The following is a 121,649-nucleotide window of genomic DNA, read 5'->3' as shown; positions in this document are numbered from 1 at the left end:
GGAACTATATGTGTGAACGCAAACATCCACAACATTCGGCCCAGGTTTTACATGGACTTTATCCTCTAATTGGAGGATAGTTCATGTATAAACACAGACACTAATGATCAGGAGTATTTCCTGCATGAGCTACACAGGCGATGCTCCATGCCTTAAGCATGCAGAGCATTTCTCTGCAGCAAAAATGTGTCTTTCACATCGTTGGGTGTTTCTCCAGGGTTTATATGTGAAAGTCCTCTTGACTGAGGCAGTAGTGGTGTGAGCTAGTGTCCAGTGGTTTGGTAGGTGATGTGCAATAACACATACAGCCTCTCCAGTGAAATCACCTAGTGCACCTTTAATATAAAGCATACAGTGTGGCCTATGCAAAACATATGGCACATTTCAAATTTTATTTTTTGTTTATTTTCAGCATGTTAAACTCATTTAATAGATAGAATTTGGGCAGATAAATGCTATCTTTCCATTTGTCCAGAAGATTATGTGTTTATTTTTTACTCATAAAAGCATATGATTTTATCAGAGGTGTCCGAAGGTTTAACTACAACAGTCCATACCCAAAGTGATGTAATTCTTAATGTGGTTGCTAGGGGGCATACCAACAATGATGTAATCATGTAGCAAAGTGTACACTAGATGGCAGCAGACGCTATACAGGTTTATACGCAACAGACACAGGCCCTGTGCTTCCACCATCCACCATGTTTTTCTTGCACGCTCCTGCATTTCAGCTGATGACCAAGCTGAGTCCCCATTCTGAGCTGAATGATGTCTGTTAGATCAGAAAGACCCCCTACAAAACTGTGTAGAGGACATAAACTATAAGATTGGATTTTGGAAAACCTAACATGTTTATGCGTGTTTCCTAGACATGGATTAAGCCTAGTCTTGTAATGTCCCTGGGCATGCATCATTACATTTAAATACACACGTAACTCATCAAAATAGTAAAAAAATTAACTACACAGGTCTACAATTCGTTTACAAACTCGTTCATGTGTAGGCTGCCTATCTTCATCTCTTCAAAACTAAAATGCTTATGTTTCAAACTATTTTATCCATTTTAAAGCTGTGCTAATCGAGTTAACACCTATTTAACCTTCTTTTAAATATCCATTTGGATCAAAACCTCTCTTTGCTTAATAACATATATAGAATCAACAGGCCTCAATTTAAAAAAAATAATGGGGCAGTACAAACCAGATCGTGATGAAAACTGAAAACACCAGCTACCATTTACATTGGGACAACCTCAATATCATGATAAACAGATCAAGAGAAATGGACTACAGTGAGTTATAATTATTAATTGCTGCACTAACTTCCCTTTAATGTTAAGAATGACTTTTCCTTGTGTAAATCAAGCATTGTGGAGATACACGGGTTTGTTCTAACTGTAATACTCTGTCAGACCTTTGCAGTTTGAATAATAAAAATACATGATATCTGATGTTTTACCTTGAATAATATATATATATATATATAATTTTAAATTTGATGCTGAGACAAAGCCTCCTGTGTCATATTTTATTTCATTATAGACCACATTTATTTATTTATTATTAGAGATGAGAATGCACTGCAGGCCAGCACCTGCACTCCCTAATTACACAGCCAGCTGTTGTATCACGTACGTAATGTTGAAATAACCCAGTTACTGATGCCATGAGCATTAATACACTCTCATACCATCACAGACCCTGGCTTCTGAACTCTATGCTGGTGAAAATCTGGATGGAACTTTCCTTCTTAGAACATGTCTGTAGAAAGTAACATTTGTGTAAGACCACAATAGACAATAGTAATACACATTGTTGATGCACAGTGCTCAGTTTATATTTTATTATATATTTTTAAACAGTGACGTTGATCAAGGAAAGCATAAACTATCAGGTTCTTTTGATTCACTACTGTTCATTTTTATATGCACTACACATACAGCCTCAACTTTTTTGGAACTGAATTTCTAGTAGATTTAATATGGCATTAAAATGTCACTGATCGTTGCAGATTGAGACAGATTAGCACTAACGGAGCGGGCCTAATCTCTAAAAGCTGCTCTATATATTAGCTCTGAGTGACTGATAAAGTCAAATCCTGCTGAATGTGGCCCAGTGAGGCGTTTCCCAGTCCTGTTCCACTGCACTGCTTTTCCCTGCATTTACTCACTCGATTTGACTCATTAGCTCATTAACCAGCCTTTAAATGGGTTGAGGATGGATGTGTTAGATCTAGAAAAACACCTAAATGTGCAGTGGAATCCTAGGGCTTCCCCCAAGAGCAGAAAAAAGACACATTGTCTTAGGATGAAGTGTAGTCCTAGGAGGAAGCAGTAGAAGAGACTTCTACTTGAAAAATGTGACTTAAATCTTACAGTGACTCTCAAACTGAGTACACTAATGTATTCATGTGTAAATTACACAATGTGTTTTAGATTTTTCATAATTTTGTTTCAGGGCGGCACAGTGGTGCAGCAGGTAGTGTCGCACTCACACAGCTCCAGGGAGCTGGAGGTTGTGGGTTCGATTCCCGCTCCAGGTGACTGTCTGTGAGGAGTGTGGTGTGTTCTCCCTGTGTCTATGTGGGTTTCCTCCCACAGTCCAAAAACACACGTTGGTAGGCTCCAAAGTGTCCATAGATGTGTGAGTGAATGTGTGTGTTGCCCTGTGAAGGACTGGCGCCCCCTCCAGGGTGTATTCCCACCTTGCGCCCAATGATTCCAGGTAGGCTCTGGACCCACTGCGACCCTGAACTGGATACAGACAATGAATGAATGAATGAATAATTCTGTTTTAATGAAATTCATTTGTATTTTCCATTAACAATATACAATATTAAACTTCCATAAAAAAAACATTGCTGACAAAGTTTCCAAAACCCAAGAAAAATCTCACAATGCTAGCTTGATGAAGAAATTTGCTCACTACTTGCCAAAGAGATGACAAAACCAAAACCGAGTACTGTTACCAAATGGATTCTGATCCAGATCTATTTTTAAAGCTCAGTGATCCTGTCCTTTCCCCTGCATGGCTAAATAACAACTAATCGCTTTTTGAGTAATAAATCTGACCATAATCTTTGACTTTTATCTACAGAAGACATACACAATGAAACTATACAAACGCATATTTGCGTTTACGAGAGTATACGACTTTGTCCGCCGTTCGGTGATACAGATGACTGAACAGTGCGGCAACGGTAGAGTGCAGAGCCGGATACTGTGTGAACACGGGCTGCGTACCACACAAACTAACTACACCGTGAAATACATGACTTTTGCTGGTGCACTACTCTGACGCCCTCTTTAGTTTGTCAGGGTGCGGTTTTTCGACGCAGCCATAGACTCAATTAGCAGTAAATATCACCAGCTGCTCCTATTTGGGCTTAGAGTTTAAATATTTTCAACGGTCGCAATTTCCGGAGAAGTAGCTGTTTGTGTGCTACTTTAGCCGGTGGGTTTTCTTTTAGTGTGTCTTTCTTCACACCAGTTAGTCAAAGAAGCCAACCGTTCACGATGCCGACCGAGAACCTGAGCGACAAACGCATGTCCAAGTTCAAAAACAAGGGCAAGGAACCGACGGTAAGTTTAAGCCGCCAATTAAACATTAGCTTAAACAGTATTTCCATTTTTTAGGTTGGTCACTTACACGTGAGAAAACGTGTTCAGTGAATTGGCTTGTTATTTGAATAAGTTAATGGCCCTAAATCCTTCAAAGTATTATTTAATACAAATGTAAACTGAGATTGCTGAGCACCTCTGGTTTGAAACTGCAGTGTTCTCAAAGCAGTTATGATCCATGGAGCCAGGATTTCTTGCATCATAAACTTAAAGAACCCGTCCCATCGGCTCAGGCATATTTGCATGTAATAGACAATTTGGAGTTGCATCTAACCGCTTGTGTGGTTTTTGAGGAAGTAATTTCAGGAACTTTTCAGTTGGAAATTTTATATGGCTTTGATGTACAGATGAGTCCAGTAATACTGATGGAGTTGAAATCGCAAATGTGTTTAACGTATTAAGTTATGTATTTATATAATGGAGGCTCTGTCTTAAATGTGCATTACAGATTGTAATGGAGTCAGACTATTGTTAAACAATGTGTCTAGTAGCATATTTGGCCTTTATCTAATTGTGAGCCATGGACTTAAGGTTTGAGTAAGCTTCTCTAGAATGTTAAACTTTACAAGGAACACTTAACTTGGCTGTACTACTATTAAATACACTGAATTTTAACAAGAAACATGAACTCTTGTCTTATATATTTCCTGAAGAAAATGCGTGAACGCAGGGTTGCAGAATGTGTTGAACTTCGTAAAGCGCACAGAGTGGAGAGCATCCTAAAGAGGAGGAATATTTCATCTCAGGCTGATGAAGAACCCCTTTCACCAGAGTACAACACTGACAACCAACAGGTTTTAAACACTCCACTTCACTTCAGTAAAGTGGTCTCAAACATTTTTACTATTTCTTAATATGTTGTCATCCTCACAGGTGATCTCTGCAGCAATTGACGAGATCATTGCTAATGTTAACAGTGATTGTCCAGAGAAACAGACTCATGGTTGTCAAATGGCCAGGTATGAACATTGTGGATAAACATTTCTGCTGTGCTCCAAGCTTTGAACGTTTCATGCCCATGTTCTCCTGTCATTTAGGAAGCTACTGTCTCGGGAGAGGAACCCCCCTCTTAAGGAGATAGTGGATGCTGGCTTGCTTTCCCGCTTTGTGGAGTTCTTGGGAAGGAATGATAATCCCACTCTGCAGTTTGAGGCTGCTTGGTCCCTTACCAATGTGGCATCAGGCACCTCTTGGCACACACAGCAGGTGGTAGAACATGGAGCAGTGCCAGCCTTCATTGCCCTCTTGGCCTCACCCATGCTCAACATAAGTGAGCAGGCCATCTGGGCTCTGGGGAACATTGCAGGTAACACCTGTGATCTATTGAGAGGGCCTGAAGTGCAGCATTTGTTAAACATGTAGCTCTGTGGATCCAAAGCATCAGCACTCCTAAATTTTGTCAGTAACGAAACTTAAGCAACACATGAAGTTGATGCCCAAAATAAAACTTAGTAAATCAATTACATCTTATAACCTTTCTTGCAATGAACATGGCCCCATGGGCAGATATGGCATTAAATGCTAACTTTGGTTCCTACAACATGCAATCTATAGGATTGTCCACAACTGGAGCATGCCAGGGCACAGCCCCTCCACTCTTTACAATTGTGAAGGCATTCTCTGGATTCAGGTTGTTGCCAATAAGTAGTGTTCAGTTATTCCAGTTCAGATTTGGCTAAAAGCCAAAATACATAGTTTTAGTACTGAAGCACTGCTCTGCCTGAACTAATGTTTCTGTGATTACTAATATTGTGTAAACAGTAGATATTAATAAATTGTAGAGGAACTTGCATTGTTTGTAAGCCTACAGACATGGGTCTTATATCTGATGGGGGCTGCTGCAAATTATGGAGGTAATCAAATTGATGTAATGGTGCCTGTGAATTTATTTGATATTAGTAATGATGGGTAACATCAGACTTGGACATTTTTGACAAACATTTCAGCCTTGCCTTAGAGTTGAAGTTATATGCCAGTCATGAACCTACAGTAGATTCAAGTTGATATGCTGCAGTCACTTCTATCTAAACATATCTCTTCCTGTAGGTGATGGCCCAACATATAGAGATGCGCTTATAGACTGCAATGTGATCCCTGCTCTACTGACTCGCCTAACACCAGATGCTCCAGTAAGTCAGTAATGAGGGCAGAAAGGCTGTTTTTGAAGAGTGCAGTTTTCAAACAGCATAGGCTGTAACTTTAACTGGAGCCTAAACTGAACATGGGATTAAGACATTTTAATGTGTTAACACTTGTGACCTAAAAGGGAATAATCATCTTGGACTGGAGACTTTAACTGTTAGGTTTTATACCCATTATTTGATACTCCCCTTTTAAATAAGCTTCATTCAATAGCTAGTCTCCCCATAATCTCATGATGCTACCAACTAGTAGTTAGTACATGCTTTGTTTAAAATTGTGAAGCCATTCATTGGGTAGTGGGTGGTTATAATTCCACCAAACTGCTAACTTGATGCACTTGGAAGGAGAACACTTGTCTCATGCTTAACACATGCCTGAATTGACAAGCATCATACTTGCATCCTACAGTGTAGCCACTTGAAAATCAGATTTGAGTGTATGAGTGTAATACCCTATTTACAACTTCTGTTTTACAACCTCCAGATTGGCTACCTCCGCAACCTAACATGGACCCTCTCCAACCTGTGCAGAAACAAGAACCCCTTTCCTCGCTTCTCTGCTGTCCAGCAGATGCTTCCTTCCATTGTACAGCTGCTTCACCACTGTGACAAATCAGTCTTGTCTGATGCATGCTGGGCCATATCTTACCTCACAGATGGCCCCAATGAGCGGATTGATGTCGTAATTAAGACTGGAATCCTTCCACGGCTGGTTGAGCTTCTGGGCTTTGAGGAACTTGCGGTGCTGGTGAATATTAAGCTTAATTTGCATGTATTTAAATATTGCATAGTTGATCTGTGAACTCATGACAAGAGCTTACTTGAGTAACAGTTGCTACAAGCTTGTCACAAGTTTTTTTATTTATTTATTTATTTATTTTTTAAATAGACTCCATCCCTGCGCTCCATTGGGAACATAGTGAGTGGCTCTGACCTGCAGACACAGATGGCAATTGATGCAGGTGTGCTTAATGCCTTGCCTAAGCTGATGCGACATCCCAAACCCAGTGTGCAGAAGGAGGCAGCCTGGGCTGTGTCCAACATCGCAGCTGGGCCACGCCAGCAGATCCAGCAGCTAATCACATGTGGTCTACTGGCCCCCCTTGTGGGTCTGCTGAAGAATGTAGGTGGAGAGGTTTATGTACCATTATCTTTGGCTGGAGATACCTGTTGCTAGCTTATACAGCTGCCTCTTACATGCCAAATGGATGCAGGGTCAGTTGCACATACTCAGAAATTAATGTTAAGTCTATGCAAGGCACAGTACACACGTTAGTGATGGGCAGGCATTTTCCTTAAACTAAAAACGTACTAAATTTTCATCTTTCCAGTCTAAATGCTTGGCTTTACTTGATTGTTTACTTGGTGCATATTCCAGGCTGACTTTAAAACCCAGCGAGAGGCTGTCTGGGCAGTCACAAATTACACCAGTGGAGGAACAGTTGAGCAGGTGGTGCAGCTTGTCAAGTGTGGTGGCCTAGAGGCCATTCTAAACCTCCTTACAGTCAAAGATGCCAAGACTGTCCTGGTCATCCTGGATGCTATCAATAACATTTTCTTGGTAAGTGTGCCTTGTTGGCAGTAAGGGACTAGTATCCAACTTGGTAAAAAGCATGTTCAATTAAGCCAAACTTGCATTTCCACAGGCTGCTGAGAAGCTAGGGGAGGTGGAAAAGCTATGTCTACTAGTGGAAGAGTTGGGTGGGTTGGATCGCATTGAGCTCCTCCAGAACCATGAAAACAACGCTGTTTATCGTGCTGCTCAAGGACTAATAGAGAAGTACTTCAGTGAGGTGGGTTTATTGGGACTGGTTTACCAAACTTGGATGTGCTGTGTAGAATTTGGTGTTTTACTCCTAACTAGTACATAATGGCAGTAAGTTTATTCCCCTTTCCAACTGCAGGATGGTGAAGATGAATGCCTGAAGACAGAGGCCACTGAAAGAGATTTTGTGTTTAGCCCAACTGAAGTCCAAAAAAGATTTGACTTTTGATAGTTTTATGCCCTTTATTTTTGTATGAATAAATAACATTTTTGCAGTATTTTGTGGTCACTTGTTTCATTTTGGAATATGGAGTTGAACAAAACCAAGTACATGATTGCACACTGTCTTGTGACATCAGTTACTTTCAGAAGTTCCCAAGCATTGGATGTATGAAGTTTTGAAAAATACCTTTTTTAAATGTTGGAATCAAACAGCATGTGATGGGCCAGTGCAAAGCATCAATTGGAAGAAAAAACATGACCAAGGCGCATTAATCAAGGATAATGGTGACCGGAATACAACTAAGCTGGTTCTTAGAAAAAGGCACAAAAGGAAAGTATTGTTGTAAGCCTTAATTTCCTGAAGTAAAAATTTCAGACAATACTTAATTACTGAAAATTAAAAATCCAAATGGGTGTATATGCTTTCATACATGTACTAGTATGAACAATGATCTACAGTGGCCATATCCAAAGCAACTTAACTTTTCAATGTAATACTTCACGAGTAACATCTGTCTGTCAAGCAACTTGATGTCTACAGGGAACTAAATTGATGGCTTGAATTCCATGCTCCCACTTGAATTAGTCAGGAATGTAACTGGTCAAATGTTTAATAAAATCAATGTTCAAGTCATATACATTGTCTTAAAATACAGTGGAGAAGCTCCAGATTTCCTATCAATGTTAAACTGGCCAAGGGAGTTTCAAGTAGACTACTATGGAAATATAGGTTGGCCAATGGTAAAGCACTCAAAACCCTAATACAATCATTTCAAGACTCTTTGGAATGTGAAGAAAAGTTAAGCACTGTCATTTTGCAAAATGCAATGAGGATGTAGAAAAAATTTTCACAGAAAGGAAACTCGTGCATGTTGCATCTTCAATAACTTTCATGGCGATCAATTTGAAGACTTCATACAGTACTTCAGTGGTGCTATTGCATGTTCATTTAATCATCATCATCATCGTCGTCATCACTTTCTTTCTTCTTCACTTTGTCTTTAGGTGGACTGGTCACCGGTGGAAGGTCCAGTCGTGCCCAGGTCATTGGTTCAGCCTTCTTCAGTACTATCTCAATCTTAGCAGCCATCATGTTCATTGAGCTTTTACCTGCATCAATTACCTATGGTAAGAAGAATTAAATAAATTTTTTTGAGAAATTAATGTATAGAATTTAGTTCTATGGTTTGTCAGGATAAGTACTTACACCCCATAAGATGATCTTCTGATTAAATTCCTTATCTCCATCAAATATAATTTGAATATCCAGCTTAAAGAGAAGACAAAGGGAGATTGCGTTTTAAACGTATAACTTTACTGTACATGCTATAAAGAAAAAAACTGGTTTTCCTAAATAAGTTGCAGTTATACAGAGAATATTTAAAAATGCTACAATACCCTCAAAATCACCCCAGACATCATTTAATAGATACAATGACTACAAAAGCCAATAAAATGTGATAGTATATACCTAAATTTTTTGTGAACAAATTACTAAAATTTTAACCTGTCAAAAAAATCTTCTACCATTCACAGGAAGTAACTAATAAAATTACTACAAAATAATAACTCCTAAAATTCTTGTTCCAGGAATGACTATAACTTGATAAAATATGTCACAGAACCACAAAAGGTCCCTCTAGATTTTTAGGAGTTATTATTACAGCATTGTAGAAGACACTGACAAAAATAAGATAACTCACTGTGGTACTATTCCCATCCACATAGCTCAGTTCAGGGATAGAGTTTTTGGCATAGACAGTGATGGTGACTTGACTCCCTGTTTGGTGCCAATCAAACCTGCATGGAACAACCTTTTTACCCTGTAAACATGCAAAAGAAAAAAAGGCATTGAGATGTTTATCATTAATGTAACGTAAATGTACTCGAATCAATAAACAGCTAAAATTAAAAATTAATTGGAGTGTGTATGACCTTGCAACACCAGACCATGTTTAACTAAAATGCAGTGACATCATCTGACTCGTTTCAAACAAAAGACTTCAATTACTTAAACACTTCCACCTTCATAAGAACTGCATGAAATGATTGCCCAAGTATAATACTGGTAATGTCACATCATTAACTGAAACATACTGCGTCCTTCTTTCGCCACAAATGTGTCCCCTTGGAGCATCCCTCTTGTGAGAGAAAAGTGTTGAAGTCAGAGGTTTTCCTTTTACAGCAGCTCCAGTATTTCATCCTTGGGGGGATTAAAAAGAAATATATGATCACAAAACTGACCCACTGCAGAGACCATTTAAATCAGTGTTTAAACCTCCCCTTAAACAAATACATAAAAATGTTTTTGGGGGTGGGTGGTTGTCACACTTGACTGACTAGCTGACACATTAATTTTTAATTTCATTATAATCACTAAAATCAGAAAAGAAAATCCACATAGAAAAGTGTTTTTCTTAGATTTAGATAGGCTTATTATGGGCTTTTGCCCTGCTAAGATATAATTATAGATATTATTAATGAGCTGTTTACCCTTCATGGAAGATTGGGAATCCAGCATGATACAAGCAGACATCTTTATTGCTCTCTTCCCCATTAAAGGTCTGGGGAAAAAGAATAGTGTAATGATTGGTTCTGCACAATTATTTACCTATATATCAGAGGAAAATGTGTTTAGGTGTGCAAATTCTTGTAAAGAAGTAGGACAGTACCTTAGTGCAGCCTCCATTTTTACAAGATGTTCCGATCTTAATTTCATCCCCTTCCTCCTCTGCCAAAAAAAAAAAAAAACTAAAGTCTTAGTCAAACTAAGACTTTTGTATTTTCCTATATTCACACTTGGGAATGTGTAGAGGGATATAAAATAATTCTCACCTTTTTTGTCTGGTGAATTTTCAGACAACTTGAGCTTTTCTAAAGCCTGCTTGAGTGAAGCAGAGACCATCTGCTTAAGTCTAGTGATGGGCTCATCCGCACTGTGTGATCAAATAAAAGTCTGTCATATGTCTTTATACATTTATCTTTTTAAATAACATTGTTATTCTTTTCTGCATGGGCTTCTGCACTAAAAGCAAGATGACCTGCAGTGTTTACATTGCCCTGTCTACTTCATATTGAGTATGTTTAAAAGTATTTTCCTAGTTCATAAACCTGGTCCAGTGGCCTGTATGTGGAAGCACTGACAAATAAACAAATGTAAAATCTAACATTTCCTAAATGTTTCCTAAATAAATCCTAACAATTGTCTCTGTGCCCTGTGAAGGACTGGCGTCCCCTCCAGGGTGTAATCCCGCCTTGCGCCCGATGATTCCAGGTAGGCTCTGGACCCCCCGTGACCCTAAATTGGATAAGCGGTTACAGATAATGAATGAATGAATGAATTGTCTCTGTGTTTAACAACATTCTGTTAACTCAGAATTTAATTAATGGATATTATACCACAGTTATGACCCTGCGATGTGATTGGCTGTGAGACATTCCTGGAGTGACAATTTACACGATAATGGCACTCTGACCAAAGCTCTTCAGGCATGACTCCACAAAATACATGTAACCTAGCAACGACGCCTGGACTTTTTCACACAATGGAGAACTGGTTTATTTTATGTTCGCTCACCTTATATATATATATATATATATAAATTGCTATGTCTATGTAACTCAAGTCCAGGCAATGGTTTGATGTAATGGTTTAACCATTGTTTACAGCGGATTCATATCATAGTGAAATATATATATCACTATGATGTGAATCCGCTGTAAACAATGGTAAAACCATTCCATTTTATTGATTTGATGCATACTTCTGTCTTGATTTAGACAGAGAACAGCTCTGAATAATGCAGCCTTGTTTCCCAACAAATCTGGTGTGAACACAGACCAACTAGCTGGAGAGAGCCAAAGTTCGGAAATCCTGGACGGGTCCAACATCGGACAAGTTAAAGATCCAGAGTTCGTTGAAAGGAGCAAAGAACGTGTAACTGAATGGAACTATTCTTCCTTATGGAAGGTTGACAAACAAACTAATCATTTTTCACAGTCTTTATCTTCACTAATAATAAACTGTGATAACAAACTGGTATAATCGCAATAATACACTCGAGGTTGTACTAATTTTCAGCACAAGGCCGTGCCAATCCCTCTTCTGTATTATGGCTTACTTTGTGTGTGTGTGTGTGTATGTATGAATGCATGACATTTTATAATGAACAGACAATTATATAAAACATGAGCAGACATGCCCCCCCCCTTTTTTGAGGACTATGTAATTGTGTTTAAAAAGCAATGATATTGCCACACCCACCACGACAGTACTTGGTTATGCATGAATTCCTTTATACTCTTGCTACATATGAATTGTGATTATATTCAATATTGATACAACAATCTTTCAAGTCCCTGATTCCACAAAATTCATGAAGAATTAAATTGTCCCAGTCCCATTAGAATGCAATCTCTGATTGAGCAATTTGACTCTCCATGTTTCACCTGACTGACTGTTTCAAATCTATCAAATTAATAGATAAATTAATTGTTCACTAGCAATTATTCAAATTAATGAGTATCTGAATCTTGGCTCATGCAGAAAGTTTTCAAGCCCTTCAGAAAATGAGTTAACCAGAGCTCTATTTGTTAGGTTGTGCAAAGCTAAACCATGGTCAGGAATCCGGATTTTAACATGCTTTTTCCAGACCAGCCCTAGGGCTGAAAGTAAGTGCTCTATAAAATTAATCTGATAAACAGCTATCTTTAATGCTAAGTGAAGCTTCACCTTGGTCGATGGATTGACTCGGCTGGTTTCGGAGCTTGTATGATGGACTCACTGAACTTTGGCTTAAAGTCATCTATATCCTTCTTCTCTCCAGATGTTTTGACCTCTGGTTTAACAGGCTCAGGTGGCTTCTCTTTGTTATGAGGGCCTTTTGTACAACCCTGTGACAAATTAAGAAACCAACAAAATACACAATTTTAGCATTTTGGTTGACTTTCCACGATAAGCACATTCTGTCTCAAAAATATTACTCACAGCAATACTGAGAAAGTCTGAGAAATCCGTTGTTCGTCTCTTACAGCAGGACCAGCCCTGGTGAAGAAAACAGCATGCGTTTAAAAAGCTAATTATTCAAAAATGAATTTGCTCTATAAACCTGCCGTTTTCACTAGTTACCTTTAGGGCGTCGTGAAAAACAGGGACTCCGGGGTGATATGTACAAGCATCTGTAGATAAAGGACTTAATCTTAGTAAAACATCTCGTAAAATTAAGTTAGTTTGGGGGAAAAGATTTGACTATATTGACTTAATTTTAAATTTATACACACAACTTGTCTTGTTAAATATCTGTCTAGCCGGTTAGCCATAGCCTTTAAGGCTAAAGTTAAGAAGTACAGCTATTTATGAGCAATAAAGTTTTCACAACAATTACGGAGTAGTATTAGATACACGCAGAAAAAGGCTAAACAGACATGGACATTCAACTCCAAATTACTACTCGGTCCTCGTTAGAAATCTACCGCGGGCTTAGCTCAGATAGCTAGCTAATAGTTTGAATGGCTGTGAGCATGTGAACGGTTTTAGCTTCTTCGCACTCACCGTCAGGGTTATTTTCAGGGTCAAACCTTTGACCGCATCCCTTGTTGTAGCAAAGCACGGACATTATGTAGATCCAGTAGCTGTAAACTCAGAAGTGAACGGCGCTCAGACTCAGTATAAAGCCGCGGCTTCGGGACTTTTCTAGAAGCTACTACCAGCATCACACAGCACCAGTTCCGTCCTCCGGAACTGCTCGGTAAACTTCGGTAAGTCTCGGAAACTGTCCTCCGGAGGCGTTCGATAAACTTCGGCAGTTTTCGGAAACAGTCGCAAGGTGGCCCAGAAAGTCAAAGCTCATAACGTAAGAAGCAAACAAAAGATTTTAACACAAAAGCATTAAATTACTGCTGAAGTTACCATTTAGAATGCAATCCATGCTGAATACAATTTTAAAATGTTTTTATTTTTTTACAGCAGTGCTATTGTAAAACAAAAATGTCCATTAATGATTACTAGTTTCTGTAAGAATATTTAAAAAATGTATAAAGTATCAGTAACATCTTTTTAAAAAATTAGGATAATTTTCAGTGTCACATTAGGATAATAGAACATCATCACTTACAACATCATTGGGAATCAACAGAAGCTTTTAATGGCACAGGAACTTACTTAAATCTTAATACTCATTAAAATGCCATGTAAAAATGTCAACTCTTAATCAGCCCATTTCCAAACTGGTCCCTTTCACACTTTTTGTTTGAGCAATCTGTGCAGATGAGATGAAACTCATCAGACAAACAATCTATTCAGACGGGATTAGTTTTATCTGTGGACGTGGGGGTAAAGTAATTATTACCTGAGTATTTCAGTAATTTTAATCCCGTCTGAATACCATTTAGGTCATTTTTCTGGAGTGCGCGCTCCCGTTTCAGGAAAGAGTTCTGATCCTTACCTACTGTAAAACGAGCAGTAGAAATGGCCGCAGGTCATATTAATCCCATCCGAATTGAAATGTGGGGTAATATTGTGATATATCCCGGATATTTTTTTGTGGGTTTACTCGAGAATGGAGGAGCTAAAGGAGGCGTTTAGTGATGAAATATACACAATTTAAGTAAAACTTAGCAGCTAAACAAAGCACCACGTTCAGATCCACATAACAACCGTTAGGTATGCCTCCATGCTTGTTATGAACGTGTGTCATTACCATTAAACGGTTTATAATATCGGTTATAATAACTGTGCGAAGTAAAGTTTTTGCCACGTTCTCGCCCATTATCTTTTATGAAGGACTAGAAGAAAAAGACGTTGAGGGCTGTATGTTTTTGGTGGGAGGGCTGATCTCAGAACAGTTGTGACAGCCTAAACATCCACATTGTGTAGTGGATACACTACACAGTAGTTTGTGTATTGAGTAGCCCCTCCCATCTCTGCTATTTTCACGGAGATGTCTTAACCAGTGTGAATCCACCATAAACATTACTGATTTCATGGGGGAAAATTACATTACCCCAGCTCCCCATATAATACCAATCCTGTCTGAATAGGGCTAAAGAAGACTATTCCACTGCAACAGTGAAATGTATTGGAAAAATGTTGATTTCAATTCCACTTTCAAGTGCAGCAATTATATTTTGACTTCTTAGTTGAATTTCCTATTTCCAATTTGCACATTAAATGTGTGTTTACAATGTTTCCATTTTTCCACGTCAGTGCAGTGTGTTTTATACATTAGAAGATGTGGTTTGAGTGAAATGAATCAGTGAATGGCCCTGTGAAGGACTAGCGCCCCCTTCAGGGTGTATTCCCGCCTTGCGCCCAATGATTCCAGGTAGGTTCTGGACCCCCGCGACCCTAAATTGGATAAGCGGTTACAGATAATGAATGAATGAATGAATAATCAGTGAATGCCTTCACTAAACATTTTCACTTTTAAACTGCAGTGTTCTAAAAGACTGTCTCAAAGGAGCAGATTAAGTCAGCCAGGATTTCTTATGTCATAGACCTGAGGGACTGATCCCGTCAACTTGTGGGGCAAGGTTTTCAAGGTGCATGCGTTTGGTGGACGGATGGATGGAGAGAGATGTGTAGGTCAATTTTCATATATCAGAGGTATAGACTAGCTACTTGAAGACAGCAGATGGCATGTTTTTTCTTCTTGAAAACAACTTTTAAATTGTTATATATTCTGAAATGATGAAGTGAAGACTTTAATAAAGAATATATATATATATAAATAACTGTTTGTGTTCTCTTAATATTTTTGTGTTCTCATCTGTTGCTGGCGGCATGTCTTTCTCTGTCGTCAGATGATGGTCGGAATGTGGATGTATTTATAATGACGGTAGGGTACGTGATGTTGATACATGACCAAGTTAACAGGTAAAGTCTGTTGTGTTTTGGATCTTTGGGCCACCATACAGCGTCCCGTTGGCTTCTCAGCCATCCCAACAAAGAAACGCTTTTCCGCTGTGTGGGACGCAGCCACAGGCTGAAGAGCAAACATGGTGCTCATGAATCATGTTTAATGTGGTAATGCCCTTTAATGCCGCTACCATTCCCACCACATTCACCACAAAACAGCCCAGCAGCGTAAAGTGTAATCAGGGTCAGTCTTCTGGGAGGGAAATCCCTTTTCTCTGGTGAATTTAGGTTTTTATTATTGAAACGTGCTGCTGCTGCTGTGACCACAGCGCTGGGCTCGTTTGCGCATTCTGGGTTTATGGTGTCTCGGGAGCGCGCTCCTGGCTCTGTGCGCGCTCCCGCGATTAGTGAACTGAAGTGAGAGCAGCAGCGCAGTCTGTGTGAGCGCGCCGCCGCGGTGACAGAGAGGAGCCAGTTCACACAACGAGGGTTTTATTTTGGTGGTCGGGAAAGAGTGTGTTTTCTCTCTCTCTCACACACAGAGGTAAGACATTTCTCTTATCCTTTCTGTAAAACGCATTGCTTGGTTCTGAGCTTCTGTGCTACAGAGAGGAAAGTTTGTGGTGTTCACTTGCACGAATGTCGACTGAAAGCGAATGCTGCTGGCTGTTACCTTCATACACAAGTGCATTATAGTCCCAAAATCATCCAGCACACTGCTCTCTTAGATTCAGCTTAACAGAACTTTTTAACAGCAACTTCACAAACACACAGTTTGTTGCAAAAGTAGCCTGTAGTAAACCAAAGTTTTGGGAATTAAACAGTGTGTTCATCACTATTATATATAGCAGCTTTCTGTGATGCAGGTTTCAGTAGCTACAAAAATCCTTCTTAAAATCTGGTTCTTATCAACACCACTGGTACAATTCTGGTTCTCAAAAATGAATGATTTAATACAGGGCAAATCAGAATTGTCTAGTATAAACATTGTATTATGCAGACTTTTTAGAAAATCTGCTCCAACATTAACTTTAAAGAAAAACTGTCTTTTGAAATGTATTTTGTGTGGCAAACATTGTATTTCTCCATTTAATAGCATATGCTCTCTTATTTACAGGTCTGCTGGATGATGGCATGATGAACAGATTTCCTGGGGGCAGCATGAGGATCCGTCCCATCTTCACTCTCGTCCTTTTTCACCTGTTTTCCTGCTGGGGACAGCTTCAAGAACCTCAATTTTCAGTCTTTCAGTTTACGAGCTCTAGCTACAATGCCACCATTTACGAGAACTCAGCAGCCCGCTCTTATGTTAGGAGCGAAGTCAAAATGGGCATTGTTCTGCCACAGTCCACTTCAAGGGACATCAGATACTTCATTGAATCAGGCGACGATGAGGGACTCTTTCAGGCAGAGGAGTATGTTCTCGGAGACTTCTGTTTTCTGCGCATACGGACTAATGGTGGAAGCTCTGCCATTTTAAATCGTGAGGTACAAGACAACTATACGTTAGGCATTAGAGCTTTGGACACAGATGGTCTGGAGGCATCTACTAAAGTCAATGTGCAGATTATGGACATGAATGACCTTCGACCTTTATTCTCTCCCACCACTTATACTATTACTGTCCCAGAAAGCAGCCCATTGGGATCCAGTGTTGCCCAAGTCACTGCTACTGATGCTGATATAGGCTCCAATGGTGAATTCTATTATTTTTTCAGGGACGTAGTGGAGCACTTTGCTGTCCATCCGACCAGTGGGGTTATATTTCTCACAGCCAAACCAAACGCAGATGAGATTAAAAGGTTTGACCTTGAGGTGTTGGCTGTTGACCGTGGAATGAAGGTTTATGGAAATAATGGCGTAAGCAGCACAGCAAAACTAGTGATCAGTATTGTACGCATAAACAAATATTCACCCACTCTAAATGCATTCGCACTTGTCCCATCATTACTGGACAAAGAGCCAGTCTATGCAGTGGTCACTGTGGAGGATCTGGATGAAGGGCAGAATGGGGAAATCGAGTGGGTTGCAATCATTGCCGGTGACCCACTGGAACAGTTTGTTCTCGACAGAGCACCACTTGGCAATGAGTACAGATTAAAAATGTCTGAACCCGTAGACTGGAATACATTTCCATATGGCAGCAATCTCACCTTCCAAGCTAAAGACAGAGGTACACCTCCAAAGTTCTCCAATACTCAGGTAGTCCAACTCTTGGTTAAAAAGCCACCTTCTGTGCTGGCAAGATTTGAGAAAGACATTTACATAGCTACAGTTAATGAGATTGCTCCTCCTGGGACCATCATACTGACTGTTGGAATCTCTCCCAAGCCGCGATCTGTCAACTATGGCCTAAGCCTCACCTCTCATTCCATTTATTTCAGTATTAACACTTTTACTGGTGCCATCTCGACTGCAAGGCAGCTTACCATGCTTGGTCAGCAACTTTTTGAGCTTGAGGTGTCAGAGGCTATGAGTGGTCTGAGAGCAAGGGTGCTGATCAATGTGGAGGATGCTAATGATAATATCCCTACTTTTACCCAAGTCTCATATGAAGCATCTGTCAACGAGAGTGCTCCGATCGGTACCGTTGTTCTTGTCATATCAGCTGTGGATGACGACAAAGGGGAAAATGGGCGCTTAACATACAGTATAGCTAGCCTTCAGGCTCTGCCATTCACCATTGACCAAAATACAGGGGAACTGAAAACCTCTAAAGAACTGGATTTTGAGTCATCTTTAGAAACCTATGTTTTTCCAGTCCGGGCCTCTGACTGGGGCCTACCTTATAGACGAGAAAGTGAAGTAAATGTCACGGTACGAATTCTGAACGTCAATGACAACCCACCACTTTTTGAGCGTGTATCATGTAAAGGAATGATTGCTCGGGATCTCCCTGTAGGGCAGACAATCATTACTATGTCTGCCATAGACATAGATGAGCTTGGCTTGGTACGATATATTATACTATCTGGAAATGAGCAAGACCTCTTTAGCCTTAAACCTGACTCAGGGATGCTGTCCCTGAGGAGGTCTCTGATTGGGGCTAATATTAAAAATGGAGTGTTTAGCCTGAAAATAGCAGCAACAGATGGAGAGATTTTCTCAGAGGCCACCTTTGTCAACGTATCTGTTGTGAGAGGGAGAATCCCATCTAAGAGTTTTAACTGTAAGGACACAAAAGTGGCACAAAAACTAGCTGAGAAGCTCCTCAAAAAAGCCAGCGCCATTGGCAAATCAAAAGTTGAAGAGGTCTACACAGATGTGTATTCTATTAACCGGCAGACTCCTCAGTTTGAAGCTTTTCCCTCTGATATCGTAGTTCGTGAGGATTTGCCAGTCGGATCCAGTGTTATTAAAGTGAACACCAACGATGGGGACACAGGCTTCAATGGTCGGATTCTCTATGTCATATCAGATGGAAATACTGACAGCTGTTTCAATATTGATATGGAAAGTGGACTTCTCTATATCTATCAGCCTATGGATCGTGAGAGTTCAGACCGTTACCTTCTTAATGTAACTATATATGACATGGGTCTACCGCAGAAGTCAAACTGGAGGCTATTAACTGTGAATGTTGATGATGTGAACGATAACAGTCCTCAGTTCACTCTGGAGAGCTACACTGCAGTTGTGCTTGAGAACACAGCCATTGGCACTGAGGTGATTGAGATCACAGCTTCAGATCTAGACCTTGGTCAGAATGGTGAAATCTCCTACAGTTTGTTAACCAACAGTCCCCTTTTTGGTATTAACAGTGCCACTGGATGGGTCTATGTTGCTGGCCAACTGGACAGAGAATCAATGCCAGATATTACTCTGAAAATCGAAGGCAGGGACAAAGCAGAGCGAGGGAATCAAAAGTTCTCAGTAACGACTTTAAAGGTCTACCTTGGAGACACGAATGACTGTCCTCCAATGTTTATTCCTAAGAGTTACAGCTGCTCTGTACTTGAGGATCTTCCTGCAGGCACTGTGATCACCTGGCTGCAAACACAGGACCCTGACTCTGGCCCTGGCGGGAGAGTGAAATATTCTCTGGTTGACGACTTCAATGGGACGTTTCTTATTAATGTGGAGAGTGGAGCCATCAGGGTGGCCAAGGAACTGGACTTTGAGAAGCAACAATTTTACAATCTCTCTGTGGTTGCTGAGGATTGTGGGCTGCCCGTTCAACTTCAGTCCTCTTCTTATGTGGAAGTGGAGGTGGTTGATGTTAATGAGAACCTCAACGAGCCTTACTTCTCTGAGTTCGCGGTGAGAGCTACTGTTAAGGAGAACTCTCGACTTGGTACAAGTGTTGTTCAAGTCACGGCTAATGATGACGACAAGGGCAGGGATGGCGTAATAAGATACTCTATCAAAGCGGGAAGTGGCCTTGGCAGGTTCTCCATTGACGAGGAGACTGGTATGTGTTTAATCATTCTGATATCAGTGCAGCACCTCTTCTGGTGAAGGTGAAGATGTTCAAACCCCCTTATACCTGTAGATCATACATCATTCACCATACACAGGACATCAGTAATTAGAATGATAGATTAATGCTAGCGCTTTTATTATATGGCGGTGCAGCATTTATTATATATTTCCCTCATATCAGGTCTTTAAAAGGAAAGGATAAACCCACCCTAGTGAAGAAATTCCACTGATTTTAAAACATTGCCGCATAATTCATAATTCAACATTTTGATGTGAAACTCTGTGAGTTATAAGTAATGCAGATAATTTTAAAATAAACTAAATTTCAGAAAGACGTATTTAGGTAGATTAACACACTTCATGTGCAGCTTTATTATATAATGCATTTTTAGTCTATCTTCAGATTTAGAAGACAATGGTGTCAAAATACATTTCTGGGTAGTGGTTATTAATAATAATGCTTCAAACATCTGTGTTTGAGAAACTTGGGATCAGATTAATATGTTTTAATATTATGCAGTGTATAAGTCATAGAACCTAGATGAGCTCTTTGGGTTTTAAATATAATCTTGGTAATTTAAAAAAAATTGTCTTTATACACACAGCATATTCCTATGTGATTAATAGCTTTAAAAATGATTTAGCCCATTTCAGGACATTTCTTTGTTGAAGAGCTTTTTTCCCCTCTTCAGACTGCTTTGCATGACTCTACATATTAATGACCCTATGCATAAACCCTGAACCACGAGGCAACTGGATAAGTTCACTGACAGTGCGACTAAAGCAGGATGATAAAGCCATTGTCATATTTTTATAAAAAAAAAACGATCTATGTACTAGCTAGGTTGTTTCTGTATTATTTACCTTGGCAGTACATTTGAGGTGGATAGGGTGAAATTACCTTTGTGAGCTATCAGACCGGGCTACTGACCTAGAAAGTAAGATCTGACCTCTGTGGTGTAAGAAGCAATGTTCTCAAAAGACACTTTGTGGTTTCTGTTCACTTTGTGCTAGTACGTTTTGTGTGTGGGATTTAATCTCTGGCGTAGAATGCAGGTTCAGCAGAACACAGTGTGGGGGAAGTGAAAGAATGAGGGGAGACAAAACAAATAAATAAACAAACAAACAAACAAAAAAATCCCCAAATTACTGACATGACATGTCGAGCAGCAGCCTGACCATTAATTACAGCTAATTACTATTGATCAGGTGACTGGGGCGCTGCAGTGGGACAAGAGTGCAGCCACTGCTCATCACATGTCGACTAATTAGGTTGAGTGTGTTAATCATGCAGTGGTTTAAGCCATAATGAGTGCAGCCGGTCATGTCAGAGCTGCGTATGAGGATGGATTTTCCACCGAGGATCAAAACGCCCTATCGGCATCTACAAGGGTAAGGGCTGAGCGTTAGGCCTGGCCTGTGCTCTGGAGTATTTTACTCTTTCATCTTCAAAGTCAGCGCACCCTGGCAGCTGAGGACAGTGGCTTTTGCTTTGGTCACCCACCGCTGATCTGCCCACCAGCTTCCATTTAGCTGCCACGATGAGTGGCTTGTTGTGACTTCCTGTCACTCTGGCTGTATTCTGGAGTCGTTTGATAGAGTGAAATCTGCACTTTGTTCATGCAATAGATGTGGAATCAAAGGCACCCGGCTTCCCTCGGACCCTTTTCTCCCGACTCCTGCCTGAGATGTGTTTGATAGCAGTGCTGTACATGTTAAAGCGATTTAGCAATAGGAACTCCCTCCGTTCAAGTGCCACAATGAACTAAAAAGATGGATGGGATTTATAAAGGGCTTATCTGCGCTCCGCTTCTCTGCTTTGAGGGACCATTTGGTATTCTCGCTAGGACTTTGAGAAATAAATCAAAGCGCATTCTCGCTCCGATTGCTGTCAAGAAACAGGTTCAGCTCTAATTCACTTCTGAGTTCTGGCCCTTTTTACTCCTGAGACGTGTTAAGTCCTCTATATCAAAATCTTTTATATCAAAAGCCCATAAGCACAGCACGTCTTTACGAATGGAATAATCTCATCACTTTTGCCCTTTCCTTTTTTTCGTTTCCTTTTTTTTTTTTTTTTTGTGTGTGTGTGTTGGGGGGCAGGAGTGTTTGTGTGCACTGAGGGGAGCAGAGAATCGTTACCACAAGCTCCAATCTCCTTCTGGACGATTGAACTTTAATTATAATTCCAAGCGGACTGCTGGAGGTCCTGCATGGCATGTGCATGTGAAAAGGGAGGACAACGGTGTCCCAGCAGAGGTGCAGACATGACTTAGAACTGCGAGGCTGATGCAGGCGTTTTTGCAGAAACTGTAGCGTTCTTTAACATTCACAGGGCATGGCTGCAATGAGAAGTGTTGCTTGCAAGTGGAGAAGCCAATTGGGACGAGTGATTGAAGTGCCCTTGATCGCATGTGCTGAAATGAAGGATGACTAAGATGATTTCATTTTGACTTTCAAAATCGGAAAGAAAGCATGAATTCTTGATGATGTGTTCCTCTGCATGTAAATTAAACATGATTTTATGAAATATGCAAATAAAATGTTGAGAACAAACCGCAAAGAATGAAGTGACAAAACACGGAAATTGATTTGTGTTTCCCAGACTGGTGACGGTTTTTCAGAATCCGAGGATAGGAGGTCATGAAAATGCAAATACCAAAATGTACAAAACGGTTGTTTACTTATCAACAGAGAGAGCGTTAAACAGATGTGTTTACAGCTGTTGTCATGGGGGTCACAGACTAAAGACGGTATAGTCTATGTCACAAATTTTCTGCTTACGCCACCACAGTCCCTGCTCCCCAGACTCGGACCAGCAGTGAAATATTTTAGTACCTATATTTACCTTTATAAAAAAAGGGGAAAAAGGTACATTGAATAATTAGTAAGCAAAGTTTTGTATGCAAAACACGAGTGTACAGCTATCTGCCTGTGGTCAGCCTTATGGTCAGTATAACTATGATGCTGTGTATACGATAGTCTTGTTTGTCTCAGTATTATTCATCATGTGATCTAAAAGACCATTTTAAATCTATTTTGAAAAAAAAAAAAAAAAAAAAAAAACGAACATTTTTCCAAAACATTCCAAATTCCTAATCATGCCCCTACAACTGTAGGAGGAGAGAGAGAACTGTAAGAACGTAGAATGTAGCTCCTGCTTTAAGGCTGGAAACCCCCTTAATGAAAAGAGATAAGACTGAGAGAGGACTTGCAGCAGGGAATAGATGGGGTGCTGGTGGGGTGCAAATATTTCATCACAAGAAACGAAAAGATAGGAAGGAATTGGGGCTTTAGACATGGTCCTCCTCAGAAACTTTAGCTATTTCATTAACTCCATTTCCACTGCTGACCAGGTTATTTTGGGTATTTGGGTAAGTGTTCTCAAACAGTGACCCCAGCATAGTATTGAATTGATTGTATTTCTATGCCTCAGACATAATAATGTCCTTACTATGAGAATGAGCCAAAAATATTCAGGTCAGACAATGACCGCTGATGAAGGACTAAAGATGACTAACACAAATTATGCAATAACAATGAGCTATAGCCTCTGACTGTACACCTACTGGCATCTCAATGTTCAGTTTTCACAACTGAGGGCTATGAATTTACTGAAATACGTACATTGGGGGGAAACAAGTATTCATCACAAATTAAAATGGGGCTTTTAGAGATCATTATTTACAGGCAATTTTAGTATCTCTATGGTAAGAAGGAATTGTTATTTTAGGGGCATTATGGCTCAGTCCTCTCTGATTCTTTATGATTTCAAGGGCCTCCCTGATGGATTAGCATTTTTAAAATCCTATTTAATTTTCAATGCGATTTAATTGAGGGGATTTACTAGACCATGCAAACACTTGCTCCTTCTATTTTTTTTTGTGTCAACCCGTCTTGAGTCATTTTGGCAGTATGTTTGGGGTTGTTGCCTTGTTAAAACATCTATCTGTCCCTAGATTCAGGTTCATAATTAAATAAAATTCTCTTTTAATATGTTTTAATTTCATTATTTTGTTGGCTCCATTCATATTAGTTTCAGTGACCGATAACGTTCCAATGTCATTTGCAAAGATGCAGCCATAGCAAAATGCTCCCACCTCCATACATCTGTGGGGTGTGCTTATTTTGCCAACCATAACAAACTGATTTTTCTGATTTGTCTAATTTTAGAAGTGTATTCCTGTGCTTCTTTTTACCAGGTGAGTTTTGAATGTAGTGTGGGAACAGAGCTGATCCAGGTGAAATTTATGGCTTATTGTTCTCAGTTTTATTTATTTATTGCTATTTTCAGGTTGTCCTGCATCTTTTCAAGTGAATGCTTGATTCTCTATTACTTTCCCTATCATTAATCAATACTTGGTTTGTGATATCGTTTGTGGTGCACTGGTCTTGGTAAAATGAATTGTGGCTCCAGTAAATTTCACCTTAATATGGGGCATGGTGGTGCAGCAGGTAGTGTCACAGTCACACAGTTGGTTGTGGGTTCAAGTCCCACTCCGAGTGACTGTCTGTGAGGAGTTTGGTGTGTTCTCCCCGTGTCCGCATGGGTTTCCTCCGAGTGCTCAGGTTTCTTCCCACAGTCCAAAAACAAGCGTTGGTAGTTACTCAGAAGTGTACATAGGTGTGAGTTTGTGTCGCCCTGTGAAGGAATGGCGCCCCCTCCAGGGTGTGTTCCTGCCTGTGATTCCAGGTAGGCTCTGGACCCACCATGACCCTGAACTGGATAAGCAGTTACAGACAATGAATGTATTAAAAATATGTTTAATGTCTTTAAGTTGTTTAATATTTCCAATTTCTAATCATTGTAATATTGGCCCTGACATGAGAACATACTTGCGGTTAGTATCTAGAAACAGAGTACTTTTCAAAATGTACATTTGAAAAGACATTGTGTGCAAATTTCAGGCAGTTGAAGTATATCAAATAACTAAAAACCACAGTGTCTTATTTTTTTTGTCTTTATCTCAGACACTTTTCTCATAGTAACTGACAGTCCGCAGTAAAAAATTTCCATGTAGCTTATATTAATGCAATGCATATAATAACACAGACATTTGGAAAATACAGACATACTATGATGACTCTATTAAAGGGAGATCAAAAGGCAATAAAGTGCTGATAACATGCAAGGAGAGATCTGCTGCAATGAGAGCATGGGTTAAGTCTTAAAGATTACTGTTAGGCCTCTGTTCTGATGGAGACCTTTGTGATTCTCATGTTCCATGAACAGAGAGTTTAGAGGGAGCACTCGTCCGGTCGTGTGTGAAAGGAAATGTGTGTGAATTGGCACTTTTTGCTAGTGTGAGCTGACCCGTCACCTGTCACTCTTTGTTAAGTCTCTAGGAAAATGATTTTTTGCCTTGAATGTCGCTGTCATTTTTTATTTTTTTTGTTTGTTTGTTTTTTTATTTTGTTTTTTTGCCTTTCTTATTGCGTTTTCCTGGTGAGTGTTTGTGTGCATCTGGCCTGTGCTTTGTCCTCTGGCGTTTCATACCTTCTGCAGAAGCTTTTTAGATTTTAGTTTTTTTAGTCTGAGACTGTGCTGTGTGACCTGTGTGCCTGAGTTTCTTTTTCTTTTTTATTTATTTTTTACTTCCCTTTCCCCCAATCCCTCTCTCTCTCTGCTCATGGTGGCTGTGTATAGTCAGACTCCCTGAGGCAGCGCTTTCTTGGCTGAGTGCTGCCAAAGTCTGTTCCATGGTGTGGGCTATAGGCAATGGTCAAACTGTTAAAGGGGACTGGCGGGTTCAGATGATCATGTGTGCATGTGGGTGTGGGGCATTGATTACGAACTCTACATTTATTTAATTCTTTAGTGCTTCCCTTTCAAATGCCTTCCACCGTATGCGGTGATGAGACTGCCTATTAGTTTAAGTACAAAAAAGTATAAGCTCTTTATCAAATATTTTATGTTTTAACAAGACTTAATGGGGCTGTATTTCTCCTGCCCATTTATAACATTTGGTGTGGTTTTATTGAATTAAGTAATTAATGAATCATTTTTACATGACCTTCCTCCAATTTTACATTTAGCCATTTTATGTCAGAATGAATGGGCAGACTGCTGAACACCATGGTTGTACACTATATGACACACATTCCTTGGCATATGCTCATACAACATTTGTTATGACAAATAGTTTGTGGGCCCCTCCCCCAAACCCCCCTTTACTTCAGTTAAATTCTACTTTTCAGGGAAGAGGTTAGATTTAATGCTGGACTATTTCTGTGAAGATTAGATGACATTGAGCAACAAGAGCTTTAGTGAGGTCAGTTACTGATGTAGGAAGATTAGTTTTGGATCACAAAATCCATTCCACAGCCAAGTGGCTTTATATACTTCTGCCCAAAGTTTGGCATTCAGTGTTGTAATCAGAGCATCTTATTCTATTGGTCATTGCTTTTCTATATATTATAAGAACATTGTGCAGCGCCTGGCACAACAGCTACTGTCGCTGTCACACAGCTCCAGGGTCTTAGTGTTTTGGGTTCAAGCCCCACTCTGGGTGACTGTCTATGAGGAGTTTGGTGTGTCCTCCCAGTATTTATGTGTGTTTCGTCCGGGTTCTCTGGTTTCTTCTCACAGTCCAAAAACACAGGTCAGTAGGTGGATTGACTACTAAAGTGTCAAATAGGTGTGAGTGAATGTGTGAGTGTGTGTTACCCTGTGGAGGACTGGTGCCCCCTCCAGGGTGTGTTCCCGCATTGCTCCCAGTGATTCTGGTAGGCTCTGTATCCACAGTGACCCTGAACTGGATAAGCGGTTACAGGTAATGAATAAATGAATGAGTGTTCACAGAGTTGAACTTCTATTCACACTAAAGTCATAAGGAAATAATCAGCCAAATACACTACACTATTTTACAAAGCTGTTTTCATCACAATCTTTCAAGACTTTAGATATCCGGAGAGGTTGGGGAGTGTTTGGGTGGTTCTAGTATGTAAATTCACATTATCCAAAATCCACAAGTTTATCCAAAAATGATCAATGGTTATATTTTATGCACATGTTGCCATGTTTTGTTTTACTTTGCAAAAATGTTGTAGAAAGGCTAAAGAATACAGGACATCATTTGTTATTGAAGGCCACGTCATGGAATGTCACATGTCACATAGCGATTATAACATGATCATATCAGGGCACATTTCATTACAGTGTGTCCCATTATAGTGATGCAAATGGGTATTGAAAGTGGGAGGCATGATATTTTTCAAGGGGGGTGGCATTCCCTTGTATAAACCAAATTGAGCCCACGCTATAAGGGGAGGGAGCGTTGTCCAATCGACCGCACACTGAAGTGGGTCACTCTGTCAGCAGCTCGCCAGCCTGGCAGTGCTCATATTCACGCCGGGGTGAAAGTGGCGCAGCATCGAAAAGGCCCTAATCACAGAATGGCAGAGGCAGCACTTCGGTCAGGAACGATTAGAGGTTCTACTCTGAAGACCTGAAGGTCGTCCAGTCCCTGAGAGTGGCGCCGTGGTGCTGTGAGCCCTGCGGCGAGAAAGCTCTCCACTCCAGCTGATCTCCTCCAAACTTAGCGGTGTAACAGCCTGCACCGCATCCAATCCGTCACTTCAGATTGGAGACCACCCGTTCAAAAATCTGCCCATTCAGCAGCAGAACATGTCCCTGGCAGAATATCACCCCTCCTCAACAAACAGAAAACCAGAAGCTCCCTGCATTTATGAAGCCTTCACTAGACTTTCGTAAGATGCCAACGGACATATTTGTATTGTATTTTAATAGTTCTGTTGTGGGTATTGTTGTACATTTTTCACAAAACTTTCTCAATTTTTACACAAGCTTGCTCACATGCTCACTAGGTTTAATTAGTGGTATGCAAAAACATTTCTGAAACAATATTGCTTCATAAGGCCAGGTTTGTAAAGCATTACACATCATTTGATAAGAACAAAGTGAACATTAACACAGTTTGTCAAGATTTAGGTCTAAAATGGCCTTATAATGTGTTTAATGTCATGTAAAGCTCTTGTTTTATACACAGCATGTGTGTAGTTATACCTGTATTTATAACAGTGTTTATACACACTTATGCCAGACATTGAGTTATGTGTAAGCCTGATAAAGCCTGATAAATACAGGACTTATATGAAGTTTTACCAAACTCATTTATCATGAACCCATTTCTGCATGTCTCTCATTATCCTGAATTCAATAATTGATTAGAGATCTTATTTATATATTTTAGTATTATGTGAGAGGGGGGATTTTATGCTTCGCAGGGAATGGTGCGATAGTGTGAGAGTGCTTGTTCTGATGTTAAGAGCTGCAAAGTGAGCAATTTTCTTCCCATTGCTGGAGGTTGTTTTCGGTAGCCTGGGTGGTTGGGTAAATTTCCCCAGAGAAAGTGCTCGGAGAAATTTCACTTTTCAGATGGGCCTGTGCGGCAATGGTAATGAAACACTAAAGGATTTAGTGGCTTTTTGTAACCAAGTGTGTGCTTCAAAGAATGTACACAATTCTATCCCCCAAAATCTAAAGCATATTAGATTGTCACAAAGTGTGATTTATTGTGGGACTTTATTCTTTTGACGTTCTAACAGATCGTGGAGCAGGAGGGGATAGCTTGAATTATGAACGCTTGAACGCCAGGCTCTCCGTTGTTCCCAGTTGATTACAGACTGACAGAAATGCAAACCTAAAGCTCAATTTACACAACCCTTTGCAACAGCTGCCAAACCTAAATAATAAACCCTGCAAATCTGTATCAGCCCAGCAACAGTACTCTGGGTGCTATATTTGTCATCTTGATGCTGCCTGTGATGGAGAGTAGTAGGTTACTCTGAAGCACCTGGTCTATAACCGTGTGTACACTTAGTAAATAAAGTGTGAAAAGGCTAATGAGATTTAAAGAGCTTTGAAAATATTGTGTTCCTTTGGGGATCTCTGCAGTTTGGATTAAAATAATAGCCTAAGGCTAATGCTGAACGGAAGCTAGTTATCAATTAGCATCTGTTTTGACCAGCAACAGGACTCTGGGCCCATTATTTGTCATTTTGACACTATAGATTTTTACCAATCTGTGGTGGAGAGTAGTAGGCTTGTCAGAAGCAGCTACTCTTTAACTATACAATCAATCTAGCTAACACTTGTACTAATGAGACTAGCTTTTGCCTTGGGATTTGTGTAGTGTTAAGGAATGCCATGTGGATAATATTGTTTTTTTTTTCCCTTTATGTTCAACAAAGAAATATAAATTGTGCATCATCAACAAATCTTGTAATTTCACCAAGGTTATTCAGACTTTTCGTTTTCTTTTTTTTTTAAATTCAGGTCCAGAAAGTAGAAAAAATAAACTTTTAACAGCCTTGACATCTCTTCATCTGCATTGTCCTGTTCTGTTTTGCAGTGGGTTTGGCCCTACCCAGAATCACTGGACTCGAGGGGAACACACCATGGTTGGGGTGTCAGTACATCACAGGGCTTCACACACTCAAACATTCACTCATACTCACACATATGGACAATTCTGAGTAGCCAATCTGCCCACCACCACATGTTTTTGGAGAGAGGGAGGAAATCCATGCAGACACAGGGAAAACACAAGAAACTCTTCATAGACAGTGGCATGAGGTGGTATTTTAGCTCACAACCCCAGGACCCTGGAGCTGTGTGACCTGCCACCAGTAACCTTGGAACATGTAGATTAGTCATTATTATTTTAAAAAAAATACGTGCTTCAGTTTTCAGAAAGAAGGTCAGTGTGAAATCACAATGCATTTTACCTTCATACCATGAATTATTTTATTAGGTAGTGTAGTGGGAGTGCCAATTTCTCTGCTCTCTGGTGATCACTGACATAATCAGATAGGTGTTGTTCTAGAAGTGTGTGAAAGTTCCTAAGTTAAAAGATAAAATTCAATCTGAATTGCACAGTGGTGCAACAAGGGTTGTGGGTTCGAGCCCCACTCCGGGTGACCTCCCCATGTTCTCTCCATGTCCACAAGGGTTTCCTCCTGGTACTCCGGTTTTATCCCATGGTCCAAAAACACACGTTGGTAGGTGGATTAGCGACTCAAAAGTGTACATAGTTGTGAGTTTGTGTTGCACTGTTCCCACCTTGCTCCTAGTGATTCTATGTGGGCTCCGGACCCACCATGACCCTGAACTGGATAAGCGGTTACGGACAATGAAGGAATGAATGAAAAAAAAATTTGATTAATGTGCATAATATGTCCAGGGACATGTTCTAACAAGGTAAAGTTAAGGTCAATTTTAGGTTGATTGTAACAGCTTACTTTTTCATTATATTGTAGCAATTTGTCAGATTAATAGAATCCTATGTTCTTCTTTGACAGGGGTCATCTACACCACCAGTGTTCTGGACTGCGAATTGCAGGACTCTTACTGGCTTACAGTTTATGCCACTGACCGAGGGGCGGTGCCACGTTCTGCCTCTGCTGAAGTGTTTGTCCAGGTGGAGGATGTCAACGATAACGCCCCATTGATTTCTGACCCCGTCTATCACCCCTACGTGATGGAAAATTCTCCCAAAGATGTGTCTGTGGTCCGTGTCCAGGCTCAAGACCCTGATAAAACATCCTCAGCTAATCGGCTCACTTACCGCATCACGGCTGGAAACCCACAGAACTTCTTCACCATTAATTCCAAAACAGGTGAGAGAGGGATTCTTGGTTTGATCATTTGTGTTTCTTTGAGAAATATCCATAAAGCTTCAGTTCTCCAGTAGACCAGTAGAGAACAGGGATGATCATTTAGCTGGATAATGTTAGCTGGATTTATGGACTGACAAATATAAATGTTTCAAATCTTTTAAAAATAAGACTTTAACTTCTATGCGAGATTGCATGGTGTGATGGGGGAGATGTGGGTAGTTAGAAAAAGAATGTGCTTCTTTTGGAGGATAATTGTGTACATTTATACATACATATGAATACAAGGACCAAACTAACAATAGAGCCACACCTTTTGGTTCCATAAAGATCTTTTCAGTGGGTGATTATTTGAGTCAGAAGAATGTAAAGAACCTCAGCATGCGCTCTGAGTGGTGCAATTCTTTTGTTCATTCCTTCAAGAAAAATAATTGGCCTTGAGTGATGGTATAACTGCCTGTGAAACTATCTGTTTTGAGCAAATATTATCAGTCTCTTTGAAGCATGTTGATCCTTGCAGTTGCGCTTTGTTAACAGCAGTTTGAGAAATTCTACTGGCTCTTATCTCATGTCTCAGTGGAAGCGTGTGCTAGCTTTTCCCCTGTTAACTTAGTGCAGCGTTTCTGAAAGTGTGGGGCGCGCTCCCCTAGTGGGGCTTGTAGGTATTACAGGTGGGGGCAAGGAATCTGAAGAAACGAGCATTTCTTTATTAATGAGCCTGTCTATATTAATGCCTTTCTTTTTTCCCTATAAAGTTTACTCAGTAAAAAGCACCCAATAACAATGGTTTCATTAATAGCCCTTAAACATACAAAAGAACATTAAAGATTAGACCAGAAAAATGTAGGCTGCCTGGAACCAAAATATGAGTTTCGCAAACATTTATTTTGAAAATGCGCCACCGAGATTTACGCGATATGGCAGTGAGTCAGACACCGTGGGTCTTTCAGACTTCGTTAAGGCGCCTGTTCAAATATAAAGCTGCTCCAGTCATCAGCTTCACTGGCCTCTGTGTGTTGTTTGGGACACAGTCTCACGTTCTAATGCAGAATTTTACTGCCTTATCTACAGGAATCAGCTGATAGCTATGTGATATTTTGTGAATGGGGTGGGCTTTGACTCAGCAAATATGTCCCCCCCCCCAATATCAAACTTACTCGTACGCCCTTGTACCTGCCTTTGCTCATTTTTGCACAGATTGAAAAGCGAGAAACTGAAGCACAGTTTAAGTACTAGGCCAATTTTCTGTATTTTTAAATGTTTGAACACTGGTGTTAATGTTGTATCTGGTGATATAATGTTAAGCTACTGATTTAGAGATAGAAGTTGATGCTACTTCAATAAATTAGAAAATTGTAAAATTGCATCTGTATTTTATTACCATTTTTTGGGGCGTGACATGGTACAGGTGGGGCGTGGAAATTCCCCTTTGTCTGAGGTGGGGAATGATAGAAAAAGTTTGAGAACCACTGGCTAAGTGGTATGGTTGCGAGGACCTAGTGAATGAGTGGAACTTGATCATGAAAATTATTAAAAATTGGAGAGATAACCATTTTACATAATGTAAAAATTCTAGCCCAATAGAGTTTTTCTAGTTGTGACTTGGGCTTAGTTATATAGCTAAATCATGCAGACGTGCAGTATTTTGTATTTGAGTGACCTTTGCAGGACTGTTGTTGTAGTTTTTGCTGATTTTGTTTGAAAACCTGTTGCTCCAACACCAGTTTCTGCAGGGCCAGGTGGCTTTAGGTAATGCTGCAGGAGTATTCAGTACGTTTAAAACACATTTTAAAATGTCTGAATTTTGGGAGTGAGTCACTGCAACCAAGGACTAAAGCCCACCTCATTAACTTCATCCCTCATTGCCTCCAAAACTGTTCCCTTTCTGCAAAATGTGAAGGATCATGGGTCGACCTGAATTGTAAAACCCACACCTTTCTACTATGCTATAATTAATCAAAACTATCCAAGGTATTCTCCAATGTCTGGAAAGGTCAGGATAGGAATATAGGGGATAGTTTTTTGTACAATTTCTTTGTTGTATTTTTTCCCACTATATTACATTTGTGTCCAAATGTGCACAAATGCATTCACTGTAGAGGATGCTGCATCCCAGAGGATTTTCATTACAAAATCAACAAATGTTTATTTACCCAGTTTTGCCCACATTTTTGTATGCACTTTGATGTTTGTATGATTTGAAAAGTGCATATTAAATTCTGTAAGAAACATTTGTAGACATCTCTACTAATGAGTGAGTCCTGCTACTGACAGTTGTATAGTCTCCATTGAAAAGAACTGACCAATAGAATGAGACCATCTGGAACAGTTGAATAGGATCTGAAGGTTACTGTGCCCAGTGCCAAGCATTCACTAGAGGGGAGCAAACGCCCCCAGGCTTTGGACTATGGAACAGTGAAACTGCATTCTTTGGAGTGATGGATCCCCATCCATTACCTTTGGGATGAGTTAGAGATGTGTTTCTGATCAAGAACTAATCACCCAACACCAGTTCCAGATCTTACTAATGTTTGAGTAAGAGTGCTGTCGAACCAAAACAGAAATACTGGTATCAAATATTCTCTTTTCCCAAACAGTACTGCTTTAAAGCAGTCACTGAGGCTGCTACTGCTTTAAAGAGGGTCAAAATCTGTAGAAATCTTTGATTTGAAAAGAAACACAGTGTGAGCATTTGTTTATAAAATTTCCAATCAGGAGATGCTGTGAACGCATCACTTCCTCAGGTAGTTGTATGTGGCCAGAGGCGATATGGCTGGGAGTCCTGCACTAACAGCTATTGATCCACTCGTTTCTGTGTGGCTTCACTAGTGGACTAGTAATCACCTTCTGCGTCAGGACATTGTCTGATCATCTATTAACTGCCACTCAAGCACACATGCGAACACACCCACCCACAAACTGTATGGAAGCCAATACGTTACTGTCCCTCAGTGCTGCTGAAACTTCTCATGGGTCTCTGAGCTCGCCCACTCTTTGTCACATATGTCGTGAGTCATGAATTATCAGTGTGTGTGTGTGGCTTAATGAAATAATTAAACCGGTTTCTTCCACTGGGGAAGTTTAACAGAGTAAACATAGGCCCTAGGCTCCACTGTCATAGCTCATACTTTCCCAGACACACTGATATTTTTCATGTAATATTAGTGTAACACATTACAAAATACACTGTGACAGAAGCTCTTGCGTGAACTAGTTTTATACAAAGCAACACACTGAATGTAAACACCACTATATTATGCACATAGGTCTTCTTTTTCATACTGCGCTTATAGCTCCCTCCAGGAAAACTTTGTGCATCAAGTCAAAGATCTTGTTTATATAAATAGCAGCCAATTGCTCTGCTGTGGCTGTATGCTCTGTTTAAGAGAAAAAGCAGAAAAAAATCGTGAACAAATCTATTAAAAAAAAAAAAGAAATAAAATTCTGAAGCTCCACAGCGCTGAGAGCTCAATACGTTAAGAAATGTGTAAATAAAGAAATAAAGAATAAATAACTAATAGGCAAAATCAAGCATTGGACGGCAGCTACTTTGCTTTTGTAGTCAATTCCAAACACTGCTTTGAAATTTTAATGGGGTGAAGTTTTGCAATTATCTTTGATCAGTCGATTTGATTTAGGAGATTTGTCTAGGGCCGTTTAAATAAATCGCATTACTGTGCTTATAGGAAGGACTTGGAAGAAGGATATTGGATGCAAGTGCGTGATGATATTTACTAGCAGAAATGCTGATCATAAATAAGATGCGCAAATAACAATCAATTTCCACAGCACTGATACAAACAATGCTCCCAGGAACACAGGGGAAAGCAAGATGTATAAGCAAGAGCCTAACCCCTGGAAGATGAGAGTTAATTCTGTTGTTTTGCTTAAAGGTGTATGCAATAATTATAGTTATGTTTATGGAATTTCAGAGTTGTGTTTACGCTGAACGAGTCATGATTTTAATTATATTACAGAGGTAGGCCAATGCAGGGTAAAGATTCTTGTTGAAAGACTTTTCCTGTTCTGGTGTGGTGTTCCTGTCCAAGTCGCGATTCAAATCATAGTCTGATCTGTGGAGGGTAACTTTTAATTATGAGAGATGTATCAGATTTAAAAAATTATAAGTAATTATGATAAAATACATTTCAGTTTAATGCATTATAGCTAGGGAATGGCAATATAATGCTATGTTTGTATTTAAATCTCCAAATAATTAATTAATGAATTCATTGTCATAACCACTTATCCTGTTCAGGGTTGTGGTAATTTCCATTTAATCTCAATGTAAATGAAAGTCTATAGAAGTAGTTTAATTCAAATTTAGCTTTACATTGCCATTAATTCACTCTCACATACAAGTGGCTAAATGTTTGTGTTGCTCAGCCAACATTCCTTCTGAAATTAAGGGTATTAATATATAGTTTGTCCCCCTTTCCTGCAGTAACAGTTTCTGGAAAGGCTATACTACAGACATTTTTGTGAGGATTTGATAGGGCTGGATGATACGGCCAAAATTTAAATCACAATATATTTAAGCAATAATACACAAGAGGGAGTACTATAACATGAGATATTGGCACTGTGGCCGAGTGCCGAAGATCAGTACCACAGAACCAATATCTCACAATATAAGACGAACCTCGAGTGTATTATTGCGATTATAACACAGTTGGTTATCGCCGTTTACCATTGGGTTTTAAGATAAAGAAGACCGTGTACATGTGTTTGTTTGTTTATCAACCTTCCGCAAGGAAATATAGTTTCATTCTGTCACACATTTCTTTTTCTCTTTTCAACAAACTCTGGATCTTTAACTTGTGCGATGTTAAACCCATCTAAATCAGGAGAGAGATAAACACACCCAGTCAATAAAATGTCATGGTAACCATTGTTTACAGCAGATTCAGACCATACACTAAACGATGTCAAGTTCTCTCTGTTTAAGTTAAAAGTGAGTATTTTAGAGTATCACTCCAGAGCTGTGCTGCAGAGCTGGCGAACGAGAGCAGCGGAGAAAAAAGACAGGCCTTGGTTTGAGTTAAACACAATCACAGAAACCACATAGACATAACAGTTTATTTATTTATTTATTTATTTTTATTATTTCCTAATTTTCAATATAAGGTGCACGAAAGGATAATGAACCTGTTCGCTGTTGCATGGAAGCGCTGGCGTCGTTCCTAGGTTACATGTATTTTGAGATGCTGAAGGGCTTCCGTCAGAGTGCCATTGTTGTGTAATATTGGCACTCCTGAAACGTCTCTCAGCCAATCACATTGCAGGGTCAGAACTAACTGTGGTATAATTCTTAATTTTTTGGCTGATACAATATAATTCTGATATTGATATAAACCGTATAAAATCCACTGACAAAATTCCAAGAACAAACAAGAAACATGACATCACCATCAAACATAAACCTATATTTTTCCTTTTTCAATATTAATATTTTTCAACTTTTTAACATTTTAAATAGCATGCGCTGAAGTGACGACCTGTCAGCCAGTGACGGATGTAAATAATGTACATTGAAATATTGAAAATGTATTGGAAATTAATATTAGTGTTATTGAAACATTTTATTTTGCAATCATATATTGATATTGAATTATTGCCCAGCCCTAGGACTTGATGGAGTGTTCCTTTAAAGGACAAACGTGATATCAAAAGTTTAGAATTCACACTGCCCTAAGATTTTCTCTGCATGCTTTTCTGTGTTTACGCTGTTGGTGATAAGTATCACTTCTGAGGCCTAAAAGCCATTAACGACTGCAAAGTCACTCAGGGAGACATTATAAAAATATTGTACACAGGCAGTGATTATCTGGTCAACAGACTCAGGTGATGATGGAAAGGTAGAGTGGGGATGGAGCAGCTGGGGGCACATAACAGCGGTGTTACTTTATTTAAGCCTTCTAGTGCACATTAGTGAACCTCTCGTAATGGGAAATGCTTTTATATACAGTACACTTCCTCCTGCCGCTGGAGCACACATTTACAGTGAGGCTTTTAGATTGTGTCTGGCTCACAGATCAGTGAGACATTAACGTATGCAGTTATTGCTTAATTTAACACACTCATGTCAGTGCTTTTGGATTATGTGCTACATGGTGTGATTGCTAGGCTTTAATGCTGGAGTCATCGTTTTAATTCCATCAACACATTACAAAAGGCATATTCATGCATTACAGGACGATGACTCTCACAGGCTGCTTTAGCTCACACTTTATTTCTATCTATTTCTAGCTTCCATGCTTCCATATCTTTTCTCTTATCTGTGTCTCTGTCCTTGTCTCTCTCTCTCTCTCTCTCTCTCTGCCTGTGTCTGTCTGTCTGCGCTGTCTTCCAATGTCTTTCTATATTTTCTCTTTCTCTCCCTCATCTTTTATCTCACTTCTCTCTCGATCCCTATCTTGTCTCACTTTCTCTCATGTCTCTTTCAGTCTCTCTCTCTATCTTACTCTCTCTATCTATCTATCCCGTGTATTCTCTCTATCATTCCCCCTCTGTTTCTCTCCTATTTTCATTTCACACAGTTTCTGTTGTTTCTCATTTTCTCCCTTCATATTTTTCTCCTATCTTATCTCTTGCTCTCCCCCTCGCCCCTTCACTCTTGCCCCATATTGTGTTCTTTTGCCCTCTCTCTCTCTCTCTCTCTCTATCTCTCTCTCTCTCTCTCTCTCTCTCTCTCTCAGTGTGCGTGCATGTGTCATGGTGATAGTTCACAGCTGTTCTAATTTGTTTAATTGAGTCTCTCTGGATCAGGGTGTCACACGTCGGGGAATAGTCGCCAATTCAGCTGCGCTCTTCCGCTCTTTGTTGCCACGGTAACGGGACGGGGTGACACAGCGACCCAGTGAAAGGTTTGAGGTGGGGGAGGCCGTTATAATCCCATCGCCTGGCCGTCACACTCACGCACTACCACGATCACACAGACATGTGCAGGCCAGCAATAAGCTCTCGTAAAGGTGTCTAAGCGTTTAAGCACAGTCCAGACAGCACAACACTTATTGTTATTCTAAGAACAAATAAAATGGTTTCAGAAAATATCTGTCTGACTTTCTACAAACACTCTGAAAGTAGGACAAAATGTCATGCGTTTATACTGACAGAAGACTTCTACCCCGATGTTTGCTTCCATATTTAGACTTTTTTTCCCAAAAGACACACAAAGGTAAACATCTGTGCAACACAAATATTATTGGCCCTGACATTGTAGCTTACCGCTGGTTTTCCCCTGGATTTTCTACAATTATATTGAGAATTACATTAGTTTAAATGGGATAAACATGTATTGCACACAGACTGAGTCATACACCTGATGTCATGAAACCCAGTACTATGTCCATGGTTGTTGGGTCCGGTAGTTTGACCTGTTGTCACTTATTTGATTACAGTTTTAATCCAGGTGTCTCCAGCCTGAAGGGAAAGTTTTGATTTCAAAATATCTCTCTAGTCTGGACCTCACTAGGTCTTAAGGTGGTTTTAAGGCTTTCTAGAGGCCACAGGGGGCTCTGGGGGGAAAAAAACAGCTCGACAAGTCAAATTCATGCCATCTGTGAAATGGGGTTATGCCAGAAACCCCCTGAGCTCCGACGGCTGCTGCGCCCTTCCTCCTCCGCTCCACACAAGTGTTACAACCAAGCTCCGTCAAGCCATGTTTCCAATTTGTGGCACTTCGCTGCATAAACTTGCAAATGGACTGATAATTACTTCTGACTCTGATTTCAAAATGTCCCATGTGGGCTTTATGGCTTATTACATGGATGATAGATAATTAGCCATAGTAGTTTTGTGGAAAAATTTAATTGATACACTTTCCACCACTGCCCTAAATTTTGTTTACGAGCCAAGACATGCTTTATTTCTTAGGTTTTATTCTGGGGATACAAGGCTAATGTAGATAGCAGTTACTATTGATTACTAAGATAGCAGATGGCAATTACTATTATGCCAAGTGCACGTCTATAATCATCATACGCATTCATCAAGTTATTAAATAATAGACTTGTTTATGTGGTTTGCTGCGATGTTCTCTATAAACAAATAGAAGAAAACTAAAAACAGTAGCAACACCTATTTTGAAATATCATTGTCATATAAAACAATAGGATAGATACTTTAAAACATTTGATTATTTACAAATGGCTAAATACTTATGAAACGTTTCTCATTATTTTACTCAGAACTTACTACATGAAATAGGACCTACCATGTTGCCACTATGACACATGACATTTGAGTTAAAATTTGGGGTCTTTAAACATCATGAAATATCAACTGATTAGGCTACTGGGGCTTGACCTGTATAATGAACCAGATGACATGGTGTGAGATTAGGCAGAATGGTTTATCGGGGGGGGGGTGTATTTTGTTAATTGTTGTACTATTGTTACATGGTTTACAGCAATATTTTCCCTTGAAAACATTATTGTTCAACATTATATTTATTATTATTTGTCATTCCTGTTAAGTCATTATTGTTTGTTACGCAAAGTACCATCACAAGCCCACTATGACCACAAGCATTCCCTCAGTTTCAGCCTGAGCACCACCAGAGGAACTCAGTGGTTTAGAAAAAACCCTGCTCTAAAATGTACTCAAATCTGTACCAGCTTGAAAGCATAAGAACATTGTGACAGTTTTCAAAGCACTTTGTTTAAGAAGAAGCTCACAATCGCAGTAAAAATCCTCTAAAAATCATGCCATGATTCCTGCCTTTGAACAAGACAAAACCAGTCATGCTTGATTTAAAATTATGAATGGATGAAGTTAATGCAGCTGACAAGCAGTGGACAGAAGTCATCACAGTGACAAGTTAATGCTCAAATCATTACTTATTATTTAATCGTCTCAAATACTGTCCATAATGTGTTTTTCTGACAAGGCATGACACTCTTATTTATAAAAATAGACAAAACTGCACTGCATAACTGAAAACAGAAATAACCACCATCTTGCACTGCACTATAATTTAAAAAGTTAGTAGCCACATACACGGAATTAATAGAACCGCTGTTCAATTAAGCTTGCAGTAATCTCCATAGAAACGCATTATAGTTATAATGGGATGCTCTGGTGAGGCTGTGCATGACTCAAAGACACTATGCCCAATGCTTAATATCCTGGAGGGTTTTAAAGACCTCCAGCAGTGTGCTGTGGCACAGTGGAACTTCGTTCTCTGAAGTGATGGCACTCCATCTAATAATTTTAAGTGCTGTAGTCACATTTGTGATCCAGAATTAATCAACCCACATCAGGATTTATCCCCACAAATTTTTGTGCACCTGAATCAATTTTCCAAAAAAAAGTAGAGGCTGTTGCTGCAAACAGATTCTATCACTTATTTCAGAATGTCCTACGTGGGTGTTTCACTTATTAAATAAATGATATATGGTATCATATGGTAGCCCTTTTAGTTTGCTGAAAAATATAACTGACACTTTCCACATAAAAAAATAGTTTATGAGCCAATATGTGTTTTCAAGTCGCTATCTGTGATTATAAGAATTTAACTTTAATGTGTTATTATCACGTTACCTCTGAGACATAGAGATAATTTCCCAGACTTTTAAGCCTAGTCCTGGACTATATCCTCCTTTCACTGGAAAAATCACACTGTGTGTGACACTCCTTTCACTGCTGTGTAGTCAAGGACAATGTTTAATCCCTGTCTAGGAAACCACCCCATAGTGTTAGACACCACATTACCCAGTATTATTGCTAAATTAATTCACATAGTTTGTGGCATGCTTTTTGGCGTTTGTGAAGGAAAGAATGTAGTAAATGGGATTTTTGGAAATATTTGTTTTCTTATATTTATTTATCTATTTATTTATTTCCCTTAGGTCTTATCACCACCACGTCAAGAAAACTGGACAGGGAACAGCAGGCCGAGCACTTTTTAGAGGTACAGTGTCTTTGTAGCTGCTCATATATACCCTCATACTGAACTAGCTGTCTTGTCTTCACTGAAGGGAAAATAATTTTCTCCAATAATTCATTAGTGTGTCACAGAGTAAGGGAAGTAATTACAGCAGTTTCTTCTATGAAGAATGTGAGTAAATCTAATGGTTTTCAGTGGCCATTAAACAGGTAATGCTTTGTATTACACATACTGATTGGCTGGGACATATTCAAAGCTGTTGTAAAATACTCTTTAGACCACACACAGCCGTTGACTTCTGTGTGAATGCTTAGTGTATCTTCTGAAAACAAATGTATTGGTATGGTCTCCTTTCTTATACGTTTCCCCTCTGCTTCAGTAACAGCTTATAATATTCTGGGAAGGCTTTATGTTAGATATGAATTAACTGTAAAATTATGTGAGCTAATGTTACATTATATATAGGTTTTATGTAAGCTTTGCAATGCATTTTGCCTTGTGAATGTTGACGTTGGACTATTAGTTTTAATACCACTCAGTCTCTTTAGTTTAGCGCTCCATAACAGAGTTCCGCGGCTCCACAAATCAGTGGTGGAGGGTATTATACACTTTTACACACTTTAGCTGATGCTTGGCATTGGGAGGGCCTACAAGCTCAATCAGTATGGATCTACATAGAAATATCAAATAATAAAATATTTTGCTAATATCTCTCATTGAAATTTGCATTTTTATTCAGAAAGACTACCTCTATAAATAGTATTAAGCTGTTCTTAAGTGTATCCTTCACATATAAACCCACTGGCAGAAAATTTGGGACATTATGTAAAAGGTACAATATCATGTCTGTGATTTGTTACATCTCTAGAACCTGGCAAAAGTACCAAAAACAAAAGATTTCTAAGGTTTTCACTGACTTTGTGTAAATATAAATACACATAGAAACTGATGCCTTTAATACACTCCAAAAACTTTGGAACAGAATCAAGCTTATAGTTTAATTTCTCATTAATTACACGTTTTAAGAATTTGGGGCCTGAGGATATCTTTTCTCATTTTTCTTTCAAATATCAATAAAGCCGGGTCTGACATTCAGAAATAATGATTTTATTTAATTAATTATTTTTTATTGATTAATGAACTTTTGAATGAAATTTTGAAGAAATTCCATGTATAAAATGGCTTAATCTGTAAAAAATAAACATGTTAAAGTCTAAGCACCAGCGATATGAAAGTGTCAAACAAATAAATACAGTGGAATTTGAGTTCCTAACTTGTGTTTATTGATAGTCAGAAAACATGTTATTTCTTACTAATTCAAGGAATAAGGACAGTTGGTCCACCCCCCAATAGGCGTCTTGCATGTGACGTAGATGGTGGACAACAACTCTAGAAGTTGCACTTAATTTAATGCAAAATGACGGAAAGGTGTGTTGTTTTTGGCTGCAATCATTCAATGTACAGTGGGACATGCGCACAAATGGCCCAAAGATCCCAAAATATCCAGAAAATTGACTAAATTTGTCAACTTTAAGCGGGCACTTTGGAAAGGACCATCCGCTCACTCCGTTATCTGTAGCTCATTTCACTGGCGCTTTTCCAACAATATGGGCATGTAAGGAGACCAACGAAATGTGTTCAAGAGCCTCTGTAACATGGAGGTAAACAGGGTAAGGACACTCACTTCGCCTGTTTTAGTTGGTGTTAGTTAACGTTAGCTTGACTTGCTAAACTTGGTGGCTCAGATTATAATAAGCTACGTATCACTAGTTGCATTACGGAGGTTTATAGTGTCGGATGAATTCGAGTTCGACTTCGATCACATTTACAAGAATAACGGTACCTCTACATTTTCAGTTTAGCTTATTGCTCGGCTATTGTCATGAATAATGTTGGTTATTTAGCTAGATACTGTCATAACAGTCAGTCATAACGGTGTTTTACCGCAGCGTTGTTCAGCTGTTGTCCACCAGTGACGTCACGGTGGCGTTCAAAAATTTCCGTAGTGAGCTCGGGTTTTTCCGTCAATTTAATAAAATTGTCAGTTTTAAAGCAAATTAAGCTGCTATTTTCATTTTAATTCATACTTATACATGTCAGTAACTAAAATAATGTGAAATATTCATGGAGGTCCATTAAGTGGTGCTTAGACTTTAACATACAAAAGAAATACATTTAAGCTTGATAACTGAAGAATTTCCTTAATAACATAAACATTCACTCAGACACTGCATGTTTTCCGAATGCAATCCGGAAGCTCATTTTTAAAATTGTTTTAAAATGTTTCTCAACTAAGAAATATTTATTTGTGTAATATTTCCACACTTTGACCTTGGTAAAGTCTTCACACACAGCAACAGTGTAACGGTTGAGAGGACTGTCTTACATATAAAGCATGGTACTGCATTGAATTTTGTGTCTGTTTTGGTCTTTTATTGACTTTATCAAACATTGTGCAATGTTTACATGATCTGTTTATTGATTTGTTGCATGAGCACATTTGTCATCTAAAGGGGGGAAAGAGAGAAAAAAAGTAAGTGACCAGCTTTGTGTTTTGCATAGGAAAAGACAGGGGCTTATATGCTATTGATTATTTAAAGCAGGATAGATTGCATACAGGGCAAAATAAGGGCCATTACTATGCACTTTAATGACTTTGTAATGAAGTTTTGGATGAGAGCAGAGTGAGGCAATAGGCCTACAGAAAAAGTGATGGGCGTGTGTGTGTGTGCATGCGTGTGTGGGTGTCTGTGTTATCGAGCACACGTGGCATTGTTCAGATTTTGACACAGTCTAGTGAGCAAGCCGTCATTGATCAGCTTGGTCAGTGTTGGTCAGTGGTGCGGGTCGATGGCCTGGGCATGAATTCCCCCGTGATCGTGGCCCCACGTGCATGAGCTGGAGGGAAAATGGGTAATATCTTGGCTTTGTGGATTGTCTGATGTGCTTTTGAACTCTTCTGAGCTGTTGCTCGAAGCTGAAACGGTGTTTGAGATCAAGAGTCCCCTTCTGTGTGCCAGCACACTGATCAGTGTGGCCCCCAGGCCTTTCACTGGCTATTATCTAATGGATCTGTGAAGGGAACAGAAGCAGATGTGCATTCATAGGCTATGATGCTCATAAGCAGCATTTTACCCCACATAATATATGGAAAAAAAGTAAATATATATGACAGAACCTTCCTTTTTTTAATTCTCTTATGTCCATCGCATGCTTTGAATCATCACTCGAGTGTGATTTATTATATTCTGTAACTTAATGCATGCATTGATCCGCTAAAGCAGAATTATTCATGCCTATTTACTCCCCCAGCGTGAAATCATAAACGCTGTAGCTTCTCACATGGTGTTTCATCATAGATATTTTTTTTCTTCCCCCGCAAGCTGTTTGACGAGAAAAGTTTCTTGATTTTCAAGTCACATGCACTTCCAAACTCATTCTGATGAAAATGCAGCGATGGATAAAGCAATTTAAATCCATACAGCAGTAAATATATTGATACTTGGATGAAATAATAACTGCAGTAAAAGTAAGAGCAGCACAGCAAAAGACTTGAGTGAAGTACAACCTACTTTCTGGAAAATATTTAGTGAAATGAACCATTATTTAACTGAAAAAAGTACAAACACCAATTCAGATGCTGTGCAAAATGGAGATAAAAAAACAAAAGGCAATGATTTGCGATTATTATATGTTTAAGAGAATGTAGTACAAAAACAATATTTCAAATGCACGTTTCCCAATGTTTCAAAAATGGGATGGGGCAACAAAAAACTGGTAAAATATTGTAATGTTATATAAAAAAGAAACATTTCAGAGAGGCTGAGTCTTTCAGAATAAAGATGGAGTGGGATACATTAATCTGTGAAAGACTAAGTGGACCAACATTAATGTATTTATTACATTTAAACAAATTTAGAATTTGACGCTTGCAACAGACATTATACAATATTGGTAAAGAGGCAAGTTTACCACTGTGTTACACCACATTTCCATTTAATTACACTTTAAAATTGTTTGGGAACTGAGGATACTAACTGTTGCAACTTTGCAAGTGGAATATTTTACCATTCTTTCTTGGTACAAGGGTTTAGCTGCCCAAAAGCCCATGGTGGTAGATGACAGATCCTCCACTTATTCACTTATGTGCATTTGGAGAAAGAGGTGCACTGCATGCAGGCCAGTGACGCACACTCACACTATCTACAAAGCTACGAAGATCGTCCATTTCTTCTATGGAAATGTCAATTTATCTCTGAAACTTGCTGGACTCATCTACCAGCACCACACATTTCCACATTTTATCTCAGATGTTATGAAAGGTTTGTGAAAGATAATTAATCTGTCCATATATTTATAGACAACTCTTATAATTACTGCTAACTTAATCTCAGCTAATTTAAACTGCGTCATTTGTGGACACAGAGGTTCATTGGTGCATGCAGTCTGTAGAAAAACATGAAATGACTTACTCCGGAGCAGTTGCATATGAGGTTAAAGTGTCAGTGCTCAGTGCCCATTGTCATTTAGAGGGTTATAAACCCTGTGGAGCTGTGGAACTGCATTCTCTGGAGTGCTGGAGCAAAATCTAATACATTTTGTAGTGGGATTTGTGATCCAGAACTAATCTAATATCATCAAGCTATATAAAAAAAGTTATATAAATATATATACAGTACTGTGCAAAAGTTTTAGGAACCAGAGATTATGAGATTTAAAAAGCTATTTATCTGAGCAGTGTTAATTTGCTAAAAACAAACAAACAACAAATATCACCCTAAACCATCCAAAACCTAGTTTTACCGGTAAATAAATAATGATTTTAAATAATGTGTGCTGTTGATTTAACAAATTCATGCAACCAAGGAGAACATTGTTCTTCAAACTTACTCACACCTACTATTTTATAGAAAAAAAATTCTATAAAGAAAATGTTATATTTCTAATTTGTTTTATATTCTTATTTATTTGTATTTACTATGATTATATATAACTTTATACAAGCACCACACTTACTGAGAATGCATTAGTTTAAATATATATAACTATTTTAGGTGCCTAAGACCTCTGCACTGTACTGTGTATGTATATGTAAACATAGCACAAAAAGTAACGAAATTTGTGTTTCCTTGTTGTATCAATGCCTCTTGTCAATAATCATATGCCATTGGAAAGCCTGTAAATTTCCTATTTAAATGATGCCACATTTGTAAGGAACATGAATTTGTGGGAGGAGCAGTAGAGCTGAGTATGTGGGCTGTGCTCCATGAAAAATTTGCCAAATCCCTATTGCCAATGCTAAACAGCTTATTCTACCATTGACTCGTTTGGTGGACTGGGTGATTGAAGTTTGCAGAAACAAGACATATTGGCAATTTAACAATATATTCACGTAACAAATAGGAGTCTCAGTAGCGTGTGGAAGAACACAGACACAACTGCTGGACTGTGGAGAAATGGGATTGCCACAAGTTGCAGAATTTCATCTCGATATCTCTCTGCACTGAGATCACCTCCAATTATAACAAGCCTCGTTTTTCCAGTGAGGGAGATGCCACCCCACACCATCACCCAAAATAAGCCATTTGTGTTACTTATATATGTATGTTTTATATATATACACACACACACACAAGGTGAGTCAAGTCAGGACACCCTTTTATTTCTTTGACATGCTACATGACCAACTTCCAATTGGAAACGCTTGCCCTTGATTCAATATGGCGGCTGTCAAGATAACAGCCATGCCCTGGACATAGTCTAAAAGATAAGTCCCCTCACCCATGACTTGCTGGGGTATTCAGATAAAAGTGTGTCCTGTGACTTTTGACTGCAGCAAACAACTTCCTATTGATTCCCTTGATGTCAGAAGAAATATAATGCACCATGCCACAGAGTGTATCATAATAGGAACTGAAGCTCTATTATTCTTTTTTTTTTTTCAATCCTTTTGGTCTAAAATAAGTTGTTAAAGCGCCAAAGGCAGTGATTGATGATGATAATTAATCTCAGAGCAACACGGCTACTGTCACAATCAGGGCATAAAGAAATTAAAGTCCATCAGTTTTTAACTTAAACACTGTGACAAGCTGCTACACACCTTTGTATTAATGTCAGTTGTTTAATAATATAAAAGTTGCAGTAGTGGATGTGCATGAATCGTACCACAACTTAAGCAGAAAATAATGTATTTTACCATGCTCCTTATTTTAATTTGTCATTTGATTACAGAGTCCATTTATTCCTCAGCTAATTTTACATTCATTCATTGAAAAGACACCATGTTTTATGGATAATGACATACATTCAAAGCTTTTCTCATGGAAAATACAAAGATATCTTGCTTTGCGCCACAATGTAGAGACAAGAGCCTTTGTTATAGTAAGAGCCAATATTATAGTTTCCAGTGCATATAAAAGGTAAAAAACAGAGTTATAGGGAGAGCTAGATAAAGACCATTAAATACTGTTTTGCAGGCTCTTTATGTCTGCTAAATGGTCCTTATCTTGATTGGCTGCTCAGTATGTGTTTAATTCAAAAATCAGTCCAGGCTACAACAGTTATAAATGTGCAGCATAGTTTGCATATATGGACTGAATAGAAAAGTTTCACTGACATGATTTAAAATTCTTTATAATCATTATTTTTAAATACTTCAAGAGGAATATAATAATACTTATTAATCAATATAAAACATAGGTGTATGTAGTTTTAAGGCCACATCTACAGTTGCAGTTCTCTTGGTTGTTTATATTTTGAAACTAAGCATCTTTTAAGGTGGAACAGTGTGTTTGATAGGGGGAATAAAACGACTGATCATGGATGAAGTTTAATTATCATACGCTGTTTGAATTACCACAGAAAACATATTTGTAACTCTATATGTTTAGTTTTGTAGTTCTTTTTGTAATGCAATTTTTGCAGAACTGGGAGACATTTCCACCTTAAGTGATCCAAAATAGCAAAATAAGTCTATATTACCCACCTATGGAGCAGTCATGAGCAGTATCCTCATTTTGGTTCATGCTTTTCAACATTTGGAGTTCTCTTTGTTGTCTAAAAATACTCCGGATGCCTCTGCTGTGAGAAGAGAAAGAGATAAAGACTAGAATACCAGACAGAGCCTTTGTCTTTTTACTCATTTACAGACACTGGGACTTCGTAAACACACCAGACTGGTGTCCATCATGCAAACAGTGGAAACATCTCCTGAATTTTATGAATAAGTGTTTTTTGATTACAATTGTGAACTATGCCTAGTACATTTTTTATTTATTTATTTATTTTTATTAATTTAATTTTTATTTTTTTTTGGAGGTGAAGAAGCAAACTGACTATCAATCCCCAAATTAACCAGTTTATACTCCTTTGAACACAACCTAATATATACAGGCCTTTGCTGCTATGTTTCTGTAAAATGTGAAGAAAAAACACTGGGGAGACAATGGCTGATTGCTTTTAATATTCTGCTGTTAAAAACTTTGTTACATTGTGATGTATATATATTGTCTCAATCACTTACAGGATCATTCCATTTGAGACCTCGTTTGCATTCTTTGAATATACCACAAGCAATCAGCCTTGTAGTTTGACTGATTTAAGCCTCTTCTATATTACATTTCCACAGTTTCAGTGCTGGAAAACGCTTGAAGTACGCCGCTGAAGTACGCCGCTTCCATCATTTAATCAGTCTATGAAATAATCATTTAGCGTTTTGTGAGTTAGTTTTTAATGAGCCTTTTTGACATTTTACATGGACTGTCATGCATTTTGTTTGATATCTCAAAACTGTTACAGTCTGTGTAAAATAATTTAGATTTTTGCAATATATATATTTTTTTGCTATGAATTTTTCACTTGTAACATGCTATGCTAGCAGAGCCACAGTAGCACACTATTTAGGGTGTTGCACAATTTGATTCATCTGGTTGAATAGGTAGACTTATTATGGTCTTTGTTGAACTGGCTGAAGGAGATGAGAAAGCAATTAAGCCTCAAGCTCAGCCTCAAGTCTTTTGGTTTCCCAGAAATGCGGTTTGATTTTATTGATTTATGGAAATCACTCTGTAATCCTAAAGCCCTTTCAGAATGTATTTCAATTTATTGCCACATAAAAACTATATATATATTTTTTAATTGGACATCTGGGCCTATAAAACCTGTACAGAACTTTAGTAAATAACTAATATTTAAATGTATGAACAATCTTCTACTATTTTTATTATTGCTGCTACTAGTTTTGAGTTACTAGAGTTACTACATAGCTAGATTTGCATTTCCTGAAGGAAATACTGAATTGTGTGTGGCAGATGTGTCCAAAAAACTTTTTTGGGGAGTATTTGGGAGAAAGAAAAGTGAGCATTCAGAGGGATAGACCAAGGACCGTGTGTGTGCTGTGTCTGAGACTGAGTGGCCTATTTCAGCTGCAAAAAAGTGAACTGTAGCAGACTTAAAAAAAAAAAAAAAAAAAAAAAAAAGCAGAAGTGCACTATTCAGACTTAGGATCTACAATTGTGCAAAGTTTGGTAGTTCCAGGCAGAAAATGCTGTATACAAAGTGGTTTATAAGGTGTCTTTATTATGATGATATATCTATGTGTGTGAGTCTGTGTGTACTGTGTGAGAATTATACCACTACGAGTGTGGCAGTTAAATTTGAATGTGTCAGACATTCTGTCAGTCATTTCCTATGGGTAACCATATCATATTTCAGCGAATGCTGTATGAAAACCATACACTGCACCACTTAGAAAAACTCAAGCACAGTAGTTGGGCATATGATCTAAAATCCTGCAGTTTTGGTGTTTCTAGCTTAAAACTAGAAATTGTTTTAGGAACTGTTTATGGAAATGAAGGAACTGTTAAACTTTCCAATGATTCCCATTTAAATGAATGTTTAAATTCGTGATACAGACAATTTTTGTCACTACAAACAAATGCTCAGGGGCAGCACGGTGGTGCAGCAGGTAGTGTCACAGTCACACAGCTCCAGGGACCTGGAAGTTGTGGGTTCAAGTCCCGCTCGGGTGACTGTCTGTGGTATGTTCTCCCCTTGTCCGTGTGGGTTTCCGCCGGATGCTTCAGTTTCCTCCCATAGTCCAAAAACACAAGTTGGTAGGTGGATTGGCGACTCAGAAAGTGTCCATGGGTGTGAGTGTGTGTCGCCCTGCAAAGGACTGGCACCCCCTCCAGGGTGTGTTCCTGCCTTACGCCCAGTGATTCCAGGTAGGCTCCGGACCCACCGCAACCCTGAACTGGAGAAGCGGTTACAGATAATGAATGAATAATGATAATGTCTTTATTTATGTAAGGACACTTTGTTTTTTGATTTGGTGAAAAAAAACACTCTTCAGTTTAAGCCAGAATTGTTTGTTTTAAAGCAGTTAAAATATACAAAAAAAAAGCCTTTTCTCATACAGGAAAAAATTACATTGAACTCTATGGAGCACTGTACCCTCTCTTGTGTCAGTCAAATGCCCAAAACTGTAATGTGAATCAATTTTAAATATACAGATGTTAGTATTTTAGTAGATGTTTCTACCTTTCAAAGCCTTTTTGTTGTTTCAGAGTGAAGGTGTAAGGATTTTACAAGAAATTGTTTTGCTGAAAAGTGGAATTAGACATTTTTTTTGTTTTGTTTCGAGAACTAGAGTGGCGATGACATCACCCTCTCTAATGCCCCTCAATAAAATGAATATAGGACAGAAAGATAGACGAACCGGAGAACACAGAGGGCTATTGGTCTGAGATTTGACATGATGGGCCCCAGGTGTGACCATAAGATTGTGTTGACCATTTCTGTTGATTGTAAAGTGTCCTTGGGTACCTAGGAAGGTGATAAAAAAGTGTAACAATCAAAACAAGTAAATAAACAGTGGGTCGAGTCCAGTCTGTAAGAATGAATTTTGGTGGACATATTTTGGTGCATTGCTATAGGAGAGTTTTGCCCAAAAATAATTAATTAATGAATTAATTAAATAAATCAAAAACATAAATGTATTTAAAATGACAAATCAAACTGACACACTGAAAAACACATGCGCCTCTCACTGCAAAGATATTCAAAACAGTTTGCATGGTGTCTGTATGTTAAATGATTCTGACTGTATTCATTATAGAAATCTGGATTTAAAAAAATAAATAAATAACTATAATAATAATATTAAACAACAACAATAAAACAAAATAAATAGATAAATGGATAGATAAATAAATACCCTCAAAACAAATGTCACAAATAAGTGTGCATCTTCAGTGTCTTTGGACCTTATTCCATTGCAGGTACATGCAAATCCTGTCAGATTCAAAGCATTATATTTTATATTTATTGTACTGTCTATGTGTTGTAACTTTACGAATTTAAGCCAGTATTTACAGAAGGCTGAAGTCTTCAGAATTAAAATCATCTATAGGTGAAAAGACAGATATTCAGTGAGAAAAGTAAAAGAAATACAATGACTAAATGAGTTTGACCAATTTTGTCCAGGTAACAGTTACGGACAGCAGCGATACATCCAGGCAGTCCACGGTCTGGGTGATAGTGCACATTCAAGATGAAAACGACAACAAACCGGAATTCTTGGAATCTGTTTACCGCATCAGTCTCCCAGAGCGAGACCGGAACAAGCGCGGAGATCCCGTCTACAGGGTATTCGCCTACGACCGAGATGAGGGTCCTAATGCTGACCTCACATACAGCATAGTGGAGGGAAACGAGGATGGCAAGTTCTTCATTGACACTAAGACGGCCATGGTGTCCTCCAGGAAAATGGTCACAGCAGGAGGCTACGACTTCCTAACAGTAAAACACCATCCTGTTTTGAGAACATTTAATATTGTTTTTAATAATTTACTCAGTTCCCCTTCCATAACCTTGTGCTGTTAATCAGCCGAGGCATGTTTGGTTGTGTCTGAAGTTTACTTCTTTAGGGTCTTTAGAACTGGAGTTACATGACCAGTGTACCTATTAACTTACACAAGCTTATACACTAATTAGCATTATGCAGACAGCAAACCTAAATCAGACTTGCCTTAAATCACGTTGAGCTGTTTAGTAGTCTCAATCTCAGTCTTTTACTTACAGCAAAACTTTGAGCTCCCATGGTCTAATTGCTTCAGTAATTTGCTTAATTACCTACACATCATGTACAAACGAACACACTTTTGTGCATTTTAAGTATTTGCTGGGAAAAAAACCCCACAAAATGCAGTGGCCTGTGCAAATGGTATAGCACATTTTATGTTTAGGTTATTTCAGTATGTAAAATTCTAAAATTAAATTGTAATAAAAATTACACACACACATATATATATACCGCTAAACATATATGCGCTAAACATTGCTGAAAATGGCATATTCCATTTGCCAGAAATATCTGAAGTTGACCAGAGGTATTCAAACATTTGCCTGCAACTTTTGCTGTTCTCATTGTTGGTCATACAGTTCTGTGACTAGTTAATTATATTCGTGCCATAAACCAAGACAAAAGAAAAAAATTGGTTTAGACTTCAGACACAATCCCATCTTAGCTGATCAGCTACACCTGCATTAAAGAGAAATGTTTGTACAACAGATGAAGTTTGTCAGTTTTAGCTGAAGTATCACTATAAATTCAATCACAGACTCTTTTATATTCTATTTCCAAAGGCTCTTACAACCTATTGTACACCTCAGTTTTTCTCGTTTATTATGCATCCTCCGTCCTCTGCAGATAAAAGCCGCAGACAATGGGAGTCCTCAGAAGTGGTCGACTGCACGGCTGCATATCGAGTGGATCCGGAAACCCCTGCCCTCTCTGCAGGCCTTGCGCTTCACTGCACCCAGCTTTAACTTTACAGTAGCAGAGAGTGCAAAAGTGTCCGAAAGTGTGGGGGTTGTCACTGTCCGGCAAACAGAAACACCATTCTGGTTTGATATCATTGGTAAGCTACTGATCCCTGCAAAGGGATGCATTAGGAAATATCCCATGTTCTCCCATATGTGGTCTTAACTTAAATTTTTCTTTAGTTTTGTACAGGAGCTACAATATACAAATATAATTTAATGTAAACTTAATAATGGATGCCTTTATCTGTATACACATGTGTTCAGGCTTGACCATTTTGAGCTATTAAAGCTAAACTGTAACCTTAAGGGATTTGGATCTCACATGCACTGATCAAATATTACATAGAAATAAACTCTGTTTTTGCACATATTTTCCATCCTTCACCCTACTCACCCCACAGGGCACCCACATCAAATATAATTTGAGCGGTGGTGCATTCTCTGCAGTGACACTAATGCGATGGTGATGTGTAGTGTTTTCTGCTGGTACGAGTGGATGAGACAGAAAAGTGCTGCTAGAGTGGCCACCCACTGTCCACTCTGTAAGACACACCTAACATGTAGAGGGAAAGTTAGAGACAGTAGCTCTGTTTTGGTCACTGGTCACGAGACGATGCCCACATAATGTTTTTGGATGAATAGTTTTGGTTGGTAGGCTGTTCTTGGTTCAGCAGTGACGGTGAAGTGTTTAAAAACTCATTCCAGCGTAACACACACTAACACACCACTACCACATCAGTGTCACTGCAGTGCTTTGAATGATCCACTCCTAAATTATAATCTGCTTTGGATGTTTGGATGTCTGTGAATTTATTTATTTTTAATGTATAATTCATGCTTTTTGGCCATATTTTGGTGTTTTATTTAATATCAGCTTTGCCTTGTTATCAAGGTTTCTGTATGCAGATGGTAGACTGGCTTTTTTTCTGAACCCAAATTTTAGGCTTTCCCATGACAAATCAGCCAATTAGTCTTAATTCAGCATGGATGGGCGATTATCGTCAGTGTTCTCTCTGCCTCTTTCACACTCTCTCTCTCTTGCTCCTGCTACTTCTCCTTCTTCATTTATCTGATTTGAAAAGGTGGAAGACATCACAAGAGATCTTAGAACTCCAGTGTTAGAAACTGTGCAATTGATACAGGCAGGGAGAAAAAAAAATGCCCTTCTTATTTTGCTTGCATTTTGCATTAGCCATTACTGGTCTGCTTATCCAGCTTCCACTTTTTTCCCAGGCTTCCTTTAAGAACTCCACTTGCTTGGGGCAAAAGCCCAACTCCTGTTACAGTAAACAGTGAACACTCAGACACCTGCCAGACTCCGGCTCCTCTGATCTCGGTAAAGTGCGGTGGAAATTGAGTGGAATTGGATAAGATACATGCAATGAATACTAAAAATGCCCGGAGAGTTTGCCCTCATCCTTCAGAGTGGACCGGAATTAATGATTTGAGGAAGCGCGGCAGAGGAGCCTGAACCTGCTGCAGCTGTTTTGTGGCAGATTGCGATAAGAGCCTCGTAGCTGATGAGAAAGATGGCAGCATAAAGCAGCTCATGTTATGAAATCTGTGGAAAAAAAAAACTTTGATGATGGCTGCACAACATGGAAATCGATTTTCCCAGGGAAGCGGAAAAAAAACAACCAATCATGATATTGGTAGAATGATAGCGTTGATCCACCCTAGCTAAACCCTGACATCATAAATATGCCAAACGCAAAAGACTTTCTTGTGCTTAAAAGATGCTATCCTGCTCCCATTTGATATGTGTTTGTTTTTTTATTTTGGAACAGGAAGCTATGAAGGACCCTTTGACATCCACAGGGGAATGGGGACTGTAGTATTAGCAATGCCTCTGGATGCAGAGAATCAGTCTGTCTACAACATGACCGTCCAGGTGACTGATGGGACAAATACAGCGACCACACAGGTATTATTATATTAAGAAAGGCCTTTAAACACATTAAACACACTGCTACTGGATGAATAGTCTTCTCTGAAGTAGTTTCTCATGCTAAAATAACATGTTATATTCTTAAGCTGAATATAACTCTAATCTTTAAAAAAAAAGTGTAGTGTCATTTGCTTAAAAACACCTGATGTTTCACTATGTGACTTTGTACAATATTTTCCCATCCACTTTTCGAAGCCACCACCCTACTTCTTCATTTAGGGAGAGTGTGGTTAGATGAGCCATTTTTCCTTATGTGGTCATCAGCTTAAGCCAGAATGAGGCACAAAGTATCTAAACTAATTTCAGGATATTTCCTATCAACTTAAATGATCAGAATGCAGCTGTGTTCGAAAAAAGTTCCAAAAATATGGCTTCTTATAAAAAAAAAGGTGTCCCTGTGGTTATTTTTCCCAGGCTAGGGGAAAGTTGATCAAAGTCGGTGTTTAAGCTGCACCATCTGGGGGTAAACATATTATCTAACTGAATCTGAATCAAATATTAAATATAAATGACCATAAATTAAATTATTTTAATTAAATTAAAAATTTAAATAAAAAAATGTAATGTTTGTTTGCATTTCTGAAACAAAATGTTCAACACAAAATGTGTACCTTTCTCAGAAAGATTACTTAACCTACATACAAACTGAATTAGAAATAAATCATTTATAATAATTATGATAAATTATAATTATATATAAAAATAATAATATAAATTGTCACTTAAAAGTCTAAAAGTAAAATTGATGCCCAAATTAACATTCACATGACGTATGTCAAGTGCAAAACCAGTCCTTTTGTCACATTGGAAACTGCTAATAAACCAAGGGCTACAGCTGGAAATCTAGTGCAAATGACTATTCAATACTCCATTCATCAAGACTTCTGATGAATTGTTACCCCCTCCTTGCAGTTCCTCCAGGCTTTTAAGGTTGAGAGAGCTCCATCAGCACAGCACTCTACTGGCTCAATTTACCCCACTGCGTTTGACGTGCCCCAGAGCTGCCATGTTGGAAGGGCAGTGGAATCCAGGCTAACATTTAGTTAAATGTTTTACACACTGGTTAATCAAAAGCATTTATTATAAATACATCTAACCGGTTTTAATAATAAATTGATGCTTACCACCCCTCCCATGTGCTTCCAACTATCACCGTCTGGCAGAAATATTGTTTCTAAAATGTATGGTCACATGACAATTAAAGTTCATGGTTGCCTAGATGCAATGGGGGGCAACTTACCCATTGGCTCATTTTATCCCACTTATGTATTTTAATGAAATATATTTTTATGTAAAAGTTGTATATTTGTTCATCATACATATTAGATATGCCCACCTTCCTGCCATTCCCATATTGATATTCCTCTAAGAACACTATTCCTCTGGTGCCTTTCTATTGTAAATGCACCACTTTATATTCACACTAAAGGACGTGACAGCTCGAGGTATATAAAGAGACAGCTGACCTAGGCGCTTTTTCTTTACAGGTTGTTTTTCTATGGCGTTTTATTATGAGATAATGCAGATATTTTAGCCTGTTGGTTCTATCTCCAGGTTTATATCAGGGTTTTGGACAGCAACGACAATGCTCCAGTGTTCTCCCAATCCTCGTATGAAGTATCCATTTCCGAGGACACTCCAGTGGACACAGAGATTCTGCGCATTAAAGCTACAGACAGAGATGAAAGAGCCAAGCTCAGCTACTCTATCCACGGCAGTGTGGATCCAGCCAGCATGCGCATGTTCCAGATCAATCCAGGATCCGGAGTCATGTACACGGCTGACCGTTTAGATTATGAGGCATGCACCCAGCACATCCTCACGATTATGGTGAGAACACTATACATATCTTATGGACATGCCATATACAATATTTCCCAATTGCTTTTTTTTCCTCAAACATTCAAACCAGGCTTTTAAGCTAAAAATTCAAATCCATAACACCATTCATCAAAAACACCCATTTCCCTAAACTGTAAACACTATTCCCATGTTTTGACGAATGATTCAGATTTCTTGAACTGTTGTTGCAAAACTCACCACACACTAATCCCTTCATTTATCATTGTCTACACCATGTGGTAATTTAGAATGCGTTTGCATTCAATATTGTTCACTCAAGTCAGCACAGCTTGAGCACAATTATCACACAGTTATATAAGTGGAAACACAAAGAGTCAAAACTGATCACGAATCCGAACCTCCAATGGATAGATAAAAGGGCTCCAAAGCAGTTCATTACATTTTGCAACAGTGTGTTCAGAGAGACCTGAAAGAAGAGGTCAAGAAAGAGAGGAAGAACAGGTGAAGGAAGAAAAAGAATAGGAGTGAGAGTTGTAGGATGAGGAGGATATAGGTGGAGGAGGAGACGTAAGAGTAAAGCAGTAGGGATTCATTACAATTAGCTGTTAGCACATTGTTGGTGCATGCATTGTTAATGTTTTCGCATTTTATTTTTACCTCTCCTGATTTTTTAATTAACTTAATTTTATGCTTTTATTTTTGTTTGATCCTCTTCATTTTATATTTAGTTCCTTTTCTTTTAATTTCTCTCACTTACAGGTTTTAGATGTTATATATTTATATTTCCATTTCAGTTTCTCCTTTCCCATTTTAATGACCTAATATTTTAACTGTTTTTTTACTACTTTTCTTTCTGCCTAACTATGTTTTTCACACTTCCAACTCTGTCTCTCTCAGGCTTTTTCTTGTACCTGTTCTGTCCTGCTTTATTTTCTAGGTGAAAGACCAGGAGTTTCCATATTACAGAGACCTGGCTCGGATCATAGTGAATGTAGAAGATGCCAATGATCAGAGTCCATTTTTCTCACGTACAGTGTATGATGAGGTTGTTTTTGAATCTGCTGTTCCTGGGACACCTGTCATACATGTGACAGCCTTAGACAGAGACACGGGCAGAAATGGGGAGCTGGTCTACACAATCGAAGCAGGTGATTTTCTGATATTTCTGACCTATTTTATTTTAATTTGAATGCAAATAATTTGTCATTATAATTAATTTGTTTTGTTAATACATTGTGTATGTATTTGTTATGGGTAACTCATGCCGCCATTTGTGTCAATGACCTATTTCTACTTTGCTCTCTTCTCTTTTTCAGGCAACACTGGAGGGGCATTTGGAATTGATTCACTGTCTGGCATCATTTCAGTGGCCAGAGAACTGGACCTCACATCTGTTGGGCACTACATCCTCACCGTGCGTGCCACAGATGGAGGCACTCCAGCACTAAGTGCTACAGCTACTGCCAGGATCACTGTCTCACTCTCAGATTTCTCTAGCCCAAAGTTCACACAGCTGGAGTACCAGGCTGAGATAACTGAGAACGTGCCTATAGGAACATTTGTCACTAATATCAGTGCAGTAAGCCGCTCAGCACTCATTTATGATATTGCGCAGGGGAATATTGAGAAGAAATTTGGAATCAACCGCTACACAGGCGTAATCACGACCCAGAAATCTTTGGATTTTGAGACTACCACATCCTATGTGCTGATCATCCAAGCTGTGAGCATGGCAGGGATTGTTTCCAGTGCAACAGTTAACATCCAGGTGGTGGATGAGAACGATAATCCTCCGGCTTTTAAACAGCTGCGCTACTCTGGTAGCATTAGCGAGGCAGCCCCCATCAACAGTGTGGTTTTAGGCGAGGATGGAAGCCCTTTAGTGATCCAAGCCACTGATGCTGACAGAAACCAGAATGCCCTAATGGCTTTTGAGATTGTGGATGATAATGCTAAGTTGTTCTTCACTGTGGACTCTGGTACTGGATCAGTCAGGACCATCGCCAACTTGGACTATGAGACTTTTAATGGCTTTGACTTCCGTGTCAATGTGAGGGACAGTGGTATCCCCCAGTTGACTGCAGAAAGTCCAGCTGAGGTTGCGATTAAGGTTGTGAACGTCAACGACTCTCCACCAACATTTTCTCAAGATGCCTATGATGCTGTATTGCTGCTTCCAACCTATGTTGGTGTAGAGGCTTTGAGGGTTGAAGCATCTGACCCTGACCTCAGTTTGAGTACGGATCTCACCTATTCTCTGGTTGACAACAACTTGGAGCATTTTGCCATTGAGGCCACTTCTGGCATCCTCACAGTCAGAAACAACAAACTGTCCCAAGACAGATATAGATTCAATGTAAAGGTTACAGATGGGCGTTACTCAAGCACAGCTCTTGTGACCGTGTTAGTGCGAGAAGCTATGGACAGTGGCCTCCTCTTCAGTCAACCCTCATACTCCTCCTCTGTGCTGGAGAACACCTCCAACATATCGGTGGTGACAGTGGTCAACGCTGTTGGAAACCGTGTGAATGAACCTATTAAATATGCATTGTTAAATGCAGGGGCACGCTTTACTATCCAACCCACGTCTGGAGTCATAAGGACCACAGGAGTCCCATTTGATCGTGAGGAACAGGAGTTCTATGAGCTGGTAGTGGAGGTGAGCCGAGAGTATGACCGACTGAGGGTTGCCAGAGTGACGGTCCAAGTGCAAGTGGGAGATGTTAATGATAACGCTCCTGAGTTTGTTGGCCTTCCGTACTATGCTGCAGTGCAAGTGGATGCTGTGACAGGATCATCTATATTCCAGGTGTCAGCCACAGACCTGGACAAAGGGATGAATGGGAAGGTTTCTTACGAGCTTAAAGAGGAACACAGACATTTTGAGATCAACTGTGTCACTGGTGAACTCACCCTTAAAAAAGCCTTTGTAGCAGACTTGTCCAATGTTGAGTACCCAGTTGTCATTCTTGCTCGCGATGCAGGCTACCCTTCACTTTTCACTGCGGTGGAGCTTCCAGTCACAGTAGTTAACAAAGCTATGCCTGTTTTTGACAAGCCATTTTATGGCATTTCTGTCAGAGAGGACATGGCTGTGTCCACCCCTATTTTAAGCATTAATGCTACAAGTCCGGAAGGACAGAACATCATATACACTATAGTGGATGGCGATTCCTCTCTTAATTTTGACATTGGTTTTGACAGTGGTGTGATAAGTGTCATTTACCCTTTAGACTATGAGACTATGTCTTATTACAGGCTAACAGTCAGATCCACAGACACTCTAACAGGAGCTCGATCAGAAGTGGATGTTGACATCGTTGTTGTTGATGTGAATGACAATGCACCTGTTTTTGAAAAAGCTTCCTATTCTGCCACTCTGGCTGAGAACTCGATGATTGGTACAGCAGTGGTGCAGCCCTTGGCAACAGACAAAGATTCTGAAAAAAATGGTGTCATTCGCTATCAGATTCTTTCCGATGCTTTCAACAGCACCGATTACTTCCACATTGACAGCAGCAGTGGTCTTGTCTTGACAGCCCGTCTTTTGGACTATGAACTTACCCAGCTCTACAGCTTCGTCATTCAGGCCACAGATAGCGGCTCTCCAGCCCAGAGCAGCGAGGTCACGGTCACTGTCTTTGTGAATGACACAAATGACAACCCTCCATCTTTCAACCAACCACTCTATGAGGCTTTTATCAGTGAACTGGCTCCCAGGGGACACTTTGTGACCTGTGTGCAAGCTTCTGATGCAGATAGTTCAGATGCTGACAGACTAAAGTACAGCATACTCTCAGGAGATGACAGGATGAATTTTGTTATAGACTCTAAGACAGGAGTCATCTCCTTGTCGAACCAGCGCAGACAAGTCATGCGGCAGGCCTACATCCTCAACGTGTCTGTATCAGACGGGGTCTTTACCAGCACAGCACAAGTTAACATACGTATCTTGGGGGCTAATCTGTATAGCCCCGTCTTTAGCCAAAGGTTTTACTTGGCTGAGGTGCGAGAGAATGCACCTGCAGGAAGCAGAGTAATTCAGGTGCGGGCCACAGATGAAGATTCTGGGCTTTTTGGTCAGATCATGTATTCGTTCATCAATGACCTCGGGAAGACGCAGTTTAGTATAGGAGCGGATGGAGGGATCACCACTGCTCAGAAACTGGACAGAGAGAATCCTGTAAACAGGGACATTGTGCTGACAGTGATGGCTCTGGATGGAGGAGGACGGGCATCATTCTGTACAGTCCGAGTCATGCTAACAGATGAGAACGACAATGCACCACGTTTCAGGGCTGTGGAGTATAGGGTTAGCATTAAGGCTAACATAGCCATGGGTTCACTAGTGACTCAGATCCAGGCCCAAGACCCAGATGCTGGAGATAACGGCAGAGTGAGTTACTCCCTGTACAGTGAGGCACGGCTGCCTTTAGTGGATGTGCTAGAGATCGAACCTGACAGTGGCTGGATGGTCACAAAAGGAAGCATGGCTCATTTAAGAGGAACTGTCCTTTCCTTCTTTGTCAAAGCTACAGATGGAGGAGTACCTGCTAAGCATTCATTGGTGTCTGCCTTTATCCATGTCTTGCCACCAGATGCCAACATACCAACGTTTACTCAGCCCCAGTACTCTTTTACTGTTCCAGAGGATACACCTGTTGGGACAGTGTTAGGGTCAGTGTACCTAGGCCCAGGTCAAACAGGAGCTTTTGCTGTTGTAAACGGTGAGACCATGGAGAGCAACCAAGGTGGGACGTTTCTAGTGGATAGGGAGAGTGGACTTCTCAGGCTTGTAAATGCCCTTGACTATGAGCATGTCAGCATCTACCGCTTTAAAGTGTCTGCCACCATGAGACAAGCTTTGGTTGAATCTATGTCAGTAGTGGACGTGGAAGTGAAAGTGCTGGATGTAAATGATAACAAGCCATTCTTTGAGACTAGCTCTTACATAGCTATGGTTATGGAAGGCATGCCGGTAGGCACAAGAGTAATCCAAGTACGTGCTCTGGATCCAGACTGGGGTTCAAATGGACAGGTCACTTACAGCCTTGGGCCAACACTGAACCAAGAGAAGGACCGGACCTCCGGCAGAGCTTCTACCACTGGAACCATGTTTGCAATTGATAGCAAAACTGGATGGATCACTACCACTGGTGACCTGGACCATGAAACGTGTCCATCCTACACTTTCAGTGTGGTTGCATCTGATTTAGGAGAGCTAATCTCTCTCTCCTCAACCGCTGTGGTAACGGTTGCCATTGCTGATGTCAACGACAACCCTCCTTCCTTTGAGAGGGGCTACTACAGGGGGGCTGTGAGGGAGAGCGATCCAATTGGAGAAGTCGTGTCTGTACTCAGCACCCGAGACTGGGACACCTCCGATCAGAATAGGCTCGTCAGCTTCCATATTACAGGTGTGTATTAAAATAGGACATGATTTATGACTGCTGGAGGCTCTCGGGAAAAGATAATCACATTGAAAGGGTTTAATTTAATGAACCGAGGGAGCAAAAACAATACAAGTAAAAAGCCATCTGTTTTATGTGTCATATCCTTTGTTTAAAGCCCATTTAGAAGAGTGAGCAGATTGTCAGAATTAAGCTCAGTATATTGCTCAGCTTCTCTAATAACTCTGAGTACTTCAGGTATGTTTTTTATGGAGTTGTTCACGTTATCTGGTCTGTGTTCAGTAACAGCCTGTGTTCATGTTTACCTAAAAGATTTTTGGTGTCTTTGAAATACACTATGGATGAATGTGCACTAGTCACATTTATTTCACCACCGTCTTTATTTTTACTTTTTTTTAAATTAAGAAAACAAAACAAAACAAAAAATTTTCTCCAACTAGAATCATAGAGAAACATTAAAAATGCAATGTAAGAAAAAAAAGAAAGGTTGTGAATACTTGCTCATCCAAATTTAATTCAGTAATCAATGCTATTAATAGACAGTTTTGCTGCAGTAAACATGTCTGCTCCCCCTGAGAAGGCCTTATTGGAGTGTATCTATGAGGAATTTATGACATTTGGGTACAGATATTAGGGGAAGGAGGACTACATTTAAAGATCTTACCTTTTCTAATCTGATGTCCTAATGTCTCCTGCAGTGACTGAATATTTACTGAAACTTAAAGTAATCTTTACAGAAAATGTATGATTTTTGAAAAAAAAATAACCCTTGAAACCCCCAAAATGTCATTCAGCATAACTGTCCTCCTACATCTTCAATGAATAAAACATTAAGAAAAAAATAATACATTTTAAGGAAAAAAACTCATTACTGCTTTGCATCATTGTACAAATATGATGTGTGACATAGTAAATGATATTCCATCAGTTGTGTTTTTACTATTAATAATATTCAAGACATTTTCTGTCCCTATTTTCCCAGTCTTCTGTTGTCATTCAGTACAACGTTAATAAAGACCCTTATTTTGAAATGAGATCAATTTACTGCAGTCATGTAACCAATTGTAACAACAAGACCCCTGGAGATCCTTCAGCACACAGACAACATTATTTCAACATTATTTGATAAAAATGTCTTTTTACTGACACAGTATGTTAAAGAACAAATTGACTGTCATTCAGTACAACTCAGAAAACATAATATTGCAGTTACTTTTGTATACAAACAAGGTTATTAACATTTAAATGTGAATAAGTCTACGAATGTCTTTGAGCTAAAATCAGTGTTAGCTTTGGCTAACTGCTGGGATAACTGTAAGATGTGCTAAAGTAAAATATCTTTCATTCAGTACAACAGAATTTCTGTGTTGTACTAAATTGAGATTGACATTTGTTATGCTGACTTTTTAATATTTAAATATTAAAACCACATTATTTCATTCTGGGCTTCCTAAATAAGAGCAGTAATTATAATTAATATTAATAAGTATGTTGTTGTTTATACATGCGCTCATCTGTTAGAGAGATCAGCTAGGTGCAGAGAGAAATTGAAGGAAAACACTTCCCCGCTGTTCTGGTGCCTTACAAGTTGTTATGATGGCTTCATTAGCTATGTTTTAATATTGAAATGCTTTGTGAATATAGAAATGTTTTAACAGCAATCATTTTCTCATTTCTCTTGCTATAACTGAGGACTTGAAATGATTTCAGGTTTTATGTAGTAATACCATAACACATACTCTCCACTGGTGGCATATTTTCATTCTACTACTGCAACTTTAATCAATAGAGAACAAACAAATTAAGTCATGAAATTTCTGATGTAACAGCTTACTTTAGAGTATGTCATTGCAACATAAAATTGTCATACAGTGCAACAGAAACATTTGCTTAAAATAACAATCTAAGCCTGCTTCATAGAAAATTGAATTTGATTGGGTTTTAAATAGAATAGAATGTGTAGCAAAAACGTATTGTATACAAATGAACAAAATCCCTAGACACAAGCAAGGCACAGAAAATTCAAAGCAGTAAGTACAGTTTCTTCTAAAGTTTTAAATCTTTTGCAAGATTAATTAGTCGTTGCACTGAATTACATTTTTTGTGCCTTTACTACACTAAAAATTTCAAATAAGCAAAATGGTGAGAAAAAAATACATATTTACATGGGTGAGACATTTGTGCACAATATTAAATAAAAAGACTATTCAATTTAACCATTAATTTTTTTGGTTCTTGGAACACCTAATTCGTCTTTCACCCATTTGTCTTTGTAGGTCTGGCCAGCTGTTTGTTGAAAGTATGTACTGAACTCAAAATGTGTTATCTTAATAATTAAGAGAGGCAGACTATGACTCAATCTCCTGCTCCTTTTTGTAACACCCTATAAATGTCTCTTTCCTTCATTTCCTCCACAACTTACTGCATCACAGAGCATTCATTGGCTTTTGAAAAGTACTTCTTGGGATGGAATTTACAATCTATGTTTGAATCAGAATTACTTTATATTTCCAAGTACACTATTTAGTGTAAAACCTCGTATAAAGTGATTTGTGCTACTTTTAAATGCACTTATTGCATATATTAAAGGGTGCATGCACAGCATGTATAATGTCCACAGTAAAGCATAAAATCTAATTGGATTCTCTGAAGCAGCTGTACATGAGCCTAAGGTCACCATGATCAATGCCAAAGTTCAGCTTGAAGGGTGTGTAAGGGCCACAAGCATTAGGCTGTGGAGCAGTGGAACTGCATTCTCTGGAATGATGGAGCTCATGCAAAACTAATGAATCAGGAGAGTCATTTTTGATCCAGAACAAAACATCCTTAATCAGTCCTAATGCTATCATACCTGAATGGCATCTGATTTTCATAGGAATGTTCAAACATAGTCTAAAGCCTGTACGGAAGGTGCTCTATAAATAAACTTGCCTTGCCTTGATCCTCCCCGTGACAAGTTAAATGTACACTCAAGCAAATGGGAATTACCTAACAATTAATACCCTTGATTTTGGAATGTTTTCCAAAACTTTTGGCTAAGTGTTACACACACACATTCAAGGAACGTCTCCTATCTTTGTAGTTCTGAACTGGCTCTCTTTATCTTAATGAAAAAAAGCATTTCGATTTTCATGTGCTGAAAACTTCCAGCCTTTAGGATATGATATACCAGTGGATAAAATGAGATGACCACGGAACAGTTTATAACTTAATAATCTCTTGTGACCCATATAGTACATCATATTTCTTCTCATCATTTTGAAAAATTGAAGATACAAATGTTTGTCTTGTTTTTTTAACTCAGGGGGGAACCCTAAGGGAGTGTTTGCGCTAGCTCCAGTGCAGGGAGAGTGGAAGGTGTTTGTGAAGCAGCCGCTGGACAGGGAGGAACAAGATCGATATCTCCTGAATATCACAGCCAGTGATGGCCTATTTGTTTCCCGGGTGATTGTGGAGGTCACTGTCATGGATGCCAACGACAACAGCCCCATATGTAACCAGGTCAGGATGAATTACCGGTGGTCACTCAATATCAATCAAACTATAATTATGCCATATATTTATACTGAAGTCTTTCTTAGACTTTCTATATTCTTTATGTTCAGGGGTATACAAAGTCTGGCACTAGGGCTTAATGTGGCCCACAGAGAGATTTTAATTGGCTATAAATTGCTCTCTTTTAAGCCCTATTCAGACAGGATTAGTTTTACATGGGTTGGTGGGCTAGTCTAATTGAACCGTAGGACATCTGTAATATTTATGGCCGACTCGCATGGGACAGGAAATCTCAGTATAAATGACAGAAAGGAGAAAGACAGCTCTATTTATTTACTGCTGTGACACCATAAAAGTCTGTCAGAATGACGGCAATAGTGCATTTGGACCGGATTAAAACCACAGAGATTCTCTAGTAATAATTACATTCGCTACATCCTTTTAAAAAAACAAATTCTGTACAAATAGGGCTTTAGAAAGAATTATAGATGGCCCACCAGCATGTACAGTGCCATTTTAGTTTTTTGGGGGAGAAAAAAGGATACTATTAAACAAATACAGACATTATAGAATTTATCCCAGGGTAAGAGAAAGCAGGGAGACAGTTATTGTATTATTTATATTTATTTTAAATGTACAGAATCTTTCTTCCAACAAAGTCACTGCAAATTATACCCATTACTAGGAAATCCACAATTGATTTGTGTTAAAACTGTGGCTTTTGATTTGAATGTGTAACATGTAGCTGAAATATTTCATATGTAATTTGTAGTTATTGGTTTCTGATCCATCTTTGCTTCATTTCACCAGGTCTTATATGAAGCCTCGTTTCCGGAGGATATTCCCATCAATACTGGCATTCTCTTTGTTGGGGCTGTAGACTTTGACATAGGCTCCAATGCAGAAATTCAGTATTCCCTGTTTGGTATAGGAGTTGAAGACTTCTATATGGATGCAAATAATGGTATAACACAACACTCAGTTGATATTGCTAATTTAAATAAGTGCATAATGTTTTAGGTATTCATTGAATGATACATTCAACACAGTAAATTTTGAAAATAGGGATTCCAAGCGTTTTGCATGTAATGTACTTTTGGACATTGTTGTATTGGCAATATAGAAACAGGATACATAATGTCATAAATTTGCTTATTAAGATGTTAAACCACAGAAACCACTGAGAACAGCTTTAGTGCTCTATGACACAGATTATACAATCTCTGCGAGACATGCAAAGGACATTTCCTCTGTTGGTGTTTTGCTTATGTTGGTAGAAAGTGCTTTTCAAATCTCCCATAGGTGTTAAATTGGGTTGAGATCTGGGGACTGTGAAGACCATGACATTCATCGATTTTCTGTGACAGCTTCATCCAGACCGTGGTCGTGGTGGGTCTGGAGCCTATACAAAATCACTGGGCGCAAAGCAGGAATTAAACATGGACAGGGAACAGTCCATCTCAGGGATGCACTCATCCGTTCCCATGCAGAGACACACACCTCTGTGTAAAATTAAACACAGCCAATACACCTGCCAACACGTGACATAGGGAGAACACAACAACACCTTAGAGATAGTCCCCCTAGGTGGGATTTTTGATCCTAGGACCCCTGAGATTCTGGAGCAGTGTGACAGCGCGACACTACTAGCAGCTCCACTGTGTCACACAGACCATAAAAATATGATTAATATTTTCATACTTATCAAAAAAATCAACAACCACAATATCATCCAAAGTGATTCATTCATTCATTATCTGTAACCGCTTATCCAGTTCAGGGTCACAGTGGGTCCAGAGCCTACCTGGAATCATCACAAGGCAGGAATACACCCTGGAGGGGGTGCCTGTTGTCCTTCAAAGGGCAACACAGACACACAGATACACATTCACTCACACACTCACACCTACGGACACTTTTGAGTCACCAATCCACCTACCAATGTGTGTTTTTGGACTGTGGGAGGAAACTGGACCACCTGGAGGAAACCCACGCGGACTCGGGGAGAACACACCAACTCCTCACAGACAGTCACCTGGAGCGGGAATTGAACCCACAACCTCCAGGCCCCTGGAGCTGTGTGACTGCGACACCTACCTGCTGCCCACCCAAAGTGATCAATCTGAAAAAATAAAACTGTGGAGATTCGCAGTGATCTTTACTAGATTAATATATGGATATAAATGGATCCAAATCATGCCAGGAAAATGTTCCCCATAGCCCCACACAGCCAGAGCATTTCAGCTTGATCTCTGGGTTTATCTCAAAGATGCAGTTGTCCACTTGTGATAAAACAAGTGAAGGATGATTTATAAGACTATATCACTTTTTCCAGATCTCTGTGTATCAGTCAGTATAGCTTTACTTTACTGAGCTGTCAAATATGCTCTCATTTTGTGCAGCTCTACTTTAATAGATTAGGGTTAGAGTTAGTAATACCCTGTGTATTTATGAATGGACTGTTTTGTCTAGCACTGCCTGAACACATCCTGCATTGACATTCTCAGTAACACACTCGTGTTGCTCTTCAGTTTTTTTTTACATCTCTCACTACTGCACCACCATTTCCATCCACCATCACATGAACATATATTTTTGCCTGCTATTTCTCAACCTAATTGCTGACATCTTTTCCATTGATCTAAATACAGATGTCACGTCAGTCACTATTCCTATTGAAACACAAGCTCCTGATAATGAAGACCCCTTTAAAGTCACTTTGATGTTTTTCCTCTTGCTGGCCTGGTTCCCAAAAGAAAAAAAAGGTTGACTAGACATGCTCAGCATTTCTATTCATGCCACAGAGCATGGTACGATGTTAATTTCTTCTAATTCTATTATGCAGTACATTTATTTGGAAGCATCTGCACTCATTATGTTTCTTCGTTCATTTATTCATTCATGATTTTCTATAATTTGTCATCCATCTGTATTTTATTGATATGGAAATGAATATTTTTTTTCACCAGATGTATCTTTTGGTTTTTTGGAAAAGGTTCTGAAGTTACTGCAGTTACTGGAGTATTATTCTTCTTATGGTGATGATCTGCTCTTCTGACACATTCACAGGAATCCAAAGATATCCTATGAGGAATTCATTATTCTGTTTATTTTTTTTCCCCTCTCTTCTCTTTCAGGCGAGCTGAAGACAGCCTCTATGATGGACCGGGAGAAGACTCCAGGCTATAAACTAATAGCCCAGGCTACAGACGGAGGTGGTCTGTTCTGCCGCTCTGAGATAGCCCTCACTCTTCTGGATGTGAATGATAATGCTCCATCCTTCTTTTTTACCGAGTTTCTGGCCAGTGTGTTTGAGAGTGCTGCACCCAAAACCCTGCTAACACGTCTCCAGGCCAGCGATCCTGATGAGGGTGTGTGCTCCATTACAGGCTTATTAGTGCCATCTTCTCAATTATAGCTACTTCTACATCCTTGATTTTGGAACAAAACCTCTTGGAACAAAACATCTTCATTCTGATGAATGAATCATTAGAGCTTAGTCCAAAAATCCTGTTTCAATAAGGTTGATAAAGTTACGTTTTGTCTCCTCGTACCATTATTTACCATTGTGAAGATACAAGGTTTTTTTCTGGCATTCTGGTGTTATAAAATATTGGGACATTATTTGAAATGCTACAAACAGAATAACAAGTAAATCCTGGATCCTAAATCCTAATAACAGGACCAGTAAATCCTGTATTATCTGCATTAAACAGAAACTGTATAAAAACATTTTTTTACCTTTTTAACCTTTTTTACCTTTAGTTACCTTTAGCAGCTGTGGCCTAATGTTTAGAGAAGAGGGCACAGGACTAAAAGGTTGGCAGGAAAATTGGGGGGTGGTGGGAGTGAAGGAACAGCGCCTCCCTCAATCCACAGCCCTTGAGCAAGGCACTGAATCCACATCTGGTGCACTAGTGTGTGTGTGTGTATGTGTTTGTGTGTTCACTGCCACAGGTGGGTTAAATGGGGAAGTCACATTTCGTTATATGTTGTACAATGACAAGTAATTTCACATTATATTATTATCACTTATTTATTTTTGTAAGGTTTGTCCTTGTCCAAAATTTGATATCAACATTCATTCATTCATTCATTATCTGTAACTGCTTATCCAGTTCAGGGTCGCGGTGGGTCCAGAGCCTACCTGGAATCATTGGGCGCAAGGCAGGAATATACCCTGGAGGGGGCGCCAGTCCTTCACAGGGCAACACAGACACACACACACACACATTCACTCACACACACACACCTACAGACACTTTTGAGTCACCAATCCACCTATCAACGTGTGTTTTTGGACTGTGGGAGGAAACCGGAGCACCCGGAGGAAACCCACGTGGACACGGGGAGAACACACCAACTCCTCACAGTTGATATCAACAACATGTTCCAAACATGTTGGGACAGTTTTACATACCTTTTACCTTTAACAACTCAATACTTTCATTCATTCATTCATCTGTAACCGCTTCATCCTCTTCAGGGTTTCAGAGGGCCCCTGGACATGGCACCAGTTCATCACAGGGCACACACACACACTATTACTTATGAATGCTTTTCACCAGTCATTTCACATGCCAGCATGTGTTTTTGGACTGTGGTAACGAAAACGAAGAACCCACACAAACACAGGGAGAACTCAACAAACTAATTACACACACTCACCTGAGGTGGGGTTCTAACCCACAACCACAGGATTCTGGAGCTGTGTGACAGCATCATTAGATATTAGCACCACCTTGCCACCCCCACAACTAAAAACAAACAAAATAGTGTGAAAGCCTCTGTTACTGTATTATTCAGACTGAAATGCAATGCACTTTTTTTGTTGGGAGATTTTCCTTGATTAAAAAGCCTTGCTGTAGAAAGGTGAAGAAAATGGCTTGGTGTTGTCATGCTGATATAAGCTTAGATGTCCCAGAAAAAGATGTTGTCTAAAAGGCTACATAAATCGCTTCAAAATGTGTACATATATTTTTCAGCATTGTTGGTGCTTTCACAGACATGCAAATTCCCAATGCCTTAGGCATTAAAACATCCTCCTACAATGATGGTATATATGATGACTTTTTTCTTTTTGCCTGGAGAGCACTCAATGCATAATTTTCATGAACAGTCGACCTGTCTGAACTCAATATAAGACTGTACTGTGCATCAGTCATTTTCATAGGAGCTCAAGCCAAGCACAGTTGGCATTTCTGGATTTTATTGACACACAGCTTCCATTGTGCATTTAATTTGTTTTGTGCATAATATTTTTAGATGGATATTATGTGCTGTAAATTGCTCATAGAGGAATATTTTTCTAACACATTTTGGTTAAAGTGGAATATCTTTTTCTGATTTGTGATATATATAATATATAATAGTATATATTATTATTATTATTATTATTATTATTATCGTTACACCTATATAGCGCCTTTCTAGACACCCAAGGACACTTTACAATCTACACTGCTCAGAACGCTCAATTCACACACACACACTGGTGTATATATATATATATATATATATATATATATAATTTTTTTTTAATTCAATTCATTCAATTTGTTTTCTCCTCTTTGTGGACCAGGCCTTAACAGAAGCATCGTGTACTCTTTGGTGGACTCTGCTGATGGCTTCTTTTCCATTGAGCCATTTTCTGGAGTGGTGATTCTGGAAAAGCAATTAGATCGGGAGCTCCAAGACTCATACCGTGTGAGGGTCCAGGCATCTGATCAGTTAGGGGCTGCTGGCTCTCTCACCGCACAGGTGGACCTGACTATCATGGTATTGGATGTGAACGATAACCCACCGATCTTTCAGAAGCAGGACTACTCTGTTACAGTTCCTGAGGACGTTGCCGTGGGAACGGAGGTTCTGAGGGTCTTCGCCACTAGTGAGGATATTGGAATCAATGCTGAGATCTATTATAGTATCACGACAGGCAATGAAATGGGCAAGTTTCTTATTGATGAGGCCACAGGTGAGTAAAATGACTATTCTCACAAAACAAAACTGTACAGCTGTTTGCAGTTGTTTTTGGCATAATATAATTATAGCCTCTACTGAGAACACACTTCTGCACACTTTAATGTGTAATTACTGTCTACTTGATAAGTAGAAAATGTGGGGGTGTTAAAAAAGGGTCAAAAAGATTTTGAGCTTGTAAAACAATACTCACAGATGTAACGGAATGTATGTTTCTACATGTAGAAATATATTTGTAATGTATAGAAATAATCTTCAAATGTGTAGAAAAGATATGCATACGTAAATCAAATGTTGGGAATGTGTGAATCAGCACCTCTCAAATGGCTTAAAATGTGCCAGAGCAAATATTTTTGAGGTTCCACATGTGACAGTGGGAGTTTTTCAATGTGGTGGAAAAAATCCACACATTCATCTTCTGCTGCTTGTGTGAATCTCTTTTTGCAGTCGCAGATTTTTGACCCTGTTTTGACAGCCAATTGATGGACCAATAGGAAAGCTTTAGCTGGACCAATCAGATTGCCAGGTTTGTTTAACCAGTCCTTAACCAGTCTTTTCCAACGAAAGAACTCTTGAACCAGTTCCGTTCCATTAAAAATATTTTTTTCACATTTGTGAATTTAAATTAATATTATTGTTGTTGTTTTAAATTTGAGCATTCCAATACATTTGTGGAGTTGAATTTTAAGTGTATGTTGTTGCTCAAATGCAGTTACAAATCCCGTTACATCTGTGAGTGTTGTTTTACAAGCTCAAAATCTTTTTGAAGCCTTTTGTGACATTTATAATGTTTTTATAGTGTTTTTGAAGTGTTTGCAAAATAAAACATATTCTGTTTCCTGTTTCATGACGTGTTAACATTTTATTAATGTTTTACTTTTAATTTCAACTTTTTAAAATCGTGATTTCAACAAATCATAATAACATCTGTGCATAAAGATATTTATTCTCCTTTATACTGTAGCTTTATTAAAACAAAGAATTTCTTCTCAAAGTGCAGATTAAAAACCTTAATCCAATGCTACATTTATGTTTAAAGGAAGGATTTTCTTTTTTATTAGGAATGTGTTATGGCAATTCATAATATACTATTCATAATATAATGAGTGAGTTCATCTAATGTAAGCTGCACCCATTGCTGACACTAAGGCTTATCTGTACATGCACAGCTTGTTTAATCTCCACTGAAAAACATTGAATTATATTTGAATAATCTAAATATAATTATGGTTAAAACAGGTAATATGTGACAGGTAATATACTTTGAGCAAACAAATGTAGTAGTTTAACATTCAGTCTCAAACATTTGTTCTAATTAAATAGTCTATATCAGAGATACGCTTCAGGGCCAAATACACAATATTAGTGTTAAAATTGTAACAACACAAGTGAATGATGTTATTTAACATCAGACTTGAGAGAAGGGTTTGAACATATGACACGGAAGGAAGACCTTATTACTCATATGATGACAGGAGCTATAAATACAACGGCAAAAGTGATCTTTATTACTGACACATATTCCTCTTTTTGCTTGAATGACAGGACAGAAGTGTCAGAGGAATGTTTACAGCAGATTATAATTTGTAAATTGTGGTTTAAGGAAAGGCAGAACATCTGAGTGCAGTGGATAACGTAATTGAATTATGCATGGATTGTAAGCTTAAGCAATGTTACATACAGTGTAGTGGTGTTTCCCAGTTCTCTCTTGGAGCTCAGCTGGGAATACAGAAGGAAGACAGATAGCTAGCATTACTGCTGAGAGCCAGAATATCTTATTGCAGCTGTATAACCGTAGTAACTGTCTTCACATTGCCAGATAAGGAGGACAAGCCAAAGTTACTAAAGTTAGAAACATAGCCGGCTATCTGGATATTGTTGCTGTAGGGAGAAAACCTTATGCCTCTATTTTTTTTTTTCATATTTTGACCTAATTTAAATACAGCAGCTGCAGTTTACACTGTATGAATATTTCACAATGTGTGGACCAAGGAAATGATCCAAGAATGACAAAGAATGTAATAGTTTACATAGACTTTCATTAACATTTAACAAGATTTTGTCCTGATAGTGGCTATATTTTGGCTTAGAAACCTAATTATCTTTACATATTAGATGTTTCTTCCACTTTTGCTGCAGTAGTATGTTCTACTCGTCTAAAAAGTCCTTGCAATGAATGTTGGAATATTTTTCTGAGAATTTGATTCAGCCACAAGCACATTGGTGAGGTTAAGTGCAGATGTTGGATGAATGGATCTCATTAAAAAAAAAAGAAAACACAACTATTCCCAGATATGTTACAGATACTCCAGCACTAAAAAGAATGCTGATATACTCCCCGCCCCAAGGCCAGTATTTTACATTGAGTATAGTGATCTTAGGTTCCCATTGTAATTCTCAGAGTGTGTGTGTGATCTACATCCTCAACAAATGCTCTTCACAATTGACTATTTAACACTTAAAACTTAATATTTTTACCTAAAATTTACAGCTTCAAAATCATTGTGATCCTTCACTGACCTGTAATAGGGAGACTACTGTGGGCTCAGCACTGCAGAAACTGCACTATGTAAATTTTTGAGGAGGGTAGACTCCCCCCCCCCACCCGTTGGTTTCAGTACAGAGCTGCCAAAATGAATTACACTAAGGGGAGCTCCAGGAGAAAAAAACATAAGCTTACCTAGTGTTCCTCTAAAAATGGATGTCTAACTTCATGATGTATTATATACTGATACAGAGGCATCAGCTATATTGGGTATTTGGGGTATTGGGTAACATTTCTATCTCCGACTTTTATTTATCCACAATTCCCCTCACTAACTAGATCTCCCCTGTCACACAACGCTAACAAAATGGGAGCATGAAAATTAGCACATTCTCAGTGTGAAGGCGCTAATGACATTTTCCTCTCACTGTATCCACTCTTAATATGTGTAATAATAGAATCTTTGGCCATGATTCATGCTGTATTTTATGTACTGTATGAAATGAATAAATAAAATCTGACAAAACATATTTTAATATATTCACCCTAGTTTAATATATAACCCAAATCACCACCCATGTGAAACTGGCTGACACACAGGTTTTCTGGGCTGTTGTATGATATCAGTGTGTAATACTCCTTGCTGGATATTATTACTGTTTTTAAACATATGAAGTCCATATTTTTAAAGAGAAATATCACATTTCTTACAGAAAATGCCAAACACAAAGTTTGTTTTTAACCATTGTAATGGTGTACTGTCTGAAACTTGCCGAAAGCAGCTCTGACCCCGTTGTGGTTAATGCTACTGTTAACTCTTATTTCTTACAACCCCAGGCACCATCACTGTGGCTGATGATTTGGACTATGAAATCTGCAAGGACTTTTTCCTCAAAGTAGAGGCTGTGGATGGTGGAACTCCACCTCTGAAGACCTCCACCATTGTTACTGTTGAAGTTATGGATATCAACGATAACGCTCCCTCCTTCAGTGAGGACATTTACAATGTCCTGATCAGTGAGGACGCTGCTATTGGCGAGACAGTCACCAGGGTAAAGTTCTCTCATCTAGAGCTTTATAGCTTCATTAGCACTTAATGAGCCATAGGCATCACTTTATTTTTACAGCCGCTACTTATTGACCTTCAATACTCCCATGCATCTTTAATGAATAAACTGCTAATATAAAGTTATATGCATTATGCAACTATGTTTTATCCAAGCCAGTTTTTCTTAAAGTAATACCCCCGTTGCTTTTCAGCCTATTCACTATCTTCTGTATCTGTGGTGGATGGTCAGTTACCATGAGCAAAAGGTTTGTTAAAATTCCCTCTGTTTAGAAAAGGAACAGAAAACCCACTGAGTCGAAAAACAAATATAATCGAAGCAAGTGGGCAGATGCTGAAGCAACTGTAGCTGAAGCTACTGCCCATTAACTTCTATAATAAGTGCTTTTCGAGTCAACAGATTTTCAGTTTGAAGTTATTGTCCTTGGTAACTGACCAATTGCTACAGAAGCACAACTAGATATTAGGTTGAACAATGTTGGAGTATTCCTTTAATGCATTTGTTTTGTGTGGGTTTTGTGATGCGAAGCTTTTAGCAGAAGACCTTGACAGCCAAGTTAATGGACGCATCAGCTACTCCATCCTGAGAGGGGACCGTGGAAACTACTTCTGGATTGATCCCGTCACAGGAGTCCTGAAGGTCAACAAAGCACTCGACCGAGAGACGGTTAGAGCTTTAAAGAACCATCATGACTTAAATAAGCCTCCTGACTTTGACTAACCATACTTGACACTAAATTACTTTGGCTTTGGTGCTTAGGGTCCTAAATGTGTCCTGCTCCTTTCTGTTTATTTGCTCAATTATTTGCAAACCAACCATAAAACCTGGAATTAACGGATCAGTGCTTCTGCAGGTGGACTAGAATGGGTATGTGGGAGAGTTCTGGTTGAATGAGTTGGTTGAAAAAAAAAATGTACACATAGAATGCTCCTCCTTTGGTAATCAACTCTGTTCTCAGTGTGAGTTTGCCTTCTGATTTCATGTCTCTCTCACCGAAGGTCGCCAGCTACTCCTTGTCAGTCCAAGCATTTGACAGTGGATCACCTGCCATGTCCACCACGGTGACCGTCAACATTGAGCTTGCTGATGTTAATGACAACGCACCAGTGTTCTCCCCAGCTAACGCTTCTGCAGTTATTCAGGTGTGTGCTGTGAGCTTAAGAGAGCAATCAGTCAGTTTTAGCACCAGAAAGCAGGAAACAATATGTGAAAATGATTATTTATTATTCTTTTTCTAGATAATGCAACTTCTATGGGATGAAGAATCAAATTGCTTTAATAGAGCAATTTTCCTCCAATATAGTGTGTTCACACTCCAGTATAGTGTTGGGGGTGGGGTGGGGCTGTTTACAAATAGGTGATGTATATATTCAGGCCACTAGGTATCAGTTTAACGACTGTTTCATAACATGAAGCTGAATCATTTGAGAAAAATAGTTGATAACTCCTTCAGTGCTGCTTTACTTTAAAGCAATCTGGGTTTCGCCTCATTCGTTTTTGTGGAAACAGATGTTAGTTGTATATTGGGGGATTGTGGGAACTCTTCAAATCTTCAAATACAATTTCCTTTGTGCTCTAGAAACTGCTTGAATATAAAACAAGCCTAATAAAATGGCACCTTAATTTTATCTTTGGAGAAAATGTATTTTCACGAACACAACAAAATTGAGGTTTATATAATTAACAATTATATAAATATAATAATTGTGATTATTGATTACCTGTTAAACATGGAAAGTAATACAAATGATTTCTATATTAATGTCACATGATAACTTTTACTATATTATATATGGCAAACAGCAAGAAGGAATTATTTTATTGTCCATTTTGGTCTGTTTTTGTGTTTAAAATTAATTAAAATGATTACATAGACCGGCTAATTTGGTTTTGTTTAATATAAAATGTAAAATTATTTCAGTGTGTTTGCTTTTTTAACTTTTCAGTACATTCACATCGTGATATTCATTTGCCATGTCTAGTAGCCTGTAAGTTATTTTGAACTAGAATCTATATAAAAGGTTTCTGTCATAACAATGTGTTTAACAATTTGTCAACATTTTATATATATTTTTTCCAGCTGAACAAGCCTGCAGGGACAACCCTCCTGACACTCTCTGTGTCTGATAATGACTCGCCACGAAACGGAGGTCCTTTTGAGTTCCGCATTGTGTCTGGAAATGAGGACAGTATGTTTAGTCTAGACCAGAATGGAGAGCTCCGCTCCAACAAAGTGTTTGGGCCAGAGGCTACACGGGAGTACACACTTGAGATACAGGTATACACACACACACACACACACACACACACACACACACACACACAATACCACAAAGACTCTACTTTCTCTTAAAAGAATAAAAAATGTCTTACACAGTAAGACCTAGCTGGCACAGTTTAGAAACAGGTAGTACTGCTGTCACACAGCTCACGGATCCTGGGGTTGTGGGTTAAAGACCTGCCTCGGGTGACTGTCTGTGAGGAATTGGGTGTGGTCTCCCTGTGTCTGACTGGGTTTGCTCCAAGTGCTCTGATTTCCTGTGTCTGTGAGGTTTAGATTTCAGTCAGCCACAAGAACATTAAGAAGGTCAGGTACTGATGTTTGATTATTAATTTTGGATCTTGAATACCACTTAATCTCATCCCAGTGATAATAGATGGGTATCACTCATTTCATCTCATTGCATTGTTGAGCTTAAATCAGCTGAATTCACTATGTATAAGCTGTGTCTGTAAAACTCTGGACACATAGAATGGATGCCATTACAAAAAAGGCATAGTATACTAAACCACAAAACTGGCTTCCCTGACTATATCCTTTCTAACCCTCTCTAATCCTCCCTGTGTGCTGCTTTAAGATGAAGGAACTAATTAGACTATTAGACTGTTCTTATTATACGCAGTCAGCTTTGAAATAAGAAAGAAAGGGGTTCTGAATTATCTTTCAAAACATTCCTGTATCTCTTCGGATGGCTCTGTTATGTAAACCATTGTCTCAATAATGGCATTTCTCAGGATTGCTTTCTTTTTCATTTCATTGTAATTTTCAGCTCTGTATTTGGAAAAAAACAAGCATAGGAATACATACCTGCACTGGTATTTACTGATGATGCAATCCCACATTTTCATCTTCCATATTGACATCATTACTTAAACCTATTGAGATATTTTTTTCTGTAAACTAAACTTTAAAGTCAAAACTTTGCTTGGGAATGCTGTCTAAATGTTTTCAGCATGCTCATACTCCAGATATGCCCTGTAAAGAACATGTATATTTTTGTTATAAAAATCATCAAACATCTCTCATTTGCCATTTTCTACCCATCCCGAATTTTTTTAATGGTTTTGCAGGACTGAAATGCGTGTATGGATATATATTAACAAATGAAATTAAGTTGACCAAAGTATGAATTATCTTCGGCTCAAAGTGTCAGCAATGAAATTAAAGTCAAAGTAAATGTAAAAACCCTGTATTTTTTAAATTTTTTTTCCAATTTTCATTCTGTCCCAGCCTTTTTTGGTTTGGGGTTTTACGTTTGGTAGGTGATTTTATCTGGAGGGATTTACCGAAATTAGTTATAGGCCAATGGAAATTTGGAAGTCTTGCCCAGTGACACTTATTGGCATAGCATAGTGTCTTTACCTGAACAGGGAATTGAATCCTAGTCTTCTTAGGAGAAGGCAGTGGTGTAAACCAGTTTTTACATTTTAAGGTTAGCTTTGTTACAGAACAGACCACATTTATTGTGATAAATGTTTTTGATAATTGGTGCTATATCTACTTTCATATCACAATAAATGTGGTCTGTCCTCTAAGAACTCATGCTTATTGTGATACTGGGTTTTGATCATCAGTGCTATCTCTAATGATTTATTGGATATTCTTTTTCATGTCCATGTGATTTCCTTCTTGATCCTCTTTTAATTAAGGTGCGTGACTCAGGGAAGCCTCGCCTGTCGTCCTCCACCTTCGTGTTTGTGCGAGTGATTGGAGACAGCCTGTTTAAACCGGTGGTATTCCCTCTGGAGATCAGTGTGGTGATGGCTGCCGACATCTTCCCTGGGGGCGTCATCGGCCGAATTTACGCCACTGACCGAGACGAGAACGACGTGCTGTCCTTCACACAGCGGCCACATCCCAAGAGTCAATTCAAGATCAACCGCCAGGACGGCAAAATCGTGGCCCTCAGCGGACTAGAGCCTGGCAGGTAGAAGTATAAAACACATTTGTCATGTATTACTTTGGTTTGTTTTGTATTGTATTGTATCGGCTCAATTTCAGCTTGTTTGAACATTTTACCCACACTGTGTGTGGGTAGCACATAAGTGTGGAAGCACATAAAACACTTAAACTGCAAACTGTTATTAATAATCTAACTCTGATCTACTTGATTATTCATTTTAAATGCTCCTAAAGACTTAATCAGCACTTTCATGATTTAATTATCCATTAATTACACATTTGCATCTACTATTCATCTTCTTCAAAGCCTTAAATTCACATGCCTTTTATTTCTTAATATTAATTCTTGGGCTCATTTAATTTTAAGAAAATCGTGAAGTAAGTACATTGTGACACATAAACAACATTATTATCAAATTTGAAAAATCTATTTATTTGTGTCAACCTATCATTTTGAGCAAAATAATGTATGAATTCAGACAGTTAGCATTTGTTGTTAATTGATGAAGCAAGTATTCAGACAATATTCAAATGTTCAAAAGTGGTAAAACCTAATTTATTAATAATATAAAAGCAGTTTGGCTGCAGATGAATGTAAAACAAAATTTAACTCAGTATATATTTAATAAATGTACAAAGATGAACAGAGCTGTCAAACATTCTGAATATTTGACCAAAAGAAAGGTATTACTATTCTGTGCACAGATTTCTAGAAGAATGTAATAAAATGTCAAAATATGGAGTGTGACATTTTAAAATCTATAAAATAAAACATTTTATATAGTCATTTTATTAGTATATTATTCATTCATTCATTCATTATCTGTAACCGCTTACCCAGTTCAGGGTTGCAGTGGGTCCAGAGCATTAGTCATTTTATAATAAAAGCAATTTTGCATGTCACAATTCGAACAAATCCATGTATTTCCTTGAAAATGTTTTTAACATTCTTTGGCATTATTTTAAAATGCCAGCTACCCTTTACTTATGTGAAAATATCATGATAAATGTACTTACAGTAAATGATCAAAAACTGTAGATTAGTTTTTCTCTGGCAAAATGTTTATTTTCCCTTTCCACTACAAAAATGTTCCACTTTTGTAGATACAAGGTTTTGATCTGAAAACAGCAGAAAGTAGTTGTCTCATTTCCATTCTGAATAAGCTCTGTTAATATAGCATTACAAAGGTTCTCATTTATTTCTAGGTACTTCATGAATGCCTCGGTCAGTGACGGTCGTTTCTCAGTGACAGTGGGAGTGACGGTGCAGGTGGAGCAAGCCACAGAGGAGATGATTCAGAACGCAGTTACTCTGCGTTTTCAGGACCTGTCTCCTGAGGACTTTGTGGGTCTGTACCTGCAGGATGTGAAGAGAGCTCTGAGGACAGCTCTGGGGGCAGCTGTTCTAGGGGCTGGAGCAGTGGCTCAGAGTCCAGACCCCCTCCACATCCTGGGGGTGCAGCCAGTGGGTCGTTCCTCTGAGCTGGAGGTTCTCCTGGCTGTGGAAGCACAGGATGGAGGCTACGTGGGACCGGGTGAGCTAGCGCTGAGACTGGGGGAGGTTCGGGAGCAGCTGAGGGGACCACTCAAGGTTAGGAACAAAGGCGTTATCACTCTTAATAAAGTATCTTGTAATAGAAGTCAAGTTTCTTCATTGTAACTCGTATACACTGGAACAAAATGTTGTTCTTCAGGCCAAATCTCAGCAGCAGCAGTTTACACAGGAACGATATGAAGTGTGGATTCATGACACTGTGTAACAAGTGCAACATATACAGTGAGCGCACAAGACAGCAATCACAGGTGAAAGAAGTCACAAAGATAACATGAGGTTTTAATGTAGCATCAAAAGGATGTAAGTGACAATTGTCAAACTATTGTCAACTGTAAATGTACAGAGATATTGAAGAAGATAATGCCTCTTATATTGGGTCAAGGTCCATACAATTAAAAAAAGAATCGTAGTTAGCCTGTACAAAGCAATGTGTTATATCATAAGGCTTTTAATATATAATTTTTATTTTCATTTCAAGTAAATATGGTGGAAAAGTATTATGGTATACAACCCCATTTCCAATGTAGTTGGAAGCTTTTTAAATGAGATAAAAACAATAATATGTGAGTTGTTAATTCTCTTGAACCTTTTAACTGACAAAAGCACATAGAAAAACATTTCATTGTTTTCATTGACCACCTTGATTGTATTTTGTAAATTTTGAATTTGATGCCTGCAACACTCAAAGTTGGGACAGAGGCATGTTTATCACATTACATGCACACATTTCATTTAATTACACTTTATAATAATTTGGGAATTAAGGATACAACAGTGAATCTTTTGGCCATTCTTGCTTGATACAAGTCTTCAGTTGCTCAACAGTCCATAGTCACTGTTGTCTCATTCTCTCCTTTGTATGTGTTATAGGAGACAGATCTGGACTGCAGGCAAGCTAGTCAAGATTATAAAGCCAAGATTGTTTAAACACAAGCAAAATTAGTACTGGCATTGTCTTGTTGAAATAACCATGGACTTCCAAATACAAAAAAAAACATCACCTTGATGAGAGTATCAAAAATCCAAATAAACACCTTAAATATTAAAAAGTGTTATAACAGTGCAACTTGAATATTCTCTCTTATTTTGCCCTGTCCCAACATTTTTAGAGTGTTGCAAGCATTAAATTGTTATTTTATTTGTACATCTAATCATATCAGTACATATAAACACTGGGAATCTATTCTTTGTATTTTGTCACTTAAATAAATGTTCACAGAAATGAATAAATAACAGATTCTTATTTTTATAGCAAGTTAAATTTGTCCTCACTTTTTGGAAATGGAGTTGTATTATTTTATATGTACAGTGTGTGTGTGTGTGTGTGTGTGTGTGTGTGTGTGTGTTTTGGCTGTAGAAGATAATCCCAATAGCCCAGAAGAGGCCCAGTTATGATTACTAAGCTTAAAAAAGTAATTGAAAATTTTCAATTATTAATTAATAATTGGGTGTACCAGTAGCTATTTATCTTCCACCCCTCCAGGGGCACACTCTCTGTTGGATAAATGTTCAGTCTTATAGTCTGGTCACAGTCTGAAGAAAAGTTGATTTGTCTTTAATCCAGAGAAGAAAATGCTGCCAAAATAATGCAATCAAATCCCAGAATCTAAAATAAAAGGTGAATATTTTTCATTTTGTCTTTCATGGTAATTGAATGTATAGTCATACATTATTCATACAATATTCCATATAAGGTGGAACAGAAAATATATGTGATGGAAAAAGCACTTTAAGACTAAACAAAACTGCTGCAAGTCCTGAAGTCTTTGAGTTTTTTTTCCCCTCAGAAATAACACTGTCATTATCATGTTAGTATCATGGATTCTTGAGTAATGAAAATGACAAGCTGAAAGTGAAGATGAAAGTGCTCTGGTGAAAGTGAAGCTTTAGCCTCCCCTTCCATCTTTCAGGGTGCGTAAATTATGAATTAAAACCAGAATTTCATGAATTTCATGATTTTTAGTTGAACATACAAGTAAGTGTGTGGAGAATTCAGAGTTTTTAATAATATATGTGTCCTACGTCAAGCAAGAACAATTAATTATAGGGTTTTGCTTTGATGAATGCACGCCTTTGAGAGGCATTGCAGTATATTGTGATGTCCCTCACCATGAATGTTGAAGAGTACGCACTGATCCAGGTGTATGTGTGTTCAATATGTAACAACTTTTATATTGCAGTACTGGCATCTTTCTCCAGGTTTGTAGTTTGCTGTTCACCGATGGTTGGGTATAATTCCTTGCATTTTTGTTCTACCCACTGTGTTTAAGTCTGATTGCTCATGTTTGTTATTCACCATCATGTTGTTTTATGTTCCATATGGCCAGTGCCCATCCAGTGTGAAGATTTAAGGCAGTGTGGGTACAACATTAAGGAGCCAATGGCAGGGAAAACCTTCTGTCTGGCTCAATCTTCTTTGGGAGTGTCATAATATGTACCTCTTGTTTTATTTTAATATATTTATAGTCACAACCTGCTGTGCGTTAGTGGGATCTGGTACCCTAATGAGAATAATGAGGTCATTTATATAAGTGATAGCATAATGGAACATTTTCTTATGTTCTCTGTTATGTGCAGATGGTGGATGTGGTGGATCAGAGCTGTTCTGGAGAGCTGGACTGTGGAGACAGAGTGTGTGAGCTCAGCTTGAGTCTGGAGTCCAGTGGCCTGGTCACTTACAGTACCTCTAGGGTCAGCTTTGTCTCTCCACGCTTCACTCGCACAGAGAGTTGCACCTGCCCAGGTAACAGATCTCTTCATGCCTCACACTTTTAGTGTATTGACTGAAATATTAATAAGAAGGCATTTTAAATGCTTTCAATATTTTTAAAATGTATGATTTTTGGGGCAATAGGAGGTTACTGAATTATAAATAGTGTACCATAGTCAGGACAAGCCCTGTAGCCACCACAACCCTGAAATGGATCAAGCGGAAAAGAGTAATGATGATGATGCAGCTTATCCATCTGTTTAAAGTCATTTTCCAACATGTTCTTTATCACATGATTTCATTACCTCAGGTCCGGTTTGAAATCATTTTACTGTTGTCAGTTTATACAATCTTGGAATCTTCTGCACCTCACAGATTATTGGGAGTAGTTTACTAGCATAATAATTGACTAATATTGAATTACAATTATAGTATATGCATCATAATATATAAATAAATAAATAGTTCTTCTTAGTAGTGGTGCAGCAGGTAGTGTCGCAGTCACACTCCGGTTTCCTTCCAGCTCCGGTTTCCTTCCATGATCCAAAAACACACGTTGGTAGGTGGATTGGCGACTTAAAAGTGTCCATAGGTGGGAGTGTGTGTCACCCTGCGAAAGACTAGCGCCTCCTCCAGGGTGTGTTACCACCTGGCGCCCAGTGATTCTGGGTAGGCTTCAGACCCACTGCAACCCTGAACTGGTTAAGCAGTTACAGACAATCAGTGAATGAATGAATCTGAGTAGATTGAATGTTGTTGCTTTTATTCCTACATCATATCATCGCTGTCTAATCAGAAACATCAATCTCTATTTTTGTCAGTTTTTATTTTACTACTTTATTGGGACACAGCATCTGTCCTTCACATAAAAGGAAAAAGAAAATTTATTTAAAATATATTGAAAAAATCTTGATGAATGCTCCAATAGAAATGCTCCAAAATGGCTTTACATTGGCTTCCATTGACATTTAAGGTTTTATTTCTTCTCCAGTAAAGTAGCTTTTTATGAGATACATGTTTTCTATTGGACACTATATGTTAGTGTCGTACAGTACAATTAATAAAAAAATTTAATTTTCAAAAATGTTTATATGAGTTTAATTAAAAAAAGTTTCGTCTCAGAACCATTTTCTTAAATCCTTAACTTTAATGAAGGATTAATAAGATAAACTAGGTTCAGCTACAAGAAATGCTGGCCTACTTGCAGATGAGACAGAAAATTCCACAGAAAACATTTCCACAGAAAATATTGCTTATAATGTAACACTCTGGAACACATGCCAAAGAGTTTAAGATAATTATACCTTGCCAAACATCAACTAAAATATAATAAGACCCTTCCGTATTGGTCAATGAAGCGGAACGGTTTGCCTGAAGTGACTGAGCTCCATCCAATTCCTTTGGAATGAAAGGAAGTGCCATTTGTTTTCCTGAACTAATCACCCAACATCAGTTCCTGACCTCAGTGTTTATGTGGATAAATTCTTACAGCAATATTCTAGTTTTCTTAAAAGAGTAGAGGCAGTTTCTTCAGCAATAGGAAAAACACTGTATTTATACCCTAGATTTTAGAAGAAATACTACACGAGCAGGTTGCTGTAAACTTTTACTGTCTATTACCAGAAGTTTGCAGGAACAAATCTATTTACAAATCTACTTAAATAATTAGTGAGATACCTTAAACAGTATGGTACCTGCCAGGAAATTGATTTTAGATTACTGGATACAAATAAGAAAATAAAAATGGAGTATATTGCTGATGGAATGAATGTATCTTATAAACTTAATGCAATGGAATATGAATGGTTTATGTTCTCTATCTAATCATACTTAAGATGTACCTTAGGGAGTACCACCCTAAGAATAATTTAGTACCTTTTTTTAAGAGTGTAGTCCCTGATTAATGACTGTTTAGTTTATGGGGCATGCCAGCTGCTGTTAACACATCCTCCCTTCTCCCTGTGGCAGGTGGAATATGTCCATCATCTTTAGAGCTGTGTGAAGGCCAGGCTTGTCCAGCAGATATGCAGTGCGTACGCAGTGGCCCCACAGCGCCCTCTGTCTGCCAATGTCTGCCCGGCACACTGGACGAGTGCTCAGGTTAGTGACTCTGAGAGCCAGATGGAGACCTTCTGCGCCAGTTTCCGGCATAATTTTGACACATTCTGCCCACTTGTTCTGTACAAATCTGCTGTTACGAGCCCACGTGCCATGTACATGGAAAAATATGCGCTCACAGTCTGTTAGTGTTTCCCAGACCAGAATAGAATTACACCCAGAAGAATGCTTGGTGAGAAAGTACTTAATTCAAATTCACCACATTCTTCATGTCACTGGACTCAAAAATTCTCCCTAATCCCAATATAACTGTGCTGTTTGAACCTTCACAACAGGAATTATTTGCAATGCTGTGCGGTTTGCTAAGCTAAATAACTGCTCATTATTTTGCTCCATATTTAAACCATTTGGATTTACAGGGGTTGGACAATGAAACTGAAACCCCTTTTTTTAGACCACAATAATTTTAGTATTAGTATGGGGTAAGGCATCCTTTTGCGGCCAATACAGCGTCCATTCGTCTTGGGAATGACATATACAAATCCTGCACAGTGGTCAGAGAGATTTTAAGTCATTCTTCTTGCAGGATAGTGGCCAGGTCACTACGTGATGCTGGTGGAGGAAAACGTTTCCTGACTCGCTCCTCCAAAACACCCCAAAGTAGCTCAATAATATTTAGATCTGGTGACTGTGCAGGCCATGGGAGATGTTCAGCTTCACTTTCATGTTCATCAAATCAATCTTTCACCAGTCTTTCTGTGTGTATTGGTGCATTTTCATCCTGATACACAGCACCGCCTTCAGGATACAATGTTTGAACCATTGGATGCACATGGTCCTCCAGAATGGTTCAGTAGTCCTTGGCAGTGACGCACTCATCTAGCACAAGTATTGGGCCAAGGGAATGCCATGATATGGCAGCCCAAACCATCACTGATCCACCCCCATGCTTCACTCTGGGCATGCAACAGTCTGGGTGGTACGCTTCTTTGGGGCAAACAGTAAAGGTGGACTCATCAGAGAACAATACATGTTTCACATGGTCCACAGCCCAAGATTTGCGCTCCTTGCACCATTGAAACCAACGTTTGGCATTGACATGTGTGACCAAAGGTTTGGCTATAGCAGCCCGGCCATGTATATTGACCCTGTGGAGTTCCCGACGGACAGTTCTGGTGGAAACAGGAGAGTTGAGGTGCACATTTAATTCTGCCGTGATTTGGACAGCCGTGGTTTTATGTTTTTTGGATACAATCCGGGTCAGCACCCGAACATCCCTTTCAGACAGCTTCCTCTTGCATGCACAATTAATCCTGTTTGATGTGTTTCGTTCTTCTTGGTGGTATGCTGACATTACCCTGGATACCGTGGCTCTTGATACATCACAAAGACTTGCTTTCTTGGTCACAGATGCACCAGCAAGACGTGCACCAACAATTTGTCCTCTTTTGAACTCTGGTATGTCACCCATAATGTTGTGTGCATTGCAATATTTTGAGCAAAACTGTGCTCTTACCCTCTGCTAATTGAACCTTCACACTCTGCTCTTACTGGTGCAATGTGCAATTAATGAAGATTGGCCACCAGGCTGTTCCAATTTAGCCATGAAACCTCCCACACTAAAATGACAGGTGTTTCAGTTTCATTGTCCAACTCCTGTATATTGCTACTTTGGTACAGACACTTTTAGTGCCTTTTTATCATTCCCTGTACAATAAATGTGATGTCATTGAAACTGTTGTTTGGTTTTAATCATGTACATTGATGACAAACAGTTTTACATGTAGGTGCCCTCCTATTTAAAGCCCAAGAAGACAGAAATGTTCATGTCAGAGAAAAGAAAGTATTTCTTTTTTCTTAAAATTATTTAATATTTAATTTTTTAGGGTATCAGTAATTTTCAGTGGTGGACAGTAACGAAGTAAATATAATTAGCTACTGTACTTAAGAACGTTTTTCATGTATCTGTACTTTACTAAAGTATTTCCATTTTGGGTGTCTATTTACTTTAGGGTGACTTTTACTCCACTACATTTCAAAGTCAAATATCTTACGTTTTACCCCACTACATCATGAAAATCTGCCATTCCTTTTAGTTTCTGTGTGAATAAAACTAACGTGTCTGAACAAATCTACCTACTCCGCACAGCTCTCCACATGACACAAAGCGGCACCGTTGCAAGAAGACAAACTAACATAGTATCTGCAAGTGACAATGTTTCGTCGCCTAAAACCGATAATACCAAAGGCAGACTTTGTTTTAATCAACTGTTGGGCAATTTGAGACTGTAAGTAATCACTTTCTGTTCTTAGGACTATTTTCTAATTAATAAAATGCTTTGTACCCTTTAGTATTTGGCTGTATTTGAGTCATCAATAACTACTATTCATTAATAAACACGGTTAATGGATCTGTATATGTCACAAATCACTCAAAGAGGGCGAGAGTCAGTTGAAGATTTATTAAACAAAATATGTGAAGCGAGGTCAAAACCAGAAGAAATATTCCAAAACCCAAAAATCAGTACAGAGAGATCCAAAAGTCCAAAAGACAAAAGAAAAAGCATCAGGTAAAAAGTCAGAAAAACACAACCAAAGCCTGTTTGAAACAGGTGTCTCAGAAATAGCTCAAACTATACTCTGCAACTTTGATGACGAAACAGAGTTTAAAGGAACACTATATAATATTGTTAACCTTAAAAGTACAGCTCCAAGATCATTGTGGTGCTTCTCTGACCTGTAACAATTTCAGCTCAGCATTGAAGAAATGTAACTTTTGGAGGAGGGTAGAAACCATTGTTAGTACAGTGCTGTAAAGATTAATTGCACTAGAGCAGGGCTCGGCAACCTTTACCACTCAAAGAGCCATTTGGACCCGTTTCACACAGTAAAGAAAACACTAGGCGCCACAAAATCCTTTTGAAATTTTACATGAAATAACACTGCGCATAACAGAAAAATGAAATAACATTTCTGCATGCAACAAAACATTTTAAATCCGAAAAAAAGATGTTGGGTTGACGGTTAATTAAAATACTCAATGTCTATTTGAGTCCTTGTAGTAATGGGGGAAAAAAACGCCGAAATTAAATTATCAGTAAACACAAAAGCTGTCCTCTCTCTGCGTGCCGTCATCCTTTTACTAGCACCGTGCAGTCAGCTGTCAAAAAATTTAAGAAACCGCAAACGGGCGGGTGTCGCACATTGGAAGTTGTGTCGTGTATTAAGAGCGACAAAATATTTTAAATATTAAAATATTTTAGATGTTACAAGATCGCCATAATCTTCATAGAATTACATTTTGAAAATGAATGAACTAAAATAAAATACATTTTAATTACTGAGCCGCATCAGAGGGATCAATGAGCCGACCCCTGCTCTAGCGGGAGCCTGAGGAGCAAGAAAAAATAAACCCAAATCTATACACAAGTTTTCAAATGTTATGCACAAGTGAAAGTTTTTGCTTTTGCTTTGGTGTCTGCATCTACACCGCCAAACAACTAGGGCTGAATTTCAAACATTTTCTTCAATCATATGTAGTACACAATGTAGTGTTGTAGTGGTATTAGTTTTACAACTATTTAAAGTGCACTATTTTGAGTGGAGTATAGAGGAGTTAATATTTCTGAAATTCTTGACTTGAGCAACTCGAACCATGTTCATCCGACTGCAGACCATTCAGAGTCGTCGTGGTCTGCATAGGCGCAACAAGTTATGTTTCCGGAGAGGTGCACACCAGCCTGCGCTGCCTATGGCATAGGTTCAACACAGGCATACATTGGGCTTAATACTCTGAGACAGCATCCTCTGTTGGTTTGGAGGGGCAGCATTTTGGGTGTATGTGACATGATATAACATCATTCATTGTATTTAATCTTTGGTTAATTTCTGCTGTGTTCAGTGTCAGACTAATTAATGACATTCTATTAAAAGTCTGGGGAACCAAGAGTGACGCTAGAGCCTTTTCACCAACAATGGGTTAATCATGAGTCTTGTTACAAAAATGAAAATAGAACATTAGAGCCATAATACTTTGTGGTACTTTTACTTTTGATACTTAAGTACATTTGAAGGGAAATATGTTTGTACTTTTACTCAAGTGGAGATCTACAACAAGGACTTCTACTTTTACTGGAGTAATATTTTACCTCAAGTGTCTGTACATTTACTCAAGTACATGGTTTGTGTACTTTGTCCACCACTGGTCATTTTGCCCTAAAACATTTTGAAAGGATTCACTATTCTTAGTCTTGTGGGAACAGAAAATGGCATAATTACACCTCAGTTTGGTATGCATACATATCCTGTTCTATTATTTATATTCTGTTGTATTTTATTGTTCCTTTGTATCCTCTAGATTCTAGTGAGTTGTGTCTTCTATTTTATGTTATGTTGTATCCTCTGTAATGTGTTGTGCTAGGTCAGACATCTCTGAGCTTTGCTGGAAATAGCTACATTAAATACAGAGTGACTGACAACAGTAAGGGTCAGGACATGAAGTTGGGCCTGAAGATCAGAACCCTGCAGAGCAGAGGAGTCATCATGTACACCCGCGCTGACCCCTGTACCATGCTGAAGGTCAGTGTATATACAGACATACACACACACACACACACACACACACACACACACACACACACCCACACACCCATGCACAAAGAGATCAAGAAAAAACATAGACATAAGGTTATGACATAATGTGTTTCTGTGTGTGTTTTCTGCCTGCATCTAAATCTAACGTAAACCTTAGTAACCATAAAGACACCTTCATCACCACCTTCTTCAAAAAAAACAATTCTTAGTCATTTAATATAAAAAAAGGTTGTTCTGACATGTTTGAGATTTATGGAGCCTTCTTTGCAAAACACATTTGAATTTAATTATACATTTATACTTAGGATCATGTTTTTAATTATTGCTTGATTAAAAAAAACTCAGGTATAATTGCTGCAAAGTGCAGAATAATGCCCCTCATTGAAGCAGTTTGTTAAACTTGAGTGAGTTAATGAGTTACACGGCAGTTCACTCAGTCACATCTAAACACTCTACATTAGTTCATTTTAAAATAAAATCTTCACCTCTGAATGTTTTATAAAGGCCCTTGGTCCTTATTAAGAATTAAAAAAGCTTCCACACAGAATTAATGCATTGTCCTAATACCTAAAAACACAACTAAATTTTTCACCGTTCAAGTTTTCAAGTTCAAAGAAGCTGCATAAGCTTAGGATCAGACTCTCTCCCCTTTGATGTCCTATAGAATGCACAAACAAGGTCGGAACATTCATGTCATCTTATCATTATGGGAAGTGTGGTCCTCTCTTTCTGTCACTCACAAATAGACACAGACTACAGCAGCCACCTCAGTCTGAAACATGCTTTAATGCTTTTATTGGCCAAGGAAAGAGCGAACTGCTGACGGTTTGGTCTTGTATAGTTTTTGACACATTGCAGCAGATCTCGAAGTGAGCTGGACTAGAACAATCGATAGAGCAGTAGGATTTAATTCAGGATGAGTCCTCAAGACTGAATGGAATTCCATATCTATGACATTTAATTTCAAGGTGCCCATGTCTTCTCTCTGGTTCCTCTGCTTTCTTATTCCTCCTTGTCACTCCTTGTAATGTTGTTTTCAGTGAAATGTTGTGAGTAAAGTGTATTAGTGTTTAATGGAATTCACCATAAGGACTGCTTTGTGTTGAAGACTTCTAGAGAGAATAAATTTAGTTTGCAAAACATTCCACGGTGCTTTACCCTGCGTTCACACCGGGAGCGATGCAATTTGTCACAGCAGCCAGACATAATTCATTTTCAGTGAGAGCTGGGGATTTCTGGCAACAGGAGGCAGCGCAAATTTTGGTGGTGCCAAGTGGGCAGAGTTGGCGATGAGCAAAGTTCAACTTTATGCAATGTGCCGATTACCAATGGGGAATGGAGCAGGGTCCTACATGCTTTATCTCCACTAACCAAAGGCCCACTGGAATTCAGAAGCTTACAGCCAATGGGAGATGAGCGACTTCAGCGACAAGAGGTGAAACATAACTGCGAGTGTGAACACAAAATAAAATTGTGCTTTGGCTATGTTAAGCTATAAGAAGTTGGGACTTCATCTTAAGATGTGAAATGACAAAACCACTAGTGTTCACTGTATCTAAGCAGACCCCAATTATCATATAGTTTTATTGTTGCTGGACGGCACAGGGGCACTACAGGTAGTGTCACTGTCACACAGTTCTAGGTTCTTGAGGATGTAAACCCTGCATTGGGCCACTGTGAGGACTGACACCCTGTCCAGTCATTGTCCTGAATTGTGCCTAATGATCCTGTGTAGGCTCTGGACCCAACGTGGCCCAAAGCAGGATAAAGCAGTTACAGAAAATGAATGAGTAAATTAATAAATATTTTATTGTTGCATTCCCAAGGGCCCAAACCACTAAGGGGCACCAATGAGAAAATTAAACATATAAACAGCTGTCTGGAACTTGACTAGCAGCACAGTTGAATGAGCGTAAGTGATTATGCAAATATTTGGAAACCCTGGCAATATTTTGTTGTTGTATTCAGGGAGAGTAAACACATCATTTAGAGAGACCAAAAATAAGTATATTTAATGCAGTTTACTGCTACACTTTTAAATAAATTGCTGTGTACTTGCTGAATTTTACATAAATGTGGTCTATGCAAGATGTGATGACCAGCAAATGATTAGATAATGTGCACTAAATATTAGTTTTTAATGCCACCTTAATGTGTGTGTTCAGATTGAAGAGGGTCGCCTGTGGTTCCAGCTGGATTGTGATAACAGCCTGGATACCCTGGGCATCTCGGGGCGTCCCATCAATGACGGCTTGTGGCACACAGTGACCCTGGAGCTGACCCGCAACTACACGCTGCTCTCGTTGGACAACAGCTATGTGGAGCGAAGGCGGGCAGCCCGGGCCCCTGTCCAGCTCTGGCCTCTGGCCGCCGATGGCTCTCTGTTCTTCGGGGCGCAGGTGGTACGTGGGGGGCCTGAGGCTGGAGGCGGGCAGGGATCCCCACGCCCAAGAAATGGCTTCCAAGGCTGCCTCGGAGCCGCCCTGCTGAACGGAAACCAGCTGCCTCTACAGAATAAAAGGAGCCGCTATGCTGAGTTAGCTGCCCTCAGCGAGGTCAAGCTGGGTTGCGTGCTCTATCCTGACCCCTGCCTTGGAGCACCCTGCCAAAATGGGGCCTCATGCATCAGCCTGCCCTCCGGTGGTAAGACCTGGAATGCACATTAAAGCAGCATGTTGCTCAATGTTGTGTAACAGAAGTTTTTGGGAAGGTGATGAGAATTAGTTATAATTTGGCTGTATAGCCCTCCTAAACAATTTGAAAATATTTATTTGATAATAAAATATGGCAGATCTTTTTTTTGTCTTCCATCTTGTTATCTTCAAATTTTATTATAGTCTGTTCATTTTAAGCTCAGGCAAATTAGTTTGTAATGTGTTATAATTGTTGTAGTGGTTCTTTGATTATTATTTTATTTTAATTGTAATACATTTTAATATGTAGTATTAATTTTAATGATGATTAGTTTCCTGACTGTATCATATTTTGAGAATAGCCCTCGGTTTTGGTTTATCTTAATTTCTTACGCTGACTGGATGTTAATACTTTACAGATTTTGCAAACCTTTGAAAGCAGCTGAATGTGAGAATCAGGTCGATCTCATTAAAGCTGCAATAAGCACTGTGAAACATCAGGAGCAAAACAAGGGAGAATCATTTAGTTTTATTCATTTTGCCGCAGGCTTTTAGTCTGCTCCGTATTAATAAACAATTCTGCCTCTCTTTAAAAAATAAAGATTTTATGTATATTTTGTACAGTACTACTTGTAGCCTGTGTAGCTGTCATATTGTCTGCTCATTATGCTTGTGACCCCACAGTGTTTTCCTGCAGCTGTCCCCCACAGTATATGGGACCTCGCTGTGAGACAGAGGTCACGTCCTGCATTCCCACACCGTGTCAGAATGGAGGAGACTGCAAAGCAGTGGGCAACACCTTCCTCTGCGGCTGCCCCAGAGGCTTCACTGGACCCATGTAAGACTATAGACTTTTGTAATGTCACAAAAACCAGGACAGATGTTCGTCCAGCAGTAGTTCAGCCCAACCCATTCACACTAAAGATATATCAAATATCAAGTTTGTCACTGATTTTTAAGTGTTAAAACTTCACAAAATTAACTTTAGAAATAAATATAATGCAAAATATGGACCCAAAAAACAACATAATATTGTTTTACCTTTATCACAAATAACATGTTTACTATTCATTCATTCATTCTCTGTAACCGCTTATCCAGTTCAGGGTCGTGGTGGGTCCAGAGCCTACCTGGAATCATTGGACGCAAGGCGGGAATACACCCTGGAGGGGGCGCCAGTCCTTCACAGGGCAACACACACACAGTCACAGTCACTCACACACTCACACCTAAGGACATATTTGAATCGCCAATCCACCTACCAACGTGTGTTTTATGACTGTGGGAGGAAACCGGAGCACCCGGAGGAAACCCACGCCGACACAGGGAGAACACACCAAACTCCTCACAGACAGCCACCCGGAGCGGGACTCAAACCCACAACCTGACTCCTGATGGGTACTGTGACCTCATCAAAGGTGGGCGAATGAAACTGAGCCATTGCACTTTAAACAACCTTTACTGAACCCATAAAAGGGCACAAAAAAGGAAGAAAGGGAACAAGGAGCAATTTGGACCTGTAGTGTGATGCAAGGGCACCACATGCAGATAGACACCCTTCTATGTCAAAACTGAGCCCCCAACACCCATATTATCCCACCATATCCCTACGCACCTAGTAGAAAACACACACAAACAGAGAGAGAGATGCACAAAAAACCCAAACAATGGCATTTACTGCCTTAAAATAACCCCAGAATAACACTGAACTAGCAAAAGGTGGAAGCCAAGAATGCTGGGAGCTCCCCTGTTAGCTCCCCAGCCCCCTCCCATACTCTGGCCCACAAGGTTTCCTGTGGTTATAAGCCTTATGATGTCAGTTGTAAGTGTGTAAGTTTTCTCTCCAGAACAACTCATTATTTCAGAGGATCCAGTGACATTTGGAGGAAAGTGAAAGTTTAAACAGACATATTGACTTTGGGGCTGTTTTATTAACACAGAGGGTGCTCATTTTTCCATTAGAAAACCTAGAACTATCATTTCCTAATATGAGCATGAAGCCCACGACTGTCGAATTCTTTTGTCATGGAGGTCTAATTAACACTATTTTGAGAGTATGTTTAGATTTTTAACACATAGATGTGTTCAAGATCACATCTGACAAGACTCTACAATTGTTCCAGCTCAAAATAATTGACCAACTCAATTAATTTACATTCCTGCCTTGTGTTCAGTGATTATTATTATGCTCAGGACCCACCATTTCCCTGATCAGAATGAAGCCATTATGAAGCACAAGATGAACTAATGAATTAATTACATTTCATTTAGTTCAATTAAGTTTGTTAAAGTTTTATTGAATTTCTTATCAAGACGAACAAGAAGATAAACAGACTTTTCTTCTTAGGACTGGATTTCATTATGTGGGCATGACACGTATGTTTTAACATATCACTGACGCGTTCACACAAAATCTGTTAAATATAATGATAGGACAGTGATAGTGTTAATACACTTTTGATAGTTTAATGTTGTCTTTGTTACACTCAGTGAGACCCTCCCATGCAACTGCACACACATAAATATGGATACACACACTTGCACTCTGTGTCTAATCCCTCATTTCATTTTCATTTGCACGTTGCACATGTAGTGCTTATTCTTAATTAAGTTCCTCGTAATGTAATTATAGTTGGATATAATTATTGATGGGTATTGCATTAATTAGTGTTATGTGCTGGCTTCCATTATAATGAGTCACTGAATGTGAGGTGAATGGAGAATGTTTGTCCATTAGAGGGCAGCAGTGCAGTGGATTTATGTTTGTTTAGCCTGAAACTCTCTCTCTATATATTTTAGAGTTACTGTATGCTAAATACAGTAGTGTTTACGGGAACCAGGTGTATGTAATTAAATATATTGTAAACATATTTTGTATGGTATTTTGCCAAAAAAAGTAATGCACCACCTTGACTTCATGTGTAATATTGCTAAATAGGGATCTGAAAACATTAGCATTATAAGAGGATCTTTTCTTTCTTTCTTTCTTTCTTTCTTTCTTTACCCCCCACCCCCAATAGTTTGCTAGTGGAATGATAGTTAAATGTTAAACAGTACAAAGATTTTACATCAAACAAATAAAAGCATGTAAAAATATTGAACATAATACTACATACATCACTACAAAGATATTGAACATAATACTACATTTAGGAATTCTTTAGTTATTTTAAGGCGGCTTGGTGGTGTCGCAGTCACACAACCTCAGGGACCTGGAGGTTGTGGGTTCAAGTCCCGTCTGTGAGGAGTTTGGTGTGTTCTCTCAGTGTCTGCGTGGGTTTCCTCCGGGTGTTCCAGTTTCCTCCCACAGTCCAAAAAACACACGTTGGTGGACTGGTGACTCAGTGATCAAAAGTGTCTTTAGGTGTTTACCCTATGAAGGACTGGCGCCCCATCCAGGGTCTATTACTTTCTTGTGCCCAGTGATTCTGGGTAGGCTCCGGACCCACCTTGACCCTGAAATGGATAAGCGGTTACAGACAATGAATGAATAATTATTTTAATTGTTGATTTGTATGTTGCCTTAATTTTATACTCAGTGTCAAATCCATCAATTTTTTTTCTTTTTTAACCGGTTCTATTATGAAAACTCACATTTTTGTGATTTCCTTGTAGTGTGCCTTTATGATACACAATTGATCCTTGTCCATAAAGACACTGTTGTGGCTTTGAGGGTACATTTACACTGTTTCTACTTTTAGTGAGAAAAAATGAACGTGTACAGTGTCTTGTTTCTGACAGTGTAGGACTATAATACCATTGCTGTCAGAACCAAAGCTTGTATATCTGTTTTTAATTGTTGTTTTTCTTTTTTTTTTTTTGGCATAATTTGAATACCTACCGACATTGTGTCAAAATGTAATTATAGATGGACTGATAAAAATGGTTATTTTCACTTTCAATCTGCCTGAATATATATGCTGGATTAGTTCAGGATCAGAAACACTACTGCAGCTCACCCTAATATGATGGGAGAGAGTTTTATCGCTCCACAGAACACAGTTCCACTGCTCTTCAAATCAATGCAGGGTGCGGGGTGCAGTTTATATCCCTTTAGCAAATGGTTGACATTGAGTATGGTGAGCCTAGGCTCATGTTCAGCTACTCCAAAGCATACCAGCTCATTCCATGCTTTTCTGTGGAGATTATACAAGCTGTGTGTGCACAGCTAAACATCTGTGACCAATTTGGGTGCAAATTTCCCCAAGTCATAAATCATTAGACTGTAAGGTGTAGGCATGATTTAAGGTTAGGGTAAGGACATGGGTTTGGGTTAGGCTAGTAAAAGTAAACTGTCACAAGAAGTCTGTTGAACTTTGTGATGGCCCAACAATGCAGGCGAAAAAAAAGTGTGTGTTTGTGTCATGTAAATATAAGTTCATGTGCCATGCAACAGCAGTTTGGGAATTAATTAAATCCATTTACATGTTTTTATTTGTGCACTCATCATAGTCTGAAGCCAAAATGATTCAGGCTTTTTTTTTTATTATTCTTTTTTTCTCCCTTAAGGATATATCTGTAAAGCTTAACTCCACACTGGGACTTTTAAAAAGGGATTTTGTTAACTTTAGCTTTAGTTATGCAGTCTTATATTTCAGAGAATCTTTTTTGAAGCAAAAAGAGCAACACATTTCTCTTTGCTATCATTTTCTAACTCAAGTAAAACAATAAAACTGTGATATAAATGGTATTGATGGTGCAGCATGTAACAGCTGTACCCTTTAAAATGGAACTGAATATTTGAATAAGATGCCAACAGTAGCTTTGAATAGCCACATTGTATTGCAGCCTAAAATATTTCAAGGCTGCAGACATGCGCCTGGCACCTGTAACAAATTCTGGCTTCAAATTAAAACTCTGGTCCACATTATCATCAGTTACACTCTGGCCCCAGTACCAGTATACTGAAAACAACTTTATCATTAAAATGTTAATGCCTAATTTCCCCGTCTAAACATTTCATTTCAAATCTGTAGCTATAATCCCCTCATTTGCATAATGAAACATGCTGTAGATTGATTGTTTTAGGCTCATTCATGATGTCAAAACTGAGATTTACTTTTCATCTGGTATATTGAGAAAGGCTGTGCTTTCAATGGAAAAATGTAAATTCTACTTTCTGGTAACACAAATGGCAATGTACATTAGTCTGTTTGGTTAAAATAAGCAATTCAGAGTGGTTTTAATATTAAAAAAAAACATATGTTTGAGTGCAGGGAGACTTTAAGTTTTGACACTTGAGTGAACTGTTTTATATCACTGAGCTTTGAGTTCCTTCAGAACGCAAAGTATAATTGCCTTACGTAACTGGTTTGTTTAAGTTATGCAACATTGGACCATGTAATTGCAGCCTCTTGCATGGAAGATTTGCTTAACTTTGTAGCATTTTAATCAAAAGTTTGATGTGTTTTCAAAACTTTCCTTCCACTTTTGAACCATGCGCTCTTCTTCTTATCAATTCACTTATATCTGGAATTTAGAAATTCTCTTAAGCACATATAATTGAAAGGAAATATTACGCTGTGTTTAGTGTAGAGTGGCTCAGTGGGGGAGTTTATTTATTTATTTATGTATTTATTATTATTTTTTTGCGCATCCCAAATTACAGAATGTGGAATTCTGAATCATTAAAAACAACAAGCCCTTTGTGGAGTTTTGCTTTTGGAGCCTGAAAGGGCTGTGTTGATTAGAAAGAATGAAAAGATGGGGCAAGAGAGGATCTTACGACAACAAACTCACCACTCTCTCTCTCTCAGGGCTGTATGACATGTTTAATATATATTGCAATCATTTTCAATCTTTTTGTGTTAAGCAGCATGTCTCACCATTTATGTCTACCCTGTGAAATGAATTAAATAAGTGATATTCTCAAAAACAGAAAGCCTAATTAGAACTAAACAGCCTTTAATAACTGGAAGAAAATGGAACTGCATTTGCATGTAACAAATTGGCCGTCCCTAATAAAATGTTTTGTTGATATTTACACTCTCGAAGAAAAGAAAAACAACAAAAATCCTGCTACTGTCAGAATAAGATTTTGCACATACATTTAAATGACAAAAACACAAAGAAAAGATTTCCGGTGTTTGTACTGACCACCCTGAGTTTATTGTGATTGCAATTTACATACAACTTTTAAAGAGAAGTAACTTTAAGAATGACAATTCCTTCGTATTCTCTAAAAATTATGAATGAGTTTTAGTTAGTTCTTGACTCTTCTGAAATCTGAAAACTGAAGCACATATTTACATACGGTTGTTTTGGCAATGGACAGAACTCCAAAAAATGAACTGAAATGAAGATTGGTTCCTGCTTCATAATACTGATTTATGTTTGCTGCTTTGGATCACTTAAGGTGGAAATGTCTCCAAATTGTGAGACGGCTAACTGTATTACCAAAAGTGATACAAATCTAAACAGCTGGAGTTACAAATGAGTCTCTGTGAATACAAACTTAAAGTTAAACCTCAGCCACATCCTTATTTTCTCTCAAACATACCGTTCTACCTTAAAAGATGCAGAGCTTAGGGCTGTGTTTCCACACAATTGTAGACATTCCCTTTAAATTAAATTAAAATCTTTACATCAAGTGATTTTTTTTTTAACCTTTAAAAGATTCTTCACACTCACACATCTTTTAAACAAACATGGTTCTTTATGGAACTGGAAGTGGTTCTTCTATGGCATTGCTGCATTCATTCATTCATTGTCTGTAACTACTTATCAAGTTCAGGTTCACAGTGGGTCTGGAGCCTACACAGAATCATTGGGCGCAAAGCAGGAACACACCCTGGAGGGAGCAACTGTCCTTTGCAGGGCAACACATACACACACACACACCTATGGACACTTGAGTTGACAATCCACCTACCAACTTGTGTTTTTACTTTTTGGGACCGTGGGAGGAAACCGGAGCACCCAGAGGAAACCCACGCAGGCACTGGCAGAACACACCAAACTCCTCACAGACAGTCACCTGGAGCAGGACTTGAACACGGAATTCCTACCGGGAATCACTGGGTGCAAGGCAGGAACACACCCTGGAGGGGGCACCAGTCCTTCACACACTCACACCTACAGACACTTTTGAGTCGCCAATCCACCTACAAACGTGTGTTTTTGGACCGTGGGAATAAACCGGAGCACCCAGAGGAAACCCACGCAGACACTGGGAGAACACACCAAACTCCTCACAGACAGTCACAAGGAGTGGGACTTGAACCCACAGCCTCCAGGTCCCTGGAGCAGTGTGACTGCAACACTACCTGCTGCGCCACCGTGCTGCCCACATTTGTTCATAATTATAAAAAAAATCATCATAATAATCACAATAATAAAATAATAATGAGAGTGTTTGACTGACTGGGTAAATGATAATGGCCTGTGAAGGACTGACACCCTTTCCAGTGTATGTTTCTGTCTTGTGTGCAGTGATTACATGTCATGTAGGCTCAGGATCAATATTCACCCTGATCAGGATAAATGAATAGGTTAATTTTAACATTTGAAAAGGGGTAACCAAACTTTTTGCACCTGAGGATCTCGAGTAGATTTAGCAATAAAGACACTTCTCCTAAAAAGAAAAAAAATTGGGAAAAAATACTAATTAAAATTTAATAGAAGATGAAGTTTTTTCAAGTTACTGTGGACCATTGGTACTGGTCCAATTATAATACATTTCTAACACAATGCTAAGTTTCTAAATTATGCAAATAAGAAAATATCTTTAAAAACTCTATCTCTTGCTTTAACTGCATTAGCTGTATGGTTATGTCACACTGGGCCATATAATTACAGATTCCTTCAGACCATTTTGCAAATACATCATTATTTTAAGTTTGCAGTTCCATAATAACCAGCACAGTTTGAAAAAATGGGTAAAAGATCATAGAAATAACTTGGTTAATTAGCTCAATCCCAAACTGAATATATGAGGGCGGGGGGTGGTAGGGTGTCTGTCACCATTATTAGTATCCCAATTTGAAGCATGTTCTTATTCCTATTTTAATATATTTATATACACTTACGTTTAAAAGCTAATAAGTGGACTAACACGACTTACTATTTCACATACGTGTAAGGTGACACAGAGGCCAGATTCACTTGAAAAAAGAAATAGTGTAGAATTCACTAAAATAGATGAGACCATATCTGCTATTAAGGCAATTATTAAGAAATTAAAAACACTCAGAAATGAAGAGGACACAAGTGTAACTGGAGCCCAAGCTCAGGTTGATCAATGTCCTTCCTGGAAAGGATTTCCACTTGGTAGCCGTCCTTTCAACATTGCCTGGCAGCTATTTCTACTCATTCATGACCAGGCTCCTGCTCCTTAGAAAGGGGGGAGATCTATAAATTCAGAAAGTGACTGCCTCTATACTGTTTTGACAACCTGTTTGAAATTGCAAGCATAATTTTAAAAAAATTGCATCGTTTGTAATGTATTTTTCTCACAAATACAGCTACTCCAAATATTTCCACCGCAGGCTGTTTTCATTGATGCATAGGACTGTCCCTGTAAACACTCATCTTACTCACTTCAGCATGGATTTTTGTTTTCTTTTAGGACTTGAGTGTTACAAGCTGTCTTATTTATTTTTCAACTAGTGAACTCCTCCTTTTTTATAATGTCTGTAATGTTTTTGTGAGATGCAATATTGGAACTAGTGTTTTGGGGAAAATTAAGCGCTTCAGCAACACTCCTGTTTGCTTTTGTGTGAAAATAAGAGCGATTAAGCTACTCTCTTCTCTTTGATTAGGCATTTTTGTTTGAAGACTGTGATATATTGGGTCTGTTTTTTTTTCTCCTACCAAGGTCCTGGCAATATTCTTAGGACACATGCCATTCCTGATTGCATGACGCATCAGGAGATTTCTCTGCATTTGCCAAAAAAGCTAAAACTGGGTCATGGTTGGATCTTCCAGTAGGATAATGATCCAAAGCATATGTCCAGATCAGCACAAAATTAGTTTCATTATCATAGAATTGACGACAAAATGGTCAAGTGGTCATAGATCTAAGCTTCTGACACAGCGATCTAAGTCCCCTGACCGAAACCTGTGTGCTACGCTGACAAACACAGGATCTAGGATCCTGTATGGTTTGGAGAGTGGTCTCAAAGTCTCTTTGTGCTGGAGAACATCAAAATGTAAGAAAGTGTAAGATGTAAGAAAGTGTATTTGTCACCGTTCTTTTAATTACACTGTTTAATCATTTGGGAACTGAGGATACTAATTGTTAAAGTTTTGCAAATGGAGTTTAGCTGCTCAAATTTGTGGTTGCCTTTACCTGATTCTACTTTCATGATGCAGTCAGGTCAGTCTAGCAGATGCATACTGTGCGTCTATGAAGCCATGCTGTTGTAGCACATACAGAATGAGGCCTGGCATTGTCATTCATTCATTCATTCATTCATTATCTGTAACCGCTTATCCAATTCAGGGTCGCGGTGGGTCCAGAGCCTACCTGGAATCATTGGGCGCAAGGCAGGAATACACCCTGGAGGGGGCGCCAGTCCTTAACAGGGCAACACAGACACACACACACATTCACTCACACACTCACACCTAAGTACACTTTTGAGTCACCAATCCACCTACCATCATGTGTTTTTGGGACTGTGGGAGGAAATCGGAGCACCTGGAGGAAACCCACGCAGACACGGGGAGAACACCCAAACTCTTCACAGACAGTCACCCGGAGCGGGAATCAAACCCACAACCTCCAGGTCCCTGAAATAAATTAAATCATCCATCCATCCATCCATTATCTGTAACCATCCATCCATCCATTATCTGTAACCGCTTATCCAATTTAGGGTCGCGGGGGGTCCAGAGCCTACCTGGAATCATCGGGCGCAAGGCGGGAATACACCCTGGAGGGGACGCCAGTCCTTCACAGGGCAACACAGACACATTCACACCTACGGACACTTTCGAGTCGCCAATCCACCTGCAACGTGTGTTTTTGGACTGTGGGAGGAAACCGGAGCACCCGGAGGAAACCCACGCGAACACGGGGAGAACACACCAACTCCTCACAGACAGTCACCCGGAGCTGGAATCGAACCCACAACCTCCAGGCAGGGGCCAGGGGGAGCTGTGTGACTGCGACACTACCTGCTGCGCCACCGTGCCACAGTTTTGTCATTAGCATAAAAAAACACAACAATAATTTTTAGAAAAGAAACGCACAGTTTTTCTGAAGTACTCAAGCCCATGTGGCTGTATTCATCACAGAATTATAACAGTTTTTGTTTGTTTGTTTGTTTGTTTGAGGACTCAAAAGGCTACACACATTCAAAACTAGTGACCAGTCCTACCATACATTAACTGGTATCCAGAAATCTACAGAGTTCCTCAGTAATCTCATAAAAGACAATCAGCTCATAAAAGACATCCATTCATTCATTGTCTGAAACCGCTTATCCAATTCAGGGTCGCAGTGGGTCTGGAGCCTACCCGGAATCACTGGGCGTAAGGCTTAACACTGGGCGTAACACACCCTGGAGGGGGGCCAGTCCTTCACAGGGCAACACACACACACACATTCACTCACAAACTCACATATACAGACACTTTTGAGTCACCAATCCACCTACCAATGTGTGTTTTTGGACTGTGAGAGGAAACCGGAGCACCCGGAGGAAACCCACGCAGACACAGAGAGAACACACAAAACTCCTCACCCAGAGTGAGACTTGAACCCACCACCACCAGGTCCCTGGAGCTGTGTGACCGCAACACTACTTGCTGCGCCACCCTGTCACCCTGATAAAAGACATACTTTTTTTTTTTTTTTTTTTTTGGGCAAAATTGCACTGATAAAGTTTGGGTTGAAATATTTGATACATTTCTACAAATTATGTTTTACAGTGATGAGCAATGAGCAATTTGTTTTGCTTGAAAAGGCTAAGCATTTTTTAAATACTCCTTTTATACATTTATATTAACCCCATTATATTAGAATGCTTCAAAACTTGAATTTTCTATGAGTTTTTACTTGTAATTTGCCCCCATCCTACCATGTATATATTTACAAAACACAGCCAGTTGTTTGTTGAAAACACAGAAAATTTTATGTGATTTTGTTAGTAAAATATATCTTCAAGGAAATGTATAAATCAGATTTTTATTTAGCTCTGTGAAGGACTTTCTCCAGGGTGTATTCCTGCCTTGCACCAAATGATTCCAGGGAGCTTGAACTGGATAAGCGATTACAGATAATGAATGAATGAAGAAAGATTCTTATTTATATTGCATTTTATAAAATGTGAAAAATTTCTGGAAATGGTGTTTGTACAGTATGTGATATATTTTTTTTTATGTCACTTGTTGCGTTACATTAAAATTTCAAATCAATAATACATATAATTTTACTAGGGGCACACACTTCCATATATTATTCAGCCTTACTCTCTCTCTCCCCCACAGATGTGACGAGGACGTAAATGAATGTGAGAGGGAGGAGTGTGAAAACGGAGGCGTTTGTGTCAACACGTTTGGCACTTTCTACTGTAACTGTACGATTGGCTTTGAGGGTCAGTTCTGCGGGCAGCCCTCATCCCGGGATGTCTCTGACCTGCAGGCTGAGGCTCTGTCTTACGTGGGTCCTGGGGAGATCATTGGGATCGGGGTGCTGCTCTTTGTGGTGCTTGTGCTGCTGACGCTGCTGGCTGCTTTCCGAAAAAAGGTACTGCGCAAAGACTGGGCCCGGGGTGAGGCTGTGGGCATCTCCACTGAAACGGGCTACAAAGGTCCCGAGGGCATTGAGTTCAAAGCCGTGCGTGTCAGCAATGCCGGTCTCTATGGCACCGAGGGCATCGGAGGGCCCCCGCAGGTCATGGTGCGCCCTACGGCTTACACTCTGCCTCGTTGCCAGGGGAACCCTGGTGATAGGACAGAAGTGAGTGGAGCCCTGGCCACTTTGTCCTGCCCACCCCAGTTGAGCACCTTCAGCATGGATGGGTCGCACATCCTGGGGGTCCCACGGAGGGGTGTGGCCGTGTGCAGCGTGGCCCCCAATCTGCCTTCGTCATTGCCAGCTCACCACACAGAGCGCAGCCCTCTTCGCAAGCCCCCCTGGGAGGAGGAAGAAGAGGATGGAGATGACGAAGATGAAGATGAAGAAAACAACAATGAAGATTGCAGAGCCCGAGCCCAAGCTCTGGAGTGGGAAGAGAGAGGCTATCAGGCAGATGGAGAGGAAATGGACAGGGCACCTGGTAACAGCATGAACACACATACACACCCTCGCTCATCTCAGATAAAGCAGATGCTGCAATAAAAAAACAGAGTGTGATTTTTTCCAATGACTCACAAAGGGGCATCTATAATTCCCCTCGGCCAATTTAGCTTCCATTTATCTGGATGGAATTATGCATATTGTTCCCTGTTTTCAGAATGTTACCTCACACTAATGTAAATAGATCAAAATTACCCCCGCACCAACAAATGGTGACTGAAAAGCTTTCTTTGAAGTGCAGGTAATGAAGGAAAGAAGGCTTTTAACATCTAACCCCCTGCCTGTATGTGACACTTAAACAGCACATATGCATTATGGACTACAGAATGAATCAGAAATGCAACTGAATGATGTGAAATTGGACTGAAAATACATTTAAGCCTAAAGCCGGATAGAACAAGGTTTACATGTGGAAGTGGATTAACGTAATTTTACCCAACAATGTCTCTAAAGATTATTGTTGAATTACACCAAACAAGGGTCTGTCCACATGGTTCGAAAACGCTCTCCAAGGTGGAGATTTTTGAAAATGCCCTTGTCACTTCTCCTGTGGACGAAGGTAAACGTATAGCTTCAGAAACCCCGAGGTCACAAGGAGCTAGTAAGATCTAGATTCAGTAATTTCATGACTCGCGTAGCACACTACATAGGGTATATGGAGTACTTTGAGATTACATCATCGTGTTTCTCTCATGTGTTATGGTGTTTTGAGGTTTATTTTTAAGAGGTACTATGACCCCCTACTAAGCTGTTTTCTTATTCGTCTGAACGGGGATTCATGAGCCTAATATCACATCATGCCCAATACAAAGTACTGGCTAAAGAATATAAACAAGCTACATATCTGAGTAATGTATGGTTTTCACAGATTTATAGGGACACTCTGTAATATTTTTATGTTAAAATTACAACTTCAAAATCATCGTTATGCTCCACTGAGCTGTACTAGGAAGAATAGAGACTCTGTATTTGTTACTCCAGGCTCAGCACTTACCTACAGTTCCTTTACTGTTCAAACATCAAACATGCCATTGCTATTCAGCTACACTGTGGATTCATGCAGGGGTTAAATATCACTTTAAAATTAACAGTCGAATGAAAAAGTCAAAAGGCTGAGTTGAAAAAATATTAGCTCCAGTTTAGAAGAATCCCATTGTCTTGTTTGTTCTCTGCATTTATGGCAGAGTAATTGCTTTCCTCTTCAGAATTGACCAGAGACTTGTAAAATGTTTTGCAACAAGGCAGATTATAGTAATCAGAGCATCTGCCACAGTGCATTGTGTTGATGTTAGAAATAGGCCAAAAAGGAATAATTTCCGTCAGTATGAAATATCGACAAGTCGTACCCATGTAGACAGCAGTGTGGCAGGACAAGTGCTGGGATAGGGCTTTTATTTAAGTTTAATGTAACCAGATAAAACCTTCAAGGTTAGAAGATTCTATCAGGTGAACCATATTCAAGCATCAGGGTCAGGCACTGGCTGATGATTAATAGCTAAATTACCAGTGAGGTCCTTGACTTACACTACTTACTTACTTAGAAATACAGATCAAGCTAATGGTTTTAATAGAATCATGTTTTTAATTTTGTTTTCCCCTTCCCTAAGTGGTCACACATTCTGTGTGTACAGTTAGAGTGTGTGCATTAATATATTTTCCAGTAATAACTAATGTATTGGTGTATCCACAGAGGAAGTACTTTGAATTTAGAGCAATTTCCAAGCCTAGGCCAAATGCACATTATTGCTGTTCTACCATTTGAACAAGATTGTTAACCCTTATATGTCTGGAGTTATTATTGTCACAATTGCTGTATGTTGCTCTGCACAGGTCAAAAAAACAACCTTCATTTGTTCAATCTCCAGTCGCAAAAAGACAATTCAAAAATGTAAATTATAGCTTTAAAAACCCCTATTATTGCAAATTAAGTTTTTAATATGATTGCATGTCCATGTGGTAATTTATATATGCTGGAAGATGCCCAAGTTGGGACTTTAAGAGAAAAGTATATGGAAGTCTGAAGAATAAGATGAAACATTAAAAATTTCACCTTCTTTTCATGACACATGGATATACTGGTTTAGGAGACCTGCTTTCCCAAATATCTGCAGGAATATCAAGAAGATCAGTTTTAGAAGTCGGTCAAAGTTTGGGTCTATTTAATTTTTTTAGTAACATGTCGTCTTTGCAATACTGTGTTCCTCACAGTGGTAGAATGGACAGTAACCCATTTCCCCATAACGAGTTGTTTTATGGTGATAGCTTTAGTGGTCTGCCAAATCTTGCATGGTAGTTTGGTGTCCCATTTCTCAATAGCTTTCATTAATCTATTACATCTAATGTTAGAACAGAATTATTAAAGGCAGCATACACCATTTTAATCAAAAACACATTTTATAAAATGAGGATAAGGATGTTTCCTCGCCATTGGCTAGCTCTCCAATCTATTTGCATGCTCGAAACTAGTCTAATGTTTGTACAGAGCCTGTAAACTTTTAAAGCAACAAAGGGTCTCGATCCAGTATTCTAGGTTCATGCTCTCTCTCTGCTCATGGCAGAGAAAGGAATCTTGAGGTTTTTTAGAAAACAAATAGACCTTTAACATTGAAAAGCATGAGCCGAGAAGAGGATATTGTTCTATTCCTACTTCATAGGTGGGTAATATTGACTTATATTTGCTGTATATGGAACTGACTCTAAATTCGGGAGATGGCTAACTGCAAGAAATAAACACAGACCAAATATGCTACAAAACAAAACATCTAGAGGAACAAATGAGTTTGTGGTATGAGAATGTGGTAGTTTGAACAGTGAATAAAAATGTACAGAGAAGTTAATGTTCAGCTACTTACAAAAAAAAGCTTTGTCCCACAAACATAAAGTTCCACCTTAAAAGACGTGGACCTTCTAAACAAACCAAAAGAGCACAGTGTTTCACAAGTGTAGATGTTGCCTTCAAGATTGCTATTGACTGGAAATGGATTACATGATGGGTCCTCTCTGTCCAGCCACAATGAAATTGGTTACAGATGTTACATTTCCATTCAATTCACTTTCTGTGTGCACAGGTTGAAAACTACCTTTTCAGTGTTTTTATTTTCTTTTTGCCATCGAACACTGACAAAAACTCTTAATTTTGAGGTCAAACCAACAATGTATCTTTCTTTTTTATATAATTAACTTTTTTAATATTAACTCTATCCACTATCCAATTTCTATCAATATAATAACATAAAAAGTCCTCTTCTACCACACACTTGACACATTAATTGTGACATCTAAAGGGTAATATGTTAAGGACCAGTGGGTTGTGTTTGGGTTGTTTTTGTGTGTGTGTTTTTATATGAATTTGTTTGTGTATCCTGTTTTCCACTTCTTTCTAGATTGTGGCAGTGGTGTGGAGGAGGCGTGCTGTTTTTCAGACAGCAGCACCAGCGATGCTCACACAGATTCTATCAGATCTGATTCCTGTGATGATAACGGTGAGGCCCTCCAGCAAGAAATAACTGACCACATACCCACTACACTACTCACGACCCAGTCTACCTCCCTCCAGTTTTGGCATACTAGTGTCAAGTGCAAACATTTTGCAACCCTTAGCCAAATGACAGCACACATTGACCCATTTTAATGCTGATATGTTGAATATAAGTTTATTTTAAATAAATAAACAGAAATTGTGCATCAACATTTAAAGAAAAATGCATTCTCTGTGAATATCTATACTTTTCTTCCCTTCAAGAATTAACAAAACATTTTATCAGGGGTGTTTAAACTTTCCTACCATCTATATAGTTCAGTGAGCAGAGAGCTCAGCCATGAACAAGAGAAAAATAGCACGTGGCTTGTTCAGAATTGCATGTTTCTGTTAAAGTAGAGCACATGCTCCCAGTGATAAAATGTCTCCCTTAACTCAAGTTGATCAACCAAGACATAATCAGCCATGACAGAGGTTTGCATCTTTACAAACCCCCCCAAAAAAAATGCCTGGGCAGCATCAAATCTGAAATGAATTTAGTGTCACTGTCACACAGATACAGGATCCTGGGGTTGTAGGTCTGTGAGTTTGTGTTCTCCTTGTGTCCATGTAGGTTTCCTCCCATGGTCCAAAAACACATGTTGGTAGGTGGATTCGCTACTCAAAAGTGTCCCTAGTGTGAATGTGTGAGTGTGTGTTGCTCTGCGATGGATTGGTTCCTCTTCCAAGGTGTGTTCCCTCTTTGCTCTCAGTGATTCCTTGTAGGCTCTGGATCCACCATGACCCTAAACTGGAGAAGCGGTTACAGAAAATGAATGATATGGATTATGCCTGCAACACATTTCAAAAAGATTGGTCAGGAATATATTTACCACTGCATTACATCACCTATGCTTTTGTTTACACCAATACATTTGTTTTTTAAAGCAGTTAGTCGTCAGCTCTGCTGGTGTAATGGGCTTTCGTTGTCTTATTGTGCTCCTTGACCTTTATATACAAAGATTTTCCAAAGTTTCTAAGTTACTTTACAAGATATTATTTTCTGTAGAAGGTGAAATACCTAAAAAGCTCTACAACCACATATTCCACTTAACCCTCATGATAGTTTCAAACTTGTGGTCAGTGTTTTTTGAGTAACACTGTTTTCCAAGTTTATGTATCAGCTACCTAAATATCACTTTAAATAAAATATTATGTCACAAACATTAAGTCACATCATTAAAAACAGTAAATGCAGCCATCTTGACCTGACCTGAATTATGTCCAAGTTCATTCTTTTAGTATGCCAGAAGTGTAAAGAAATTTCTCTGAATCAGATTTTCATTCTTATAGTAATTGCCAAACTTTAAAGCCCAATGTTGCGTTGGAGAAAAGCAACCATTAATGTTTGTCCAGTTGTTTTCTTTTGTATGATAAGTGAATAATCCTAAAAAATTATTTTATTAAACATAAGCAATTAAGTTTTGAGAGGTAACCATTAGAAAACGTTTATTTTAACATACACCTTAAACATGTGTAGTGTACACCAAAGTAGACTGCCAGTATATGTTCAAAAGTTACAAACAGTTAAAACTAAATGTATGCCTTCATCAGATGTGTGGTTTTACTTCATCAAATGACATAAAAGGCACATAGGGGAAGATAATTAATTTTGAAGTATATTTTGTCGTCCGTGTACCAATGGAATAAGGCTTTTTCCCTGGATAGAATTCATTAAAGCAAGTGTAAAACATCCTCATGAGTACTCAACATATTGAGTAAATATAACTAGATAGTTCCTAGCAAGGCTCAATTATTAACAGGTACATTATCTGTTCATTGGCATTAGTCACAGAAGCATGTGAACTGTGAGAAAGTGAAGAGAAAAAGAGAAGTATATTTGTAAATGAGAGAAAGGCGGAAATGTAAAAGAGAGATGATAATATTATCCAAGGCTTGGTTATGAGAGGCCGTCTAGGGCAAATACACTGAAACACTTGCGCACACTACATTGAAACACTTGCACACCACACACTGAAACACTTGCACATGACACACTGAAACACTTGCGCATACTACACTGAGACAATTGCACACTACACACTAAATCACTTGCGCACGCTACACTGAAACACTTGCACACACTACACTGAAACACTTGCACACACTACACTGAAACACTTGCACACACTACACACTGAAACACTTGCACACTTGTCGATCAATTCCAAAAATGGAAGCGATTCTTTGCCAATTAAATCCCAGATTTAGGCAGTGGATAATCTGGTCTGCTGTTAAATCATACCGTGGGCGACCGGACGTGCCACTGGAAGTTGTTGGAGGAATTATGAGAATATTGTTGCCTTGATGTCTTTGGCCCGGAGATTGTTGTAAAATGAGAATTAGACACTGATATAAAGACTCCAAAAGAGTCGTGCATTCTCTCACCACAGGCCCTTCTCTGCACCCAACTACACGTATGATGGACTGAATGGTTCTTGTGTGGTGCTCCAGTTCAGTGTAGTGTCTGTGTAGCGGGTCATCTTGTATGGATTCCACACAACGCAGGACATCATGCAAAAAATTACGGATATCCTCACTGTTACCAGAAATACGCAATGGCTGATCAAATATGAAAAGACTAATAAAAAATAATAAGAACAAATGTTTGTTCATCTCTGAAAAGACACAGAGCACAGGAATTAGTCATAAAAGATTGTACCCTGTGCTACACAGCTGAGTGCATCTTCTCTCTCTCTCACACACACACACACACACACGTCATGTTTAATATATATACGAGTGTATGTGAAGTGTAGTGCAAATGTTTCAGTGTGTACTGTGCACGTGTTTCAGTATAGTGCGCGCAAGTGTTTCAGTATAGTGCGCACAAGTGTTTCAGTGTAGTGCGCGCAAGTGTTTCAGTGTAGTGCGCGCAAGTGTTTCAGTGTAGTGCGCGCAAGTGTTTCAGTGTAGTGTGCGCAAGTGTTTCAGTGTAGTGTGCGCAAGTGTTTCAATGTAGTGCGCAAGTGTTTCAATGTAGTGAGCAAATGTTTCAATGTAGTGCACAAGTGTTTCAGTGTAGTGTGCGCAAGTGTTTCAATGTAGTGCGCAAGTGTTTCAATGTAGTGAGCAAATGTTTCAATGTAGTGCACAAGTGTTTCGGTGTGTTGTGCAAGTGTTTCAGTGTAGTGTGCAAATGTTTCAATGTAGTGCGCAAGTGTTTCAGAGTATTTGCCCTAGACGGCCTCCCATAGTATAGTGTGTTTCACTCATACTTGGTGACAAACTGTATGAAACTTAGTAAGTAAATCATTTTAATGGAGTAGGCTCCCCACACACTTCACTTTCTCCTGAGATTAAGACAAGCTGTTTCTCTAACACACTTATTATAAATGGCAAATGCTTTAGCAATGCCAATGGGAACATTATAATTACTTTATACAGTCATTACCAAAGGTGGACTATTTTCCAATGTACAAGTGACTTTGACCATAAAATGCGAGTTCAGTTGGAATTACTAAGAATTAATATCCACAAATCTAGTAGCAGCTAAATGGCATAATCAATAATATTATTAGGGTGCTCTTGCCCAGTGATCAAAAGTCAACAATAGCAATAATGCACAGGTGTGTTAAAACGTCTTCTTTTTTTTTTTTTTTTTTTTTAAACACTGGAGCAGTACAGTAAGTCTGGTTCTCCGTAAAGTTTTCTGTGCAAACGTAAATTAATCGACTGGTAACATATTACCACAGATTCTACCTGAAACTGCAACCTCATAAAAACATTTATGCAGATGCCTCTATGAAGGTGCCTGAATTATACATTTAACTGGTTTACTGATAAAAATATAGCAACAACCAAAAGCAAAATAAAAATAAATAAGCAAATAAATAAATAAATCTGTGAAATGGATAGAGTAAGCAATTTATATATATATATATATATATATATATATATATATATACACACACACACACACACACACACCCTGTATGCTCTGGGCAAGTTTTATATTTTTAAATAATATTTTATATTAAGTTTAAGGATTATTGGATTTTCTTCTGAAATGATACCTGCAACAAACAAAAAAAATCTACCACCAACAAATACCTGTGAAGTAGCAGCTAAATATCATAATCAATAATATTTATTAGCCTACTCCCTGTTGCCCAGTGTTGAGATGTCAAATAAATAGCAATAGCACACAGTCATGCTACAATAACACTGTTATTTGTGTGTTTGGAAAGCAGAGCTGGTTGAACATGTGCCAGATATATTGTTCTCTTTCACAGAAGCCTCTGCCTACTATTTATCTCCATATGGGCTTCTCTCCCATCCACATCTTTTCCATCCTAACAAAGAGATTCACGATGATGACCAGGGCATTCCATTTTGCATTTTATGCAGATAATCATGCAGCTCTTCAGTGTTTAAATCTTGTGAAGCCGCTGCAGCTCTGTGCAGTTGTGTGCTAATTTTTGAAATGGGTTAATTTAAGAGATTTATTATTGGTAGTATTTGTATGAATTGTATTGATGTGTTGACAGTTAGTGTGTGTGGGCAGCCATGGGTGTGTTAGACAGGTTTATGCAGTGCTACAGTTGACTTGTTTGTTGAATTTGTTGTTTAATTGTTTATTTTATTGTTTGATTGCTGGGGGGGTTTGATATATAGTCATCACTCATACATCAGATGTTTGAGTCAAAGGGGTCACTTGCCCTAAGGTGATGCACTGATTGATGTACTAACGCACACATGCACACACGCAGAAGCCCATACACCAGTTCTATCTTCTGGCCACGTCTGTCACTAAAAATCATATATAGATACTTGTTCATTCGTGCACATATATCTAACCTATTGGAAGCGCAATTGTCTATTTGTGCGGGTAATATGAAATGCCCAATTTATTTCAAAGCAAGTATTTTTCAAACTAATCTCTGTCCAATGCATATGTACTGCAAAGCCAATTACCACAGACAGTGATTTTGAATACAGGAAACCTGTTTATGCAAAACTGAAGTTTAATAGAAGCCAATAGGGAGTTGCTTAATTCTGTGATAAAATAAAACACAGGATTACAACCAATGCATACAATTCCTAACAATATTATTTTTTATTTCATACTTCATTCATTTATTTTACTTCTTTTATAATTATTATTTTTTTGCTTTTCCTTTGACACTGAGTGAAACCCTGGAGAGACACTAAGTACGGATTAAGTAGTAAGTTAATTTGGTTGTGGTATCCATATTGTTGTTGAAAACTCCAGTCACATCACTCAGCTCTAAGATATTACCATAGTCCCTTTTCAGGATGAACTAATTATATTGATTTACTGTATGATTTACTGATGGTGACGAGTTCCTGAAAATATGGTTCACATAAACATTCAGAGGGAACCTTCAGCAGCCGCCTAATTCTGAACAAATGCTTTGATAATTTTCAATTTTAAAAATGTTGGCATTTGACATTTAACAAAATAGAAATAGCATGAAGATGATAAAGTACAAAGTAATTTAATGTTTTACATTAGACTCATTATTTGTAAATGTACAGTTTTGAGTAAATGTTGAAAGAGAGGCAAGTTAAACTAGGCCCAATATTGAAAAATTTTTAAACGGTATGATGCTCTTATTTTTTTTGGTGTTGGTTAAAAGAGCAGCCAGGGAAGCTCCTTTATATTTAAAGCACTCTACTTTGCCAAAAAGAATGTAAAAATTCTAAACAAGGAGTCAGGCAGCTTAAAAACAATGTCCCACAACGATTTTAGGTATATCACCCTCTTCAGAGCATAATAAACTGAAATATTCTTGGAATCTGGAGAAGTCTGTGCATAAAATAGTCATGGCCGAATGAAGGATTCAAGGCCTCAAGTTCCTCATTAAAAAGCAGCATGCTTCTCTGATGATCAACTCAGGAGTAATTTGACAAACTTGTAAAATTGCAAATAATTGCAGCCCTTTAATGCAAGCTAAGACTGTACTATCATAGCAGGAGCCATATATCATCATTTACATCACAACAAATACATAATTTTTACCACCAGTCAGTTAGTGTCATGTTATGGGTTTGTATTAGTGCATATGCCACTTTTACATTAATGAAGGCCCTTTGTGGCTGTTTTGGGTTTCCTGTGGTCAGTGAAGTCTTTTGCAGAATCAACACTTGTTGACCCCACTCTCACCAAGTGTTGATTAGTTGACTTCTCAGACTTGCTGGTCCGGTATTGGCAATATACCATAGCGCTTGCCCTCAGTCAAATTCATTGTGGTCTACAGTAATTTAGCCCACCTTGGTTAGTCCAACTCTGACCTTAATGGGTTCAGAGTGGGCACCCATGGTGGGTGATTTTCTGTGTAAAAAGTACTAGTGCTTTAAAAAGGTCATGATTTATAGACATGCACCCAAGCCTCAGTTTGCATTCAAGAATCCTTCTGAATTATGTAGCATTTCAGCTATCTGTCTTTTACAGTTCCAGTTTGTGGTTAAAATGTTTCAGATTTACAAACTTTCCAATATTTTCACATGATCGTGAAAAAAATTGATTGTGTTTTATAAATATAAAGCTTTTTTTTATTATTATTTGATGCCTGCAACACTTTGCAAAAAAATAATGTTAGGAAAGAGGCAAAATAAGAAAGTAAAGTTTATAAAAAACTGCATGTCACACTGTTTTCAAGCACTACATTATAAACAAGTGAATATGAGGTTTATTAAAAAAAAGTAAAATAGGAATAAACATTAAAATACATAAAAATATGTACTCTGCACTTTTTTGCCAAAGTTCGTGACTTATTTATTTCGTTTAATTATTGCAAGATTGCTAAAATTGAGATCTTTTATCATCTACCATACTTAAAATTAAATTAAAAAAGAGTCAGGAAATCTGGAGAATTACCTGTCCATAAAGGGTAAGTTTGGATACCAGTGTTGAACCTGTGTCACCTTTGAGACATCAGACCACACCTCCTAAGAGTTTTGTTGTCATTGTACAGAGTGGTCCATCCAGAACATTGTGTGGTAGGTGCTTGTTTCTCATAGGCCTCATTCTGTGCATGCTACAGCAACATGAGACATAGTGTGCTTGACTGACCTGCCTGCAGTCCTGATCTGTCTCCTACGGCGACTGGTTCAGTTAAGGATCAGAAGGAATACAAGGCTATGCATAGCTCTTATGAGTTTCTTCAGTGAGCCATTAAAACATCACATTCATTAATGCTGATGTGCATAACAACCCCCCCCCCCCCCCCCCCAGCCTACAACACTCACACACCCTCACTAAGAATCCCACATAATACAATTTGTGTCTTAGTCATAGCCAACTAATTATGCCATTCACCTAATTAAGATGACGTAAATATATGATCTTCTACAGGGAAGACTGGAGGATTTGAAATAACGCTGCTATTGAAAATAATTGAAAAAAAAAAATAATCAGAGAGAGCCAGAATAGGTCAGAACTGTAATTATGCTCTGTCTTCAGTTGGGTTCATATCATTATCCTCTCAAAATATGATTGATGCCATGACTCAGAATGGAAACAGCCTTTCCATATTACCAAAAATACAAACTGATCTGAAGGACTTTGTAATATTCCACTTGTTTTTTTTCCCCTTCCTTTCATAACACCAGTCTGTTCAAGAACGACTGAGGGTTTCCTGTGAATCACAAGACAAAGGTCAACTTGGCTGTTTGACAAATATAGTCAAGTGTAATAATTCAGCCTTTTTGTTGCCTGACTCTGTGTTTGCTTCACCCTCAAATTAGCCTCCATTGTGACGGTCATACGGCTGGTCAACGACGCGGTGGACAGCATTGAAAATGAAGGTATGACGCCAGCTGCATTTTAAAGGTCCTTGCTTCTTTCTAAAGGGAGGGCAAATAACCTGCTGTGCCTGAAAGCCACTTATCAACTCTTAACGTTATGCTCAAGGATGTTTTTGACAGTGTGTGTGCAAAGTGAATTGTTTATAGGCCTGTTTCCCCCAGTTGAAAAAAAAATATTTATATAAAGCCATTTACTGATTTCATAATAATGTTATCTCATCTTTTCTGAGATGTTATGTCATCAATATGAGGTATTTTCTGATAGGTATGACTTAATATATGGGTTTATTATGTCTCAAGTGCAGCCAATATGTGGTTGAATAGGAATTTCATCCAAATTAAATATTTCCAGAGTACTACTACTTCATGTCTAAATTTTGTTCAATCACGACATTTTCAAAAAGAAAAGAAATGTACTCCAGATGGTGGTATCCATCTCCAAGATTACACTGATCCTGCATATGAAAAAAACATTTTAAACAGACTCCAAATCTCAGATATCTTAGATCTAGTAACCAGTTCTTAACAACTGCTCATCCTTTCAGACCCCTACTGTACAGCACTGTTGACGGATGAGGGGAGAAAAACGCCTTTGAATCAAGAGTACAGCCTGATAGATTTTTTGTACGTTGTATTCTGTCAAACGTATCTCCAGCTTTATATCTGATACTGAAAATTAATAATGTGGTTGTTTTGACATAAAATTGAAGAAATTAAATTGAATGTAAATGTAAAAGTAAAGTGTTTTCTTTGTACAAGGAACTTCATAGGAGAAGGGGGGAAAAAGGTTTTTAATGTTTGGTAATATAACCAGATTTTATTCCAATTTTTGACCGTTTCTATTGGTAATGTTCACATTGTGTAAGTGAACAGTGGGGAAGCAGTGGGAAAAAACCTGAAAAGTGTTAAAAGAAAGTTAGAATATGTGAGTAAGGAGGTTTTGATATGACAGCCATGATATATTGTATGTAAATGAGGTTTTAAAAGGTCAGTCTCTTGGCTCTGATATAGGTCCCACTGTCTAATCTAAAGTGAATGGTTCATTCTGAAGCAGTATTTTAGGTGGGATCAGGATGAAGATTAACTTTCTTTTCTCTTTTGCAGTTGCAGTTCTGGATGATGAACCAACTTACAGCAGTACTCGTGAGTCAGCTTGAGTTTACTCATTCTAAATGTTTATCTCTAGTTCAATCCAACTCTCATCTTTGCATCCATATTCCTTAAAAACATTCTCATGACATGTTTGTACATACATATATAGCATATAAGATTTATATATGAATGTATGTCTTTATAAAAACAATGCATATTCATAATGTTGCAATTGAAACAAAACGATTTATCTCTATTTTTCTTATTTATAAGTGGTTACAGACAATGAATGTATTTATTTATTTATTTACTTAATGTAATATGAAAGATGCAGCTGTGTTTGAGAAAAAAAATTAGACCATTGCAATGGGTCAAGAATCTTGTTACATTAAAGGTGACTAACTACAGATGTTACTTACAGCTTTAATCTGCTGGCTTCCTAGTTATTAGTTAAAGCTAGAATTTCCACCTTAAAATAACAGCTTTTAAATAATTGTGATGCTCCACTGGCATGTAATAGAGAGAACAGAGCCACTGTTGTTGCTACTCCAGGCTCAACACTGCAGAAACTGCACTATGTAACTTCCAAAGGAGGGTTGGAATCCTGAACAGGAGCAAAATCGTAATGGTATCCCATGTTTATTGACTTAGGCTGCTCCGAAAAAATGAATGCGTGGACGTTTTCCCAGTTTGTGGGTTGAAAAAGCCGCAAAATAACGTGAACAGATTTTTTCCCATAATATGTCCTATTTAAATTATACTGAAATTATAAACATGTATTTCCTTATGTGTTATGTTTTTGGAGATAAGAAGTTTTGTTTTGACTGTGACAAATTGTCTCATATTTGTGCAACATTCCTTCATTCAAGTGCTTTTTTTTTGTTTGTTTGTTTGCTTAACCTCTTAAACAGCAAACACATCCAAGATGTGGTGTTAGAGTAGTTACTGAAAGCTGATTATTGAATATTGAGTTTGCAGTTTAAGAGGCAATTTATGTATAAACATGATGATTGAATCATGTTTTGTTGTGTCATTAGAACCATTCCATCTGTGCAATGTTGTTTCTGTGTCTGTTTGTTTACAGCCAGTGCTCACCTTCTTCGTGAGGATCAGATATGTTTTGAATACGTCAAAGAATATTTTGTCAATTGTAAGAACTCATTTTTGTTAACTCTAGCCTTATTATCATTCCCTCAATACTTGAGCACCCGGATCGAAGTTGAAGCATTGGCGCTCAGTATATTTGTACTTGGGGAAAAAAAAGAGAAACATGTGCAGCCATGGTCTGTAAAGAATAAGCAATTTAGAGTCACAAGCAATTTATGTGTACATTAAGTTTAGTGTATGTTCCCATTGATTCCTGCAGAACTTTCAGATGCCTCATTTTTCCAAATACAATTATTTTACCCTACAACGCAATACAATAGAAGCTTTCATTCCAATACATAGTAAACAAACCAATCTTACAGTCTAGCTAAGAATAAGAAGATGGATGCAAAACATAACTCTGGTCTAGTTAACGATAGCACTTCCTATCACATATTAAAAAACTATCTTTACTGATTCTTTAAATATTTACCTGAGATTATGTAAAATGGTTACATATTTCTAACACAGTATAAGAATAAGTACAGAGACATAAATCATTAAAGTGTGGGTGAATCCAAGACAGGCTTAAGTTCTTTCCAAGTGGAGCTTTTGAAGCGACTGTTGCTTAATCATATATCCACACACAATGCTAATTTATTTATTTATCTTAAATTTACAGGCAAGGAATCATGACCACCAACATTTTGTTTACTAAATTTCCAGACAAAATACTAATCATGTTATTCATTTACAATGTAAAATATCTAAATATTTGTTTCAATGTAAAGTCCACAGAAGTCTACAGCAATAAGGGGGATATCAGCTCTTATGTTTTAGATGTACCCCTACCTACCTTTAACTCTTCATTCTTTAAAACTAAGACTTGCACTACACAAGCAAACAAAAGCAAATACCCAAACAGAAAAAAGAATCTAGTTTTATAAGCAAGGGAAAGTAATAGGAAAAAAAGGATAAAGAGACAAATGCACTTATAACTCCATCTTTTCAAAATCAGGTAGAAATCAAACACTATCTATATACATTTCCTTCAGTTTGAGGGAAAAAGAGAAATGAACATGTTTATTTTGATTCTGTTGAATGTGGAAAAACAACTCCACTGTTATAGGTCAGAAAGAACGAGTAGCCATAAAGAAGTCATTACTGAGAAATTTGGACAGGTTAAATACTTAAAAGCTGATATTATAATTAGTTGTTGACATTAGTTGTGTTGTCCTGAAACTGAATAACTTAATGCCATTTTATTGGTCTCAGATTTTGTATCATACCGTTTACATGCCAAAAATGCCTTTGCTGATAAGCTAGATTGCCGAATTATGACTTTACAATAACTTTAATAGCAAAAGTTTATGTTGCATATCAGTGGACCTGTGTCATATCTCTAAGGTAGCACTTCATATGTTTTGCCACATGTTTCCTAGTGAATGTTTTATGAGTTAAAAAGGACACTGAGGTCATATTTAATCGACGCTTTAATCACATCTGGCTGAACAGTCTGTTTTTGTCCCTCAGCCTACCACTGGGAGACAGCCGAGTGGCTTCCCGACACCTGTTTGCCAGGTCTGGCATCTGAAGATATCAGGGACCTGTCCCCTACCCCTCCCCCGCCCCCTCTTCCAGCCCCTCCACCTCCCCTCACTCTCACCCCAAGCCGACTGGGTGGCAGCGTGCGGCTTGGGGCCAGTGATCGCCCCCTGCAGACAGGCTATCCTCTGAGAAGGTATGATGGCCAGAGAGATGTCTACTCCTCACTGTCCCGGGATGAGTGTTCGTCCCCTGTTTATGAGGAGTACCGGGAAGATGAGGGGCACTACGACAGGCTACCAGTAGCCCGCCCCCCTTACATGGGCTATAGCGAAGGACGGGCCAGCCCCTCCTGCTACCACTCAGCCCACAGCCAGCCACCAGCACATCCCCCTCTGCTGGCATGGGAGGAGAGGCCACGTGTCTGGGAGGATTCACACCCCTTTGGCAGCCAGAAGGAGATCAGCAGACTTTCGGACAGGCATTCATTACGGGCCAGGCGCCAGCGCGCTGACCAAAACAGCCCATTCAGGTCACTGTCTGCAATGGGTCAGTATGAACACTACTAAAGTCTTTGGACTCTAATATGAAGACTGGCATGTCTATGCTTCTGACTGTACATGCTCAAAGCTGCCATCATCACCATGCTGTTGTTGCCATGCTACCATATATGGAAATACAGCAAACTCATCATGGACAATGTGAAGCATGGAGGGAGTGACCCGATTATGGTAAGAAAAGAAGTACAGCAGCTGTCCAAAATTAAGGATTTTAAACATTATTTATGCTAAATAACACTATATACTACTGCCAGTTTATACACACTGACATAATCCAAGCCTGTGGCGATCTAGACATTATATAGCAACCAGTGATTATCACTCCATTTAAATACAGTTTGAACCATGCCCATTTTGATTTCCCTGTGTCATTTGAAGATAGTGGCTTCCTGACACCCTGTTGAGGGCAGCTACTTTATGGGAGGTGGGAGGAAGGGTCTGGGTTAGCATGTACAGAACAGTAGAACATGCTCAGAAATATTCAGTGTGACACCAGTTTCTATTTAAACCTGAAATATGTTTTGTTAATGCCCAAAGTCATAATAAAACTGAAAATATCTTGTAAAGGTTACTTAACGGAACTGTTAGTAATATTTCAAAATTTTTATGATTTTTCAGTGGCCTGGAATTGGAGAATAGACCGTCTGTCTTTGCTATTTTGGACTTTTTGGCACTGCAGAAACTGCACTATGTAACCTTTGGAGGAGGTTACAAAACTCCTTTCTCACTCCCTTCCCCATTGATGTCAGTAGAGTGCTGTAAAAATGAATTACAGAAGGGTGAGCCCCAGGAGAAAAATCCAATTCTCATAGTGTTCTTTTAATATATTTTAGGACATTTAAAGGAACACTATGTAATATTTGGTATTTTTTGCTCCTGGTCCCCCTACAGCTGCAGAGTGCAATTCACTTGTACAGCACTGTCCTGAAATTGAGGGGGTGGTTTGACTCATATCCTCGTCCAAAAGTTACTTTCGGCAGTGCTGAGCCTGGAGTAGCAATGGCAGAGCCTCTGTCCTCTCTATTACAGGCCAGCTGCTTTTTGAAGCTGTACGTTTATGGTAAAAATACTACGTAGTGTTCCTGACATTAAACTGCCATTAAATGAGCAAAGTACCCAGTAATACATGATAACATACATGCTACTTTGCAAATTCACTCTGCTAACTTGCATGTTAGCAGTGAAAGGATAAACAGCTAGCAACAAATATGACATGTAGTTTATTTGAATTTCATTGTAAACCTGTAGTATAAACAGATCAGAGCAATTCTCAACTGTTTATGCACATTTCTTTTAGATTTTTATCTGTATCTAATACCCATAAAACGTTAGCTAAAGCTATTAGCTTATTGGCTGATTCAGGGAAGGCTAGTTTATGGTAAATGTGTTTTTCTTGACAGTTCTACTGTTTATTTTGCCCTACTTTTTCCTGCGAGTGGGCTCTAGGTGTCGAGTGTGAGTTGTGAAATATCAGAAAGGGCTTGTTAAATCCTCATTGGAAAGGATTTATATATCTATATAAAGGTCAAGGTCAATGC

General features: G+C 38.7%; 3 protein-coding genes across 3 annotated transcripts; 2 read left to right on the top strand and 1 right to left on the bottom strand.

Annotated features, from left to right (window-relative positions):
- The first annotated feature begins 3,413 nt into the window (after positions 1–3,413).
- On the top strand, positions 3,414–7,803 carry kpna7 (karyopherin alpha 7 (importin alpha 8)). Its single transcript, XM_066650784.1, has 10 exons — positions 3,414–3,580; positions 4,273–4,413; positions 4,493–4,578; positions 4,657–4,925; positions 5,666–5,748; positions 6,245–6,508; positions 6,650–6,883; positions 7,139–7,321; positions 7,407–7,553; positions 7,665–7,803. The coding sequence occupies exons 1-10, from the start codon at positions 3,515–3,517 to the stop codon at positions 7,752–7,754; spliced, it is 1,563 nt and encodes a 520-aa protein (XP_066506881.1). The 5' UTR covers positions 3,414–3,514; the 3' UTR covers positions 7,755–7,803.
- chordc1b (cysteine and histidine-rich domain (CHORD) containing 1b) lies at positions 7,791–13,488 on the bottom strand. Its single transcript, XM_066650786.1, has 11 exons — positions 13,299–13,488; positions 12,876–12,925; positions 12,735–12,791; positions 12,480–12,640; positions 10,583–10,683; positions 10,420–10,478; positions 10,241–10,311; positions 9,845–9,950; positions 9,451–9,570; positions 8,955–9,017; positions 7,791–8,870 (listed from the first exon to the last, which is right to left on the bottom strand). The coding sequence occupies exons 1-11, from the start codon at positions 13,360–13,362 to the stop codon at positions 8,697–8,699; spliced, it is 1,026 nt and encodes a 341-aa protein (XP_066506883.1). The 5' UTR covers positions 13,363–13,488; the 3' UTR covers positions 7,791–8,696.
- A 2,575-nt stretch (positions 13,489–16,063) lies between these two features.
- On the top strand, positions 16,064–120,120 carry LOC136675188 (protocadherin Fat 3). Its single transcript, XM_066651615.1, has 32 exons — positions 16,064–16,146; positions 16,720–20,013; positions 30,345–30,662; positions 40,511–40,572; positions 51,034–51,348; positions 52,259–52,530; positions 53,491–53,516; positions 54,162–54,298; positions 55,877–56,152; positions 57,063–57,273; positions 57,442–61,542; positions 64,841–65,037; positions 65,842–65,995; positions 68,169–68,402; positions 70,613–71,005; positions 74,333–74,547; positions 75,091–75,228; positions 75,561–75,704; positions 76,643–76,840; positions 78,493–78,770; positions 79,952–80,336; positions 82,878–83,043; positions 84,979–85,110; positions 89,489–89,646; positions 91,827–92,304; positions 92,979–93,132; positions 103,728–104,518; positions 107,922–108,020; positions 115,769–115,828; positions 116,933–116,971; positions 118,005–118,070; positions 119,540–120,120. Exons 2-32 carry the CDS (start codon positions 16,737–16,739, stop codon positions 120,118–120,120), a joined length of 14,055 nt encoding a protein of 4,684 aa, XP_066507712.1. The 5' UTR covers positions 16,064–16,146; positions 16,720–16,736.
- Positions 120,121–121,649: the final 1,529 nt, after the last annotated feature.

This window comes from Hoplias malabaricus, chromosome 18 (assembly GCF_029633855.1).
Source record: "Hoplias malabaricus isolate fHopMal1 chromosome 18, fHopMal1.hap1, whole genome shotgun sequence".
NCBI lineage: Eukaryota > Metazoa > Chordata > Actinopteri > Characiformes > Erythrinidae > Hoplias > Hoplias malabaricus.
This window is presented reverse-complemented; position numbering and strand designations above follow the sequence as displayed.

Excerpts from the sequence above, each read along its gene's own strand:
- kpna7 (XM_066650784.1), top strand. The coding sequence starts at position 3,515 with ATGCCGACCGAGAACCTGAGCGACAAACGCATGTCCAAGTTCAAAAAC. Across the intron at positions 4,579-4,656 it reads CATGGTTGTCAAATGGCCAG|GAAGCTACTGTCTCGGGAGA; the intron begins GTATGAACATTG and ends CCTGTCATTTAG. Across the intron at positions 6,509-6,649 it reads TTGAGGAACTTGCGGTGCTG|ACTCCATCCCTGCGCTCCAT; the intron begins GTGAATATTAAG and ends TTTTTTAAATAG.
- chordc1b (XM_066650786.1), bottom strand. The coding sequence starts at position 13,362 with ATGTCCGTGCTTTGCTACAACAAGGGATGCGGTCAAAGGTTTGACCCT. Across the intron at positions 12,792-12,875 it reads TTTTTCACGACGCCCTAAAG|GGCTGGTCCTGCTGTAAGAG; the intron begins GTAACTAGTGAA and ends TTTCTTCACCAG. Across the intron at positions 9,571-9,844 it reads TGTGGCGAAAGAAGGACGCA|GGTAAAAAGGTTGTTCCATG; the intron begins GTATGTTTCAGT and ends GCATGTTTACAG.
- LOC136675188 (XM_066651615.1), top strand. The coding sequence starts at position 16,737 with ATGATGAACAGATTTCCTGGGGGCAGCATGAGGATCCGTCCCATCTTC. Across the intron at positions 56,153-57,062 it reads AGCACATCCTCACGATTATG|GTGAAAGACCAGGAGTTTCC; the intron begins GTGAGAACACTA and ends TTTATTTTCTAG. Across the intron at positions 76,841-78,492 it reads AGTACACACTTGAGATACAG|GTGCGTGACTCAGGGAAGCC; the intron begins GTATACACACAC and ends CTTTTAATTAAG.